At 35.5% G+C, this 144,179-nt stretch overlaps 3 protein-coding genes and 1 long non-coding RNA gene across 15 annotated transcripts; 2 read left to right on the top strand and 2 right to left on the bottom strand.

Moving 5' to 3' along the window:
* The first annotated feature begins 15,034 nt into the window (after positions 1-15,034).
* Positions 15,035-15,584, top strand: LOC127869120 (uncharacterized). Its single transcript, XR_008044413.1, has 2 exons — positions 15,035-15,352; positions 15,447-15,584. It is a non-coding gene; the product is annotated as an uncharacterized LOC127869120 (long non-coding RNA).
* Positions 15,585-20,564: 4,980 nt separating this feature from the next.
* Positions 20,565-88,771, bottom strand: LOC127869101 (uncharacterized). 12 transcript variants are annotated; one of them, XM_052411422.1, is made up of 13 exons: positions 88,081-88,771; positions 50,495-51,462; positions 49,220-49,578; positions 48,544-48,603; positions 40,964-42,950; positions 38,996-39,390; positions 37,832-37,996; positions 37,242-37,295; positions 29,164-29,282; positions 28,471-28,599; positions 26,963-27,068; positions 25,308-25,401; positions 20,565-24,232 (listed from the first exon to the last, which is right to left on the bottom strand). In XM_052411422.1, exons 1-3 carry the CDS (start codon positions 88,422-88,424, stop codon positions 49,229-49,231), a joined length of 1,662 nt encoding a protein of 553 aa, XP_052267382.1. In that variant the 5' UTR covers positions 88,425-88,771; the 3' UTR covers positions 20,565-24,232; positions 25,308-25,401; positions 26,963-27,068; positions 28,471-28,599; positions 29,164-29,282; positions 37,242-37,295; positions 37,832-37,996; positions 38,996-39,390; positions 40,964-42,950; positions 48,544-48,603; positions 49,220-49,228. The 12 variants fall into 12 exon arrangements, 10 of the variants coding, with proteins under 10 accessions (XP_052267382.1, XP_052267381.1, XP_052267379.1 ...); XM_052411421.1 differs by having other exon boundaries at positions 37,832-38,053; XM_052411419.1 differs by having other exon boundaries at positions 37,832-38,053; positions 38,982-39,390.
* A 7,004-nt stretch (positions 88,772-95,775) lies between these two features.
* LOC127870097 (uncharacterized) lies at positions 95,776-98,327 on the top strand. Its single transcript, XM_052412756.1, has 2 exons — positions 95,776-96,255; positions 96,625-98,327. The coding sequence occupies exons 1-2, from the start codon at positions 95,776-95,778 to the stop codon at positions 97,489-97,491; spliced, it is 1,347 nt and encodes a 448-aa protein (XP_052268716.1). The 3' UTR covers positions 97,492-98,327.
* Positions 98,328-103,508: 5,181 nt separating this feature from the next.
* Positions 103,509-108,393, bottom strand: LOC127869112 (uncharacterized). Its single transcript, XM_052411451.1, has 3 exons — positions 108,288-108,393; positions 106,007-106,184; positions 103,509-104,140 (listed from the first exon to the last, which is right to left on the bottom strand). Exons 1-3 carry the CDS (start codon positions 108,387-108,389, stop codon positions 103,884-103,886), a joined length of 537 nt encoding a protein of 178 aa, XP_052267411.1. The 5' UTR covers positions 108,390-108,393; the 3' UTR covers positions 103,509-103,883.
* Positions 108,394-144,179: the final 35,786 nt, after the last annotated feature.

The following is a 144,179-nucleotide window of genomic DNA, read 5'->3' on the forward strand; positions in this document are numbered from 1 at the left end:
TACCTTTGGTTTATATGTGGTTTATTATTAATATAATAATTGTTTAATTATATTGACTTTAGACATGTTTTTTATTGTATTTTAATGTGATCAAAACCAATAAACATCTAAAAGGTACTCTCTTTTGTTGTGTTTTGCTGTTATAGTTTAGTCAGATAGTGGGACTGACAGAAACTGTTTTGGAATGACAAAAATTTCAAGTCTGTCTGTCCGAATGACTGACAGATTTTTCAAGTTTTGGCGAACCCTGAAATGGGCAGCCTACTTTGGCTTGTGAAATTCTGGCCTGCATTGCCAAAGTTGGTCATATGCTTAGAGATTTTTTAATCTGTGAATGATTTTCTGTTTTTAAATCTATGCAGTAGTACTGGTCAAAATGGTATTTAAAGGGACCTTTTCACGTTTGGAAAATTTACAAATTAAAAAAAATAGTTTCAGATTCGCAAAGTTTCGTTGTAGTTATGATATTTGTGAGGAAACAGTAATACTAAAAAATTTACTGTGCTCTAAAATATCCATTATAGGCATCTGTTGACGATTTAAAAACCTGAAAATTATAAAGCGTTTCAAAGTAAATTGATTGAATAAATTGGAAAGTTCTGCTGTAATTGGCCTTATATTTTGTTACACTACGATGATTGCTTATATAAAGTTTAAAATACATCACTCTTTGTATGATCACGGATGGGCGAGTGGTGTAAGCGTTAAGATGTTTACTCCAGGGGTCAGTGGTTCGAGCCCTGTTGAGGGTTACTTTTTTTTAATTTCTTCAATTTTATTTTTATTTTTTACTGGCGCTTTTTAGATTCAATGTTTACATTTATCAACATAAAACATTTAATGACAAACTTCAATACACTCCAAAATCTGTGAAAAGGTCCCTTTAACCCTTTCCCACTCAGAGGCAAAGTGAAAATGATCGAATATGTGCAAACAGCATAAAACCACAACAGAATTATTTTCAACTCCGTTACATATTTATTTTAAAATCTTGTCGTACTATTAAGAATAACAAAATCAAGTTACGAATATTATTTTTACATCGGTTCGTATCAATTTTTATTGAGTTCTTTTCACGTATGAAAGATCTTTGCGGTGCTTATATAGAATGGTTATCGGGTTTGTTTAACAAAGCGCATTTTTTCCAATATAAGGGGGCGTATACAGTCTATCTGTCAAAGAACAATGGGGGCGCCAAGAGAGCGTCCTAAAAAACTGCAAAGCGTCCAAAAACACGCTTTTAACATATTATACGCAAAGTGAGCCGAAGTTAAATGTTTAGAAAGACATTACAGAAAAGATCTTATACGATTTATTATGTTCAGTTGCAGACACAGTCGAAAAAGCTAAACAAAAACGCGACACAATGGATCCAAACTTAAACACACAAAAACATTGGACGAGTGGAAGGGACAAGTCCCGTGGCTAATCGTTGAAAAGATTGAAGGGGAGACCCGTTTTAATTATGAAATATGTAAAAATTCATCTAAGGCATGTGATCTAAGCACAGTTTGGGCATATGAAGGTATTTGAAAAATAAAATTGTATAATACTGAAAAGACACTGTTGAACTCGTATAAATAAAGTTGCTAGTATGTTTATTTTGATTTTTTTTGCATGAAAATAACCATTATTATTTATTTTTAGGTCATTTAGAAAAAATAAGAATTATTTTCCAAAACTTAGTAGTAACGTTAAGAATAAAATTTCAGAGTTAAGAATTCTTTTTGAAAATCTGGTAGTAATTTAAGAATTTCACAAAATCTTATCTGGAGCTCTGCAGGCATCAGTGTTTTATATTTTACTACACATGTATCACTGTTACCACAAAGCCTTTTGTATACAGTATTTAAATGAATCACACAAACACAGTCAATAAGAAACATCCAAATATTATCTAACATAAATAATGCTTAATTCAGGTGTAAATATATAAGGCTAAAACAGTATAGCAAGACGATATAACAAAATAATTTTACTCTGCAACACAATTTGTTATTATTTCCTTTTAAAACACAATATAAAGTAGTTTATTTAAGGTCACATACTTCCTCAGAATGTGACTCAAACAAAACAAAGTGAGAACATTATGTAACATATGTTTCTCTCCTTCTAGTTTATATTACACAAATTATGATAAGTTTAAACAAAGTAAGCATACTTATATTATGCATGAGGAATTTGAGTTGAAACATATGTTACTATTTTGTATACAAGACAGAGGGTACTTTAAATATTCTAGTCTGATGGGGATATAGATTAATCAAACATCATGGCATATTCACATTATTTAGGGATTGGCTACAATATTTTACCATTGGAAATGGAAGTGAGGTATATGAGTAATGACAGTCCAGGGGAGACAAACTCAAATTTTAAAATTGTACCAACTTTTTACTATTGGAAATGGAAGTGCGATATATACCAGTAACACAAGTCCAAGGGAGACAACTTAAAATTAAAAATTGTTCCAAACTTCTGTTTGTCCAGGAATTGACCAGTCGCTAAATAATCGATCGCTCCGCCCACATAGTCACGTGGTCTAGTGATTAGAAAACTCAGAGAAGCAGATCGCAATTATAGCGCATTACGTGAGTGAAATACTATACTTGTAACGATGTATCATGCTCTTTTTATTAAAGCCGCACACTAAACTAAACTGCTTTGTACAACTTCAATACAATCATAAATGCTTTAGAGAGAAATGGCGTAATCAAAATAAATGAGTTAACTATCAGAAACGTTTCTTATACATATAATAGGAAGTTGATGAAAAATCAGTGGTAAAAATTAGCATTTATTTCATATTGATTTTGAACTTGTATTAAACCGTCTGGCAGTGAATCCGGTTGCTATTCATATATAATTTTGAAAATATTTTTATTAAATGCAAATGACACATCCATATCATGATGGTTTTTTTGTTTATTAAAAACGTTTAGATCTTTGTTTTATTGTGTTATTTTTAAAAAGACACCGATTTTTTAAATTTAGATATAAATTAAATTTTGATTGTAACCATAATAATAATACAGGCCTAATTTCGTGGTTTCATTAACAGATCTAACATGCATTTTATTTCATTTATGTTTAATGGGAACCTGCTACATTTCACTATCGAAAAATGAAATGGTATTACGGTTCTGTTCACGAACATTCGAATTGAATACATTTAGCATATTATGCATTTGTTTATTTATAGCAAGATGGCCCTTATATGTTAATTGCAATTTTCACATTTCTCCCAGAATCAATATATGTTGTATTAGAAATGTTGTTGTTGTTGTATTATAAGCCTTACATTTTACACTTGAAGTCGCTTTAAGCTAGCTAAGCCGCGTTGAAATCACCTTTTTGTTGTTATTACTTTAGTTAAAACAATATTTAAGTTAACAATTTATGATGATTTCCATTGTTTATGATCCACAGAAAATAAATATATAATTTGAAATCATTTAAGTAATTAAATAGTTTTCTTTTCTTGTGTACAGTATCTAACAATGCCTTAATGTTCCTTCATTCTGAGATCCACGCAACATACTGTTATTTATTAATCATCGACTATTACGCTGAGATTAATATACACGTGTGGCAGTTATTATGTTGCCCAAACTGCTTAATAATATTGTGCATCAAACGGTATAACACGTTTTATAGAACACACAACTGGTGTGGTTACACTATTTATTGTGTTTGTTTTCTCATAACTCGTTCATATGTACAAGAAATAAAGATAAAATAATAACCTTTTATAAAGTATGTATAGCACCTACAATTTTGAATAATGATCGAACAGTAATGATCATGCATTTGATATAAAATCTGTGTAAACTCTTAAAAATTATGTTCATTCCATATGTACGATACGCTTTGTTTGTCGGACAAAATGGCGGCCAGATAAGCATTGCTGAGGGGTGTGTGAAAAACGATATCTGATTGGCTGATCGAAGAATGTGGGCGGAGGGATCGATACTTTGGCGACTGGTCAATTATAAGTAAATTCACTTTATTGAATTTTAAAAGTTTAATATGTCTTTATAAAACTGAAATACATAATTGATATACTTTTAGACATGAACTAAAAAATGTACATGTTATAAACATGCTTTAAGGTTAGAGGCTTATTAATGACATTTATGAAAATCACATAATTTAAAATAAGTTTACTTAATTGATACAAGTTATAAATAACTGGCTTGATAATGACTTGATAATTGCTAAGAACAACTTAATATTGACTGCAATGAAAACTTATCTAAAACTACAATTTTAAACAATAATTGACAACAGTTTACAGACAGTATCAAATATGGATTTCTTCTTAATTGGGTAATGACTGACACTCTTCCAGTTTTTTTTAACTTCTTTCCTGTGGCTTCAATTAAGATGTCAAACAATTATACTTGAAATGACAGGCAACACAAATTTGACACCAGACAATGACTGACCAAAATAGCATTTGTACCTCAGTTGAACACGCAATCTGTGATTGGACTACATGCCACTAAGAATGTGGCTGTTATTGATATCAATGTAATCTTACCTGACACGACTTGGCTTGTAATTATTGACGTGACAACTATCCGAGGAACAGTCACTTCCACCCAAACAAGAAAGAGGTCAGTTCAGGTTCAGTGTATGGCTTGATTTTTTTATTTCTACTGCCCACTAGACAACCATTTTCACTTCAAACTCAACATGAGGGAGGTCAGTACATGTCCAGGGTTTGGCTTGAGTTCTATTTTTGCTGCTCATTAGACAACAACTTTTACTTCCAACTCAACAGGAGAGAGGTCAGTACAGGTCCAGGGTTTGGCTTGAGTTCTATTTTTGCTGCTCACTAGACAACAACTGTCACTTCCAACTCAACAGGTTAGAGGCCAATACAGGTCCAGTGTTTGGCTTGAATTTCGTGGCTGCTGCTCACTAGATATCTATCCCAACCACTGTCACTTCCACCTAAACAGGATGGGGCCAGTATAGTTTCAAGTGTTCGGCTTGAGTAACAATTCTGCTGGTAACTGTATAACTATTCCATTAACAGTCACTTCTACCTAGACAGGAGGGAGGTCAAGAAATGTCCAGCATCTGGCTCAAGTTCTATTTCTCTTGCCTACAATGCTTGAGCCCCTTGCTTGCCAAAGTGTCCTCTGTACATCAACTGTTTATTAAAAATTATAAAAAATAATTAGCTCATTAATTATTTCCCAACAAGGTTAACAAAACTCTGTGAATACATGCATGTATTATTAATGCCTTTATACCTGTTACATGTAAGTCATCAAACACCCTATCAGATTTTCAATTTATGTGTGAAAAACATCTAATTAAAATCAACTTACATGTACCTGATTTTTTTGGGTGGGGAGGGTGCGGGGAGAGTGCATTGATCATAACCCCCAAAATATTTCAAAGTTTTATTAAAGGCTAATTATATCTTATTATAAAACTGAAATTAAATAACAATTATCTCAATCACATATGTCGCTATGTCTGCTTTACAAGGCAAATCAGAGATATAGGATGTAGAAGTAAGGCAAGTGTAATATTTAGAATTGTAAAATGCAATAAAAATGAAGCTTCAGGAAAATACTAGTATTGTGTGAGTTCCTTGGCTATTCAATGCCATGAATATTGCAGCTATCAGCGACGCTACTGACGTAGCTTTCAAGGTAATAAACTATGTTTCTTTTCATACTTGAATGTGTCCAGCGCATAATTATGAAAATTATGAAAACGTAAATTCAGCATATCTCACTTTATTTAAATCCAAATATATAATTAAATAAGCAATTAATATGTGCATTTTACAATAAAATACAGAATAAAACTGCCAATTTGTGCATGAACAACCGTTGCGACAGAAGGGATACTACTCATTTCTTCTTTATTATACTGTACACGATTCCTCTCAATTACTTCCCTTTACTTTAAGTATAATTATCTAGAACTCGTGTTTAATAATGAATGTGCATGTACTGGCATCTATGCTTTTTGAAACTTAGTGATTGAACATAAAATAAAAAATCTTGACAAGATTGTACATTCAGTTTCAACATACTATATAAACAATTAACGTTTCAATGAAAAATAAGTTCACACTATGATATAAATACATTGCAAAATGTTGAAACATATTGAATTCAAAATTGAGATACCTGTTACAAAGTACATTATAAGTGAACAAATAGTTAACATGACTGGCTGAAAAGGTTAAAACACACTTTGTTTATCTTATTGCTTTCACCTAATAATCCGCATACACTACATGCTGACATCTGTTGTGAACTAGTTCAAGGCGAGTTAATTATAACACAACTGTCACATTGTGTGAACAGGTAAATACATGTAGTTTCCTTTGTCGGCAGTTAAAGCTCCATAGAAAATTCACAACCCTTAACACTTGTCAAAAAAGGGACAATTGCAAACCGATGAATTGCAGTTTCTGTCTGTTTATAGGTTGGATTCGGTGAATTTAAGTAGTGTTCTGGAATGGTTGGATTGCATAATTTGATGGTAAATCTGGCTTTGATGAAAGAAAACAATGTTTCTTTGTGGATATTTCTGACCCCGTCCTATAAGGCCATTGATGCAAAATACGAAAAAATGTACGCAAAAGTGTGGACACCGTCTTATAATAAATCTGAATAATAATTGAAGAAGTACGGTAAAAAGTATTGCTAGCAGATTTATTTTGTATTTATGTTCACCAATAAGCTTACATATTTTGAAGTTGTATATCATTTGTCAAAAAGATGAAAGTTGTCTAAAGGGAATGTGCATCGTGAAATTATATTCTTAGTGTTATAGGTATCAGCAATATTCCAACAATGTTCATATAAAATTTTAGTGGTGATTGAAAATTTTATTTAATTTTGATTGAATCTCATTATATACTAGGGCTGCAACAATATACCGGTATATCGGTATATATCGCAATACGCAATCCGCATATTGTATTGCGATATGATTTTCATCATACCGGTACGAAAATTTTACAAAAATTCATTCACATTTCGTCCAGAAAAGCCATCCGAAATAATGATAAAAAGGTAAACAAAACAAATCAGTGTAAATTATTTTTTACGTAAAAAAAGCATTCTAAAAAGTGTATTATACGGAGTAGCATTGTTACATGGGAGCATTCATTCGATGCTTTTGAACAGATTATCATTGAATTAATTGCGCACAGCTGTAAATGTTTCGTTCGATTCTGATTTGAGCATTATTTGTAATTCGAATTTCGGAAACACGCTTCCAAATTTGAATGCTAACGCGACAATAAAAAAATATAGCGTCAAATAAAAAGTGCTTTATCCTTTGTCTCAATAAAAAGCGCGCGAAAATTATACAGACATGTAGAACGTCGCATGGAAAGTATGGGTGTATTTTGTGTTGTATAAAAACGGGAACATCACGTCAGCTGAATTACACGTGTTCAGTGGGAAAAACGCCCCGGTTGAACGTTATTTCATCACATCTTTAAATAGTAACAATTGCAAAAATGTATTTGAAAATTTGCAAATGTTTGTGTTTCTTATTATTCTTGAGCACATTGATAGTAAATATTTACCAGAATTTGCTTTAAAATTGGAATTTATGGGATTATTTGGTAATTGGCAAGTTATAATTTTGGTACAAGTTAGCAATATATTGCGATATATTGCAATACGGGTTTTTGAACTGACAATATATTGCAATACGGTTTTTGGCGTATTGTTGCAGCACTATTATATACCATTTTAATCATATTTTCTATGCTTTCAGAACGTCTAAAAGGGACATTTCGTCATTTTTGGTCGTCGAAGTTATCTCTATAACATAAATAGGATGACAAACAGTACACACTCATTTATACCTTTGCTTAAATACACACTCTAAATGTCAGTGGGTTGTGTTTATTTCAATCTTGCATTTTAGAAACATGAGTTACGTCTAAGATTTTGCCCTGGCGAAAAATTGTTGATATTAGGTCCATTCCACACTAGGTCACCAGACGATATTTAAAGAACAGCAGTGGCTAACCATGCGGCCCGGAACAACTACATGTAGCCTATACTGTCTAGTCATACGGCCCGTACTGCTAGACTGTATTGGCTAGTTGGAGGCTGTGTATGTATAGCCTTTCCTTTGGGGATTGTCTAGTCCTACAGCTTAATAAAGTATAGAATTGTCATTCAGTGCTGTTGATCAGTAATTAATTTGTTAAAGCTCATAAAAGTGCACACGTTCTTCATATGTTTCGGCTTCCTTTCATGTAATACGGTTTCTAAGTTGATTCTTTAATTAGTCGACGATCCTAAGGAAAGTGTAAAAAACTGTTTTTTATGAGGTGCGGCATCGATATTATGAAATTCAATGACGGCAGTCGTCAAAGGTATTTCTTAGAAATTGAGTTACACAACTAATTTGATAATTATTTTACAATTGATCGTTTCATACAAGCACTCGTTCAGTTCTCTGAAAATGGCCGTGTCATTAACTGTTGGGAGAAAAATATCCACTTATGGTGCATATATAGGCAACATTGAACTGTACCAGCATTCAAATTGTGTACAGTTTTGTAAACCTAGTTCAAGCAAAAATGATGATTAAAGCAGATGCCCTATGGAAACTTTCATTAAAAATATAAAAGAGTCAGAAATTACAAAGAGCTGTATTCATGGAGGGAAGAACTTCAAATCAGAAGGCACAGGCAAGCTTAATCAGAGGTAAATAGGATAACTTTCGCATTCTTGATATTCCTTTATTCTGTTTACTTAAGCACAATATTTAGTGGCTTTAATTTACATAATTGAAGATATGAGCAACTTTAATTGTCATACATGCGAAAAACAAAGGCACGGATAAGCCTGTGTATTCACACTGTCTAATCAGCTTCTTTGTTTCCGCTGCATCATTACTTGAAATTATAATTTAAAAACCAATCACTGTAGTTCCGAAGATTTATTTGTATGCATAGTCAACATAACATGTATTATGCCCAATTGTCATGAAATGGTGCCTCATATTGTGAAAATAGGGTATATAGCTGTATGTTGTATATGCTTTTTGTCAAGTGCTATTAACGTAGCGATTTTCCTCGTCAAATTGGGAAAAGTACCCGTACCGGTCCAATTTGGAAAAATTGAGTCGTGAAAACCTCAAAATTGGGAAAAATCGAGTTGTGAAATCTTTAAATTGGGAAAATCGCGTCGTGAAGTTTGGGTCTTATTATATATTATAAATAACAAAATATTAAAAAGAACACACACAATCATTTACTAGTTGTTTTAATCTCTTATAAAGCAATGTCTCTCTCTTTCATTTTTTTTGAAAATTTCAACAATCTTTGATGATTGATCATCACTCAGTTGCTGGCATCCCTTTCTGCACAGCATCATTAGTGCTGTCAATGTGTCCTGTGATAGACGGTTCCGATTGGTCGTGCAAAGATTATTTGAAATCTTGAAACCAAACTGCGTCAGTAAACGGCCTGATGACTCTTTTTTAGTTTTTTTTTCATAATATTTGCTATTATGACTGAGACTCATTTCAAACTACGATAAGGTTATATACAAACCGACGTAAAACAGTACGCTGGCTGCCTGACAAAAGAACGGAAACAGTAACGACTCTATTGATTGAACTCGCTGAATAATAAAACCCGAAATTAATCAAGCGCGTGGTTACACACAACTATAAGATTTTCTTTGTTCGCTCGCCGAAAGTTGTGTTTTGTTACGAAACTTTCGATTGTTTTGAGAAAAAATCCGTACGCCGATTGGGATTTTTTCAGATGCCAATTGGGAATTTGGGAATTTTGGCTCGATTGGGAAAGTACCATTTACCGGTACTTTATAAAGAAGGAGGAAAATCGCTGTAACTGAAAGCAATTAAATCATATTCAATTGTTTTCGTTCTATAATACTTCTTTACTTTTTGTCAATTTACATTTCCATCTTTTATTGTTTTATCTCTTTCACATTAAGTTTTCTTTTATTTGTTTTGTTGAAACTTTTCTCATTATTATGTCGCAATTTTCATTGCCTTAGTTATTATTTACTATATATTTAATGAATGCATTTGATATTTGTATGTATTTATATACTCCATAAGTGTGATTTATGTTGATTGCTGTAATTGTTGTTTGGTGAAATAAATTAAAATTTCATATCTCCCTTTTTTACCCCCATAATGCACGAATCAGATTTCCAACCATGACAAAACATTATCCATGCTTTCATAATGTCTATAAAAAAAGGGACATTACGTTATTTTTAGTCGTCTAAGCTATCTCTATAACAAAAAATAGGATGATAAACAGTACACTCATCGTTATCTTTGCATAAAAAACACACTCTTTCTAAATTTGAGTGTGTTTATTTTTAACTTGTGATTAAAAAAAGCTATAACCTAATTTTGAAAAATGAGTTGCGTCTAAGATTATGCAATGGCGAAAAACTTCATTGCCTTCAACGCATTGATTTAAGCGGGTATATACGATTTTGTCAAATATTTATGAATTTATATAAAATGTGTAAACAATAATTATATATATATTTCAATATAAATTAAAATAAAAGTTAAGAAGAACATGTGTCGAAAAATGCGAAATAAGCCAGATATTTAATTCTGAAATTGAAAACGAATTCGCCAGCATGTATACCATACATGTACGATGTGAATCTAAACTTAGTTTAACGGTTTGTTTGAATTCCCCCAACGATATCTTTTCATACGACACACGAGCACTAACTGCGATCCTAATACAAAGACGAATGCTTCGGTTATTGTAGGAAAATATGTAGAGTAAGGTCGGGTAATATCGTCCTGTGGTATTTATCGGACACATTTAAATTATTGTTATTTCTATTATGTAGTTGCTAAATATAACGTCATTTATGATGACATCATACATATCACATATTTTCTAAGAACGACTTGTACAAGTTCCATTTAGCGCTTTTTGTTTTCAATCGTTGAAAATCATATCGTATTTTAATGTGAGCATCTTATCAACATCTATAAGGTAGGTACCAAATCATTTTAGTCATAAACCATCTATTTAATGCTATTAGGTGCTGAAATAGTGAGAAATGATAGTTTGTATCCTTAATATAATGACTGTTAATCGTTAATGCAAATCACCGTTGTCTGGTTACTGGGATGGTCGAAAATTGCCTATTAGAATTGTCAGTTGCGGGAAATATCGCCCATACTGAAGTAAGTATTCCCCAAGTATAAATTGCTTCTTTTATTTTTCAGAATCATGACAAAGCAACTACAAGTATCAAAAAGCGACAAACATTATTCAGATGTCAATTAAAAACTTGCTATAGCTATGGCAAATAGTGGTGCTGTGTCGAAGCGGAAGGCAGCAGAAATGTTCAGGAATCCTAAATCCACTCAAATGGACAAACTCGCAGGTCGAACTCCAGAGCATAGAGCAAGACTTGACCCTTTCACCGTCCTGACAGAAGCCGAAGAAAATGACTTGGTTGAGTACCGTACTGGGATGGCATCCATCGGTTATCAAGTAACAAGCAATGAACTTTGCCTTGAGGTGAAAACAATCCTTGATTGAAACCCCTTTCCAAACAATACCCTAGGTAGAGATTGAATAAATGCAATTAAAAGTCGGCACACTGAATTACCTGAAAGAACCCCCATGAAGCTTGGACAGCAATGAACCGGGTTGTCGATCTGACGAGGGAGCTGCCAGTGAGTGGATTTGCTGTACTTTCTGTGGATCCGAATGGCATATTAACTGCACAGGGGACGCAATGATCTTAGAGATACCCGCAGAGCAAGTTTGCAACTATCCATTTCCACTGCAAAAGATGATTGTAACTCAATCGTACAATGTTTCATTGAATTGCTTTGTGATTTTGTTCAGAACAAATTTTGTGAAAGAAAAGAATAAAAGAAATCTTCAATTTCAGTACAAAAATTAGATTTTTTTTAACTTGTAGAGTAGACGATAACTACCTGAAGTGTTTGAAAACTGCCACCATACACCTTGTATTTTTGTTAGTGCATTCTTGCATCAAACACATAAAGACTATAGAAAGCATATCAGCATTTTCACGTTCAACTGCAAAATAACCGAAGTGAACAAATTGATTGCGAATAAATCGCAAGTTAGTGACATTAAATGCAAAAACAATGTTAAATGGGCGATAACTACCCACTTTACTCTACGTCACAATCGGCTCGGGGCGCTAATTTGTCTTTGCTGCATTTTATGAAATTGGGCTTTAATGACATCAGTAATGTATAATTTTTCTTTCCCATTTTATGTATTGTAATATATTTTATCAATATATTACAATTTAACACATATAAAAAATCCTATATACCCGCTTTAATGTAAACAAAATCATCGATATTAGGTCCATTTCTACACTAGGTCACCGAACGATACTTGAAGAAAAGGGGAGCAGCTCATTCATCTGTCTTGACAAAATGTACAGTTTACGATTCATTTGTTTGAAAAATAGAAATTGTATGAATCAGACCATCGTTAATATATATCTATTTCATATAAATAGATGTAATAAACACATATTCACCTTTGTCATTACATTATGAGTTTTATATTCCTTACTAAATGTATTTGTCAAGTTCGTTCACTAAATGATTTGTCAAACGCCGCCATCTTAGGTTACATTCAACTAAAACATCGAGTATCTCTCCGTAGTGCGTAATTTCTAAAGAGTTCTTCTTCTCTTCTTAAATAAAAGCTATTTAAAAATCTAAGGCTTGTATTATGTGCCTTTTTCTAATATCCACATGTTTCTGCAGTATGTTTATCACGTCAATTGCATTTTAAGTTAAAAAATGAACTTTTAATTTGCGTTTTCTGTTATATGGGGCTTTTGTCGAAAAATTCTTTGTCGAAATATGGCTGCCAAAACGATGTTTGTACTGGTGCCTGCATTCGTATGACATGCCGTTTTATTGAAATTAATAAAAAAAACATATCGATCGTTAAAAGTATTACAAAAGTTTGCAATAGGAGAAAGAAAGGCTTGAAAATTGCTTTAAAAGGTTGCAGTATTAGGCTAGATTGAACTTTACCGGTACGCAGTTGTTTACCACTATCGACAAAGCGGGGGTTTGGGGGCTGTAGCCCCCGATACTACGGACATATATAGGATAAAATGGATTATAAAATGTTGCGTTAGTTGTTATGTGTTAGGTGTTAAGGGTTAGGGTTAGGGAAAGCTGTTTAATGTTAAGTGTTGCGTACCGGTAAAGTTCAATCGTCCCCAATAGTATAATGCGATCATTTCGGCATTGAAATTAGTGTAATTTAAATGGTAAAACCACATATACTGGAATGTTAATCTTGCAGAAATTCATCTACAAGCATGATTATAAAACGATTTTAATGATTATTCGACCAATGTCCAGTGTGACCATTGGAGTGCTAGACAAGATGAGTGATGTGAATATTATGGACAAAATGAATGGGCATGTAAGGGATGGGATGCGGATCCGATTGGGAAGAATAAGTGTTCAATTTTCGAATTACCTTACTAGCAAATACGATGATCTCCATATATTTAAATTTCAGATTGGAGAACAAGATTACAAAAATACACAACGATACGCATGCATTCCATTCACGTCATTCTCTCTTGTTTCGTATGCTTGATCTTTTATCCCTTAAGCCACATATTGCGACAAAATCAGTGGCAGTCTTGCTCTAGGCTTGAAGAATGTTAACACACTGTTCAAAGCTTTATTTGTTCAAATATCTCAGTTATTGAAATATAGTTGAAAAGCATCTTAAGTGCATAAAAGACGTGTTCTTGCAGTTTGTGCCGATATCTTAATTAAGGTTTTGTGAATACATCCTTGAATACGTCTGAAATCGGTGACAAAATTTCACTTTGCGTGAAGTATAACCGTGCATAACCGTGCAGTACACAATGAACTTTTAAACAAGAACACAGGCTAATAAAAAAGTAATTCTGATGTATTTTACACTGCCATAAGCAGCATAAAATCTGTATTTTATGTACTCGTTGAAATTCTTGTTTTAAAAAGTGCTTGTTCCAGTCAAATCTCTGTGTATGTATAGTATTGAAAGTGTCGTTAAATGGTTTTACCAAAACATACTGTTATGTGTGGCGTATTCTGCAATAACTATAATGTCAAGTAAAATAGTTGAATGAAATCCACAGGATTCAAATCCGGGACCTCTGCGAGTCAGATATAACGCGCTTCCTCTGTGTCTGTCAGGCTTAAATACTGTTCAGCCTATTGAAAGTGATATTATGGGCATCTAACAATTTATAGGTGTATATCGCAGCCGTTTTTTTATTTTTGGTGTTTTCACTTCATATACACTTATATTTGTTAATGCAGCAGCAACATCCTATAATGCTAAAACAAGATCCCGGAAAGAGAAAAATAATGCATTTGAATATGAAAATGATTCGATTTCAATGTGAATCAAAATTGAGTGTTAGTGCAGATTCGTTCATACGACACAAGGGCACTATTTTGTTGAACGTATCATTTCGGCTTAGAGGACTGGGTGAGTCATGTAAAATATCGAGTATAATATATATTTTTATAAACAATTAGAAGAAAGATGAGTTGCAGATAATTGGACAGTTACCACATTTTAACTAACTCTTTTGGCCTGTTAATTCTTTTCAGCTCAAATCAACAGTGAACAAGGGACAAAATTGTCACAAAACCAGGTTTTCATTGTGAAAAAAAAATCTGATAAAGGGAGAAAACTCAAACTGAACTTTTGAAATGAACAAACAAAATTAACCCCCTTTGTAAGTTTGTTTTAAAAAAAAATCTATTTTTAGTCGTGGCGACCTTGACATTGGAGATTTTGACATGGTTCTTTCGTGCGACACACCGTCCCATGATGGTGAACAAATGTGCCAAATGATTTTAAAATCTGACAATGAACGACATAGTTATGGCCCGGACAAGCTTGTTCCGCCCGCCCGCCAGCCAGCCAGCCAGCCAGCCCGCCCGCATTCGCCAATCTAATAACCAGTTTTTTCCTTCGGAAAACCTGGTTAAAAATGCCCATAATATCACTTTTAAACGCCTTGTAAGAAAATAAACGCACTTTAAAAATTATCATTACAATGCATTCCAGACGCTTTACTCTATTAATAAATGTATTTCCTTTACAGCTCAACCGATTTTTACAACTATGCCCCAGATCTGAAAGGTTACTGCAATACATGATTGAATTAATACCTTAATGATCTTGGGAGTAAATATTTCAGTTTTTTGTTTTCAGTTATTCATTTAACATCTCCAGACTTATCAGAAAGTTACAGTCAGGTCCAGCTGTTAAATCTTCATACTAGTATTCAACAACTGACCTGTAAGTGTGATTATGATTCTTTTGTTATGCATACATGCATTGCACTCGACAACACCGTCTTCAAATAGTGATGCTTTTTGGTATTTTATTTCAGATGTACATCGATGATGAAGTTACAATCTGGACAAGATCTGACAGACGCAATTAAGTGAATCGACATTGTGACGGTTGTTTTATCGAAATTATGTTATTAACGGTATATGGTGATTAAAATGTATTTAACAAATTACAACATGCTTGCTCTGTGTAATAATAACGAAATCAAAAGCCATTGCTTCGATTATCATCGGTTGACTTCAGTTATCCTCGGTTATCATCGGTTGACGTCAGTTATCCTCGGTTATCATCGGTTAACTTCAGTTATCGTCGGTTATCATCATTTATCATCAGTTATAATCACTCTCATCGCATCATCATTGAATATACCACTTGACATAATTCGATAGTAATATAATAATGATTCTTTAATAAAATATGTATCGGTAATTCACATTTATATTCAACAAACAATGTTTAATAAATACAAACATTCACATATCAGGCATTAAGCAAACACAAAACGCACTGAATGTTTCTACATGACACTTGATGAATCTTTGGGTAAATATGAGCCTCGTTCTGGGAAAACGTGGCTTAATGCACGTGCTTAAAGTGTCGTCCCAGATAAGCCTGTGCCGGATAAGCGTACATACGCCGTATGCTGCTATATGGTGTTGTACGACGCAGACGGACAAGCGTACATACGCCGTATGCTGCTATATGGTGTTGTACGACGCAGACGGACAAGCGTACATACGCCGTATGCTGTTATATGGAGTTTTACGACGCAGATTTCTTCTTACACGGACTAATGACGAATAGCGTTCCACTCTGCAACATAGACACTCAAAATGTTAATTTAACAACACTTGCAAAATTTTGTTTCGTTTTTATTTGTGAGCGTTAGCTCACAAATAATGTAGAGACAATTTTGCAAATCAGTATAGGCTTTACTACGTTAGGAACTGTAACCCGTGACTGCCTGTGTGTATAACTGCAGTAAAATTAAGCAGACGACAAATGCTAGGCTAGGAGCGTCTGCTCTAACCACCGCATCTGCCTGTTTATAGTTCCCACTGGTACACTAAATTTTGTGTATGTATTTAAAAGTATTTAACAGCTTGTAAGACAACGTTGGCCAGTCTAGTGTTGATCATTGAAATCTGTACATATTGGCTGCTTTCAGGGGAAAAGGGGCTTAATGCATGTCAAATAAGATTAGCCTGTGCACACTGATTAACAACACGTCTCAATATGTGCTTCAAGACACACTCTTTATAAATTTGAATTGGTTGTGGTCACTTCAAACTTGCGATATAAAAAGCTATCACATACTTTTGAAAACTGAGTTGCGTCTAAGATTAAAAAACAGCGAACAACGTCAGTGCCTTCGGCGCCTTGACTGAAAGTTAATTTTGTGCTGTTGTTTTTGTAAGCAAACAAATAATAATATTATGAATCTTTCGGCTGGAAGGTCATATCCATCAAAGTTTTCTTGTCGGTCCCGCGACTTCGAGCCTTAAGGAGTCGACTAATAAATGCAAGGGGAATGGGTGGAGCAGAGCGCCGTTGATATTTCTATTAAAGGCATGGACGATAAAATACATATTGGGTGTATAACTTTTTTACTAATTCGCCAGGAAGCTCTATACGATGTATAATGATAGATACATGCGACCTCAGGTCATATGATCTCCGGTTCCAGCGACGAACCTTTTTAGTTAGTGCTCACAGTGAAGACCTTTTAGTTGGTCGAACGTCTAATGAAAACGAAAAATACTAGAAGGTCATGCTTGAGAGCGGTCTCAAATCATTCGACCCCCTGGTGCCAGTGTGTAACCACGAGGCAACGAATCGGCTCAAATAATTTAGCCTATGAAAACGGGGCTTAATGCAGCCCGCACGTGCTTATTAGGTACGACACTTTACGTTTTTATGATATTTTTCGTTCAAATTTAGTCTCTTCTTAGCGAAAATTTTAGCAAAAGGCTAAGCCCCCCGTGCTCATAACAATACCATGCCTCGCTCGTTGTCGTTGTCCGCTTCCCTGAGCAATAGGCAAACAAATCTGTGGACGGTAATCACACAAATAATGAAAATGAACAGGTCGCTTTATTATTTGAATAACCGACGAGTTTCATTCAGATGTTATCAAATTATGAAACTCAATAAATATAATAATATTATCAGGATATTTTTTAGACCGATGATCAGACCTCACACTTGGGCATGTTGGTCCAAAAAAATGTGTTAAACATTAAAAGCTAAATAACAGTTAACTTCATAGCGACACGATTCAGATGCATGTGCAATACAAAGACAGGACACTTCAATTTAATGACCCTTTAATTACTAAATAATTAAACACATACCAGAAAACTAGAACTGTGACTGTCTGAGAAACGATTACATAAAAACAAAACGATAATCAATAGGACAACAACATCTCGAATTTATTAAATTGATGTTGAAACAAAGCATCATATAGCTAACACTCATTTCATTAAGAAGTCGAAATAAAGCGTTAAAAGGATAAACAAACATACATATAGTAGATATGTTGTCCGCCTCGAGATCGGGAGGTCACGTGTTCGATCCCCACTGTCGAATCGTTCTTTAAATCTCCCCATAGACACCAAGTACTAGTTCTAGTCCGAGGAAATGGAGCGTTTCAAATAAGTTTAAGGCTTTCCCAATCGTGATACATCGGCTATCTCGGATTCCTCCTGATCCAGAGTGAGGCTTTCCATGCAATCGAGCTAAAATAAATAGGTTAGACTAAACTAAACTAAGGCGAATCTACAAAGCGGCTGTGTGTGTCCATCTTTGTTCATCTTTAGCAACATAAAATAGTTCAGTTGTTTCAAATTAATAATGTTCTTATAGCTAGTTACTATTCAAAGGTTATGATGTACCAAAACACCGATACTCACAAGTATTTCAGATAGAAATATCGTCACAAGATGACCTACGTGCGCCAGTAACCGTAAAATCTATTCCGTAGTGAAGTTATACGACCCCTTGCTTGTCAACTTGTTTTTCTTGGTATATCATATTACGTTCTTGATGGATCATTATATTAAGTACCTTTTATTTGATAGTTTCAATGCGTATGTTATTAGCAAATTGTATGATGTTGGTCATTAAAACTTAAATGGTCGAACATCTGGATTAAAAAATATGAGCCGCGCCTTGGGAAAACCGGGTTTACTGCATGTGCGTTGTGGTCCAAGATTGGCCTGTTCAATTCGAAACTATCTGCTTGTATGGAATTTTTCAAGGGAATTATCGTTTAAATTATCAGCCAGTCTATGTGGAAAATGTCGTTTCAGATTAGCCTTTGCTGTTTGACACTTTCCACTTGTATGGTACTTTTGTTTTAAGGAATTATCCTTAAAAAGAAGCCACCCGTTTATGTGGAAAGTGCCGTTCCTGATTAGCCTTTGTGGATTGGGCAGGTTAATCTGGGATGACATTTTATGAACATGCATTAATGCTAATCTGGGACGACATTTTACAAACATGCATTAAGCCCAGATTTCATATTTTATCTTTATATAGGATTATATTCCATGAACTTTTCTTATTAGCACAGTATTTAGTTTTGGCCTTTTTTTTACCATTTTCTGTTCAGAAGCAAAGTGAAAATGACTACATGCGAACAGCATAAAACCAGAACAGCATGCACTTAAAGGGATCTTTTCAAGTTTTGGTAAATTGACAAAATTGAAAAAAAGTTGTTTCAGATTCGCAAATTTTCGTTTTAGTTATGATATTTGTGAGGAAACAGCAATACTGAACATTTACCATGGTCTAATATAGCCATTATATGCCTCTTTGACGATTTAAAAACCTGAAATTATTAAGCGTTGCAACGCGAACCAATTTAATAATTTGGAGAGTTCTGTTATTGTCGTGTAATTTTGTGAAACTACTAAGATTGCTTATATAAAGTACAAAATACATCTCTCATACATACTTGGCAGGATGGCCGAGCGGTCTAATTGGTTTTTACTCCAGGACTCCGGGGGTCACTGGTTCCAGCCCCGCTGAAGGCTTCTTTTTGCATGTTTTTATTTTATTCTTGTTTTTTTTTTACTGGAGCTTTTTAGATCCAATGTTTACATTTATCAATATAAAGCATTTAATGAAAAACTTCAAAACATGCCAAAATCTGTGAAAAGGCCCCTTTAAATCGTCTCGTTCGTTTGATTAATAACTGAACTTCTTGAACGAGCTTACAATTTTCTTCCTAGGTCAACGTTTGTATGCCAAACATGAGTTTTTATGCACTAATTGGATGAAATATACTCGTGGTTATAAACATTTGCACACGAACGTCCTGATAACGCAAACATTTAAAGAAACAATGGTCCACATCTTCGGTGTGGTATCATCAATATTGATTCCTTAATGAGATAATAATTGTATTAGATATGATCTGGTGACCTAGTTTTTGGATGCACGTGACCCAGATTCGCACTCATTCTAGATATCGTCAATATAAGTATTCAGAGAACGTTGACTGCAGATCGATTAATAAAAGAAGCCTCTGCAGTGAAAACAAGTTTTTTTCTAAGATTTGACCTTTAGTTCTAGTTTTTTGACACATGCGACACAGATTCTAACCGTCGTCAAGATATTTTCAACATACTCATTCTGAGAAAGCTTAAATTTTACAGTATTCACTACGGATGCTAGTTGAGCTCAACGCTGATAAAATGTAACAATAACTTTTCAGCTTTAAGCCGAAACTTATCAAGTGTAATCTAGTTGGAAAGAATTTAATAATGATAAACATATACACATTTGTTTAAGTGACATTTTTTGCAGATCATGTAATTTTCATAGTCACAATTACAAAACTTGTAGCACAGTATGGTCATACCTGATGAATTTAATAACGCACATACACTATTCACCTTATCTTGTAATCGATTATATAAAAATATATTTATCCAATGTTTATTTCTTATAACGCACATACACTTTTCACCTTATCTTATAATCGATTATATAAAAATATATTTATCCAATGTTTATTACTTATAACGCACATACACTTTTTACCTTATCTTATAATCGATTATATAAAAATATATTTATCCAATGTTTATAACTAATAACGCTCATACACTTTTTACCTTATCTTATAATTGATTATATAAAAATATATTTATCCTATGTTTATTACACAAAATTCATGAGTGACTTACGGGTGCAGATAGTGAGAACTTATTTAAAATACTTAAAGTAAATGACTTGACATGTTCAGAGGTACACAACACCTATTCAACAAGGAGACAACATTGTATTTGTTTGTTTAAGGATATAACATATCTAGAATACAAATAGAGACAATAGCAGTTTTGACATTTTTAAGTACATTACATCATTATCCCTTGACTTTTAATTGACTTATTTCCAATAACCAATTTTAATTTGTATTTCTTATATAAGAATAGATAATTTAGAATAGATAACTTAAGATATTTTTACAAAACAATGAAACATATTTTCAAGAAGTTCAATTTCAAGAGTGCTTTTAATATTATTAAATGAAAAACATGGCATATAACAAGGTTTTTCAATTTAAAGCATGGTTTTCTGTTTACCACAAGCCCACAGCAGTCATTTGATATACATCTGTACTACATTTTTGTGTATATATAAGTTTCATAAAGTAAATTACACAAGCGTTGCATCTTAAAGATTGAACAAAAATGAAAATGATTTGAACATATGCATGAAAACAGTGAAATAGTTTAACTGATTGAACAACAATACAGTATTTATTTACACTGACAATTCATTTGTTTTTCATTTTTTAAATAAAAATGGCAAAATGTAAAACGCATAGTCAACACGAATTTCATCAGGCTATTAGCACATTTAAGCACATCAAAATATGTTCTGGTAAATGGGGATCTACATTTTATACATATAAAGCACAGACATATTATGTCCGTATGCAAACACCTACACTTGATGAGCAATTGATCACCTTTGTAATAACTTTGTAATCAAACGACTGAACTATATTTTCATAGTATTTTTTTTTGAAATCACAACACACTTTCAATGCATAATAATATTCTTTTTCCACTTGAATATTCTTTAATCAGAATGCAAGAAATCAGCACAAACACATCAATAAAATAAACATGTAAGTGTCTTCAAGTCATATAAACTTAAATATTTGATAACAAATTAAGAGTACAAGGCATAACACAATCAATAAATAAATCAAAACTAATGTCAACAACCAAACTATCTGATCTTAAGATATTTTCTGGTGTTTTTTAATTGGGAGATTTCTGGAAACTGGCCGCAGTGAATGCACTCCATTAACAGCTTATGTGGCCATGTCAACGTGTAACAAATTGTAACATAACTCGTAAATTGTCACATTCACTTATCAGCTGCACGTTCATAAAATATACTATAAAAAGTACAGCAAGTACAATGTATAGATTTATCATTAAAATATACACATTTCTGAAGAGACATTTTGTGTCAAACATTCACTTATAATCGTCATAATTACATGTTATTTTTTATTCTACAAATTCCATTAGACTAATTGTCGAGTATATCATGTAAATAATTTGATTTTCTCTATGAATTTACTTGTTATGTTGAGATGTGAACACATTAATTTTCTTACAAGGGAGACTGTGTTTTTATTTTTGAAGCAAACAACATTGCTCTAACCTGAGAACAAAAAGAGACAACTGCACTACTTAACAATTGCCAGCATATTACATCACTCTGCCTTGATTTGTAACTGACTGATTTGTTGCAGTTGCTCTATATATCAATTGCACAATTTACCTATATACAGAGATCCAACATTTATTGTTGGTAAAGTTACTGAGTGATTGAGAGGATGAAAATTTGGACTTGTAAATGTGTATATACACGATATAAAACATAAAAAACTATTATGTTCAAAAACAAATGTCAACACTTATGAGCATGTATATTAAATATCAACACAAAATTGGCAAAATCAAACATAACTTTGACATCAGTCATGATTTTTCATAATTCTTTTAATAATTCATTTTTAAATACTCAGTTTCAAAACATTGAAAGCTTTCCAAATAAAGAGGCATTATCTTATAATTTAACAAACCATATCAAGTCAAATAAATAAGGTAGTAGTAGTACATACAGAATTGACAATTGAAAGAAGATTAAATGATTTTGTCTTTATTTAATGAATATTCATTTCGAATACTGCCATACTTAACACGATTCTTGATAATACTTCTATATTGCATGTAACAACAGAAAACTGAAACTTGTTTTTTACATGAATATAATCCAATACATATTTTGTATATAATGTTACCAGCATAATTTAAACAGCTTTCAATTTTCTTAAGCTCAACGTATGAAATAATGTCTTAAGTACAATTTAATTTTCATGCATTTATCATTATCAGGTGCAAGTTTCATAAGTTATTGATAGACGTGCTATATTTGTGCTTAAAGTAATAATTAACATACACGACTTAATCAAATATCCTTTATATCATTATATTTAACTATATTTAACAAAAATATTCAATGTTTAATGAATGACACCATCAAAATTCAAAGTCCCCAAAGACATGACATATTGTTTTGCTTTGAACACATCTTTGCTGGTCACATTAATTTATGGTTTCCCCTTAAATTGTTGTGCTTTGTCATTCTGCCATTTCATTCTGAACAAGGTCATTTATTTTTCGCCCGTTACAGAGTTCAGAGATGAGATCTGTCAGAGTTTGTGCTTAACATACCATGAGGAATGTAGAGAATATCTATATATAAACAGTATTTATCTCTGAGCTCCTAGTTTTGACTGGGGTCATACGGTAACAACTGCTGCAACTGGCTGTGTTGCTGATTGTCTCTGAGCTCCTAGTTGTAACTGGGGTCAATTTGGTAACAAGTGCTGCAGCTGGCTGTGTTGCTGATTGTCTCTGAGCTCCTAGTTGTAACTGGGGTCACTATGGTAACAACTGCTGCAACTGGCTGTGTTGCTGATTGTCTCTGAGCTCCTTGTTTTGACTGGGGTCAATATGGTAACAACTGCTGCAACTGGCTGTGTTGCTGATTGTCTCTGAGCTCTTAGTTTTGACTGGGGTCAATATGGTAACAACTGCTGCAACTGGCTGTGTTGCTGATTGTCTCTGAGCTCTTAGTTTTGACTGGGGTCAATATGGTAACAACTGCTGCAACTTGCTGTGTTGCTGATTGTCTCTGAGCTCCTAGTTTTGACTGGGGTCAATACGGTAACAACTGCTGCAACTTGCTGTGTTGCTGATTGTCTCTGAGCTCTTAGTTTTGACTGGGGTCAATATGGTAACAACTGCTGCAACTTGCTGTGTTGCTGATTGTCTCTGAGCTCCTAGTTTTGACTGGGGTCAATACGGTAACAACTTCTGCAACTGTCTGTGTTGCTGATTGTCTCTGAGCTCTTAGTTTTGACTGGGGTCAATATGGTAACAACTGCTGCAACTTGCTGTGTTGCTGATTGTCTCTGAGCTCTTAGTTTTGACTGGGGTCATACGGTAACAACTGTCTCTGAGCTCCTAGTTTTGACGGGGGTCATACGGTAACAACTGCTGCAACTGGCTGTGTTGGCTTACCATGAGGAATGTAGAGAATATCTATCTTAAAAAGTATTTATCTCTGAGCTCCTTGTTTTGACTGGGGTCCATACGGTAACAACTGCTGCAACTTGCTGTGTTATCTCTGAGCTCCTAGTTTTGACTGGGGTCAATATGGTAACAACTGCTGCAACTGGCTGTGTTGCTGAATGACAAGTTTTATTTCGTCAATTGGCGTCTGCAAAAAAAGAACAACGTGATACTGTAAATGTGTTTCCGTCTATTTTTGATACCAAACGAAAAACAAAACTTGCATAGGGTGTTACGACTTATATGACTTGAATCCATAGATGAAACGATGGCTCGATTGGTCAATGTGGATTTGAGTGCTACTTAAAAGTACCCAGGGTACTCTTCAAGTATACTACAATATACCCCGGGTACAGAAAATACGCTTAAATGCACCCAGCCAATATTTCACTGTACTCGAGGTTTACTCCTACCCAAAATCCGATGTGATATAACGGGCTAACGAATTACGAAACTAAATTATCTTTGAAAAAAAACTGACTCAACATTCTTTGAGAATATGAGTTTCGATTCTACTGGGGCAATTTTACAGAACACTGATATAAATATGAACATACTAACTAACTTGAGAAAATGATCAAACAACGGCCAATTTAGCGTTAGTATTCCTGGGTACATTTTCCATAACCTGGGTACATTGTAGTATGTTTAAGAGTACCCGGGGTACTTTTAAGTAGTACCCGGGCTGACAAAGACCAATCAAGCAAAATGATGGACCTGGGACTATTGATACAATAATAATTAATAATAATTATTTTAGATAAAGTATAACCTCTTTATTACCAAATAATTTGGACTGGGTTTTTATAAAGATCCTTTTTATTATCAAATACTACCTCATCAAATATGACAATAAGCAAAGGCCTACTAGACGATAGTCCCAAAAACATGAATTCAGCGAGAGTTTTTCTGAGAAAACTCAGATGATTTTTATGAAGTAAGAAAATGGTTTGGCCACCATGAACCCACATTCCAATTTTGTGTCAAAACTCTACTACTTATGTCAAAGGAAACATGAATCCAAATAAACAAGAAGGAAATTTCACATGATGATAAATATATTTGGTTTCATCACACAAGAAGCAATACTTTTCGAGGTTCGAGGTTATACTAGAACGTACAGCTGGATGGATGTATCGACGAACAAGGGTCAATCTACATGCACCCACCCATCTCTGAATTCAGGGGCTTGCCAAAAATAAACACATCGCTTGAAAACTCACCCGTAGACTGAGGGTCCTGCTTCAGGGGGATGCTTAATGAGCTGTGACTACAAATGCTTCCAGAACAATCTCAATGCTTTGCTATCCGGGTTTCCTGGAAATAAAGTGAATCATGAGCAAAATGAAACAACAAAACTGAAGCTTTTTCAAGGATAAAAAACTGGCTCAACACGGTAACATAATTGTGAGTGTCTAAATAAGATATAAACTTTCATATAAACGAGCACACATATTTTAACTAAAGCTCGCCTTGTGCCCACGATGTTACAGAGCTGGGTAACCACTTGAAACTGTGTACACGTTCAATGAAATAAAATTAAACTATGTAGTTGTTATAAATTACTTTCATTTGGTTTTAAGACCAAATTTTATTTCAATGGCGTTTATACAAAACACAAATATCAAGTGGTGTGTAAGAAAGACCAGGGTTATATATAAATTGTTCTAGAACACTTTTTGAACATTCACCAATTGCAACAGATTTTGCTTTTATGGTTAAGTATAAGAAGAAGAAGAGCTTCGCTAATATATTGTTTTTTGTAAAGGTGAAGGGACCTATCTCAATACTTCATCAAACAGAAGGAGGGATGGGTGGAGAGGGTGTATAGTGTGAAGATGTGGTCTTTTATTACATTATCTTTCAAAAATGAAAAAAAAGTTACATAACTTGCCTACACAGTCCCCTTATGATAGTTAGCATGTGTTCCAAGTGCGAAATCAATAGCCATGATGCTTAAGAAGTAAAGTGCACCAAATCACAAAACTTAACCAAATTTTCAATGTTCTAAGTATAAAAGGGGCAATAATTCTGTCAAAATGCCAGTCAGAGTTAAATAACTTTGCCTGCACAGTTCCCTTATGGTAGTTAGTAATTGATGCAAGTATGAAAGCAATAGCGTTGATACATTAGAAATAAAGTGGACATAAACACAAAACTTAACCTAAATATCACTTTTCTAAGTATAAAAGGGCACATAATTATGTCAAACTGCCAGCCAGAGTTATCTCACTTTGCTTGCCCACTCCCCTCATGATACATGTAGTAAGTGTAACAAGTTTGAATGCAATAGCTTTGATACTTTATAGAAAAGTTGAACTTAACACAAAACTGTTTATTGCATCAAACATGTGCTCAAGATGGTTCCGGAATATGCCCTTACTAGACAGGGCTATACTTCTAATAGGGGTCGCATGAAACAACAGTTATAATATACACACCCTAGTTGTATTGAATCCTGTCAAACTGACACCTGTTTGTTAATTGAAAACTCTATTAATATGGGCATTGGTCATAAATCTGAGACATGGTGGGTGCGCGAAAATGATATCTCCTTAAAATAAGTGATTCCACAGTTTGACGTCATTGAAATGTGCGTAAAAAACGTCAAACTTTGTTTAAATTATAGATTGGTGGACAAAACTAGTCATAATGTGCGCATCTTTATCAATAAATTTAATATGATTTATGACAAACACATGTTTTGTGGATATTCTTCAAACATATTATATTTTAATACTTGCGTTTATATATTTACTCTAGTGAAAAACATAACATCTTTCATTTGTGCATGGAAACCAATTATTATTTCAATAACATAAATCTGTACTCAAATAAAAATATATAATGCGTACGTTAAAACAAAACACATACTTACAAGAGTAGGTAAGCTGCTTGAAATTATCACATGGTTTCTTGGCTTCCTCAATTGCATGGTTTCTCCTTGCAGACTTTGATGCCACATTACGCAGTCAACTTGTTTACTGCAAATGGCAAAACAACATTTTACAGATAACGTTTAAAGATTATTTCTTAGCTGTAATCAAATCCCTTATCATTCAATAAGACACTAGTTTTTCTGCATATATTCTGCAAACAGAGAAAGAGTATGCAATTTTTAAAGGAACGTTTTTGGTTGTTCTTGCTACTGCCCTGTGTAAGAGTCCCTTTATTTACAGATAAAGATGGAATATTATTACATAAATTGGTTTAAACGTGTGCAATATGTTTAACAATTATTATTCAAACAGAACTAATACAGTTCATGGAATAAAATAAAATACATATTAAACAAAGATACGCTTGTATATTTAAAAAAAAGCCTACTTTAAATAATCATCAAATTAAAAGCAGCCAAAGCATATCACAATACCATACAATATGTAATGCAATATATTGGTATAATTTGTAGTTACCGGTAAATCTGTTTTTATGTGTTGGCGTATTAATTTCTTTTAGTTATGTCACTGACTTATGTCAATCAACTTTCTCACAACATATTTGAACAAGTCTCTTTAAAATCTTACACTTTCTTACTTCCATGACCATCCAAGCCCATATGACCATAACATGACCCACAGGTCAGTACAGGGGCAGGGTGCAGGCCATCCTTAACATGACCCACAGGTCAGTACAGGGGCAGGGTGCGGGCCATCCTTAACATGACCCACAGGTCAGTACAGGGGCAGAGTGCGGGCCATGACCCACAGGGTGCGGGTCATGACCAACTGGTTAGAACAGGGGCAGGTTGCGGGCCATGACCCACAGGTCAGTACAGGGGCAGGGTGCGGGCCATCCTTAACATGACCCACAGGTCAGTACAGGGGCAGGGTACGGGCCATCCTTAACATGACCCACAGGTCAGTACAGGGGCAGAGTGCAGGCCATGACCCACAGGGTGCGGGTCATGACCAACTGGTTAGAACAGGGGCAGGTTGCGGGCCATGACCCACAGGTCAGTACAGGGGCAGGGTGCGGGCCATCCTTAACATGACCCACAGGTCAGTACAGGGGCAGGGTACGGGCCATCCTTAACATGACCCACAGGTCAGTACAGGGGCAGGGTACGGGCCATGACCCACAGGTCAGTACAGGGGCAGAGTGCGGGCCATGACCCACAGGTCAGTACAGGGGCAGGGTGCGGGCCATGACCCACAGGTCAGTACAGGGGTAGGGTGCGGGCCATGACCCACAGGTCAGTACAGGGGTAGGGTGCGGGCCATCCTTAACATGATAAGAAGAGGCAGAGTGCAATAAAAATAAAACATAATAAAAGCAAATTTGAATATAGCAATATGCTAAAATATATTCTTAAACATAACAAACTAGTTAATATTAAATGGTTGAGAATATACTAATATCATACAGACATATTTGCATTCATACCTCTCGTAGTTTAATGCATATGCACCACTGTTGTTGATGTTTAGTATACGACTGCTGCTGAAACTGTTTTTGCTGCTGTGCTGACGTGGCTTGGTTGCTAGGATTCCGCTTGACACTGAACAACGGCCACTGAAAAATAAGTTATATTGGATAATTTGTTATAATGTAATCAAAGATGACAAGTGGTTCAAGGGATTTAATGCTTTTGTTGTTTTTATACACAAATATTAACACACTTCTGTGCACACTATTAGGTAATCCCCCTGAATAAAATATAAGTAACACAGCCTCTGTATTTCCATGTGTGGTGAGATACAGAAACAGTAAATTAATATTATGCAAGAGAGTTACTTGGCCAATGATAAGTTAGAGCTTTGTCACAAAATGATAACTAAACCTCAACCCAGACTTCATGGGGCTCACATGATTGAAGTTTCATCTGATTCCCTTTAGAAATGTAGACATATACATATGTGGTGAGGTAAAACTATGTTTACATAAAACGCCCCTCTAACAGACCAACTTACAGAACATTGACTCCCATATAACCTCTGCATGGTTTGTGGGATTTAATACTCATTGTATTCACATCTCCACCCTGCAGGTCATGTTTTTGTAATATTACTGTGAGATTGGAATGTTAATAGATAATAGATTATAGACTGAGGCTGCTGCTTGAGCCCAGATTGGTACCAATTTGACCTTCGGCATGGAAGCCCCTTTCTCTAAAGGGTCACGCTTGGCACAGTTGCACAGTTCTTTAGATGGTCGTGATTTTCAGGGTACTGTTCCATGTTGATTGACAAGTTGTCCTGTAAAATAAAATATCAACAAACTTAAACTCCAGTAGCATCAGCAAGAGATAATTCTATTCATCACTTAGAATGTCCTTTACTTAAGGCAAGTAACCATGTGACAAAATTAGACATATGATATAAATTATACAAAGCATTACACAGTTTTGTAACATGAGCAGCAAACTTAAGAGTGTATGAACTAATATGAAACTTACGCTAATTGCATAAATTCTGGTGGCATTAATGCTTAGTCGAGTCGCAACTTTTCCGACATTTCACACACCAAAAACATGAAGAAAGATAAAACCAACAAAATACTCCCGGTTAGAAGTCTGGTTTACATTGATCGTGTGTACAATGTTCGATATGTTTAACAGTCTGGTTCACATTGATCGTGTGTACAATGTTAGATATGTTTAACGGTCTATGTTCTTCATTAAACAAGACAATGCGATCTGGCTGGTTACTAAACTTGTAAAAGATAGTATGCCCAAAAACAATATTGAACATTTTCATGATGATCCAATAAAACTTATTTTGAAACGGATAGCAGATGTTAATAAGTGTCAACACTTTTGCTTTTATTGATTTTTTGGTTTTTAAGGAAGCATTTCATTATCAAAATCCAGTTTTTGCGGTAAGTGGTTTCCCTGACGTGCCTGTGCAGATTGCGTTTCCCAGAGGTAAGTGGTTTCCCTGACTAGCCTGTGCAGATTGCGTTTCCCAGACGTAAGTGGTTTCCCTGACTAGCCTGTGCGGATTGCGTTTCCCAGAGGTAAGTGGTTTCCCTGACTAGCCTGTGCGGATTACGTTTCCCAAAGGTAAGTGGTTTTCCTGACTAACCTGTGCGGATTGGGTTTCCCAGATGTAAGTGGTTTCCCTGACTAGCCTGTGCGGATTGCGTTTCCCAGAGGTAAGTGGTTTCCCTGACTAGCCTGTGCGGATTGCGTTTCCCGGATGTAAGTGGTTTCCCTGACTAGCCTGTGTGGATTGCGTTTCCCACATGTAAGTTGTTTCCCTGACTAGCCTGTGCGGATTGCGCAGGCTGTCAAGTGACCTTTTTTCAAAAAGTAGGAAAAAATAGGAACTACTTTTGCAAGAAAAGTTGGAAAAAAGTAGGAAAAAGTAGGAACTTTTCCCTCAAAAGTAGGAATACATAATACTAATTTTTTAGACACAGGTCCATGAAACATAGCTTGAAACAGAGCCGGAGTGCCATCACATGTTCTTTATGGATACCCACTTGAAGCTACCTTAAGGGCCGAGAGGATTTCAGCCTTTTGTATCTGTTCCTTGTGTGATGGTTGTACTTGCATACAGATATATGTATCCCCACCACCCTGAGAGCTGCTTGGCTCTGGGGCACTTCCACGTTTTTGTGAATTATCATGCATGTATTTCATGTTTTCCTTGTGTTTTTATCCATCTGCATGACTTATCAGTTGATTAGCACCAGAATTACAACAAGATGGACTTCATTCAGACAGTACAATATCTTGCAAACTCATTGCCTGTATCTCTCTTGCACCATGATCCAAGTGTTTTTCCACTGTTGTCCAACTTCTCCATCCATGAAGGGTTAAACTTTGTTTTCCCACTAGGCATTTTAGCACTTATAGTGCATCTATGATAATTAAGTTTCAAGCAAAGCTACCCTGTTAAAGAAGTATAAGTAGATGCTGTTCATTTTGGTGTATCATCCAATAAGTGGTTAGAGGTCTTCTGTGTATCAATATAAAAATGGTAATATATTGTGCAATAAAAATGGTAATATATTGTGCATGTTATATCCTTAAGCAGAAGACCAAATTTATTTAGTGATACACCAACTTGTTGTACAAGATTAATACTAGTATATAAAGCAGTGTCAATGCTCTGCTACAGCTACATTGTGAAACCTTTAAAATTGACAATAGGGAGCAGTTATAATAACTTAAGTTACATTCAAACTCACTGGTCATTGCAGAGCAGATTATGCAACTGGAGATAGGACCTTATCACCTGACATCTTTTATGACATCATTGATTGGGCAATGAAACAGTTGCACTACATTGTTTATTCCAGTTTCAAATAATGGTTTTTTCATTACGGTATTGATTACTTCGCCGGAGTGTAATAATGCCGTTAAATAATTTTAATACTACGCTGTAACACCTTGAAGTTACCTCACTAACTATGGCATCATTAGACAAGAACTGTGTTTGTCAGAAACACAATGCCCACTATTGCGCCGCTTTGAAATAAAATTTCAATATATCATTTGGCAGGTTTAGAAAATATCTCCCTTTTAAAGCTTATTACTTCCCTTGGATTGTACTTTTTTACTTTTGACATTGAAGGATGACCTTCACCTTTCACCACTCAAAATGTTCAGCTCCATGATATACACATGCATGCCAAATATCAAGTTGCTATCTTCAATATTGCAAAAGTTATGGCCCATATTAAAGTTTGCTGACAGACAGACAGACAGACAGACAGACAAACAGACTGACAGTACAACTGCTATATGCCACCCTACCGGGAGCATAAAAATGTATCGGGACATTTAGGCTCTGTGCATTTATTTTTAATTACTAAACATGATGTGCCTATGATATCAATAGAACATCATATCTGTTGTCATGTAATACAGAATTTATTACATTATATTTTTAAATGATGAAAACTCAGCAAAGCATCAGTTTTATCTTTTTCCAATAACTTGTGTAATAAATTCCATATTTCATAACCACTCATACAATACATGGTATCTCTATATCTCTACATTCCAAACAGCAATATCATGTAAATATGCATACGGTTTGGTCAAATTGTTGTCAATAGAGACAAAATAAAACTGGAATAAACAATGGGTGCCCTCAGCTCTTGCATCACTGGGAACTGTGTAAGGTATGTGAAGTCTGCAGTGTACAAATGCTAAGGAAGTAAACAAGGCACTATTGTTACTTAAAAAAAAATTGTCAATATTTTCAAAAGTTACATAAGAAATAAATATTTATGCTTCCTGAAGAGGTGCTAGAAGACAGTCAGCATGGGTTAATTGTCAGGTCTCATCTAGATGAATGCACATTACCAGGGATACAGTCATGCCATTGATTCATTCATCCTGCAAGTTTACTAAATAAACTCTAAAAAAAAAATATTCTTAATTGAAAATGAAAAAGTAGGAATAGTAGGAAGATTTGGTAAAAAAATAGGAAAAAGTAGGATCCTGATGAAAAAGTAGGAAATAGTAGGAAAAAGTAGGAAAAAGTATGACCGCTTGACAGCCTGATTGCGTTTTCCAGAGGAACGTTGTTTCCCTGACTAGCATGTGCGGATAGCGTTTCCCAGAGGTAAATGGTTTCCCTGACTAGACTGTGTGGATTGCGTTTACCAGAGGTTAGTGGTTTCCCTGACTAGCCTGTGCAGATTGCGTTTCCCAGAGGTAAGTGGTTTCCCTGACTAGCCTGTGCAGAGTGTGTTTCCCAAAGGTAAGTGGTTTCCCAGACTAGCCTGTGCGGATTGCATTTCCCAGAGGTAAGTGGTTTCCCTGACTAGCCTGTGCGGATTGCGTTTCCCAGAGCAAGGCTAATTCATGTTTTCAAAGCTACCTTTTAACTCTTATAATAACCACTGGGGGCTGACGAGGTCAAAGCGTAGTCCGTTTCGCTACGACGTCGGGTATATGTTTTACTACGAAAACATTGATTAAATACACATGACATCGAGAACGGATTAGTCGAAAATTGTGTTTAAACATGTAAGATTATGCTTTTCTAATAACATGACATTTCATAGGGCTGTTACATCAAATTATAATCCAAGATGTGTCTGGTTTATGCGGTTAAACATGAAATATACCGCTGATTTATAAAACTGAAGTAAAGTTTCACTTAAAAAAAAAGCAATTAAGGTTTACATCTGTGTTTAAGTGACACAATTTTACAATTTCCATATTGGTCTATGTATCGTTAAGCCACTGGTGTGTTTAGAAATGTGTAGGGTGACCCAGTTATCAGAAATAAAGGCTAAATATTATTATTAGGCATGATCATGTCTCATGTCTCTGACAGTATACGTATATGCCTCGCTACGACAACGCTTTAGCGTGTATGCGTTTCTCACAGAAGACGTATTGGTTATCTCTCAAAGGCAAAATAAAGAAAAGTGTTTTTTAATACGGAGTCATGGAGTGGCTGGATGTTTCCATTGAGGAAGAGGTACTAACAACGGCACAACATGATCCGAAGCGCACAGTCGACATGGTAATGCACATTATGATATAATTAAATTCACGACTAGGCCAAAGGAAACGATTTAAATCGAAAATCCATATATAAGATGACAGTTGAGAGTCGAGAACCTAATGTCGTCGGTCTCAATAAAAATGACGCATCTTCACCTTGTGACAATCACTTATACGTTCATTTTGATAGAGACCGACGATAGGTTTTCAGCATACAGTACTCTTTATCAAATAACATTCAATTCTCGTTATCCCCAACTCGCTTATTTCGAAACTCTGCTTATGTCAAAGTAAATCCCATGTCCCAACTTTGATCATTATTTATCTCATACGGATTTTGATTTTTAAATTGTATATATCAAAGCGATTTTCTTGAAAATCTGTTTTCCTCAACTAATTTTGAGATGAATTTCATGTTCGTATACATGATTTTACCTGTAAAATCCACACCTGTAACAGCCGTAAGGTGTGGAAAGTAGGACCCCAATGGCATAAATCCGCAATTGCATAATCAATATATCGTTGTAAAGGTGTGGCAGTGGGTTTCTGTCACAGGTTATTGTTTACTGCGTACATGACGGCCGGTAAATTTACCTCGTGTTACAATGCGGTTAAGGCCCAGTCTCAATATGATGCCGGCGGAGCCCCAGTGCGTGATCAGGCATCTACCGGGATGAACCGGGGCCCTACTGGGATGAACCGGTGCTCCACCGGGATGACCCGTGGACGACCGGGGACAACCGGGGCTCCACCGGGAAGTATTAAAATGTTTAATACCTCCGGGATGAAGCGGGAGTCACCGGGTAGGACCGGTAACGACCAACAACCGGGAACAACCGGAACTGTACCGGGTACAACCGGGACGGCACCTTAGCTCCACCGGGGCCCAAACACACCCCGGCAGAGCTACGGCAACGCCCCAGTAGAGCCCCGGTGAATGCCGGCAGAGTCCCTTTATAGCTACGTTGCATAAGTAAACCGGATCTCTGACGGTGCCGTCCCGGTTGTTCCCGGTGAAGTCCCGGTTCTTTCCAGTGCCAAGCCGGTCATTGCCGGTCCTTCCTGGTAACTCCTGGTTCATCCCAGAGGTATTGAACATTTGAATACTTTCCCGGTGGAGCCCCAGTTGTCCCCGGTTAAACCGGGGCGTTGCCGCAGCTCTGTCGGGGTCTGATGCCGGTATAGCCCCGGTGAGTGCCGGCATAGTGACGGTATACCGGGGCTCTGCCGGCTTTCACCAGGATCAACCTTTTCGTTTTGATGTTCATGCGCACAGTGAAGCACGGCATCTTTTGCAGTAGGCAATGGCATGAAATGGATACAGAGACTTGGTTGAGCAACCTATACGTTATATTTGTACTTCGTTGCGCAACCAATACATACTCTGTGCGAAACCTATACATAAAGCGACATGTAATTACCTTTGAAACAAAGCATTTGAATAATTAAAACACATGTTCGTAACCTGTTTTGTACTTTAAAATGTGTAATGTACACTGAATCAAAGTAACATGTAGTTTTATTTAATTTAAGTTACCGTAATTGGTAATTTTAACAGAATGACCACCTTATGCATTGCTTCAAATCAAAATATTTCAATTTAAGCTCAAAATAAACTTAAAGGTTGCAACTACGCGCATTTGTTATTAGTTTGTTTTTGAAAATAAGTGCCTAACATTACTGGATGTTCCGTTCTCTAATCCATAAACACCAGAAAAGATGAAACTCGCCTGATTAAGTAGTGTATTTACACAATGTTTTCGTAGTAAAACATATACCCGACGTCGTAGCGAAACGGACTACGCTTTGACCTCGTCAGCCCCCAGTGATAACAACACAAAGTGAACATAAGTTGCTACATAAAAATTCTGTAACATATTATTATTTTTGTCTGCATTTAGTATGAATGGCAAGGTGCAAATATTGACTTCATTTCGCAATAGACATAGAAACCCAACAGTGCTAAGGTTGGTACAACAAAGACATAATTGTTCAACTTGTGAATGGAATAATAAAAATTTAAATTGATGAATAAATTGTGATTGTTAGTGGGTTCGGGAGGTATAAAATTGATGACTTAATGTGTGATTGTTAGTGGGTTCGGGAGGTATAGAATTGATGAGTTAATTTGTGATTGTTATTGGGTTCGGGAGGAATAAAAAGTCAAACGGGCATGATAATCAGAATGACATAAAAATCTATAAAACTGTAAGTATCAAAACAACAATTAAAAGACCATAAACACTCAAAATCAATTAATATTTCGTACAATATTTCAAAAAATAAAGTTAACACATAAAAAAATCAATGTTCCTTATAGCAATATCCAAAATTTGATCACTAGATGTGGTCTGGTAATATAGATCAAGATACACATTGCTCTTTTTTTGTTTTGTGTGAATCAATATATTCCACACATGTTCATGCACCATGTAAGTGTCATATGAATAGATATTGTTGCGGAAAAATAAAATGGAATATATTGTGCCACACATATTTAAAAACGAGCATTTTGTATCTCATTAAATCTATGTGTGCATGGGACATCCCGTGTTGTAATTACACTGAACATACACAAATCCTTATATGTAACCTTTTTTCTAAATCAATCAAACTGTTTCATAATTTAAAAAAGCTCAATGGTCCTTCATGGACAAGTATCTGAATGTTGAATTGTTGTAAATGGAAAAAAGTGCCTGAAATGCTCACCTCAATTCAAGGTAAACCTACTGTAGAAGACATGACCTTGTGACATACTTTTTGACTTCACTTTAAACATTCTGATTAACTTTCATAATTGATGTGGCAAAAATCTGGCCTATAGAGTGATAACCAAGTTTGTTTCAAGGTTTGAACTGGTGACCTAGTTTTTGGAAGCAATGTGACAGATTCAAACTTAACCTATAACATATCATGATAATCATCTTTGATCATGATTGAGTCATGACAATTGAGATGTGAGACCTAGTGTATTGTTACACAAGTGGCCTTGGTTTAAACTCAGGCTAAATATTGTCAAAATAAACTTTTTGCCTTGATAATGCCAGAACATTTTGACCCAGTTACATCAAGGTTCAATAAACATTCAGGCCTTTAGATTCTTAAACAAGCTGACAGTTGAAGCAGCACACAGCACGCTCAATGACATAGGCTGATCACAATTACTTCTCGGGGGAATATACATATGGGAAATTCCTGATGCACTCAATACACAAGCTATGGACACTTGTATTTACGTGTGATTTTATAAACCATTAAAATTATAATCCAATAGTTCATAATTTATAATTAGTCTCTAAACTAGATGTTCGGATCTCCACAAAACAAAACAACATTTTATGCAAAGCTACAAACATCAGTGACCCCTCTTAGATATCAATTTTTTTTTATAAACATACTTACATTTAAAATGGAACCTCACTTTGTAAAGAGTTAACAATTTAGATATATTGGAACCTGCTGAAAAAGTGTGTGTTTTCCATGTTATTCTGTGTTTTAAAAAAGCTCTGGATTCCTAATTCAAGTCTGAATGTCAGGGATTAGCGTGAAACTGTTGCATCTTCTTCGAATGTCAAAATAAAATAAGGTTGTTGATGAACCCTTGAAATGAAATAATTTGTACTAGTCTTCTTAATTGAAGAGCAGAAACCCCAAATCGCATTGAGTTTTAACTATTTGTAAAGCCAGGGTCTCCAGAATGCTTTACCAAAGTTACCCGTTTTGCCATGGCAACGGGACTTACCGATTAGGATGTTGTGGCTGAGTTGTATTTGGGGAACCTGTGAGCATAAGGCCTCTGTAAACAGAAAAAAAGATCTCAGGGCATCCCAGAAATGTGTCCCTGTAAACCAAATTATTCAATGCATTCTGAAATGGCATTAGTTTTATTTGAATCAATTTTGTTTGAGTAAAAAAATATATAAGAAATACATTAAATTTGAAGACTTCTGATAGAAAAGAGATACACAATTAAACACTAGATACTATACTTCTATATGTTGTACACTTGATACAAACCTAGCCTACTAAATAATAGTTTATCCCTTTCTAAAAATATTGATTAAGTTATGTGTAACTCAAAAAAGGTGGGACAGACATAAGAACGGATTTAAGGAAGGGCAGACCGAATAACAGACAAGAACAAATATTTACGCCCCACTCCTGCGCCCTTTCAAGGCAATACAAATTGGCGGCTATTATAAATATTAACAATATCATAAGAACTGTCAGCTAGAATATAGTTTAATCAATATATAAAACGCACACACTATTTAAATTGAATTTGGAGTAAAAAACACATCACACATTATACATGATAAATTACCAATGTACCTTGCAGATAAAGTAATCTTGGCCCCTGAGTAAGGCAGTCTGGAGCCCCAGGTCTAGAGACGCTGCACTTTCGGGTAGAACTCATTGGGCATTTGCCCCATGAAACTTGGCCAGAAAAAATCCCTGGGCGTTCGGGTCCAGCTGACCAGAGAGCCTGTTGTTCAGCTGCGTACAAGAGTCACATGTGCATAATCAGTGCATCGGGTCCTGAGGGAACCGGCTCTTAAAACAGATTCCAAGAATTTAAATAAATATCGAAAAATAATGAAGACAATAATTTTATAATGTACTGAAAGCATTTAAATAATTGTTTTACTAAAATGGAATAGAAAAGCGGGTGTTTTCATGCATGGAGAAACTTTTGGTTCAGGAGCTGAATTTCGGCCGCAAAATAGACAAACTATGCCCTGACATACTAAGATTAAAACTTATATTAAATCCAGTGTTATTTGCATTCATTTACCAAGTTTGATCAATATAAAGATACAGAATTCCCATTTGATGCTATGAACTTTTCCTCAATCAGGCAGACAACGGAAAATACTGATGTTAAGTGAACTATATGAGCCACATTCTGGGAAACAATAGTACTTAATGTATGTGCAGTCTGCACAGGCTTATCTGGGATGACACTTAAATAGGACTTAATGTATGTGCAATCTGCACAGGCTAATCTGAGATGACACTTTAATAGTACTTAATGTATGTGCAGACTGCACAGGCTTATATGGGATGACACTTTAATAGGACTTAATGTATGTGCAATCTGCACAGGCTAATCTGGGATGACACTTTAATAGGTCTTAATGTATGTGCAGTCTGCACAGGCTTATCTGGGATGACACTTTAATAGGGCTTAATGTATGTGCAGTCAGCACAGGCTTATCTGGGATGACACTTTGATAGGACTTAATGTATGTGCAGTCTGCACAGGCTAATCTGGGATGACACTTTAATAGGACTTAATGTATGTGCAGTCTGCACATGCTAATCTGAGATGACACTTTAATAGGACATTATGTATGTGCAGTCTGCACAGGCTAATCTGGGATGACACTTTAATAGTACTTGATGTATGTGCAATCTGCACAGGCTATTCTGGGATGACACTTTAAGCACATACATGAAGCCCCGTATCCCAGCAGAGCACCTCTCAGATACTACTTGTTGTTCTTATTGCTGCTGCTGCTGCTTTGACCGGGCCATAGACAGAGATGGAGAGAGTCCTGACGCCAAAGTTGCCACCTCAAACCCGGGAATTCTCAACAGCAACTGTTGTTAAATGGCGTCAATCACATACTGGCATAAGGTTCACATTATTCGAGAGCAACTTATCGAGGTCAGTCGCAATAAGGAACAAGTCGATGCTGGGATGGAAGTCAAACTCGTCAAGGCTCCGCTGTAAGAAGTGTTGATGTAGCCAACATGGGAGAAGATGTTTGGAGGTTTGCTACTCTGACGCAAGAAGTTTTTGTGCTGAATTACTTAAGCGAAGGGGTCAGGATAGTCATCTACTTTCACTTCAACGATGTTTTTATCTTGGCGGCTTAAAGTGTTTGCTGAAAAGAAAATAGAAGGTAAACTAAAACCCGATTGGTTAAGTTTTAGTGACAAATGAATTTGCCCTGCAACAAAATACTTTACACACCTGCTTTTTTATGCCAAACGTTGCGTCTATAATTGATATTTAGAATATCGCAATTAGTGATTCACCAATAAGAACTCAGAATAGCGTTGTATCAAAATGTTATGCCCAAAAAACTTAATATTGAAAATTTTGGGTTTTAAACCGCGAAAAATACATAGTAAAGTACAGTTCATAGCAATGTGTAATACTTTTTTTAACAAGAGATGTGTTTGTCAGAAACACAATGCCCCTACTGCGCCGCTTTGATTATATATTTTTGTTTTTGATTATACCCCTTTACAAATATTTCTTCCCATGTAAAAATGATCTGTACCTTCCAAATGATAAGTATAAATTATCTCTCTTTTAAGCGTGTTACTTCCATTGGATTTGTTTGTTTTTACCTTTTATCTTCAGGATGACTTTGACCTTTCACCACTTAAATTTTGCAACTCCGTGAGATACACATGCATGCCAAATATCAAATTGTGATTTTTAATATTGCAAAAGTTATGGCCTATGTTCAATTTTTCAGTCGGACGGACTGACAGACAGTTCAACTGCTATTTTGCCACCCTACCGGGGGCATAAAAAAAAACAACAGGCATGACTTCAGTAATTTTAAGTGCGAGACTTTCCCCCTTAATAGTTTTGACTAAAACAACTTTCATTATGAAACTAAACAACTTTAAATGTGAGAATTAACAACTTAAAATGTAAGACTACATAAGTTTAAATGTGATACTTGGCAAATTTAATTGTAAAACAATACAACTTTTAACATGACACTAAACAACTTAAAATATGAGACTGTACACATTTAAATGTGCACAACTTATTACGCGAGACTAAACAACTTTAAATGTTAGACAATACAACAAGTCATAAGACACAATACTGTAAGTATATGAGTACTTGATCACCCACGTTTTGCCTATGGATTAGACAGAAATGCAAAAAACAGATGAAAGTCAATGGTGTATTAAGTATATGATACTCTGTCTTGCTTCCAGGGGCCATTATACTAGTAATTATAGCCTATTCTGGTTAAATCTATTATATGTACGTGATATTGAATCAATACTAGTTGATGTCTCCATTTTATGCCATTGTTTTTGTAAGACAGACCTTGAATGAAAAGTTTAGTCACTGGCGTTGAAAGTGTGTGCATAAGGATATGAAAGCAGTATAGTGATTTTGTCTTTGAAAACATCCGGTTTCTAATTTAAATAAAAATCATAATCAGTTATACGTATGTGAACACAAATACTTAACAATTTAGAATTTTTGATTTGTATTATAATTGTACTAAGTTTCAACTTATACAGCTTAATAAGGCAAGTAACTCATTGTTGCAACCTATCAAACACTTTTTTTGGCAAATATTGCATTGTAAATTTTAACCAGTAAATATTTATAAAAAAAAAGACTTTTTAAGGAATGGGGCTGAATTTAGGCCCAATCTTTGACAAAATTAATAACACTGTAAAGTGTAAAGGTCTCACCTGAAGCTCAGAAGCTGAGCTGATATGCTGGCCTCGCGGATATTGTTAAGGGCCGAGTTTGAGTTCTGATAAACTTCGGGTTGAGAGTCGAAGGGCGTACTGGACCATACAACAAAACTGGGGTCATGTTTTCAAGCCTTCTTTAGTCTCAATTCAATGCAATGCCCTTTTGGCTCGGAGTGCAAAGTGCTCGTAACAAAACCGGATGTGTTTACTTTTAGCAACTTGTTTTCAATAATGGGCGGAATTCGCGTCTGAGGCGCACCACATGAATAAATTGTGCGCTGAGGACAGTCCGTAATACTACTACTGTCCTAACTATTTACAGCAGAAACACTTCTGAATGAATCGTTTCGATTGTTCCTTGATTTGCTCTCGTTCCTTGCTGAATATATAGATGTCTCATGGTTCAAACAGAAATCTCAAACCTAAATTCAAGCACTTTTCAAGGACTTTCCAAGACCAAATATTCATTTTCAAGTCCATAAACTGTACGTTAGTTTCCTTTAAAAAAATGCCTTTTCCATTTGCTTGGATTGGTCTTTCTTGTTTACACTTTCATCAAAAGACACTGAGTACTGAGACACTGAGTACTGTCCACTATTTAAGTTATAGAACTATAAAGTACAGTTTTGAAATGTTCAGCTAGCCCCAAAACAGCCACATAATTATGCTTTGCTATGGTACTGTCATGGAACACAACTTGAAAAAACTTTGTAATGTTTTTATTGGAATTAAAGGATGGTTGTGTGCAAACGGTATAAATACCCACAATACTTTCGCGTTCAACATATCATTTTTTTTAAACGAATTTGTCTATGGATGTCTGCGAGTTTGATACTACAGCTGAAAGTTGCGAAGGTCCTGGAATTTGAATCTTCTATCTGCACACTCTCTGCATGTGGCGGTGCCTTCCTGGTTCGACACAGATGGGCTGTTGTTTTTTATGTCTGTTTTAGATTTAACAGTTTTAACAATAGTACCTTCCTGTTTAACAAAAAACACATTGCAGGAACCCTGTTTGCTTCTCAATTTCATGTTTTCTTTGAGGGTTTTCACTTTCTTGTGGCTTTTCAAAGCGCTTTCCCCCATACCCCCGACATCAATGGTCTTCATACAGACCCAACAATGTGCTTTTCGAATGTCATTTGTTTTCTGTACCCAGGAATATTCAGTTAACCACCCTGGTTTGAAACGACACTTCCCCATTGCTGCGTTTTCAATCGCAAAAATTGATCACAATGGAGAACCTCTGATGTAGCACACATAATCTGTGACATGTACACATAACATTTCGTACTCAATAGTGTACGAAACTTATATTTCGTACTCAACGTTTTGCGCGAAGGAATCTATGATACATTTTCGTAATATTTCCCATAAGAACGATTTAAGTTTATAATTAAAGCCATGATAAAAGTAATTTTGAGCAGAAATAAACATTTTCAAGGCTTTTTTACATGAACTAAGCACTTTTTAAGCACTTTTTTAAGGCCAACTTTTGTTCAAGAGCTTTTCAAGCCTAGGACTCGTTTTCAAGCACTTTTCAAGCCCTGTGCGAACCCTGTGTCTTATAAAGAATTAAACAAATTATTCAACGTTTAATTCTTCGTGAGATTCTTTGTGATGTCCACAGCGAGAACTAACTGTTAGCGTTCACTGTTAGCGTTACCATAAGTGCTGCTATAACGACTCGCTTCTGTAACACTCATCCCACTCGGGCACTAGAGCTAAACAAAACTACTCAGGCTTGCTTGGGGAAATCTCGACGCGGACATTTTGGTTGTTCATAACAGCGCGTGAAAACTTGACGTGCTGAGGATTTATTGCAGAACAGACTTGTGTAACGATGCTGACCCTTTGAGGCCGGAGGTCCAGTGGGAGGAGCTAGGGATCAGGGGAGGGAAAGGATCATTCTGTATAGGGGCTCCTGCAGGTCGGACTGGTGCTGTTGCTTGGCCAACTCGATATCAATGCTGGTGCTCTCCTGAAAACAACAACACTAGAGTGGGGGATATGAACTTGTAATACATTTTTATAATACAATGTATAATACACTACATATATTCCTCTTGATTGGATGTGAAGGTTTTCAGCAGCAAAACATAATTATCTGAATTTCTAATTTGGCATTTCATTGGTGCCTTGTCCTAAATAGCAATTAATGAAAATTAATGCAATTGAACCATTTCGTATTAAAACATTAAAAGTGTTGGCTAATGCTTTAATAACCTGTAAATTGACATGACGCCTTATCTATGATCGCTCCGCCCACTAGAATTGATCCACCAATCAGCGATCGATTAATCGGGCGCACTCGTTAGCAACGACCTGTCCGCCATTTTCTAGACAAGCTACATGTTTAGGTTCACTTTTATTCCAACGAGTTTCTTTTGTTTTCCTCTTTAAAAAAACGATTTAAAATAGTTAAACGGTGTCAATGGGGATTATGTAACTCGGACAATTGATATCCTAGAAAAATTAGTTGATGACATTTAATTTATATCGTTTCCAAAGCCAAAAAGAGATCTTGAAAAGTGTAAGAGATGTATAAATACATGCGGTCGTCACCACGAACAACTGAACGTCAACACTGTCAAAGACAATAATAATATATTTTTATCGGATATACTAGCAGATTTAAATAGTTAATGTTATCGATCTGATTATCACATAATATTTCACTTTTTAAAAATAGTTTTATCAGTTACTAGGTCAGAAGCGAGGTTCATCTGCATTACTTTAAGAGAAATAAAACCCAGCATGAAGCCTAATTCATGCTGTGTTTTATTACTCTGATAGTAATGCACTTAATTGACATCATACATGTTATTTGAAGGTGACATGTGATATATTATCTTATTAACAGTATCTACACATTTGCACTCATGTGGTGTCACCAATAAACGCTTTTAATCCACACTAGGAGCTCGAATTTTAGATCTCATTTTTTAAACGAGTTTTGTTTATTTTGTTCGGATTATAAAACGGAAATGAAATATGGCAAACACGGTGTAAAAAGGGTTATTGCAACTCCGACATTTGGTATCCAGAAAGATAAGTTAGATGAATTAAATTTATACCATTTCCAACGCGGCAATGCGGTCTTGGCAAGAGCGAGTGGAAGCTTCAAGAATTACCGAGATCCCCTTTATAGAACATTAATTTATTTCACAAACTTGAAATGTCATATAAGCAATAACTAAGCATTATTAAGTATGTATTATGTCACGTGTGCATGTAAAATATTTGAGAATTTTGATACCCCATTCGTGTAACTTTACATGATCCCCGTTAAAAATCGCGTTTCTGTGTATGTCAGAAACAAGTGAAAACCATTTTGTTATTATTTTAATAAAGACCTATCGATAAATGCTATTGTTAAAGAGTTATTATTACTGATATTAGTTAACCAATAAATGCGGTAACTTCGGGGAAGTCGGAACCTGCGCGAGCGTCTGATATTGGTAGCCTTATTTATTTATAATAGCCTGACCGTATTCTATTTCGTACAACGCTAATTTTATATCAGACAATGTCCAAACTTAGTGTGTTGTTTTTGCGCTTTAAATTAAAGTGATTAATAAATGGCCCATAAGCAATGTTTAATATGATTAATATCACTTTTATACGCAATAACATGTGGGATTGAGGTACCCACCCGGCGTCAGAAAGCGCGTAAAACTTCAATGAATTCCCAGTTATAAAGCGCTATTTCGTGTCAAATACACGGGTAGGGGGGAATGTTTCGGTAATAATTTTGTTAATAACACGGGTAAATACCGGTGAAGTGTTAATTTATTGCAAATACCACCATTACACGTAATAACGGGTTCGATTTCGGTAAGCGCGCAAGCGTTTGAGAGCGTGTTTAATGTACCGATTTACCCGTTATAAATAGCTGATGTTCTCTTTAATCGTATATTTTTTGCATTTGCAGAATAACTCAATGGCATCAACCCCTTTTCAACTGTAATATGGTGTTAAACAAGTCCATAAAATCATCCGGAATATCGCGTAAATCTATATGCAGTCTATAGGCAAAGAAGCCATTTTGGTGTTAGCTTGTCTAGGTTTTCTTCCCGCTGAGCCACATGATTAAGTGGGCGGAGCGATCACTGATAAGGCGTCATGTCAATTCATAATTATTATTCTTACTTAACTTTCAGTGTAATTTTATAAGCCAAATTGCCGCTCATCAATATTAGAAGCTTTCGTCCCAGATTAGCATGTGAAATCCACATAAGCAAATCAGGGAGGACGCTTTCTGACGATACTGGATTTTCACAAAAGAAGATACTTATTTTCAACAAAACAGACCTTTAAAGAGGTAATTGTTGTCCCTAAGTAGCCTGTGCAGACTGCACAGGCTAATCTGGGACTACAATCTAAGCACATGCATTAAGCCCTATTTTTCCACAGCGTGGCTCATAGATGTTTTTAGCCAGTTTTTTTCCTATATAACAACAAAACAGAATGGAAAATCATCTTGTTAAAAATAATTAATTGTTTATTGTACTCATAATCATAATCATAATCTGTTAACTTTTACAATTCTTTCACAGAGGATTCACTGTTGATACAAGTTTCAACAAGCAAATTCTTTGAATTGATATCCCCCGCCAATATGCTTCTGGACACAAAAGTGTTATATTTGACACTCAAAAAAGCATTTTTCAAGATACAAAGGGCCATAGCTCCGTTATTAACAGATGGTGTACAATGCCATTTGGCGTGCATCATTCTCTTATCCATATATATACTCATACCAAGTTTCAATGCAATCCGCTTAAGCACTTCCAAGATATGGCTCCGGACGAATGGACGGACGAATGGACGGACGGAAAGACGGACGGAGGGACAACGCCAAAAAAATATCCCTCCACCTATGGCTGGGGATAATAATAAATGGGAGGCAACAACTTCATATTAATGTATTCCCAAAGTTACAAAAACACACACACCATTTTTACCATGCCTTTACAGGTCTTTGGTGTTAAACTCTGTTTAAATTCACACTAGACAACAGTTCCAAAGTAAGCCATCATGTCATAAAAGTTGCAAGAAATATTACAAATTAATAAAATATGAAACAATTTAATGGCAACAACTCACTGCTGGTACATATTGACAGTTCTCTCCCTTGTTAGTGTAAGCTAAATTAATTAAAGGCCACAATATACTAAATCATTTCCCTATATAATTCAATGTAAAAGCGACAAATTAAAGAGAAAATAAATGCAACATTTAGAACATAGAGACCACCATAACCATACTTTTTTCTGAAAGTTCATTCTAAGCTGAATCGATTTAAGCAATAAAAAAGATATGTCATGTTAAAACCAAACATTAACTTTACTCAAATCAAACTCTACTTCTTTTGCACCTTAAATTTTCCGGTCATTTTCTAGTGCAATGTAACTGTTTTCAGGTCAAACTTGTACTTAAGTCTCTAGCTTTATCATATGTCAGGGATTAAGCAGTGAGCACCTTTTCTTTCCCTTCCAATATATCCAAGAGATAAAGCCAGAACACCAGTCTAAAGTGTAAAACATGGCTTCGAGTAAAATATGATTTTTTTTAGAGAGTACAGCCCTACATGAAACTATTATTTAGTATAATGTAACCTATAAGACAACCTGAACTGTTTAAAACGCAAAAAATATGCACTTCCTCATCATTTTTCATCTATCCTCAATGTGTATGCCAAACTTCAGATTGATCTTTTACGTAGAAATGTTTGAACAATGAAAATTATTATAATAATGCCTGATAAGACATATGGCTTCCATTGTCGGTGCTTAGATTTATAAAGGGCTTTCAAGAGCAAATAATATTAACTTATATAACAGAATACAGTAAATATACTGTAAACATCTTATATGCTATATCGTAGAAGAAATATAATATTATTAAAACGTGTTTAAGCTTCTTTCAGTGCGAATTTGTGAGTTTAGAGTTGCTCAATACGAGATTCTGTACTTTTTATTATCCCCTGCCATAGGCGGAGGGATACTGTTTTGGCGTTGTCTGTCAGTCCTTCCGTCCATCTGTCTTTCCGTCCGTCCACCCGTCTTTTCGGAGCCATATCTTGTAAGTGCTTTGGCGGATTTCATTGAAACTTGGTATGAGTATGCATATGGATAAGAGAATGATGTACCCCAAATGGCATTGTACACCATCAGTTAATAACAGAGTTATGGCCCTTTGTATCTTGAAAAATGCTTTTTGTGTGTCCGGAGCCATATTTTTGAAGTGCTTTGGCGGATTTTATTGAAACATGAAATGAGTATATATATGGATAAGAGGATGATGCACGCCAAATGGCATTGTACACCATCTGTTAATAACAGAGTTATGGCCCTTTGTATCTTGAAACAATGTTGTTTTGAGTGTCAAATATAATACTTTTGTGTCCAATAGCATATTGGCGTGGGCTATCAATTCAACGAATTTGCTTGTTTAAATTTTTTTCCCATACAAATTTTCCCATTTAATTATTTTTATTTACACTTTTCAATACTCGTTAACTCCATGAAACAAAATGCATTTATTACATGTTACTAGCAAGAACGCATAATATCCCGTGAAAAAAAGGTGGTTTTATGTAAATCGTGCTCCTTTGTGACTTGGCCTGTTTTGACAAAAAAAACAACACTGTATACACAATGAAAACTTAACACCTCCTCACAAACAGACTCTATACGGCATTAGATGGAATAGATTCCAATCAAATAGGCTTAATTAAATATCTCACAGCTTTATAAAAACTCAAGGCTTGCATGGGGATGACAGAAATTATTGCAGTGTTGTGTTTTTGAGGTGTCTGTATCGGTAAGTTGGAAAGCATCGAGCTGGAGAAGGGTTTGAGTTATTGATCATCAAGTAAAATAAGTTGTACTGAAAACACGATATACACAAGAATAGACGCCATTTTACCTTCTGTGAAATCATATCATATCATTCTCGTCCACTTCACTTATTTATACACTGCAAAAACATTATTATTCGCGGGACATTATTTTTTATTGATTTTAAGGGTTGAACGATCCACAAATTAAATACAAACACACTGGAAAATAACTGACACAAATTCCATATTTATTGTTTCCAAACTGAGAAAGTCACGCATTAACTACCACGTCCATGAAAGTCTTTTTTTAACCACAAAATAACATGCGGACAAATTTATATAATTTTACAAAAAACAAACAATTTAAAAGGATATTTTACCTAATGTAAATTCATACTATTCTTTTCCACCTCATCTTAATAAACAGGAAATACACAAGCAGGGCTTTTCCTTGAGTATTTATGGGTCTGTTAAACGAACCCATACCCAAAGCGTGTTATATGCTGTTCCTTATGAAAATTATATCTCAATTATGTTTCAATTAGATCTAACAAAGTTTATAACTATTATAATAGGATTTTATTCCTATAATTTGAAGTATAATTAAAACTTATTAAATGTGTTTTCCCAAATCAATGGACTTTTAGCACGAAACAAATTCAAAATCCCAAAACTGCATTTTTTCCCAAAGTGGCCAAGAAAAGGCCTGACAAAGCGTCTCTTTTACCTTCTGCGTCATGCTTGTCCCCCACATCCTCAGCATCGTTGTCCCGACTGTCAGCAGCAACTGGAGCAGTAGAATAGCTCGATGTATTTCTTGTATGTATATTTAGGACTTACACACATTGATATAAATGCAATAAAAATCAATAAGACATGTTCAACATCATAAAATATGGCAAATTAATAAATCTCACATTAAGTGTTACCTTTCTGTAAACATTGCATAAAATATCAATATATACTCCTCCAAAGATTACTGAACAATGTCATATTTTATTTATTTATTTATTTTATTATACATTTCTTACATGGCATCATGGTGTTTATAGAAATGAAAGTCTAAAAATAGCCTCAGTTGCTATGTACATGTGCATATATGTAGAAATATTAAATTTTCAGTTGAAATGCTTTGTTTTTTCATGCAAAGTTTACAAGAACTAAATTTTAGGACCATAATGACACAAACGTTATGACAACATAACATAATATGCATTAGATCTTATGTTCCAACAAAAACCCTCACATTGTATAATCAGATAACAATATGTGCACATAAATTATTTGTATCTTTAACTACACACACAATGTTGTATTGTAACATCACACACTACTATGTTCGTATGCTAAACAACACATTATCATTGAAATACTAATCACTAATTACAACAACTAATACATACATGTACACACTATTCCACTCTGAACACCACAATGTTGTCCCGATATTGTCCCACAATGATGGATGATGTGGTGCTGCTGTAGCAGACTGACTGTGGCCAGCTCACTCCATCCTTCTGTGTAGCCAGCGTAGCCAGCTTACTCTCTCCCTCCCAGCCCACCTGTAGTATAGTGTAGGGCCCCCATCCACAGACCAGCACCTGGCCTGCAGGGGTCACATGTAGACCACATGGGCTACGTAGTGCTGGGTCTGTGAATGTAGCCAGGAGTGTGCCATCCCTGGCCAGGGTGAGAAGCTTGTTCTGCTCAGGGTTGGTGATGTACAGCCTGTCTCCTGTGGGACTCACAGCACACTTGTATACTGCAAAACAGAGTAACATCAAGATATTGAATTACTGTCAATGTTAAATAATCTTATTAAACATACTGCAGTGATATTGTATTACATATGTGTTGGTTGTTATAAATAGACAATAAACATATGTTAACATATGCATACATTTGAATTATTTAATAGTTATGTATGGCAATAAATTTCAGTGTTATTGTGTAAAAGTGATATGTCTAAATGCGACTGGTGAGGTAGAAATGAAGTGATATATACAATTGCAAAGATGGAAACAATTACACAGATGAAAATCATTACACAGTTCAATCGTCATGTGCATATGAATGTTACTATATGCAGCAATAATAGATTTCCAACCCTTGTACACATGTGATAACAATGTACTGACATACATAAAACTTACACAAGCAGACATACTTCATACATGTGCTGTGTTAAGACTTTAGTTACGTATGCAAAGTGTTTATAACAAGAACAATAATTTTTCAAACGAACAAAATATTGAGGCTTTTTTATCAACAAGAGCAAGATGTTAAAATGAATAATAATAATTACATACATACAATGTACATTTGAAAACTTCTTAATATCCGTCTTCAGCAATTTAAAGTGTATCCATTTTATATGATCATAATTTATTTTTATTTACAAAACATATTGCATATGAACAGTAATTTGACAACCACAAAACTGAATGATAGGTCAGAAAGTGTGTCTTTGCCAGGAACTCAGTTTCTATTTATAGACATGTCATGTAGTGACAGTCAAAATACTGCATTACTCATATATATAAATCAATAACAGAGAACAACTTTCCTGCTGTTATAATAATTCATTGACACAAACACATTTTACAAATATGAAGTTTCACAATAATTTGTAATACATATTCCTGATGATATCAGGATGAAACCACCATGATTCTTACCTGTATCAGAAGCTGATGTATCTTCATACAGTCTGCAGACCAGTGTCCCACTCAGTGAGTACTTGTACAGGGCAGTTTTAGAGCAGATGAACAAGTCTCCCTTGTGGTGGACAATAGCATAACAGTCTTGTTGTAACTGAAGCCTCCTGCCAGGAACTAGCTTGCTCTGGGTGACAGTGATAAACTGGACCCCATGATCACCCAAAGCCACTGCAGCCTCACTGGGTGTGATGAGACACATGTCCCATGCCCTGGCATTCACACCCCAGTGACTCACCACCTGGTACTGCTGGTTCAGCAGCTTGACTTTGTAATTCAACCAGTCTGCAACCAAGACTTGCCCATCTGGGAGAGCACATACCGCAATGATCAAGCATGTATTTGAATCCCTAAATATTCTCACTTTGTACTTAGACACCCCTTTCACAGAGAACAACTCGTCTGAAAAGTTCTCATTCATATATATTTCACACTGTTGTATTTTGTCCAGACATTTGTAATGGGCTATTAAGGAGAGTTCTGGTTGATACTTCACTTTCTGCATGGCTTCATGGAGTGGTAACAATTCACCATGATGTCTGATGCAGGTTTTGATCACACTGATGAGAGGAGCTTGTTTAAGTTTCAGCTTTTCTTTCTGTTCTTTAATAGAGCAATTTTCAAATTCTGTTAATAATAAATTTACTTTCTGACGAATTTCATCTAATGTATATTCCATGGTTTCAAATGTTTCATTCATGGAGGTGTCGTCACATTGGACTAAGAAAGATTGTATATTAAGTCGCATTGTCTTCACCTTGTTTCGCTCAAATTCAGCATAGGAGCCCTGCATAGATCTCCTGTTGTCCTCCCTATAACTCTGGAGCTTCTTTAATCTTGAAAGAGTTTTAGAAACTCTGACTGACAATTTCTTTACATCTGATGACTGCCTTTTGACTTCAGAGAAAACTTTAACCTGAGTGCACCGACTGAAAGGAAAAACAAGGACATCAGTAAAACTGATGGATGCTCCCAATGATGTTTTGTCGATATTTGGGTTGTGTGGACAAAAAGTGTTACCTTGAGAAAATCTATTATTAGCCTCGATGACCTTGACCTTGACCCCAGTAACCTAAAACCTCATCAAAAGGTTGAGGTCCATGCAAGGTACCTACATGCCAAATATGTAAGAAATCTTAAAATATTGAAGGCGCTATGAGAAACTGTAAAAAAATGTGACTGAAAAATCTATGATTAGCCTCGGTGACCTTGACCCAAGTGACCTCAACCTCATGAAAAGGTAGAGGTCCATGCCAGGTACCTACATGCCAAATATGTAAGAGATCAGTAAAATATTGAAGGCGCTATGAGAAACTGTAACAAAAGTGTGACGGAAGGAATTAAGGAAGGAAGGACAAACTGGCAACTATATGCTCCCCATATATATATATATATGGGGAGCATAACAACATTTATATAATGAAATCTTTATAACAATCAAGATAATTGGAATACATTATTAATGTACCACATGCTCATATCATAGGTATGGATACGTTACTTAAGATATACATGTACATACAAACACATTGCTATAGATATACTGGCATTCACATTTTTAAAGATCAAATCAATTACATTTCTTTATAAGTTAATTGGCTAAATATGCAAAGCTGCTAAAACTGTTTTTTTTAGATAAATAGGACATTGTTTATCTCAATTTTAATGCACAGAGATTTTTGTGTGTGTTCCAATCCATATCCACATTATGCTTTGAATTTCTGAAGCTAAATTTATCTAGATACTTCTTGAAAAAATCTTTAGCTCATTTTAATCAAGCGCTGTGTTTGCGAAATACAACAGCCCCTATTGCACTTTGGAGCCAAACTGCAGCTATTTAAGAGAAAATTGTTAAGTTCAAGGCCAGTAACTTGGTATAAGATCAATTGACCAAAACAAAACTCAAACTTGATGTTGGAAGACTCACACACAAAAAATAATGAATGTATCGGAAAATTTATGGAAAACAATACTGGAAAAGTGTTATTTTAAAGAAAATTCTGAAGTCCAAGGCCATTACTTTGCCAAAAATTAATGGACCAGAACAAAAACTCGAACTCGATTTGTTAGTCATGTAGGTAGACCCACACACCAAAAAAAAGTCAATATATGAAAGTGTTTAGGAGAAAAATTCTGGAAAACTGTTATTCAAGAAAAAATTGAGAAAAGTGCAACTATGCCTGTATTAATGGACCAAAATGAAACATGATTTGAAATTCATGCAGATAAACTCACACACGACATAACAGGTGAATATCTTAGGTCTGTAACTTTACCAAAAATCAATGGACAGGAGCAAAACTTGATCTGTAAGTCATGCAGGTAGACGCACATACCAACAAGGGCTGTTTGTAAAAAAATGCATGCCCCCCCCAAGTGGGCTGTCAGTTGTAGTGGCAGCCATTGTGAATAAGTAGAAACCATTATACTGCTTCGGGTCACTGTGACCTTGACCTTTGACCTAGTGACCTGACAATCAAAAGGGGTCATCTGCCAGTCATGATCAATGTACCTATGAAGTTTCATGATCCCAGGCCTAAGCATTCTTGAGTTATCATACAGAAACCATTTTACTGTTAAGAGTCACTGTGACCTTGACCTTTGACCTAGTGACCTGAAAATCATTTGTGGTCATCTGCCAGTCATGATCAATGTACCTTTGAAGTTTCATGATCCTTGGCCTAAGTGTTCTTGAGTTATCATCTGGAAATCATTTAACTGTTTGGAGTCACTGTGACCTTTGACCTAGTGACCTGAAAATCAATAGCGGTCATCTGCCAGTCATGATCAATGTATCTATGAAGTTTCATGATCCTAGGCCTAAGCGTTCTTGAGTTATCATCTGGAAACCATTTTACTGTATTGAGTCACTGTGACCTTGACCTTTGACCTAGTGACCTGAAAATCATTTGGGGTCATCTGCCAGTCATGATTAATGTACCTATGAAGTTTCATGATCCTAGGCATAAGAGTTCTTGAGTTATCATCAGGAAACCATTTTACTGTTTCGAGTCACTTTGACCTTAAACTTTGACCTAGTGACCTGAAAATCAATAGAGGTCATCTGCCAGTCATGATCAATGTACCTATGAAGTTTCATGATCCTAGGCAAAAACGTTCTTGAGTTATCATCCGGAAACCATTTGGTGGACGGACCGACCGAAAGACGGACTGACCCACAGACAGACATGTGCAAAACAATATACCCCCTATTCTTTGAAGGGGGGCATAAAAATCAAGTAAATAATTCTGAAAGCATTTCGTAAAAACACAGGAAACGGAATAACATATGGACTGACAGACAGACGGTCGGACTACTATTTGTCACCCTACCTAATCATGATCATGAACACCTACGTTTGATTTTTGCCACAAAATGCGTTCTCAATTTGTAGGACATTTACTTCATGGACAGGTCATTTTCAAATATCATGACCAATGATTAAGTTTCAATTGGGACAAGCTGTAATACAACAAACTTTTACCTTTGACATTTGAGTTAGGGAGTCAGGTCAGTGTTTTTGGGGGGTAAAATAAGGGTCTATTATTCCCAATGTCAACAAGAGCTGTGTTTGTGAAGGTTACAATATACTAAATACTTTTGGTGTTGAATGCTATACCCTCAAAACAAAATCTTCATTTATTTGAAGACACAATTCTCTGTACGGGCACTTGCCATGACTTTATTTTTGAATAGTTCTGTGTTCATGTGGTAGGGAAAACATTTTTGTATACTACAAATTCCCTGTTTTGCTTTTAGGTTGGAGACTACATAAGACTTTGACAGTTGGCAGTAAACCATCATCAACTGGTGAGATGCCGGTAAAAAGATGGCCATAAAACAGTGAGCGCTGATTAGCATTTCTTACATACTGGATGACCTATGATTTTTATTGTTTAAATCATTTCGGCTTGGAATGCTCTTTAAGAAAAGGTATGGTTATGGGGGTGTCTACGCGCAAAAGTTTGACTTTATTTTTTGTAAAAGTTATTGCTTTTACATTGAATTTGTGTAGGAAATCTTTTGGTATATTGTGACCTGAAACACAATGCCCTGTACGTCAATTTGAAGCTGTACAGCTGCTATATTGCAATTGAAAACATCATGACGAAGTTACGGTCCGTTGATATTTGACAAGGTAACAAGAAATGTCCAAGGTTCATTTATGATTACTTCGTCAAATATCAATGCACCAGATCAAAACATAGCCTGGATCTGAAAGTCATGCATGAAGACTCACGCACTTAAAATCATGTAAGTATCTGAAAGAGTTTCGGAAAAAACCTGACGTGTTATTTTAGAGAAAATGGCTAAGTCAAAGGCCTGTAACTTTGCAAAAAGCAATTGACTGGACTGAACAATTTCCAGACTTGTTATTTTAGAGAAAATGTTTAAGTCCAATGCCTGTTTTTAATTTAAAATCAATAGACCAGAATGATGCTCAAATTTGATCTGTAAGTCATGGAGGTAGTAGACTCACACACCCAATAACAGGTAAATATTTTGCAAGCATTTCGAAAGTCCGGAAAACTGTTATTCTAGACAAATTGTTGATTCCAAGCCCCATAACTTTGCCAAAAATGAATGGACCGGAACAAAATCCAAACTTGATCTATAAGACATGCAGGGTAGGCTCACACACCATAAATCAGGTGAATACCTGACAGTATTTTGGAAACTGAATGCAAGACGGACATACAAACTGACAGACATGCAGTGCGATTGCTATATGCCACCCTACTGGGGATACAAAATGTGTATATATTTCCCAAATTGACTGCATTAAATTCCGAATGGATGGTTTCCAAAACAAAAAACATTGTTGTTTTTTTTTTTAATAAATTGCAACATTTAGTTTCCCAATGTATCTCTACCGGTTAAACCTGATTAAATATCATATTTAAAACACTTATTCTCAATTTTGAAGTGTTTTTATTTAAACAATAAAATAAACACACTTCCCATATTTAGACAAAACTCTGCCATGTATCCCAATTTAAAAGGCACTGACCCCATTTCCAAAATTGTAAAAGAACCCCGTCTGTAGATCTGCCATAGTCATTAGCACTTTTCTATGGAATTCCATAGAAAATATTATGGAATTCTACGGAAATCGATGGAAATCCATGGAATTTGATGGAATTCCATCCACTTGCAAATTTTCCATCTGAAGCTGTTATGGAATTCCACGGAATCTCGACTAAAATGCCATGCATTTCCACGGAATGTGTGGAAAACACCATGGAAAGTTGGACTTAGCCATTTTTTTAAACGGAAATTGTTATGGAAAATAACTTATACATTTTCTTGGATGGAAATCAATGGAAAATAACTTAGAAAATTTTCGCTGGTTGTGAGAAATGTATTTGTATTTTGTATTTAAAAGAAAATGCAATAAAGCTAATTATAAATTTGTTCTAGAAATTGGAACAGTTTTGGAACATATGTTCTGGAATTGTTCCAAAACAGTTTTTTTTAGAAAAAATCCAGAACATTTGTGGAAAATGGCTAAGAACTGAAACTGTTCCAATAATTTCAAGAACCTTTTTAGAACATTTCAAGGACAAAATATTGTCAAACATTTATAAAAATGTTTTAAAATGTAGTTCTAGAACACATCTAGAACGCTTTAAGAACCAGTAAGTTCTACAAAAGTTCTAATGGGGAATAAGAACACATATAGAACACCTTACACTTACAAATAGCCAAATAGACTTCATAGTAGCGACAGCAGCAGCAGCAGTAGTAGTAGTAGTAGTTGTAGATGTAGTAGCTGTATTAGTAGTAGTAGTTGTTGTTGTTTTAGTAGGTGTTGTTGTTGTAGTAATTGATGTAGTAGCAGTAGTGTTTTTTATATCAGTAGAGGTTGTGGTGGTAGTAGTAGTAGTAGAACAGGTAGCATTAACAGTTTCTGTAGCAATAGTAGTAGCAATAGAAGTAGCAGTTGTTGCTGTAGTAGCAGTTATTGCTGCTGCTGTTGCTGCTGTTGTTGTTGCTGCTGTTGTTGTTGCTGCTGTTGCTGCTGTTATTGTTGCTGTTGTTGTTGGTGGTGGTGTTGTTGATGCTGTAGTAATTAAAGTAGTAGTTCTGCAGAAGTAGAAGTAGTTGTTACTTTCAAAGCAATTTCTACAAGTTTAAATTCCTTAACCCTGTCCAAGTGGTATACACACTGTTTTTTCTCAATATCAAACTCAGCCAGTCCAGGTTGTCAAATAACAATCTATCTGATAAGCCAAGCATGTGTTGTACATCAGATGTTGGGTATGTTTGCTGCAAATCTATTGGTTATAAGATATAACAGCCTTTTCTAATTGACTGAATTCAAATACAGAAAGTTTACCTGTTAGATTGAAACATAAAACATGGTGGACAATGTACTGGTTTAACTTGTTAAAATAAAGTTAAAGAAATTTAAATAAATTTAACAAACAGAAGAGTTCATTAGTTTTTCCATTAAAAACACTTTCTTAAATACTTATGTATTTATATCATTTGGAAAGTGGCATGAAATATTGCTAAAGAGTGATGCAAACAGTGTTTGAGCAGTCTGTCTAGGAATAGAACAACAACTGAAGGTTTGTGATTTTTATTATTTCTAAATATTCCTTTAAATTTAATCTTCTTATGATATATTGTAGACCATTTTATCCCATCATCAGACGTGCATTGTCGAAATAAACCACTGTGGAATAAATTTTCCTCTATTTCAGCAGTGCTGAAATAAAGCTGTCACGCGCGGCGAAGAATGTTCATATTACTCGGAATCAACTAAAAAGTAATCATTTTTAGTAAAATCGAATCAGATTCAACAAAACAAACAATTTGATACCAAGATGTAAATATTTTTAACACAAAGTGCAACTCAAAAAGCAAATAAACATTATTTACAAATATTAAGTGCGCGTAATCGTGACGTCATTATTAACACGTCATACGACACAATGCAAGTTGTTTCACGCTAAAGATGCAGTTGTTTAGTGTCTTTTTTTCAATATTTCTTAAAAATCGGGGACGTAGAGGTATGATAAACAGAAAAACAGGTTAGTTACTGATCTTTTTGTAATGTATGAGGCTCGACACGATATTAATTATGAAACAATGTTTGCTTAAAATATCTTTGGGATTTTCCGTCTAGTTCGATTTTCCTATTCTATTTTTAAAGAAATAATTTACGATTAAGAAAATTGATGGGATAAATCGAATACTAGGTCGGTGCCGAATAAAGCAAAGTTTATCTTGCTCGGCACGAAAATCTGAACCACTCGCCAAGGCTCGTGGTTCAGATTTTCTAAGCCTCGCAAAATAAACTTTGCTTTATTCGGCACCGACCTAGTATTCTCTATTTATGTGATATTTGAGGTTTTAGTATGGCAAATATTAGTTTAAAAGCAGCTGTCACCCAAATTTCACTTAGTGGAGTTTGCAGGTTGAAAAGGAAGTAATAAGACCTATGTTGAGAAATTAATAACGTTGAATGTAGTATCGGAATTTTATCATGCAAGGTTATGGAACTGCAGGTTAAGGAAGTTTTGTACTGTGCATGTTGAGCACTCAATGCTCATTAATGGTGTTAATGTTTATTATTATCCCCCGCCATAGGCGGAGGGATATTGTTTTGGCGTTGTCTGTCCGTCCTTCCATCCTTCCGTCCGTCCGTCTTTCCATCCGTCCATAGCCATATCTTGGAAGTGCTTTGGCAGATTTCACTGAAACTTGGTATGAGTATGTATATGGATAAGAGGATGATGCATGCCAGATGGCATTGTACACCATTAGTTAATAACAGAGTTATGGCCCTTTGTATCTTGAAAAAATGCTTTTTTGTGTGTCCAAGGCCATATCCTGGAAGTGCTTTGGCGGATTTCATTGAAACCTGGTTCGAGAATATATATGGATAAGAGGATGATGCGCGCCAAATGGAATTGTACACCATCTGTTAAAAACGGGGTTATGGCCCTTTGTATCTTTAAAAAATGCTTGTTTGAGTGTCAAATATAATACTTATGTGTCCAGAAGCATGTTGGCGGTGGATATGAATTCAACGTATTTGCTTGTAAATAAAAAATTAAACCAATGGAATTGGTTTTTAGGTATCTGAGTGTGCATTTTCATACCAATAGAATTACACATCATTCTAATTATAGCAATAATAAATTTGTACTAATCATACCAACAAATTAAGTTATGCTTAGTGCTTTGCGATGTATTCACTTCGTTTTTAGTTCTCTTTCTAAAGACCATTTAACAACTTAATATTTAAAACAATTCATGAATTACGTTCCCTATACATTTTCATTATGTGCTTTAATTACCATTGACCAGTTGATGGAAGATACTGCAGAGTTTGGCAGGGAAATAATCCAACAGCAAAGCGGCTCTTTAAGCGCATTTACCTAGAGGACTTACAGGGCCACAGATTCATGGTAAATATTGTCATGCCCTGGGCTAGATAAGTTATTTAATGTTAACCACCTGAAAGTATTTTGTCTTTTTGGAATTCAATATATTGGTCTAAGTCAGTTACACTTTTCTGGATCCTGGGATAACTTTTAAAGTTCTAAGTATTTTTTCATGAAACTTGAAACATGAACAGATGACAATAAGGACATTTTGCACGTCATTTCATGTTGTTTATAATGCAAGAATTCTGGTTGCTATGGCAACAAATATATTTAACAAACTTTAAATAGTGAAGTTTAACAGGTAGGGGACCATATTGCTTTGCAATCTCTTGTTATAGTTTGAATGTAAATAACTCTTTGCTTTAGACATTTTTATGATTTTTTATTCTGTAGAGCACATGTGAGCAGTATACAATGTACCTCATACCAAAAAGGACCCGGAGGCAGTGACTGGTGTTCAATATTCTCAGAAGAAAAGGAAAATGGCAGTGGAAGACTTGGACAAACATTTTTAAAAACTAGCCTCTGTGTTAAGCCTGGCAGTCTGTGGCTGGTGACATGTTTTATTTTGGTTACTTCTTGTATAAAAAAGACCAGTTATTTATTTTGTGAATTGTATTTTGTGTTTGTTTTTTGTCTTAATTTATTTGTTTTGTTTTTAATTTAGGAATTTGAAACTTTGATAATTGAATTAAGTCCGTGTTCAACAGTACTTAGCATAGTATAATAAATAACAAATTTACAACAGTTGTTAATTTGTTATGTGTTATTATTAACTATGTTCAGTACTTGAATACTGGCTGTCTGCATGGGAATTTGTTTTCTAGAAAGTTGGTTTCAGACTTAAATATTTGAAGTTAACCTTTGGAACTTTTCTAGAATTGTACTGGAACACATCAACTAGAACTGAACTTCTGTTATCATACTGAAAGTGTTCTAGAATTAATAAGGAACAGTTGTTGAACGTTAAAATTTATGAGAAAAAAATCTAATGCGTGTTTATGAACATATGTGAGAAAGGAAGTATACTTGTCATAAGAGAAATGCAAAATTCTACTTCTATGTTTTATATTGTGCCTTTTATAAGTTTTTCTTTTCTCACCTGTATATGCGTGCATGTTTATGGATGTGTTTTTGAATGTGTGCATGCATGCCTGTGGTTAAGAGAGTTGGTACTTTATGAAAATGTAAAACCACTCATTTTTGAATATGCACTGTGACTGCATGTGTGTGGTTAATGATTGATGCCAGATCTTGTTCTTGTTTAACTTCTATGATGAAACCTTTAGTTACATTCACATTTGTTTTTCAAAATCAATTAAATGCCTTTGATCTATAATCTGTTTTTTTTCTATTTTATTCCAGCTTTTTATTAAATTCCATAGCTTTTCACGGAATTCCACGGCATTTTATGGAATTCCACGGCATTCTATGGAATTCCACGGCGTTCTATGGAATTCCACGGCGTTCTATGGAATTCCACGGCGTTCTATGGAATTCCACGGCATTCTATGGAATTCCACGGCATTCTATGGAATTCCATGGCATTCTATGGAATTCTATGAAATGCCACGGAATTCTATGGAATTCCACGGCATTTTATGGAATTCCATCCCATATCAAGTCCCCCTTCTGTTTTTTTTCACTTTTCCATTGATTGCATGGAATCGGATGGAAAGTTAGTGCCAATACTCCACGGAATTCCATCTAACGATTTCCATATGATTCCACGGCAGATGATTACAGACAGGACTGCAGGTCTTACACAAGGCACACAATTAATTAATCACCAAGGTATAGTACCAGAAAGGCCGTTTACCAAAAAGGCCTTCCCAAAAAGGCCGCACAAGTGAACCAAAAAGGCCTCATGGTATACCAGAAAGGCCATACGATATTTTGTATTATCATTGAATAGTTATGCTGAATATAATCATCATATCTATTAAATAGTCATAACTTGTTTATTAGTCTACTTTAAAACCGTTAATTTTATAATCAAAGTCGGCAAAAATATCGCAAATTATTGCATACAGTATGAAGTGTTCGTTAGTCACAATTAATATTTTTCGTTGAGTAATAGATGTTTCAGTTTTTTAATTAAAAGCCGTTCATTTTGTAATCAAAGTCGGCATACTTATCGCCAATAAGCACGTAGGAAAAATCCGCTTAAGAATTTTTTTCTCTAAACTCTCTGTTTGCATCTAAAATTGTAACCAATGAGTAATGAAGGTGTAGTAAACTTACGTGGCGGCCAAAATAAGATCCAGAATTATTGAGAAATATATAACCCGTTCATGTGTCAAAGTTGTCTATAGTAGTTGCTTTGTTTCATTCATTATATTGGTAAGTATACCGGACTTTATTTGGCGTTTGAAATACAAGTAGTACCATACGATGGTTAATTACAATAGAAAGACCCTAAAAACAAGTAACATTGATGTAAAAACGTTATATTACAAGCATTCGGCAAGTTTTAAGCATCTAAATATCTAAATATCATTCCACGATGTAATCTACTTTCGCTTTCGAGTCAGGATCGGATTCATTCGGGTTGCGCTCATTTGCATAATTTATACAAGCCATTTTCTCATTCGCTAAGTTCCAGTTACCCAAAATTCATTTTGATTTCACAGAATGATTATTCATGAGAGCTACGTCATGCTTCCGACGCTTACCGTATCCAATCTTGTGTTTGCCCATAAATGTTCGGATATTTCACGGGAGATATAAATGGAATTATTTGTGGCCACAAAAAATAAAAACGAGCATTTTGTATCTCGTTAAATCAATTCTAACAGACAACATCTAACGTTGAAATTTTGCATTTTGCTAAAAGGAACATTGATTATTTATGGGTTAGCTTTATTTAACGAAATATTCGATTTTTTTTAGCGTGATTGTTACTTTAAGGCCTTTTTGGTTCATTTTTTGGCCTTTTTGGTATGCTTTGGGGCCTTTTTGGTATGCGGCCTTTTTGGTTTTCGGCCTTTCTGGACCTAAACCATCACCAATTGGTGAAATCTAGAGCAAGAGATGTATAATTTCTTGAATCGATGCAGTTACTTTTAAGACTAGCTATATTATGTCAAAATTTGCGTTGTGTCTTTAACATAAGACCTTGCTATTTGAGCTTGGGAAACAAATCAAGCAATTGATACACATTCGGATTATTACCCACATGGTAAATGTTTGTGGTATTACGTTGTTAAATTCATGATTAAAGATAAAGTTACAGTCCAGAAAATCTCAGACAGATGTAGACAGCATACACACACTTAACATACACAAATGCCACTCAACCATTGTAACAGCTATGTCAAGCTTTCTGTAATCGTGTTAAAATAAAGGATACTACTTATTGTGACAGCTGTCTATGAAATATTTTTTACAGTCTTGAAAATAGTTATGTTTAAAAACAAAATCACTTGTATCAGTTTTCTGGAAAACATACATGCAAAGTAATTGTAAAGACGTCCTGAAAATGACCTGAAAATATTTGTATTAATAGGAGTTCAATCACAACAGAAGATAGTGTTTTTTTAGAAGCCACAATAAGAAAACCACAGAAAATGTCTCTAGGTAGCAAAAAGCTACCACAGTCATTTGCTACAGCATGATTATTATTAAGAATATAATCACTATGACTGAATTTTGCTAGTAACTATTGCTGAATATGGTAGAATTATTGGCATTAAAATATACACAACAATTTAAGAAGGTAATAAAAATGTATTTGAAATACCTGTGGTCAAGGTCAACACATTTAGAGCAGCACAGCTTGACTGTGGTCCTGGCAGAACTTTGTTAATTTATCATGTATGTGAATATCGCATGTTAAAAGATAATTCTCCATTTTCTTAGAAAGTGGCCACTTCATTATTTTATCCCTTCCATAAGGAGATTGTTTATTGAACCACAGACCATGCTTACTGTGAGAGTGAATACATTCTCCACAGAAAAATGTAATGCATTTTTTACAGTAAAATTGCATTTATTTGGGTATTATGCTCTTCACAGATTGAACAGCAATATTCTTTATCCAAAACATGTTCCTCAGCACCAGAAGACACAGGAAATGTTGTGATGTTTAATGATGAGATTTTAGCAAACTTTAATTAAATTGAAATGTAACGTCAGAGTATGGCTATTAAACAAAGTTTATTTTTAAGAAAAACAGTTTCAATTTTGTTTTGTAAGTCAAACAACAAAGGATTAGATCTGAACACAAACCAAGCTAAGCTTCAAAGGACATTCATTGGTCTGATAACAGTGTCTGATAACAGTGAACACATTAAGGATATCAACTGTCAAGTTACTATTGGCTCACATGACAGTCAGATTACTTTCAGCATTGGTAGGCAGTGAATAAGGTTGGTAACTATGCATTAGATTACATTAAACCTGATTGTTACACAGACCCGTTGTTATACATATTCCATTCCCACCTCTGATCCTTTTTATACCTTGTTTAGATGTATCAATTTAGTCTGGCCTGTAAATTGTGACAGTCTTTCGCCATGATGTCTGTTCTCTATACATGGTCAAGAAATGAAATGCTCAACAGACACACCAATACATCGACAGATCATTTGATCGGAGAGGGATAGGGGCCCAGGAAGACGCCAATATATGCAAAGCATTATACTTTTGTCAAACGTTTAATTTCTCAAGGCCAATAATCTCTAAAATGAATGTTTGAGGGCGGAATTTCATTTTATACCGCTTAGTAATTTTTGTAGTATTCTATATACAAAAATAAGCATGCAAACAAATTTATAATGAGCAAATACTTTTGCTATGTGAAAAACTACCCTCTTTTAAATAAGTCTTGAGCTCTGAAAAGAAATTGACTTTATTGGCATATCATTGAAACAGGCACTGTACATGATGATCAAACCAAATGATCAACAACATGCAACTAGTATGATCAACATGATCAAAATTGTTCATCATCCATGTTGTATAAAATGGCTGTAAAACTTCACTTCACTTAAAACATTGACTGGCTAGAAATTTAAATCAAAGCGCTGAAGGCACTGAAGTTGTTCGCTGTTGTATAATCTTAGATGCAACTTAGTTTTCAAAATTATGTTATAGCTTTTTATTTTGCAAGTTTGAAATGAACACACCCCATTCAAATTTATAAAGAGTGTGTCTTAAAGCACAGGTTGAGATAAAAAGTTTTCTTCAAATCATTAATAAAAAAGATAATTTAAGCTTCATTTTGGGAAAACAGGGCTTAATGCATATGCATTAATTGTCATCCCAGTACCAGAGACTCTCTTTAAACGAAAAACACCATAAAATCAAAAAGTGTTGTCATTGATTAGCTTGTGCGCATTGCACAGGCTAATCAGTGTGCACAGAGCTCCAGATAAGGTTTTGTGAAATTCTTAACGTTACTACCAGATTTTCAAAAAGAATTCTTAACTCTGAAATGTTAATATTCTTAACGTTACTACTAAGTTTTGGAAAATAATTCTTAACTTTTCTAAATGACTTAAAAATAAATAATAATGGTTATTTTCATGCAAAATATAAAAATAAACATACAAGCAACTTTATACAAGTTCAACAGTGTCTATTCAGTATTATACAATTTTATTTTTCAAATACCTTCATAGGCCCAAACTGTGCTTAGATTGCATGCCTTTGATGAATTTTTACATATTTCACAATTAAAAAGGGTCTCCCCTTCAATCTTTTCAACGATAAGCCACGGGAATTGTCCCTTCCACTCGTTCAATGTTTTTTTTTTGTTTAAGTTTCGACCCGTCGTGTCGCGTTTTTTTTATAGTTTTTCCGACTGTGTCGGCAACTGAACATACAACATTGTATAAGATCTTTTTTATAATGTATTTCTTAACATTCAACTTCAGCCCACTTTGCGTACAATATGTTAAAAGCGTGTTTTGCACAGTTTGCAGTTTTTTAGGACGCTCTCTGGGCGCCGCCATTGTTTTTTGACAGATAGACTGTACACGCCGTTTTTATTTGAAAAAAAGCGCTTTGTTAAACAAACCCGATAACCATTCTATATAAGCACCGAACAGATACTTTATACCCGAAAAGAACTCAATAACAAGGGCTGTTTGTAAAACATGCATGCCCCCCATATGGGCCCTCCGTTGTAGTGACAGCCATTGTGTGAATATGTTTTTTGTTACTGTGACCTTGACCTTTGACCTAGTGACCTGAAAATCAATAGGGGTCATCTGCGGGTCACAATCAATGTACCTATGAAGTGTCATGATCCTAGGCAAAAGCGTTCTTGAGTTATTATCCGAAAATCATTTTACTATTTCGGGTCATCGTGACCTTGACCTTTGACCTGGTGACCTCAAAATCAATAGGGGTCATCTGCAAGTCATGATCAATCTACCGATGAAGTTTCATGATCCTAGGCATATGCGTTCTTGAGATATCATCCGAAAACCATTTTACTATTTCGGGTCACCATGACCTTCAACTTTGACCTAGTGACCTCAAAATCAAGAGGGGTCATCTGCGAGTCATGATCAATCTACCCATGAAGTTTCATGATCCTAGGCGTATGCGCTCTTGAGTTATCATCCGGAAACCATTTTACTATTTCGGGTCACCGTGACCTTGACCTTTGACCTAGTGACCTCAAAATCAATAGGGGTCATCTGCAGGTCATGATCAATCTACCCATGAAGTTTCATGATCCTAGGCGTATGTGTTCTTGAGTTATCATTCAAAAACCATTTTACTATTTCGGGTCACCCTGACCTTGACCTTTGACCTAGTGACCACAAAATCAATAGGGGTCATCTGCGAGTCATGATCAATGTACCTATGAAGTTTCATGATCCTAGGCCCAAGCGTTCTTGAGTTATCGTCTGACAACCACCTGGTGGATGGACCGACAGACAGACCGACAGACCGACGGACCGACAGACCGACATGAGCAAAGCAATATACCCCCTCTTCTTCGAAGGGGGGCATAAAAATCGATACGAACCGATGTAAACATAATATTCGTAACTTGATTTTGTAATTCTTAATGGTACGACAAGATTTTAAAATAAATACGTAACGGACTTGAAAATAATTCGTAATTACGAAAATACTACCCTTATCTGGAGCTCTGGTGCACAGGCTAATCTTATTTGACATGCTTTAAGCCCTGTTTTCCCTGAAAGCAGCCAATATGTACAGAAATCAATGATAAACACTAGACTGGCCAATGTCGTCTTACAAGCTGGTAAACACTATTGATTAAATACACCCACTGCTGTAGTAGAGCAGACGCTCCTAGAATTCTTCGTTGGCATAAATTTACTGCAGGTAGTACAGACAGGCAGTGGTAATCGTAACTAGCGTTACTAGCGTAATAGACTAAAGCAGACTGACAAAAATGCCTCTCTACCTTAGTCGTGAGCTAAACCAACATGACTCATGAGATATAAAAGGTGAATCACTTGACATGCATACTCCGGTCTTGTTTACAGTTTTCTAATTCAAAGTTTACTTCATTTTTTGACAGACACTCAGGCTGTGCCACAAGAATTTTGTGGTTTTTTTTAATGCGTATGTACTAACAAACTTCTAAATGCATATGTTTTGCCAGTTATTCATTTGATTATGTTTGGAAAGAAAATTTACAAATGATTTACATAAACCTGTAAAACATGTGTTTTCATATGCTAGATTGTTTTCCGTTTGAAAGTATCTTCATTCAATGCCATTGGAGTTCAATGCTGTACATAGGTGTACACAATATTGCTTAATAATTAACCCATTTGTTAGTTTTAGCAATGTTATTTCATAACTACTTCCTCAGTGATCTTTTGGACGCTTCCTTATCAGCCCTTTTTGATGGTGTGTCATATCTTCCAGTTTTTAATCTTACTTCCAAAAAAGGTCACTATCTTGAACAAATTATATATAATAACTGACTTTGAGCTCTGTTCTACGAAGAAAAATATGCTTTCTTATATGGTGTGAATTGTTTCCATTATATATATTCATTGATAGTAATCGTTGAAAACTGGAAGGAGTTTGCACTTCACAAGTTGCGGAATTCCACAAAAAGTGTGGGATGCGGCAGGTTTAAATAGCTTAAGCACATTCTTGCAGGGAGAACTCAGTTTGTGTACTTTTTAAATTTTGATAAAGCTTTTAATTTGAAGTAATTTACATCAGCAAACACACAACCTTTGAAATATCAGGCCACACTCACTAGAAGCAGTGACAATGACAAAGGTAACAGTACCAAAGGCAGCAACAACAGAGCAGGAAGCATGGTCATAATTAGCGTCAGAAGCAACATCAGAAATTGTATAAACAATGTGCAGCAATAATCGACAGCAGCAGCAGCGTCAACAACACTGGTATCATCAGCAGAAAAACTGACAACAAGGTGGCAATATAATTATAAACTGTAGCAGTATAAGGACAACTTTCATTACCAGCAGCAGCAAAAGAAGTAGCAACAGTAAATTGTTTCTGTATAACTGCAACCATCATCATTGACAGCAGCACTTGCAAAACAGGTAATGGCTTTGCCATAACATAGGATTGGCACTTACAATAGCGAAAGCAGTAGTTTAATGATATCACTTAATTTAATAAAGTAACAACGAGAGCCAGAAAAAGGAAAAGAAAAATGACCATGCCAAGAAACTAACAATTCACCAACTAATTAGGTTAATAAAGTTTGAAGCATGTCTTCCATCATAACTTACGGTATCAAACCGGATCGAAACCATTTTTCTACTTTTAATCAAAATTACATTTAACCAACTGGTCCACAATGCTATCCCACCCTGGGTCTTCATGTAAACTACTTAGACACAGAATTAAGGCATAATAATTCCAGCCAAACTTAAGTTATCCAGTGCAAATCATTTTTTTTTTAGTAACAGTGAACTTCACCCCACTGTCCCCAAATGCAATCATTATGTGACCTACCTTAACACATAATTTCAGCACAATATATCCATCCTATCTAAAGTTATTCAGTGCAACACTGACCTTGGCCAAACGGCCCCAAAGAAAACCTAATAAAAAGAGCTGTTGCGCGCAAACATATTTAAAGACCTTGTTTGGTCACCTCAAATGAATTTCAACTTGTGTCTTACTTTACTGACTTTTCTCTAAGTAACACAGGGGTATCATCATGATCGGGCTCGTCAAAGTTATTGGACTTTGTAAGTGATTGCGTTAAAAACAACTGAACCAATGTGTAGTTTTATTTCAATATATGTAGACATTATACAGACTGAACCAATGTGTAGTTTTATTTCAATATCTGTAGACATACAGATATAAAGTTGTTGCACACAATTTCCAGACTTGTTTTAGAATGAAATGGGATTAAATTTGCTTAATTACTGGTCAGAGTTATTAGCCTTTGTCAGAGCCCACAAATGATAACACAAAAGACATGCGTGAAGTTTCAAATTGAGGGTCAGAGTTATAGAATTTGTAATTGATCTTACATAGTGAACTCAAACACATGTAAAATTCACTAATTAAAACCAATTATTAAAACCTAAATCTAAAAACACTATTTTTGATACAATAATTGTTTGCCATTGATCAAAAATCAAAACAGAAATCTATGCAGTGGGACTTTTTAAACTTAACACTTTTTTTTGGCCAAAAGCTGGTTATCTTTACTGGTTACCTTACATCAATTTATCAGGCAATGTTTAAACAAGTTTAGCTTTGGCAAACAAAATTAGTCATGACAAGATAATGCAACTTTGAAAAATGTTACTAAATATGAAAGCAATGCAATCTGCTTGTCAAGAAAACCGACCACACACACTGTTTTATCAATTTCAATTGGAAAATTAATCTGATAGATATTTCAATTCAATGCTGTGTCATCCTTGGCTGTGATTTGGCACGTCCACCTTTAAATATACACTGTAACTCCAATATAACGCGCTCCGTTATAACGCTGAATCCAATATAACGCGGAGGGTGCTTGGATCCCATTTTTTCTCCAACATTCCATTTAATTTCTGATTCAAATCCGTATTATGCAACTTCAAGTATTTTCAGACATTTCAAAGATGGCGGCAATCACATGTTGATTGCTTTATTCAACCGTCCGTTGAACCGATTATAATCGCCTCGAGGTTAAACAACACCGACAGCTAATTGGTGTTAATCTGTTGTGTAATGTCAATAAAGGTGTGAAAAACTCGCGTGTCAGTGTTTATTACATGTATTTTCTCATCAGAGCGGTTCTGAGTGCGATAATTTCCAAAAGTTAAGTGCAAGCGGGATAGTTATACAATTAAAGTAATTCAAAACGATTCAAACATTCTTACTTTGATATGGTTGCAGTTTGACTATATTAAATGAGCGGCTGTGAAATATACTGCCTACTGTTTAAAACAACTTTTTCTGTCATTTCATTATCATTCTAGTATTATGTCATTTAATCTTTCAGTTCGTGTATAAGAAATTAAATAATGCAGACGATTTATTTACATGCGAACGCAGTGTACCGGTAATTGTTAACAGAGTTTCACTTTCATTTTCGCGCGATATCAGAAAGTCCCCGGGAAACACGTTTTTTGCATGCGTATGACGCAATAAAACAATTTTTTGTACATGAGTCGTATTGCATTCAATCTAAATTTAAAGTCGCTCGTCCAATGAAAGCTCTGCCCCATAATGCACTGTACTCTTAACACTTCTGAAAATGGCATATATGCGTACGGTTGTGTTTACGAATTTCTTAAACATATATCGTAATTAATGTTCAAGATTATTATTTTTTAAGTGATGTTGCTATTTTATTGGATTATCGGATAAATGTGCACATAAGAAAAGCGGTATGTATACTGTTATCGATACGATTCGGTTTTTGTATTTGCGTCAACACAGCATGGCAATATACATGACCTATATTATAGGCTATTCTATACCTGTTGTTTTTATAGCGCCCTGCAGAAAATGAGCTCAAAACCTATAACGCGGATCCGTTATAACGCTGTTTCGCGGCTTGGACCCCATTGACCGCGCTATATTGGAGTTACAGTGTATATAGTTCTTGGTCTTGGTGAAATTTGCATCCAAACATGACGGATAGTAAGGCTGCTATATGCCCCCTGCCCCCCCCCCCCCCCCCCCCCATTTACAGAGGCAAAATCAACTTTCATCTTCATTTTTTTTGTACAAAAAAACGTAACAATTTCCAAAAGTTAGTTTAAAACAGATATTTGCCCCATTCCTGAACTATTGAAAACAACAACTGATATTACAATATGATTACAACTGCATTGCTTATCAGGCATTCAGCGTGCAGTATGTTCGTACAGCAGTGCGCCTGAAAAGACCATGGTTAACTTGAGAATATTGGAATAAACTTCTTCTTGTTTCATCTCAACTATTATGTGTTTGATGGAAAAACACTTCCATATTGCATAACAGACTTCATTTTAATTTTCTATTGCATCTTTTTATATTTTTCAAATCATTGACAAGGCATTCAAAATATCAACAGTAATTATTCATTATTGAACCTTTTTACGAAGTTCCCCAGAATTGTGTAACTACCACTAAGAAGAGCCTTTATCAAGGGAGACAACTGTCACAAGAAGTGTGACTCACTTCAGGCTCTTGGAAGAAATAGTACTTGGCATTTTTCAGCTGGAATTTAATGTACATCTTTACAACCTGTTCATTTCTGTTAAATATTCTTAAATTATTTCATTGACATCTTTGTCTCATTCCTGCCAATGTTTGACTTACAATCTATACAATTATTTAAAATCAGATTTATATTGATGCTTATGTTTGTATTTTAGGCAGCGTTTTTTCCAATTTGGGGGAGGTGGCAAGTCCCTTTTGATGGAAAAATTTATGAGGAATGTAGGGGAATAACATTTTTTGATAAGAACAATAACATAATTCTATTCTACTTTGTAATAAAATATTCATTTAATTTACCATACAGGGGCATTTGACAATTAAACTGTGATCACCTATTTTTTAGTTTTGAGCATAAGCTCACGACTAAATTTTCAGAGCATGTTTTGCAAATCAGTATGTGCTCTTAGAAGCCTTAGCTACGCAAAGAACCTTAACTCATTATGCTAGGAACGATTACAGCTGCATGTCTGCACTGCAGACGACAAATGCTTAGGAGTGTCTGCTCTACTCCTGCAGTGAGTGTATTTACCCGCTTGTAAGACAACATTGGCCAGTCTAGTGTTTATCATTGGAATCTGTACATACTGGCTGCTTTCAGGGAAAATGGGGCTTAATGCATGTCAAATAAAAGTAGCCTGTGCACACTGATTAGCCTGTGCAATGTGCACAAGCTAATCAAGGACGACAACAGCGAACAACTTCAGTGCCTTCAGCGCTTTCATTTTATTCTATTTGTTTCCTTTTTGTGTAAAGGTAGCTACGTTAGCGTTACCGATTGCCGAAATTGCCATTGGTGATTACAATTCCTGGCTGGCGATTAAAATTATCATTTCCATGAAATTGGCTATTGAAAAAAATAGACCCCATGCTTAAACAAGAGGGCCATGATGGCCCTAAATCGCTCACCTGACTAACCTTGCTTCATGAACATAAATTTTATTAGACCCATATACAATCCCAAGCCAAATTTTATTAATTAATACATTCTGACAAAATTTCATTAAGACGTGATGAAAACTGTGACCTCTTTCATCTACACAAGGTTTTACTAGAATTTGCCCGGTGACCTAATTTTTGACCCCAGATGACCCATATACGATCCAAAATCAGATATTATCAAGATAAACATTCTGACCATATTTCATTAAGATCATATGAAAACTATGACCTCTATTGTCTTCACAAAGTTTTTCTATGATTTGACCTAGTTTTTGACCCCAGATGACCCTAATACAATCCCAATCCAGATTTCATCAAGATTAATATTCTGGCCAAATTTCATAAAGATTTAATGAAAACTGTGACCTCTACTGTCTACAAAAGTTTGTTTTTTTAATCTGACCTAGTTTTTGCCCCTAGATGACCCAAAGTCAATCCCAATCCAGATTTTAACAAGACAAACATTCTGACTATATTTCAATAAAATCTGATGAAAACTGTGACCTCTATAGTCTACACAAGGTTTTTCTATTATTTGACCTAGTGCCTAGTTGCTGACCCCAGATGACCCAAATACAATCCAAACAGGGCTCCTCTTACCCAAAATTTCTGTGGCCAACATTTTTGCCAAATGGAATTTTGTGTAGCCAAATTTTAGAAACTGTAGCCAAAGTTTTAGCAAAGCATTTGCAGGGGTCAAAGTTGGATATTTTGAAAATCCTGAACTTAAAGCTGGGGGCCAGGGGGCCGCAAGGCCCTCGGTGGGTCCAGGGGACAAGGGGGCCAGAGGCCCCCAGAAGCTCCTGGATTCGAAACATTTAAAGGGTGCCTGTACCTGTTCTGGTGATTCTATTTTCTTAAAAAAACAACATACACATATATTTAAAAATCTTCATGTATTTGATAAGGAACACACAAAACTTAGTCAAAAGGCAATTCATTCACATGCACCCTCTGTCTGGCATGGACTCGACTGCAGGTGTTGCTTGTGAAGAACCAGATAAAACCTGTAACAGTGGTTACAAATTATATTTTTCATACATACTTTAAAAAAGTCAATAATACATGTTTAATTAATGCAGAATCAAATGTCACCATTTATATTTACAGAATCATGCTGCCAGAAGCCTCCACATACACCTAAGAAAATTGGGTATGGTGGCTTCTGCTAAACAGTTAAAATTGAAAATTTCAGCATGGGTTCCCCTAGTTTTTATCCCAATCGTTGTTTGAATGCTAAATAATTGTATCCTGGTGTGACCCAAATTTGAAGATGTAACAGTTACATGAAGCAATATTTAGCAAATAATTTAAGAAATAATGAATGTTTAATAGCACAAAATAATAATTTTAAACTCGGCTGTATTACTTTGAAATGATTCCAAGACAATAATCATCCATTTAATCGATAAAAATAGAACATCGTCGAATTAAGGTGTCGGCGAATTTGGATTACGGTAGGTTGCCCATATTTGTTTTACAAAAAGTAAAGAAACAAACATTTCTTGCTGCTGGGCTCATATGTTGGGGACAATAAAACATTTTATTTAACTAAAAAAGACCTGTCCCAGTCAGCAAAAATGGCGTATTTGATCGTATTTTTCAATTACTGTTAAAATTCTTTTCCTGATTTATGCTTTCTTCAAAGGTCAAAATGTTGTAAAAGCTCACAATCAATGAATCATACGTTATTAATAAAAAAAAATTGGCAAATTTGCTAGATCTATCTTGCCGATTTTTTATGCAAAACAACCTAAACAGTAAACTTTAGCAACAGAAAATACGACCAAATTCGGGGTATTAGTTTAAAAAAATAAAAACCCTACCTGGTTGGTCTTGATGGTTCTTATATTCTTTATGTGATAAGGGCCCTCTGCGTGGAGACGCAATGCCTTCTTCCCACAAGACTGATAATTCAGGGTTTTCTTACAAACTTCTCAAACCGCTTTTCCACAAGCTTCCACTTTTCTCAACCAGTTCACTACCCGCCCGTAGACTACAGCTGGGAATGGCCACCCATTATAAACTGTACGCTGAAGTTTCTTTAGCTACCAACAGGCAAGTATCTTGTTGCCATTTTTCTCAACTTAAGTCTAAACACAGCTTCCCGTTCGGCATCAAATATACGCAAAAAGTACTCAAATTGATTTAAATCGGCAGCAATCTTTAATCTTTAATCAGATGTAATTGTTTATTTAATCCTCTACGATGTACGATTTGTTTTCACATCAGTAATTTGTCTCGATGACCGGTGTAAATGCCGACTGCGTATGAATTTTTCAGGTCAATAACACGGCAATGTATTGATGCACAGTCTACAGCTGAAAGCGGTTAATATCTGGGACGGCATGTCAGGAAAATAATCAATACCGATAATTCGCATTGTTCATTAATTAAGCAACGATTAATAACACTTATCCTTTATGGATTTTCATGAAAGAAAAACCATAATAAACAAAATTTTATTCTCTTTAATCTGATATATAAACAAGTTTGGAAAGAATTGGATGAAAAATTTGGACTTTATTGCATAAACACCATTTTCTCAATTCAAGGGGAGGTAATTCTGTACTTCATGGACCAATAATGCTCATTTTTTGTAGGGTTCGTGTCCTCGTTGATATAAAGACACTGTGCAAATTTGGAAAGGATCGGACAAAAAATGTGGAAGATTTTTGAAAGTTTTCACAAAATAGGCACTATATAAACATATAAATGATTTTGTGGCCCCAGGGCAGGGTCAAATTTGACCCCTGGGGCATAATTTGAATGAACTAAGTAGAGGACTCATATGTCACTACATTCCAAATTGTCTAGCCCTAGGCCTTAACGTTATGGACAAGATTTTTTTTTAAGTTTTCACAAAATAGGCATTATATAAGCATATGTTCAATTTTGTGACCCCGGGGCAGGGTCAAATTTGACCCTAGGGATAAAATTTGAACAAATTTGGTAGAGGACTATTAAAGTCAGTATATACCAAATTTGATAGCCCTAGGCCAGATGGTTATGGACAGGAAGATTTTGAAGTTTTCACAAAATGGGCCTTATATAAGCATATGTTAAATTTTGTGACCCCCCAGTGCAGGGTCAAATTTGACCCCAGGGGCATAATTTGAACAAACATGGTAGAGAACTATAAGATGTCACTACATACCAAATTTTGTAGCCCTAGGCCCAATGTTTAAGGACAATAAGATTTTTAAAGTTTTCACAAAATAGGCTCCATATAAGGGACTATAAGATGCCACTACATACCAAATGTGGTAGCCCTAGGCTTAATGGTTATGGACAGAAAGATTTTTAAATTTTTCACAAAATAAGCACTTTATAAGCATATAATCAATTTTGTGACCCCTGGGGCAGTTTCAAATTATACCTAGTGGCATAATTTGAACAAACTAAGAAGAGAACTATTACATGTCACTGCATAACAAATTTGGTAGCTCTATGCCATACGGTTATGGACAGAAAGATTTTTTAAGTTTTCATACAATAGGCCTTATATAAGCATATGTTCAATTTTGTGTCCCTCGGGGCAGGGTCAAACTAGACCCCAGGGGCATAATTTGAACAAACTTGGTAGAGGACTATAAGATGTCACTACATACCAAATTTGGTAGCCCTAGGCCCAATGGTTATGGACAAAGGTTATTTTTAAAGTTTTCACAAAATAAGCACTTTATAAGCATATATTCAATTTTGTGACCCGCGGGCCGGTTTCAAATTTTACCCCAGGAGCATAATTTTAACAAACTAAGAAGAGAACTATTTCATGTCACTTCATACCAAATTTGGTAGCCCTAGGCCATGCGTTATGGACAGAAAGAGTTTAAAAGTTTTCCCACAATAGGCCTTATAAAAGCATATGTTCAATTTTGTGACCCTCAGGGCAGGGTCAAACTTGACCCCAGGGGCATAATTTGAACAAACTTGGTAAAGGGCTATTAGATGTCACTACATACCAAATTTGGTAGCCCTAGGACCAATGGTTATGGACAAATGATTTTTAAAGTTTTCACAAAATAAGCCCTTTATAAGCATATTTTCAATTTTGTGACCCCCGGGGCAGTTTCAAATTTGACCACAGGGTCATCATTTGAACAAACTAAGAAGAGAACAATTACATGTCACTACATACCAAATTTGGTAGCCTTATGCCATACAGTTATGAACACAGATTTTTAAAGTTTTCCCACAATAGGCCTTATATAAGCATATGTTCAATTTTGTGACCCTCGGGGCAGGGTCAAATTTGACCCCAGGGACATAATTTGAACAAACTTGATAGAGGACTATAAGATGCCACTACATACCAAATTTGGTAGCCCTAGGCCCAATGGTTATGGACGGGAAAATTTGTACAGTTTTCACAACAAAGCCCCTATATAAGCATATGTTCAATTTTGTGACTCCCGGGGCAGGCTCAAATTTGACCCCAGGGGAATAATTTGAACAAATTTGGTAGAGGACTATTAGATGTCTCTACGTTCCAAATTTGATAGCCCTAGGCCCAATGGTTATGGACGACAAGATTTTGAAAGTTTTCACAAAATAGGCCTTATATAAGTAAATTTTCAATTTTGTTACCCCCAGGGGCAGGGTAAAATTTGACCCCAGGGGCATAATTTGAACAAATTTGAAAGAGGTTGACCCCAGGAACATTCCTGAGAAACACAGGACCATGACATAAGCCCCCCTGGCCTTTGGCCAGTGGAGCTAAAAATGTCTGGAAAACTGTATTCAAGAGAAAAGTCCATGGCCTGAAATGTTGCTTAATATCAGTGGACCTGAAGGAAACTCTCACTTGATATAAAAGTCATTTAAGTAAATAAAATCACACACTTAAAATTCATGTAAAGATCTGAAAAACGGTTATTAGGGTGAACATTTCCAAGGCCCAAGGCTCAAAACTTTGCCAAAACTCAATGGACCAGAACAAAACTCAAACTTCATCTGTAAGTCATGTAGGTAGACTCATATATAAAAAATCAGCTAAATATCTTAAAACATTTTGTAAAAAACCTCTGGAAAACAATTATTATAGTGAACATTTGTAAGTCCAAACCCATAACTTTGCCAAAAATCAATGGACTGGAATGAAACTCTGGAATTAAACGCTGCATCTGTAAGTCATGTAGTTAGACTCACACACCAAATATCTAATCTTTATCTGAAAGTGTTAAGGAATAGGAACAAACAAGAGGGCTTGAAAGGCCCAAAGTTGCTCACCTGAGATAAAAAGAAATGAACTGTTCTTTGCAGCCCAAGATATCAATGGAACAAATGTTCTAACCAAGTTTCATGAAGAATGAACAACAAATGGCCGCCTGGCGGCCATGTTTTTTTAACAGACCTGAACCAATTTTGAACTCTTCCAAAATATGTCCAAATTTCATGAAGATTGGGCAAAAAAATGTGTTTTCTAGACTGTTCACATGCTTCACTATATACATTAAGAAAACTGCCCCACCCCCTGGCGGCCATGAATTTTCACTGATCACTTCCATTTTCAAACTCGTCCGAGACATCCACATAACTAATGTTTTGACAAAATTTCATGATAATAGCAGTGCTTTTTTTGGATGAAATATTCCGCGTTATACAGCCCCATTCCCCCATCTCTAGAGTATATATTTTTCCCCCAAATATTTGAAAAATCCCCTCTCAGATGTGTAATTCAATTTTAATCAATACCTCATTTAAATACGTCTTTTGTTACGAATTTATTTACTATAATGTTCCTGAACTGCTGAATCCGCGTGTTTACTTTCTATAAGCCTTTACAACTTTACCGCAAACCGTACGTAGTTCACTATCACGACGTTCACTTTACGACATCTACCGCAAACCCTACCTATTCCACCATGTCGCACAACAGCAAAAGCTATTGGAAAAAAAAATTGACAACAAATCTGTTTTAACTTAAAACAAGAGAGCCAAGATGGCCCTGAATCGCTCACCTGACTAACCTTGCCACATCAACTTAAATTCTATCCGACCCATATACAATTCCAAGCCAGATTTAATTAATTAATACATTCTGACAAAATTCCATAAAGACGTGATGAAAACTGTGACCTCTAGGTCTGTTTTTCAAGATTAACAAGAGATGTGTTTGTCAAAAACACAATGCCCCCTATAGCGCCGCTTTGAAGCCATATATTTGACCTTAACCTTTCACCACTCAAAATTTGCAGCTCCATGAGTTACTAGCAACCCCTGTTAAATTTTAAAATTTGTCATACATTAGTTTACATTAATTTAGCTAGATAGATATTCCAAAAAGCTTTCCAAAACAGTTTGAATTGTTAAAATATCCCCACCCGAAGAGAAGTTATGACAATTTTTGTTACGGAAATTTTGTCAATTTATTGGAAGATATTGGTACTTATAACAACATAGTAAATGCGTTAAATCACAGCAACTTCACCTTATATTATTACAGAGAAATTGACATAACTTTTGATCTAAAGGAGATGTTTATTACTATAATCATCATGTGTGCATAACAAAAATAAACAGTTTACAACAAACCATTTATAGAAGTACATACATCATAACTCAAGCACATGTTCACAAAATAAGCATATGAGTAATTTACATTACATGAGCACATGATGTCCTGAACATACATTTTAGCAGAAGGCCATAATCCACATCACGTGTGCATAACAAAAAAAAACAGTACAACAAAACATTTATAGATATACACACATCATAACTCAAGCACATGTTCATAAAATAAGCACATGATAAATTTACATTACATGAGAACATGATATCCTGAACATACAGTTTAGCAGAAGGCCATAATCCGCCTCAACTTCAATCCAGCCAAAATCTTGAAAGCACGTTTGAAATCAAACTTATCCATTGGTGGGCTGTCTATGGACAAAATCAACAAGTTCTCCAAGTTTTCAATTTTAATAGAATTTCTGAAGGATGTTGAATGTCAATTCCCTTTCTACCAATCAAATTAACTAATTCTCATATATGCTCTTTGCATTTGCTCTTTGAAGTTCAGCCACACCTAAAAAGCAAGTATGTGGCAAAGCCATTCCAAACTCATCAGTTTTCAAAAGTCTAACATAGGTCTCTAACTTTTGCTTCACTGAAATGTCTGTACTCTCATTGATCATGATACTGTACTTGCATGATGTCTGTATCTTCTGGAAAAGATCACTCCTCAGAAAGTCTGCCATACAGTTTTGAAATTCCGACACACTGGAGCCGTGTTCATATGACGTGTGGCTGTCAACTCGAAGGTCATTGAGCTGGGTTGCACCCTGAAAATATATTAATACAAATTTGCATCCTGAAAATATAATTTATGATTTCAAGTATATTTTGCTCAACATTTGTAGCAAACATAAACAAAATCAAATTTTATCAATCAATTTAAAACAAATAAAACTTGTTTTGAAGATGTTTTATTTATTTTTTTACCTGCAAGACACACAATCTGTTCAGGTCTGGAACCAGAGATGATGCGAGAGTATGTTGTGCAGCAAAGTACACATCCGTCATAGCAGACACTACAGCCGCTTCACTTTGAGATATTGCTGCAGCCTGCGCATTTGTCATTGATGTTTTCAGACTTCAAGCTCGTGAGGCCTCTTTGCGATCTGAAATAAACAAAATTAAAAATGCTAAATTTCAAAACAAAAAGCTCATTTTGAAAAGTGTCAATATATATTAATTATGAACATAACAAAATATTTTTGGTATTTTTAATATATTATTAAAAATATAAAAATTGTTCATGTAAATTCATTTTAATATTGATTGTCATTTTTTTTTTATTACCTTTTGATTTTTCGTGTTTTGAAATGTTGTCTTTTTTCAACATACTACACCCAAAGTGAATGAATTTGTTTTTGAAACTGTATGCATATTTTGCAATACATTGTTTTTGATTTTGCATTTTAGTCTAACCACTTGAATTCCGAAAGCCAAACATATTTGAATGATCTATTATCAAATTTGATTTTTTTTTTAGACCGTGTTATTAGATTCGTCAGAGTCCAAATTTGGACGCTTATTGCCTATGGTCGCCATAATGGCAGTCGCAATTTCCGACACTTTCGCCAAAAATGTCAAGGGTTTTTTACCCGTTCATCTATTGTCATTCACAATTAAAACACATTTAGCCTTTAATCATTACAAACATTATGAACTTATCAAAATTAATATCAATTATCAACTTCTTTACTAACGTTCATTGTGTGACTAAGTTGATAATTTGCTAACGGCTTTTACTCAAATTGATTGAAATTGGCAGCAATCTTTAATCTTTAATCAGATGTAATTGTTTATTTAAGCCGATAAGATGTACGATTACACCATTGCTTTGTTTTCACACCAGTCATTTTCCTTTGTCTCGATGACAGGTTCTGACCGGTGTAAATGCCGACTGCGTATCAATTTTTCGGGTCAATAACACAGCGATGTATTGAAGCACAGTCTACAGCTGAAAGAGTTTATTATCTTGGACCGCATTTGTCAGGTAAAAAATCGTTTGCCGAATGTTTTCGCCAAACGATTATTTTATTCGCTTAATTTGCTAAATTTTCCCCATTGGCCAATCTGGCGAACTACAGCGGGAGCCCTGTAACGATTCAAAATCACTTATTATCAGGATAAACATTCTGACCATATTTCATTAAGATCAGATGAAAACTATGACCTCTAATGTCTACACAAGGTTTTTCTATTATTTGACCTAATGACCTAGTTTTTTACCCCAGATGACCAAAATACAATCCCAACCCAGATTTAATCAAGATAAACATTCTGACCAAAGTTCATAAAGATTGGATGACAACTGTGACCTCTATTGTCTACACAAGGTTTCTATTATTTGACCTAGTGACCTAGTTTTTGACCCCAGATTACCCAAATACAATCCCAACCCAGATTTCATCAAGTTAAACATTCTGACCAAATTTCATAAAGATTGGATGAAAACTATGATCTCTACTGTCTACACAAACAAATTGTTGACAGACACGCACATGCACGCACAATGGACGCCGGACATCACATGGTCACATAAGCTCTTCGTGACAGGTGAGCTAAAAAGAGATGCCAAAGGATGTTCTACGAATCTCAGAACCTTCGGAAATTACTCCCTTTAGTAACCCTGAACAGACAGTGCCATGGACGGACTCGGATGATTTTACACAGCAAAATGTAACATTAACTGAGTCAGCATCGTCAACGTCTTCCCTGGAAGTAATGCCAGGGCCGTCAATGACAAAATTGGCAACTGAATGCTCGGAGCCAAGTAAAAAACATGCCCAATATTGCATATGTTTATATAAAGAAGACAAAATAACAAATACAATCTCATTTATTTGTTAAAACACTGACTTATTTAAGCATGATAAATTCCCAATGTTTTCCAATAAAGAGCCGTTTCAACGAAGCAAAAATTCCCAAAATGGACAATTTTGTCGATAAAAAATTCCCAATTTGGTCAGACTCCTTTTCCCAAAATAGGCAGAAAACCCTCTGGGCAGAGGAAACCTTGAGACATACATTTTGAAAAAAGTTTCATTAAGAATGGGCATAATATGTAACAACACAATGTTTTAATATAACCATGTAAGAGAAACTGCTCAGCTCCCTGGAGGCCATGTTTTTTTAAACAGCCTGTTACCGCTTTCAAACTCGACCGAGATTTCATTGGGAAACATTTTCTGACCAATTTGCATGACGATTATAAATCAATGTGCCCTTTACTAAGTTAAAATTGCAAGTTGTAGACAAACAGCGCACAACAGACAAAAGAGGATCATAAAAGCTCACCATGAGATTTGTTATGTGAAGGTGAGGTAAACATGTACATTATGTACAATAACTCAACATATTTATCTTAGAAATTACAGACTGGTATTCAGTGGCATGAAAGCTGCCATTTTAAGAAGAAAAATCATCCTAATAGATGTTATGCTAGAAACAAGTATAACAAGAGCACCGCCTTGCGGGTGCAGACCGCTCATCTATTTTCTTTTTAAAGGTGAAGGGACTCTCATTTTCAATCACAAAGGAGGGAGGGGTGGAGTGAAGAGGGGTGCATTGTGTGGGGGTGTGGACATTTATTACATTATGTTCCAAAAATGCAAAAAAAAGGAAAAAACAAAATTCGAGGGGTGGTGGGGGGTGGGGGGGGGTGGTGGGGGGGTTGGGGGGGTGGGGGTGGGGATTCTTGGGTGCGATGGTTGGAGGGTATTTCAAACATAAAATAATAAAAATAAATATTTGTGTTTTTTAACCGTTTCAAAAAAAAAAATTGGGGGGGGGGGGTGAGGTGGGGGGGGGGTATAGTGTGAGGGTGTGGTGGCAATTTGTGAGATGATCTTAAAAAAAAAAAAAAAAAAAAAAAATTAGGGGGGGGGATTCGGGTGGGGGGTGGGGGGAGGGGGGGGTGGGGGGGGATTCTTGGGTGCGATGGTTGGACGGTATTTCAAACATAAAATAATCAAAATAAATAGTTTTGTTTTTTAACAGTTTAAAAAAAAAATTGGGGGAGGGGGTGGGGTGGGGGGGGTATAGTGTGAGGGTGTGGTGGTCATTTGTGAGATGATCTTAAAAAAAAAAAAAAAAAAAATAGGAGGGGGGATTCGGGGGGGGGGGGGGGGGGGGGGGGAGGCACGGGCGATGGTTTGGGGGGAGTCAATTGTGGTATGTCAGGTAAGAGTAGTTTTGTCAAAGTATCAATCAAATCTAATCATAAATAAAGAAGTTATTGCAATTTTAGCAAAATTTAATAATTTGACCTTGAGAGTCAAGGTCATTCAAAGGTCAAGGTAAAATTCAACTTGCCAGGTACAGTAACCTCATGATAGCATGAAAGTATTTGAAGTTTGAAAGCAATAGCCTTGATACTTAAGAAGTAAAATGGAACGAAACACATAATTTAACCATATATTCAAAGTTACTAAGTCAAAAAAGGGCCATAATTCCATAAAAATGACATCCAGAGTTATGCAACTTGTCCTTTTACTGTACCCTTATGACAGTTTGCGAGTGTTCCAAGTATGAAAGCAATATCTATGATACTTTAGGGGTAAAGTGGACCAAAACACAAAACTTAACCAAACTTTCAATTTTCTAAGTATAAAGGGCACATATTTCCGTCCAAATGCCAGTCAGAGTTACATAACTTTGCCTGCACAGTCCCCTTACGATAGTTAATAAGTGTTGCAAGTATGAAAGCAATAGCTTTGATACTGTAGGAATAAAGTGGACCTAAACACAAAACATAACCAAATTTTCAATTTTCTAAGTATAAAAAGGGCACATAATTCTGTCAAAATGCCAGTCAGAGTTACATTACTTGCCTGCACAGTCCCCTTATGATAGTTAGTAAGTGTTTCAAGTATGAAAGCAATAGCTTTGATACTTAAGGAATAAAATGGACCTAAACACAAAACTTAACCAAAATTTTCAATTTTCTAAGTATAAAAAGGGCACATAATTCTGTCAAAATGCATGCCAGAGTTATATAACTTTGCCTGCCCAGTCCCCTCATGATAGTAAGTAAGTGTACCAAGTTTGAATGCAATAGCATTGATACTTTCTGAAAAAAGTGGACCTAAACGCAAAACTTAACCAAAATTTTCAATTTTCTAAGTATAAAAAGGGCACATAATTCAGTCAAAATGCACGCCAGAGTTATCTAACTTTGCCTGCCCAGTCCCCTCATGATAGTTAGTAAGTGTACCAAGTTTGAATGCAATAGCATTGATACTTTCTGAGAAAAGTGGACCTAAACGCAAAACTTAACCGGACGCCGACGCCGACGCAGACGCCGACGCCGACGCCAAGGTGATGACAATAGCTCATAATTTTTTTTCAAAAAATAGATGAGCTAAAAATGAAGTGCAAAGAAAGTAGTTATTACCTTATTACTTACATATATACATGTGTAAATGTATCAATGTACAGTCAAACCTGAATTCAGCGGTCAGTCAAGGGAAATTACCAAAGTGACTGTTGTCCACAGGTGACCAATGAATTCGGATCACAATTTTAAGATGGTTGGTCAGTTGGTAGTATTGCTACTTCGTTACCCCACCCAGTCGTTTGCATACAGTGTAAAACAAATGCTCATAACTAAGCATAATAACAGACTTTACTTAAATTGAATAATACAGAACAATATCTTATAGATTGATTTAATTTCATTTTGTTAAACTAAATCATTGACTGTATCAACGCTAGTATACTTGTTAACTCCTGCATCTCATTCATTCAGTAAATAAAGTTTGTCACGTGCCTTTGACGTCAAGTCCGTACAAGTCTAAAAAGCGGATTAGCTGTCATAAATTGAAAGTACGGTCTAACTGTACCGTTTCATTCAAAGAAAAAATTTGCAAAAATTGTGTTAATTTATTCGTTCGCAAACACAACAATTATCACTCGCAACAATAAAAACAATTCACTCCAGGCTAAAAAACTCGCTAATCTTCTTTTGAATTCTAGAACACTTGACCCGGTGCGCAAAAAATTCGTCTTCGAAATTTCATGCAATTTCATGATGGAGTCAAGCATTATTTGGTTATTCTTTGACAAAGCAATGTTCTTTAAGTGATCGATGTACTGGCACGTTTCGCTGACGAAGCAGACGGTGCTGGATGGTGGAAGTGCAGAGTACTTATAAGCGGTCATTTAATAAGCGATAATTACTTTCAACGTGTGACAAACGCTGACATATTTTCTTTTGAAGATACTCCGACAATTATCCCCGGAAAACAAACGTTCTTAACACCTTATTATTTGTTTACTCCCAGCGGGCCGCTTTTATTATATCAAAGGCAATAACGGCAATCAGACGCTATAACCACAAAATAGACGGACAAATGATGTGCTGTGTTTTTTAATTTTCGCCACTTAAGATGACTATCGCGTGACCGTTTAATTCAGTTCAAACGTAAATTTCCGAGTGGAATATAGTGGCCGTTGGCCATTATGAACAGGAGGCCGTTAATTTCAAGTGTTATATAAAGTGTTTTTCATTGGGGGGATTCCAGACTGACCGTTGTCTGCAGGTGGCTGTTAATTTCAGGTGGCTGTTAGGTCAGTTTCGACTGTATACCAAAGCACATCATTTAAACTGGAGTTTAAAAATTCCATAGGTGCTTATTATCAAACTAACAGCATGTAACCTTTGTGTCAGGACTTCTTGCTTGCCAATTTGTAACCTTTACGAGAACACTTACTCTCTGAATCTGAATAATACAAATTTATTCCTATACAAACCAGAGCTTGTCACAGTAGTGCCAAATCCCTGCCGAAGTGTGTTTGCTTGTAGGACAACATTTGTTTTAGAGAGTAGAATAATATTTGTAAAAACAAATTAAGGGAGATAATTCATTATGCTCCGGACAAAAATTTACTTTGAAATTAAATAAAGGGATATAATTCAAACACTAAGGTAGATAGAGTTATGGTTCTTAATCACTGCACTTCTCCTACTTGCCATCTGTTTAAGTTTGAAGTTTAAAGTAAATCCCTTCAATAGATTTAGAGTAATGCTCTGGACAAAAATTTACTATAAAATGATATAAAAGGGGAGATAATTCAAAAACTAAGGTAGATAGAGTTATGTTTCTTGGTCACTGCACTTCTCCTAGTTGCCATCTGTTTATATTTCAAGTAAATCCCTTTAGTACATTTAGAGTTATGCTCCGGACAAAATTTACTTAAAAAATTATATAAAAGGGGAGATAATTCAAAAACTAAGGTAGATACAGTTATGGTTTTTGGTCACTGCACTTTTCCTAGTTGACATCTGTTTATATTTCAAGTTTCAAGTAAATCCCTTCAGTAGATTTAGAGTTATGCTCCGGACAAAAATGTACTTCAAAATTATATAAAAGGGGAGATAATTCAAAAACTAAGGTAGAGTTGTGGTTTTTGGTCACTGCACTTCTCCTTGTTGCCATCTGTTAATATTTGAAGTTTCAAGTAAATCCATTCAGTCGATTTAGAGTTATGCTCCGGACAAAAATTTACTCTAAAATCATATAAAAGGGGAGATAATTCAAAAACTAAGCTAGATAGAGTTGTGGTTCTTGGTAACTGCACTTCTCCTAGTTGCCATCTGTTTATATATTAAGTTTCAAGTAAATCCCTTCAGTAGATTTAGAGTTATGCTCCGGACAAAAATTTACTTTAAAATCATATAAAAGGGGAGATAATTCAAAAACTAAGGTAGATAGAGTTATGGTTCTTGGTCACTGCACTTCACCTAGTTGCCATCTGTTTATATTCTTAGTTTGAAGTAAATCCATTGAATAAATTTGGAGTCATGCTCCGGACAAAGTTTCAGCTGGACGGACAGACGGACGTACAGAAGGACAGGACCAATTACTATATCCCCTCCGAAAAAAAATTAAGCAGGGATAATAATCTGTTTCAAGAAATAACATTCAAGTGATATTATGGGCATCTAACAGTTAATAGGTGTCTATCGCAACCGTTGTTTATTTTTGGTGTTTTCACTTCATATACACTTGTATTTGTTAATGCAGCATCAATATACTAAAACATTATCCCGGAAAGAGAACAAGAGAACCGCATAGCGGATGCCAACACTCAGCTGCGAAAGGTTGTCAGAATTATTTTTATTTGCTTAGAGGTCACAGTGACCTTGACTTTTGACCTAGTGACCCAACAAGAGATGTGTTTGTCAGAAACTCAATGCCCCCTACTGCGCCACTTTGAAATAAAATTTCTATTTATCATGTGGCAGGTATAGACATCTCCCTTTAAAGCTTTATTACTTCCCTTGGATTTTGTTTAATCCAAATGGGGGGGGGGGGAAGGGGGGAGGTCTGTAGGCAGTTAAAAATGACCAAGTCAGACATCACTGACAACCAAGGCCTGTGGTTTATCAAAGAGATCATAGCCAGAGTTCATCATGTATGTATGGTCATAAGTCCACATGTATTTAATGAAAACTAGCATTCACAAATTAGAACAGGTAAGAAATTATAATTATATCAAGAGATGTGTTGGTCAGAAACACAATGCCCCCAGAAAAAAACTTGACAAACCCATTTTACTGAAGTGGCCTTTATTACAACAATCAAACACAGCTATGGGTTATGAAACGAAGGCACAAGTAGTCATAGAGGTTGGTGTGTTAACACAAAACTTGCAACTTTAGCCATACAAGTGTACAACATATGACGAAAAGCTTATCGATGCCACATAAACATATAACATAAACATATAAAAAACATTAACTTTCCTTTTTTACCATTTATCCAGTAAGATCATAGTCTTTGTCAGTGCTGCAACAATATGCCAAAAAGCGTATTGCAATATATTGTCAGTTCAAAAACCTGTATTGCAATATATCGCAATATATTGCTAACTTGTACCAGAATTATAACTCGCCAATTACCCGATTATCCCGTATATTCCAGTTTTAAAGCAAATTCTGGTAAATATTTACTATAGAGTGTTCAAGAATAACACGAAACACAAACATTCGCCAATTTTCTTGGTATGAAATACATTTTTGCATTTGATACTATTTAAAGATGCGATAAAAATAACGTCATATCGGGTGGTCTTTTTCCCACTGAACACGCATAAATCGCCTGACGTGATGTTCCCGTTTTTATACAACACAAAATACACCCAAACTTCCCATGCAACGTTCTACATGTGTGCAAAACAATATGCGGATTGCGTATTGCGATATATACCATTATACAGGTATATTGTTGCAGCACTAGTCTTTGTAGATTAATTGGTATGAATTTAAATTAATTCTATAGTTATATATTACTTCAATACATTACATCATGTATTATTTTACGTAAATGTGTTTACAAACAGCTAAAATTCATTTTTTATAAGAATAGATGCTTGAGGTAACATGAATATCAAGATATACATAGGTCAAACAAGTTTTGACAGGTTGTTGGGCCAAGGGTCTAATTGTTTTGGAAAGTCTTTTTGCAAAAATCAAGTATGCTTGACAGGTTAATATGATCTTTGTTGACCTTTCAACAGCCAATAAAACATTAAAGAAATGTCCTGACAGAGGACCCAATCTAATGAAATCTAGTTCAGCATTGGCCAACATGATACTTTTAATTAAGGATGCAGCATTTCAAACCAACTAATGAGAGCGAGGCTTTTATAGATCATTATATTGTTGAGCAGATACACACATCAATCAATATATTGCGTGCTTGTCCCTGTATTGTGGGTTCCATTCCTGACCTGGCCTCATAACTTGAGTGGTCATTAAATTATACTATGGTGATTTCTACAAAGTTACCAAATGCAAAATGCAACGCTGCATCCCCTATGTGTATGCTACTTTGCACATGCAAAACACAAAGAAAGAGAGCGTTTTTCAGCAGCCAAAGTAAGATACAGAAAGAAAACGTCTCTACGTAGCAATTACCTACAAAAGTCATATTCCACAGCATTATTTTTATTATAAATATAATCACTATAACTTAATGCGGTACAATTATTATGGCACTGAAATATACACAATAATGGTAGATGGTAATATGTATTTGAAATACCTGTGATCAAGGACAACACATGTATAGCAGCATAGCCGACTGTGGTCCTTGCAGAACTTTGTTAATTGTTCATCTTTGTGAATATCACATGTTAAAAGATAATTCTCCATTTTCTTAGAAAGTGGCCACTTCATTATTTTATCCTTTCCATAAGGAGATTGTTTATTGAACCACAGACCATGCTTACTATGAGAGTGAATACATTGTCCACAGAAAAATTTATTGCATTTTTTACAGTAAAAAGTCGCATTTATCTCTGTATTATGCTCTTCGCAGATTGAACAACAATATTCTTTATCCACAACATGTTCTTCAGCACCAGAAGACACAGGAAATGTTGCCATGTTTAATGATAAGATTTCAGCAAACTTAAATTAAATTGAAATGTAACGTCAGAGTATGGCTGTTAAACACAATTTATTTTAAAGAAAAACTCTTTCAATTTTGTTTTATAAGTCAAGCAACAAAGTCTTCGATCCAAACACAAATTAAGTAAAGCTCCATATGCCATTCATCGGCCTGATACAAGTAAACAGTTTAACATTGTAAACTGTCAAGCGACTATTGGCTCAGACTTATTTGCTCACATGACATTTAGATTACATTCTGCAGTGAATAAGATTTGTAGCTGAAAATAAGATTACTGCAAACCTGATAGTTACACAGACCCATACAGGTTATATTATAAATGATAGTCCCACATCTGATTCTTCCACACAACCATAATGATAGTCCCACATCTGATTCTTCCACACAACCATTTTATTGTTTCTTTTCTCTATTTAATTATTTAAACACAACATTCCAGTTTAACTCTAATAATACAATGCAATCTGAAATATACAAAGCTTTTTGTGAAAACTGCTTTAACAAGATTGCTCACCTGGGTAACTATATATATATAGAGCAAGGCAAAATTTGAACACATGCGCATGGATTCAACAAAGTTTGTCAAATTCTACAATCGGATGTCATATACCAAATATCAAAGCTGTGTGCTATATGGTTCCAACATACATGCCAGACCACCCGATCTTGGCAGGACAGTCCCCCCTTTTGGATATTTGTCCCAGCATCAAAATATGAGATAATGTGTCCCCATCATTTGTACAAAACGACATACATTCTAAAAGTCAACAATAAATTTTGACATTCAAATCCTGTCTTGCCTAAATTTACCATCGCTTATCCCTTATTGCCCCCTATTAACAAATCATTAATTTTCTAGTACTTGAGTACACCAGTGTTGTTTTCAACCACTTCTCAGCAATTTATTGTAAAATTGTGGCGAAATAAAACCCATCTGATATTTTATGTCATGTACTTATCAAGTCCAGCAATTCTAGTACGCGGTATTATATGTACTGTGATACCATTATTAATTGTCAGGCATTAATATAAATTTTCGTGTATATCATCAGTCGACCGATTGACGAATTCAACATCCTAACGAACAATAATGACTCATATTTGAAAAAATTTAAGACTGAATTACCAAAGGCATGAGGCACTTAAATCCAACGTAATCCACGCATACATACTCCGTCTGTTGCGTTATCAAGATAAATCCAGTTTTGACACAAAGGGGTGTAGGTACACCATGTACTAAACTGACACGTGACATAGCTGTAAAACGCAAGTGCAGTACAGTTGTATCGACTTTGTTGACTTCGTTTAGGTAGAATAGTAATGCTTAGCGCTCATTGTTAACAACTTTATTACCCATTGTGAGTATTAATTGTGTTTTTCAGTGTTGCTGCAGATTATAAAGCCTTCACGCAGAGGATCCGGATCAAAGACAATAAACGAAATTAAAAGATGATGATGTGTGATCAACAGTCCTGACTGATATACATTTCCGCATTGATTACAAATAAATACAGAACATATTGATATGTGTTTGGTCGTTTGCGTTTAACTACAATACAGATGTGAAAATAGCATGTCTTCATCCAAACGTAGGGAAATTATTTTCAGAAATTCACTTTTATTTTCGCGCGATTTTCAGGAAATAACTGGAAAGCACGTGTTTCGAAAGACTGAGTATGATGCAATAAAACATTGCTTTGTATCCTATTGCATTCAATCTAATTCAAACTCACTCGTCTATTGGTTGTTACAATTAAATCTGAACTTTGCCCTATGAAACCGCTGTCCCATAATGCACTGTTAATTTTACACTTAAATTATTGTACTTAAAGTGATCAATATTTACGATGCAAAACTCTTGAAACTTTATTTAAAACTGACCAAATAGTTTGCTAACACTAATTTTAACCAATAATCTTCACACCTTCTCTAATTTGCGCCGATAAAAGTAAGATTGTTATTAGTTTGACCATGATAATAAATGAATAAGACCAATTGGCAACTGGCTTCACTGTTTCAATCCCGGGTTTCAAACACTCGTTAACGGTTATTCGGTCCCACTAATCCGCTAATCATAATATTGATACACTAATGGGGGCAAATTACTGATCATCTGATAACAAAAGACTAGTATATTGACATGTGTCAAACAGGCCCCACCTCCTGCAAGTGACTCTTAAGTGTCCTCCCTCTTTCCCCACTACGATTTTTCGCAACCGCGATATATTTCGGACAAACAAATCGGAAATTAACTGAAGCATTTTTTTTAAAGTCAGAAATTGACGAATTTAACTGCTGACGAAAACTTTATTTTTATAAAAATGACAAAATTTCATGCTGGCGAAAATAAATTATTTTGCAGTATTATGCGTATTGAAAACGCAACCAATTTGACTTTTACGCAAATTCGTCAAATTTCATGCGTATGTTACAATAGCTTCGATCGAAAATGCTTTGCTCATGTTTGGTATTTTCTCTTTGGAATTATTATCGTAATGCGGTGACGCTTTCTTTCAGCAAGTGCCTGGTTGACGGAGCAGGAAAACAGAAAAAGTTACACAAACGCTCTGCAGACTAGATTTCATAGTTAAATAAAGTGTTTCATAAAGTTATTTACAACGACAGACATGCATTTTCAATCTGACTTAATCCATCACTCATTGTGCATGTATTTGTGAAGTGTCTGTACTAAGGTCGAAGAAGTCCCAGATTTTTGCGCCAAAATATCAGTCGATTGTAAACTTTTTCGAACCAAGAAAGCAAGAGCCAATAAGTGCCAAATCATTTAATTATGATAGTTTACAGTTTTATTGAATGAATACAAGTGTGCAGCTTCAACAGAAGTAAAGCAGCAATGATTTTAAGGTATGCACTTTTACAACTCATTTCACCCTATTTCAAGAATGAAATCACCCTATTTTTTTAAATCAATGGGTGAAAACCCTGTTTCCCAAATAATTATCTTGGACACTTATGTAATATTAGTGCAAACCCTGCATACACACTTTAAATCAGAGTATGCAAAAATCTCAGTACAAAGGCTGTTTAATATTTTGTTTGTAACTTAATTGGCTGATAAATACAAACCTATATTTTAGTTATCTTATAGTTTTTTGACAGTTATATAAAGTCAACAATCTGACCAAAGATATTTTCAAGATAAATGAGGACAATACCCCATACTGTACTATGGATGTTCTAACATTTTACCTGTCTAGGTGTATTCATATCAGGTGATTTTAGTACATGAGATAATGCATATCATAAGGTGAAGTGAATGTAAGATAATTGAACTAGTATCTGACTTTATCTATCGGTTTTCACATTTTGAGAACATTGGATCGATTATCAAAACAATTGTACTTCGCCCTAACATGTGATATTCAGATAAAGGTTGCAAAATATTTGTCGGAGAAGCATTTAATATTTTTGTGCATGTCAAATATATACTGACAAATGGTCACAATAATTTTTTTTCATGTTAATTTTTTTAGCATAATGATATGTTAATATGTAGAGCTGTAACGATTCACCCATCATTCCATTTGATTCGATTTCGATATTAAATGGTACGATTCAATTATTTTCGATTCGATTCAAATGAAACTATTTGCTGCTAATTATTTTGCAAACTATTCTATTGGTTCCAGATTTAGGGTAACTTATGTCAACAAAACACGTTTTGACAGTTGCCCTTGCATCAGAACCTTTGCGAAACCAGAAATGTCCCCATACTTTTGATTTTAATTTTGACAGTGCGTCATTCAGCGCAGTTGAAAAGGCCATTTTACTATACCGGCTGATGTAATGCTCAGCAAGTTATTCATTCGTTCATTGGATGCCATATTGGATATTGACCAATCACAAGATGTATTACAAATGACAAGAAAGTTTAGACGACATATTTGGAAAATAAGGTTTAAAATGCGGATCAATCCGGATTACAGTAAATCGAATCGAAATTGGCCGTATTGGTATCAAAATCGAATCGGCGGTGTTGAACCAGTTTTTCGATGCATTGAACCAAATCGTTACAGCTCTATTATTATGATGTATTTCTGACTAAATCCCTCTGCATTTTCCATTTGACAAGACTTTCGGCCATATATATATTAATGCAATTTAATTGACTCAAAAATTTTGTGTGAATTACCTTATATGGTTATAACACAACATATACACTTATAATTTCAAATAAAAACTGCTTTTGAATGAAAGGGTTTGGTTGAATAGGAATTATAATGGAAAGTTGTGTGTTTATTAGTATTTGCATATACATTCAAACTAGTTAATCGGGCTTGTATAAACCCTGGCATTAAAGGTTTGGGGTGCATTGCAATGATATGGAGTTTGTACTCTGTGATACCACTTTCTAAAAGCATGAACACAAGAGGGTATTTTCTTATAAAATATTATCATGGCTTTACAATAAAGAATACAATCAAGGTTGTGGGTGTGACTTAACAAACCAGACACGACAGCACCAGAACATACATATATACTTTAAAACAAGCATAGTATCACTTTAAAACAAGAATTATATCAGTGTCATTTTCTTTGAAAATATTATCATGAATTTACAAGAAAGAATACAATCAAGGTTGTGGGTGTGACTTAACAAACCAGACATCAGCTACAGTTACATACATACAAGGGTATTTGTGTTTTGAAACCATTTTAAAAACTTTGTATATTCCGTTTTTTAACTATTGGTACGAACGGGTCCAGAACAAAACTGAACTTTCGTACCCATTTTTTAATGTGGCCATGTTTTTCAAGCAACTGGAACAATGTTCGAACTTGTCTGAGATATCAAAGGGACACATTGTCTAGCCAAGTTTCATGATGATCAGACATTTAATGTGGCCTCTAGCATTTTAATAAGGTTTAACTAAAGCAATTAATATCCATATTAGTAAAAATGCCCCGTCCCCTGGTGGCAATGTTTTGAAAGCAACCAAAACCATTTTCAAACTCATCCAAGATATCATTGGGACAAATCTTCTGACCAAGTTTCATAAAGATCGGAAAATAAATGTGACCTCTAGAGCGTTTAAACAAGGTTTTACTATAGCCATATAAGGAAAAATGCCCCGCCCCCTGGCGGCCATGTTTTTACACCAACCAGCATCATTATTGAACTCATCAAAGATATTATTGGGATAAATCTTGTGACCAAGTTTCATTCAGATCGGACAATAAATGTGGCCTCTAGAGTGTTAACAAGATTTTACTATAGCCATATAAGGAAAAATGCCCCGCCCCTTGGCAGCCATGTTTTTCAAGCAAACGTTATCATTTTCGAACTCAACCAAGATATCATTGAGACCAATCTTCTGACCAAATATCATTAAGATTGGAAATAAATGTGGCTTCTAGAGAGTTAACATGGTTTTACTATAGCCATATTAGGAAAAATGGCCCGCCCCCTGGCGGCCATGTTTTTCAACCATCCAGGATCATTTTTGATCTTGTCCAAGATATTATAGGGATGAATCTTCTGACCAAGTTTAATGATGATTGGACAATAAATGTTGTCTCAAGAGTCTTAACAAGATTTTAATATAGCCATAGATAGATATATAAGGAAAAATGCCCCGCCCCCTGGTGGCCATGTTTTTAAAGCAACCAAAACCATTTTTGAACTCATCCAAGATATCATAGGGAAAAATCTTCTGACAAAGTTTCATAAAGATGGGAAAATAAATGTGGCCTCTTGAGTGTTAACAAGGTTTTACTATAGCCATATCAACAAAAATGCCCCGCCCCCTGGCGGCCATGTTTTTGCAACCAACCGGCATCATTTTTGAACTCGTCCAAGATATTATTGGGATGAATCTTCTGATAAAGTTTCATGATGATTGGACAATAAATGTGGCCTCTACAGTATTAAAAAGATTTTACTATAGCCATATACATGTAAGGAAAAATGCCCCGACCCTTGGAAGCCATGTTTTTCAAGCAAAAATAACCATTTTCGAACTCATCCAAGATATCATTGAGACCAATCTTCCGACCACATTATATGAAGATTGGAAATAAATGTTGCCTATAGTGTGTTAACAAGGCAAATGTTGACACCGCATGACGTACACCGCACTATGGAGGACGGACAAAAGGCGACCCCAAAAGCTCACCATGAGCACATTGTGCTCAGGTGAGCTATAAAGGAGCTATTGTCCATTCTGAGTGGGAGCAATGCCAGTTTATATCAAATATATTTGTGGTAAAAAAATCTAATGGAAAATTTAGACTGATTATAAACCTCAAAAAGTTAAATAATTTTGTTCATTATGAACATTTTAAACAAGAGCATTTTAAGATAGTGCTTGAATTAATTCAAGAAAATGATTTCTTTTGATCTGTGGATTTACAAGATGCATATTTTTCTGTTCCTTTTCATCCATACTATCAAAGTTTTTCAAATTTATATGAAATGGAGTTTTATATGCATTTGTTTGCCTGCCTTTTGGGTATAGTGCAGCAGCCAGATTATTTAGTAAGTTGTTAAATCAAGTTTATACATGGTTTAGGTCCCAAAGTATTACATGTGATTACTATCTTATGTGTCTTATAAAGAAATGTCTCCAAGTAATAATTATGGAACGCCTTGACTGTCTTATAATACCAAAACTTGTGATATTACGTCAATCTGACTCTGCATGAATGCCTGTAACCATTATATATATGCATAATCACAATATATAAATACATAATTTGAATATATACAGATAAAACTTTAATATATAAAGATATAATTTTCTTATATATAGATAAAATGTAAAATTATACAGATATTAATGTATTATAGACAGATAATCTTCCATTATATAAAGGTATTTCTTCTTTATATGAAGGCAAAATATCTTTATATGAATGCCTGAAACCATTATATATATGCATAATCACAATATATAAATACATAATTTGAATATATACAGATAAAGCATTAATATATAAAAATATAATAATCTTCCATTATATAAAGGCATTCCTTCTTTATATGAAGGCAAAAGATCTTTATATGAATGCCTGTAACCTTTATATATATGCATAATCACAATATATAAATACATAATTTGAATATACACAGATAAAGCATTAATATATAAAGATATAATAAACTTCCATAATATAAAGGCATTACTTCTTTATATAAAGGCAAAAGACCTTTATATAAACATAAATCGTAATTATATAAACACATATCGTCTTTTTATGCAGATAAAATTTGAAAAATACGTTAAAAATCATTAACGATAACATTTTATATACGAAGCTTTTATTACACACGGAAGACAATTTGTACTGCATCATTTTACAACAATGGATATGGATTTGATACTTGAGCGACTTGGAGTGGAAGAAGGAGTGATACGGCGCTTCAGACAGGAGAAGATAACACCGGACATCATATCACTTATGTCACTGTACGACTTTAATTGCTTGGGTGTAAATGACAAAACAACTATCATGAAATTGCGTGTTGAATGTGTTTGTTACCGGAGTAATCCGTGGGCACATAATAATGATAGTACACGGTGTCGGAATATACGTTTTGAAATTTCAAGTATCATGATTGAAACATTGTTCGAAGCCGGATATTCAGTGAAGGACACTAGTATTGCACTTGGGGTTTCTGAAAGTACCTTATTCCGGAAGATGGGTCAATTTGGCTTGTCAAAGCTCGCATTTACAGAAATTGATGAAGAAGAACTAAACATTGTTGTTGCCACGACCATCACTGAATTTCCTAGGTGTGGAGAAGAAATGCTGCGAAAAGTTTTACTTCAAAAAGGAATTAAGGTACCATGATTTTACTATGCATAACTAGATCTTTTTATAATTGAAGGCGTATACGGTACATTGTTGATTGATTTTAGTAGACAGTCTATAAATAAACAGATACATTTGTCCGTGCAGATTCCAATAAAGTATTGTCAAACAATTGAAAACTAACTAAATTGTTAAGACTAGTTTTAGAGTACAGTTTGATTTGTGCCAAACAATCATACCTGAAACGGCTATCGCTTTAATCTATTAAAAATAAGAATTTTGTTAGATTTTTTTCATAGAAAATTCTATTGTTTATAAGGCACTTGGCTAAATGTAGAAGTAAATTAAAGCATATTCATTTTTGCATAAAACCAACATAAAGTATTATTTCTTATACAGGTTCAACGTTTCAGGCTTCGTCAGTGTCTGAAACACCTAGACGAAGATGGAATTCGTGCACGAAAAAGAAGGCGATTACGACGTCGCATTTACAACGTTTCAGCTCCAAATTGTTTATGGCACATTGACAGCAACCATAAATTAATTCGATGGCATTTTGTTATAATAGGCGGCATTGATGGTTTCAGTCGTTTAGTTACATATCTTAGATGCACGGACAACAACAAAGCGGAGACGGTTTTGCATTGCTTCAGAGATGGTGTTTCGAAATTTGGAGTTCCTGACCGGGTCAGATCAGATCAAGGCCGTGAAAATATGAAGGTTGCCGACTTCATGATAAATGCTCGCGGGACAGGACGTGGAAGTATGCTCACTGGTAAAAGTACACACAATCAACGTATTGAACGATTGTGGAGGGACGTGTATGACGGAGTCTTGAGTTATTTTTATGACTTATTTTACTTTTTAGAAGACAATGGCCGGCTTGACATTTTAAATGAAATAGACTTGTTTGCACTTCATTACGTATTTATTTCAAAGATAAATGAAAGGTTAAACACCTGGCAAGGTGCATGGAATCACCATCGAATACGAACAGTGAACTCAACACCAATGCGGCTTTACACGGCCGGTATGATGGACAACCCATCAGCACATGTTGATGATATTCTTCCAAACACTCGTACAGAATCTTCGTCTGATGAGGATATGGAGTCCCTGGACAACAGGCCAGTATTATCATCTCTTCAAATAAGTGTTGAAGAAAACCGGATGCGACGGCTCCACGAGCTATGTCCTCAAAACTGGAGGTCAAACAATCACGGCATAGACATCTTTTTGACAGCTAAACAGATATTAAGTGAATGACAACACAATTGATTGCTAGATTTTTACAAGCTGCTTTATGATTTCCAAGCGAAGTTTAAGGGGCCTGTTCATAGACGTTTAACCTTTGCAGAAAGTGTTTTCGTGACATCTATACCAACATACGTTTCAATTATCAAAGCAATTTATTTAGTCCCCGATATGTAAATTGACTTAATTAAATCTACTAAAACGCAAGTATTCATTTTTATAATATTTTGTACTTAATTATGGTTATTATAGTGTATTAAAATCTATACTTCAAGATACAAATGCACTTCCTTCATTTGCGCTATCAACGTAACATTTTCATTTTCAATATTAATTGAGAATGAGCAATTTTATGATGACAGAGGTGCAAATTCAGCATACTCCGCCTGCACATTATTTTTATCACATGCTATACCTTGCTTCCCCATATTATACAGCCATTACGAATAGTTTTATAATAAACATGTGTAATATACCTTTAAGCGTTTTTATTGGCTAGTTTTCATTAAACTGACCACGTGATAATACGGAATATTACGCTAGTCAATTGTTTCAATTGTTCCGCCCCAGAGACATGCCTGTTCGTCCGTCGGAACTGACATTTACCCAGCACACTTCAATGTATGTGACCTACTTTTCGCCACTAATGTATACCTCAAGGTTGCACCATTTGATGACTAACAAGCATAACAAAAATAATCATATTTATGGTTTGTTACATTCATTTCCTCGTTTATGAACTACTGTAGGTCAAGAGGGTTGATGTGAATGAGGAAATACGGTGTTATTTTTGTCAACACCATTTCAATCATATAACGGAGTTCAGCTGCTTCTTAGTGCAACAAGCAAATTCGTTGAATAGATATCCCCCACCAAATAAGAGCTTTGTCACAGAAAAAAGCTTTTTTCAAGATACAAAGGGCCATAACTCTGTTATTAACAGATGGTGTACAATGCCATTTGGCTTGCATCATCCTCTTATTTATATATATACTCATACCAAGTTTCAAAGAAATCCGTCAAAGCACTTCCAAGATATGGCTCTGAACACACAAGTGCCGGACGGACGGATGGATGGACGGACAACGCCAAAACAATATCCCTCCACCTTTGGCGGGGGATAACAACTATGGCAAGTTTCATGGCTCTGGCTCATGTGTTAATGGAGATAAAGCTCTAAGCTTATAGTAAAAAGCATTTTTTCAAGATACCAAGGGGCATAACTCCGTTATTAACAGATGGTGTACAATGCCATTTGGCGTGCATCATCCTCTTATCCATATATATACTCATACCAAGTTACAATGAAATCCACCAAAGCACTTCCAAGATATGGCTCCGGACACAAAAGTGCCTATAGTAAAAAGCATTTTTTCAAGATACAAAGGGCCATAACTCCGTTATTAACAGATGGTGTATAATGCCATTTGGCGTGCATCATCCTCTTATCCATATATATACTCATACCAAGTTTCAATGAAATCCAACAAAGCACTTCCAAGATATGGCTCTGGACACAAAAGTGCCGGACGGACAGCCGGAAGGAAGGATGGACGGACAACGCCAAAACAATATCCCTCCGCCTCTGGCGGGGGATAATAAGTTAATGTACTTATTACTCCTCAAAACAGTAAACATTACTAACATGTCGGTTGATAAAGTAACCATTCTGCTGTCATAAGTTAAATAGCTTATGATGGCAGGGATTTGAAATGAGCTTTGCTTGGAACAAGGTTGAGTACAAGAGTGTTAACAAGCCCGTCCACATAACCCAGTCAATTTGAGCTAATGACCTAGTTTATGACCCCCATGACCAAGTTTTACACTCAGCTGAGATATTGGGATATATGTTCCAGCAAAGTTCCATGGAGGCAAAAGTGTGTCATTGAGATCTAGAGTGGACAGAAGCTAATACGTTTACATACACGCTGGACATAATTAAGGCAACAACACAAGCGTTTCATGAGCATACTTTGCTCAGGTTATTTTATTTACTTTCAATTACAAATAAAACAAATTTTCTTAAATAAAACAAAACATACATGGAAAACAACTAAAATATAGGAATCAAACAGTAATAAAGCACTTTCATTTAAAAATCTTTGGCTCCATTGTTAACCAAGTTATCTCCTATCTCTATATTTATTTGAAAAAATAAAACTTAATATAAAATTACTAAGAAATAATCCCCAATGATATTTACTGGCTCAAGAAAAGTTGCTGTATATAAATAATTTAGCAAAAAACCTACACTAATGCAATAAAAAATAAAGAAATATGATACATTATTTCAATCACTCTATTATGTATTTACAGTTGGTCAATTGAGATTATTTTGAATTTGTAAATAAAAGTTTCATGCAGCTTATCATTTTGTTTTCATATCTAGTTACAAGAACATAACAATAACACATAGAACTACTTACATAGCATGTACTGTGTTCACATACAAACACACAGTATGAACATGAAGAAAACAGCATAATCAAACATACCTGCACAAACTATTGCCACTGTACATACAGGAATCGAGCAAGATTCTAGAAGAACAAGCAAATTCGTAGAATTGATATCCCCCGCAACATATATTTTGTTCAAGGATGGGTGCAAATCGGACGGATGACGTACTACTATACAAAGGGCCATTACTCCATTATTAACAGATGTTGTACAATGCCATTTGGCGTGCATCATCGTCTTATCCATATATATACTCATACCAAGTTTCAATGAAATCCGCCAAAGCACTTCCAAGAGATGGCTCCGGACACAAAAGTGCCTATAGTAAAAAGCATTCTTTCAAGATACAAAGGGCTATAACTCCATTATTAACAGATGTTGTGCAATGCCATTTGGCGTGCATCATCGTCTTATCCATATATATACTCATACCAAGTTTCAATGAAATCCGCCAAAGCACTTCCAAGATATGGCTCCGGACACAAAAGTGCCTATAGTAAAAAGCATTTTTTCAAGATACAAAGGGCTATAACTCCGTTATTAACAGATGGTGTACAATGCCATTTGGCGTGCATCATCGTCTTATCCATATATATACTCATACCAAGTTTTAATGAAATCCGCCAAAGCACTTCCAAGATATTGCTCCGGACACAAGTGTTCCGAACGGACGGACAGACAACGCCAAAACAATATCCCTCCGCCTCTGGCGGGGGATAATTACATATCTCATGCTGGCTGTCTATAATTTCCTTGGGCATTTTCATTTTGCTTCTAAATGAAGTAACACAGACTAACCTCAAATAACTAAACATTTAATAAGATTCTCAATTACATGAACGCAGCTTGTGTGCATACTTTCACAAAGTTGTACAAAAGAAATATCACATGAAGTCATTCAAACGGACACGGGCAACATGTTATTGCTAGAACTATACCTTTAGCTCATTAATTACGTCTTTACCTGCACCATATGGTCTTGTCTCAAAAGATTGCCATTCATGCTAAGCAATTACAAGTACAAGTCGCTGTCACAGACCACAAAGGTTATGCTCCCTGATTGTGCTTTGTCTCTAATTTTGGCAATACACCTACAACAGTGGCTGAAAAATGGAACATGTGTAAGGCTCAGAGAACTTGCGCTTAACAACATGTAATAACATAGGAATCTTTAAAGGACAATAACTCAGACAAGAAGAACTAACTAATTCCCCTACATGCAACATTGACACTGAATATTTAACCCGTTGTTTTCACAAAGTAAGAGAAACTAATTTTATTTTATTTTAAAGAATAATTTATTATCATGCAAGTGTGACCTTGACCTTGGAGATATCGGTGTTGGTCTTTCACCTGACATACTGTTCAATGATGGTGAACAAATGCACTGAGTCATTCACAAATCTCACAAGGAATGACATAGTTATGGCCCAGACAAGGTCAGTTTATGGCCATATATGACCTTTGAACTGAAAATGTGACCTTGACCTTGGTGATATGGACAGAATTTTTTCGCATCACACACCGTGTAATGATGGTGAACAAACCTGCCAGATGATTTAAAAATCTCACAACAAATGACATAGTTATGGCCCAGAAAAACTCGTCTATGGGCATATTGACCTTCCAACTCAAAGTGTGTCCGTGAACTTGGAGATATTGACATACTTCTTTTGCATGATGCACCGTCCCATAATGGTGCACAAATTAACCAAGTCATTTTAAAATATTACGATTAATGACAAAGTTATGGTCCGGACAAAGTTTTGGGACAGACAGACAAAGTGATTCCTATATAGCCCCCCCCCCCCCCCACCAATGGTAGTGGGGGTAAAACAGATGAGATTTTTTAAAGTTTTTCCTTTCGCTTGCCATGGCAACAAGAGCCAGAGTTATTCATGGAATGCTTTTGTTTGAAAAACTTTAAAAGAGCTTCATGCAAGGAACATTCTTGCCAAGTTTAATTAATATTGGACCAGCTGGTAAGGAGGAGATGTCGTTTAAGTAAATAGGTTGACACAAGATACAGGACGACCAACAAAGACAGGTCACAATAGCTCATAAGTAACAATTTGTGAAAAAAAACTTTTAAACAATGAAAAAGATATCACAAAAATATGACAAAAACATGGGGTTACATACCATTAGGAACAAAACCAAATTACACGTCATTTTTATGATTTTGATTTGGGGAAATGGTCAAAATGTTAAATATGAGGAAAAGTTACCACTGAGGAGATAATATGGTTTTTAAAAGTAAATTTGAAGGTAAACAGCATAGTTTTTCTTGGGTAAAAGGGTCAATATACTTTGCTGCTGCAAAAGAAGGAAACAAGCCCAGACAACACTTAAATGAACATCACATTTACAATGTAAACAAGCAAAATGTATTGCATGTAAATAAGACATAATTAACAACATACTAATAAGCAAATTTAAAGAATTGATATACTTTACACATTGTGTACACTACAATACAGTAAAATTTGTAAATGTTCATGGAAAAAAGGCTTATTTTCATGCTCAACCAACAATGAACCTATCATTAAAAAAAACATTATTACAAAATTACATGAAGATCAGGCATCAAATTTGACCTCTAGTGTTCACATGGTTTTTCTTTTTTGACCTAGTGTTTGACATCTTAATGACCCAATTTCAAACCGAGTCCAGATATCATTGGGACTAATTATCTGACCAAGTTTCATTTAGATCGGACAAAAATGTAGACTCTAGCGTTCACATGGCATATATTGACGATGCACAAAAAAAAAGGACTATATGCACAAAAAACAAAGGACTATCACATAAGCTCTACATAGGGGCTATAGTGCTCAGGAGAGGTAATAATGTTATGGGGACAAATGTGCTGACCAAGTTTCAAGATTGCAAAAAAAGGTTGGCCTCTTGAGGGTTCACAAAGTAAATGTTGATTACACCAATATAACTCACATACTACATTCAAAACATTTTTTACTACATACATATACACAACTAGAGCTTTGTCACAGACGTGACATATACCCCAAAATGCTGCAGTGACATTGAATATTTTGCACGCTGTCTTCACAAAACAAGAGAAGCTAATTTATGGCGATTTGGAAGAATGATTATGCCATTGTCTTTTATGGCCATTTTGACCTTTGAACTCTTGAATTCTTTTGCATGACATGCCGTCCAATGACTGTGAACAAAATTAATGTAGGGAGTCATTTTCAAATCTTACAATGAATGACATAGTTATGGCATGGACAAGCTCATTTATGGCCTTTTTTGAATTTTGAACTCCAAGAGTGACCTTGAAATCGGAGATATCGACTTAATTCTTTTGCATGACACACTGTCCACTTATGGTGAACAAATGTACCAAGTCATTTTAAAATCTAATGATAAATGATATGGTTATGAACTTATGGTCCAGACAAACTTTCAGTTTAAAACGCAGTTAGTGACCTGTGACCTAGTTTTTGACCCGGCATGACCCATATTCAAACTTGACCTTGACAACATCTAGATACAACTTCTGACCAAGTTTGGTGAAGATCAGATGAAATTTTTGGGACAGACAGACCGACCGACTTGACCTTTGAATTCAAAGTGTAACCTTGACCTTGGAGACATCGACGTCCTTCTATTGCATGACACACCGTCCTATGATGGTGAACAAATGTACCAAGTGATTTTGAAATCTAATGATAAATGACATGGTTATGGTCCGGACAAACTTTCGGTTTAAAACGCAGTAAGTGACCCGTGACCTAGTTTTTGACCTGGCATGACCCATATTCAAACTTGACCTAGACATCATCTAGATACAACTTGTGACCAAGTTTGGTGAAGATTGGATGAAATTTTGTGACAGCCCGACTGACCGACAGAGTGACTCCTATATAGCCTCTATTACCAATGGTAATGGGGGTATAATTATATGTGAATGTCATTTTTTATTCTAAACCAAAGAATGTGTTACAAAATGCTAGATCAAACAAATTGAACAGTTCCTCTTGCAGTGGTAGTGGATTACTTTCATCTGGCAATGATAAATTCATTCTGTTTATGCAGGTATTTGCAGTGGGCAGGAAATTAGCACTTTCCATAAATTGAATGGAAGGCTGAAGAGCAAAGCCCAAGGCAGGTTCCTCCTCTGTACCAGTGGCAAACCTTAATATGCTCCCAAGATTTACAGCACCTCGTCTTCCACCTGAAGATATACATAATACTAAAATAATTTGGTAAATGTTAAACTTTTTAGGAATGATTTATGAAATTTTAAATTTTCATAATAATACTTACCTTGAAAATTTAATGGAATAAGCTAACTTACTTAAAACATCCAACATGCTTTAACAGTATTTGAATGCTTGCTTTACAGAAATTATTCTATAATGTTTTGGGCAAAATTTTCGTTTAAAAGGTATGACATATAATGCATAAATATACTGTTGCACCAACAGACAGGGCAAAAACAATATGTCCCCCAGTATAGACTGGGGGAGGTTCAAGGTTTGATGAATCCGGAAGTCAACCAGTGAATAGTTTACACAGAAAATAATATGGCTGCCAAATAACATCACACACCAGTTTAAAATGCAGTTTAAGTATTGCCAGCAAATAAACACACCTTGCTGAACAATTAACAGGAGGGTATATATGGAGGCTTATAGTGGTACACAACTGAGACTATAAATAAAATGCACAAACAAGAGTAAAATAACAAAATAATCGTTAGAAGATCTGTGTAATATATATTACACAAGTAGTCATTTCGCTTGCAATTGGAGTGTTTAACTGCAATATAGCGATTGAAATACTAAGTACCAAATTATGCTCTCTGGTGATGACAATATCATTTAAGACAAGCATAGTTTGTACTAAAATATGCGTTGGACAAGACTACTTGGTTTCTAAAAGATGGACCTTTTTCAAATTAAACATAACCATTATGAACATTTGAAATCTTTAACTATGGTAATATACATGACCCTGCCTTTGTGAAGATGAACAAAATATCTTTTGACTGCTACTGTGCAATTGGGGGATAAATATAAACATTACCAAACACAGACAAGAGGATCAATTGACAATAGCCAGAGCTCCAGATAAGGATTTGTGAAATTAGTAACGGTACTGCCACTGACAGAAAGAAAAGGAGTAACGCTTAAAATCAATTAGTACCTGTACTACCATATCCAAAAATACAGGTAGTACTGTACTACCCGTGTTCTTGGATATTGAAGGGTGCATAACTGACTTTACAGAAACATTTGCAGCAATTATAATTAATATATGTAGTTCTTAAACAGTTACTGTATTAGGTTTTCCATTCTGAATTATGATGCAAACCCAACTTCACATTAAAACTCATGACTAATACTATTTCTTTATTTTTCTTGACAAGAAAACACAAGCCAACTAGTAAGCTAAGTAAATGAACACTTATTTCACTGTCTCATCCGTTTCCCATCGTGTTTTCTAACGTTTTAAGCCATCGATGCAATCAAATCGTTTAATATCGGGGCGACAATGTCTTTTTCTGGGTTTACAGATTTAATGTCAGGATGGTTAGACGACACCGTATGTAGTCATTATTTGACAACAAAGTGTTGTTCTGAACCGCTTTCGGTTAAGCCGGCATTCCATTGCGCGCAGACATATTGTTTTTGACGGATTTACAAGTTACAGGAAATCACGCAACAGAATAGACAATAATATATGAACCCAGTCTACAACTTTTCGGTAATTTAAATTAACGAAAAAAGCCGTTAGGTTAGAGACCAACAAATCACACCGCGCTGACGCAGATGAATCGGTACGGCCAGATTTTGTTCGTAAATGCGTAAATGGATATTAAAGTCGTAATTGTACGTCCAGTTTATAAAAATTAATGCATAAATCTTCATGAAAAAAGGCGTTTTTACGGCTGTACGGCCCTTATCTGGAGCTCTGAATAGCGTTTGACAATCTTTTCCTTTGAAAAGTGGAGCTATTTAGACACAATTTAAGACTTTAGTGTATACAAAAAGGATGCATACCACAATTGAATGTATAAACACTGAATGGAACTTACTTGCAGCTTCACGCATGTATTTGATGAACAACTTGTATGTGGAATTCTCTCTCTGTCTTCTGTTTGACCCTTCAGCACTAAACTGTGGGTTCAATAGGTGTGTCAACATCTTCACCGTTAAAGGATTCGACTGTTGAGGTGTGAACAGGTGAATAACAGCTGGCAGTTCTTGAACAAGCTGAAAACGAAGGTTCAACAAAATCTTGCTGTTCAAAAACTTAAACTCAAACTGCAATTTCTATTGCAACTATACAGGATTTTAATGGATATACACATTCCAAAAACAAGATAGCCATAATATCCCTTAATCGCTCACGATAGAGTGATTGTTTTAAAATATAAAATTAATGTGCTCATAAGAATGGATTTGACTTTGTTATATTAAGATACATGAAATTAACTACATTCAATTTGTAGACCCAGAATCTGATAATGTCAAGAGTTATATATTCTGGTCATATTAGTCACATGGGTTCAAAACTTTGCCCTCTATTGTGTTAAAGATTTTGTAAAACAAGAAAGAAGGCAACTCAACTGATGGATATGATTTGCAATATTTAAATGCTGGACATTGGCCAAATGCTTTTGTATGCTATTGGTAAAAAAAGTTATACTGGTACATCATGATAATAATGTACAACTAGAGCTTTGTCACAAACCAGACGAATACCCCCATATGCCACACTGACACAGAATATTCCGCATGTTGTCTTCACAAAAAAAGAAAAGCTTATCCTACCAAGTTTCATGTTAACAGGTCAAACCAAACTCAAGTTATTGAGCGGAAACCATGATACGGATCAGCTCTCTTTACTTAAGTCACAGTGACCTTGACCCCAAAAGCAGTCTGAGGCAAGGTCTCGTCATTAGCATCCTTTAAATCATGTTTCATTACGGTATCTAATATGAAATAGAAATTTTTGATCGGAAACCATTTTTCTATTGTTAGCCACGGTGACCTTGACCTTAATCTGATGCAGGGCTTTTTTCCAGCTGATTTTATAGCCGCTATTTAGTCATATTTCCAATGGCAAAACATATCCCAAATCGAGTAAAAAAATCCCAATGGATAGCCTCAGTTTTAAAAATTCAAAAATAATGAAATTTTTCAGTGCAGAAAAGGACTGGTAGGTTGAAATCACCATTTTAGTGATTGGTTTCAGCTCATGTCGTTCTATTTTATGATAAGTTACCAACATTTTCATAATTTTTTAATACTACTAATATTTTCCCAATTTGTGGTCAAAAGATGCTTAAATTACTAATTTCAAGGGTATAAGTCATGTTCCCAAAGTGGTGAAAAAAAGCCCTGTGATGGACCCCAAAATCAATCCCGAGCAAAGTCTTGATACAAGGCACTATCCTAGTTTCATCAACAGGTCAAACCAAACTCAAGTTATTGAGTGGAAACCATGAAACGGCCCAACTGACAGACAAGTGCACTCCTATATACCCCCCTAAACTTTGTTTATGGGGATATAATAATTGAATGGGAACTTAATTGTTTTACATGTTTTGTAATAATACATATATCATCCTTCTTCGCTGGTCAAATGCACAATTCCATTATGTTGAAGCACTCGTTTTGTTCATAACAAAGTCATGAATGAAGATATATTATTTCGGTTATAAAATAAATGGTATTGTCATGTATATGGGTTTGGTTAAGACATTTAAGTGGTAGTCTGCAAAACCACACATTGGGCTTATAAAAATGGAGAAAAAAACAACAACCCACCTATACTTATTTTAAGGGCCATACAATTAACTTTAAACAAGCTTACAGTTAGTATTGCACGCAATACATGTCCCCTACCATCACCTACCTGCATTACTTGAAGGTAAGCTGTGTTTATACGGCAGCATCTGCTAGATTTACAATGTTATTTGTGCATTTACAGTTACAGCATGCACGATAGTTGAAGAATGTGAATTTAATGTATGTTAATTGAAACCAAATTTCTATTTTTAGTAACAGTGACCTAGATATTTGACCCTTTGACCCCATATGCAATCCCACACCAGATCTTCCCCTAAGCTACCTACAGACCAACTTTCAAACAAATCCATCAGCCCTAAGTGAAGTTATCATCCGGAAACCACCTCGGATAGACACACGGACAGACAGACTGACATCGACAGACACTATAGTCCCCTCTGGAAACAGGCAGGGGACTAATAAGCATGTTTTGTATACCGTAATAACTGTTGGTTCATCCGCTGTACATTGGTTTAACCGCTCTAATCAGAACTTCTATTTGCAACATTCAACAATATTTACCTGAACAAGACCAAGACTGTCAAGACCTGTTCTTAGGTCCTGGATGTACTTGTCTACAGGCAGCACTTGATTGAATACTTTCTCCACTAGCTCTGCTGACATAATTCTAGGTAATCTTCCGTTTTTAAGAGTGCTCAGAGCTGGAATGTTAAATGTACCTCAAAATATTTATATAGTTTTGTACATGTCTCATTGGGAAATCAACTCCTCACCCAAGAATAGTTTTTCACATTAGACTATGTAAATGACCAACTGAAAGCAAAATAGTTGATTTCACCTCTAAACGGGAATCCTCACTTAACCGGAATTTCCTCTTGCTCCCAGGGCAATTTCATGGCAAGGGCATAAAAATGCAATAAAATATTATTAAAAGTAAAAGTTACAAGGTTTTATGACATCTAAAAATAACAAGCTGTAAACACCTTAAAGGGACCGTCAACTACAAATGATTTTACTGTGGTTTAATTGGGGCGGAATTTTTGCCCCTATATCAGAGTTCAAGAACCCTGTATGTACAACTGGGATAATGTATTTTTCAAAGCCTGAATGATTGGACTTTGCCTTTGGAACACTAAGTACAGGCCACTATATGGCACTTTGTCCCAGTCAAATTAGCTTAATTTAATAAATTTACCCAATATTCTGCCAACAGCTTCATAGTCATCTGATCATTCTCTCACTGGCTCGAAGTATTCTTCCTTAATGCACTGCAGGACAAGAGAGAAGAATTCCTTTTTTGGACCTCCAAAATCAGCAGCACACTGCCAAATTAAATGACAGGTACAACCCACTAGATTTGTTACAGACACTAATGTTCGCATTTTTTTTTACCAAAATGGTGAATCACCGCATGTTAAAATTGGGTCTTGCACATATACACTTTTTTCTTTATGACACATCTCCAGTTTCAAGTCTATTACTTACACAATTTATGAGTAGTTTGATCCACATGTTGGAGCAGTCAGAGAGAGATGATCAAACCCACAGCCGACCAACCAACAAAATGACAACTATATACTCCCTTGCAAACTTTGTTTGCTGGGGTGTAAAAGATTACGTTATTCCCATAGCATGGCTAGACAAGAAGCCGCTGACTCTAAAACAAGGATATTCAATGCCCCAAAATTTCCAAACCTCTTTGCAACATTCTTTCTATATTTTTCAAAGTTTGAAAAATCATATTTATGAAAAATGTAATATAGTGAAACACAATAATAACAAACAGGGAATTATTTTCAGTGAAGTAGACTTGGAATTGGAAAATCGTATGATCATTTGGTTTTATTTCTACACTTTATATGTATTCACCTCTCCATAGAACTGAACTTCAAGGCATTTCCTGATGTCGCTTATTGCCCTTATTTCCTCAATTGCTGTTTTCAGTAGATCGCCTCTGTCTACCAAAATGAAATTGGTTTCACCATAAATGCCCGTAGATGATGTCTCTTCTGTTAGTTCTAATGGTCTCCCAGTGACAATCTCTTTTTGAAAGATCTTTAGCACATGAATAGGATCAGACACATCCTTCGATTTACAAAATGTAGTACACTTTTTAACTATTGTACTTAAATAATCTCCATTATGCTGGTCCTCACTGCCCGGGTGTACATTGTCCAGGGTCACTATGGAAGTTATGCTGGAAATCTCTGGTAAATCATGGAATTCCATGGAAAACCCCTGAAATTGAAACAACTGTGGTGAGGGGTGTAAAGTGTGGGGGTCTGGGCATTTATTACATTTTCTTCCAAAAATAAGACAAGAGGGCCTGAAAGGCTCAAAGTCGCTCACCTGAGTTAACAAGATATTATTGGGACAAATCTTCTGACCAAGTTTCACGAAGATTGGAAAATAAATGTGGCCTCTAGAGTGTTAACAAAGTTTTACTATTAACAGATGGTGTACAATGCCATTTGGCATGTGTCATCCTCTTATCCATATATATATATACTCATACCAAGTTTCAATGAAATCCGCTAAAGCACTTCAAAGATATGGCTCCAGACGGACGGACGGAAAGACGGACGGACAGAAAGACGGACAGACAACACCAAAACAATATCCCTCCGCCTATGGCGGGGGATAATAACTCATGACTGCATGCTTTAACAGGACAATACGAGATGTGCCCCTTACATTACAATACATGATATCCCCTTTTCTTTCTTTTCTTTTTTATTATAAATACATGCGTGATACCTCAACTACTGTATTGTTACATAAGCGAAAAGGTATATGAAAGAAAGAAATTAACATAACCTGTCGTAACACATTATATATTACATCTCTCTTCATAAAATCATAATGGGACTGTGTCTTTTAAAGGGGCCTTTTCACGTTTGGGTAAATTGACAAAATTGAAAAAAGTTGTTTCAGATTCGCAAAATTTCGTTTTAGTTATGATATTTGTGCGGAAACAGTAATACTGAACATGTACTGAACATGAACAACGCAAAACGAATTAATAATTTGGAGAGTTCTGTTGTTGTCGTTATATTTTGTGAAACTTTAGAAGGATTGCTTATATAAAGTATAAAATACATCTGGCATTGTATCCAGAACAGGGGCGTAGCTAGCATTTTTTAGCTGTAGGCCCGGATATAATACATAAAAACGGGGGGTCCGGGTGTCATCCCCTGGACAATTGTTAAATCCTATAACGCCTGTGGTGAGATTTTAAGCTTATCTAGACAAATAATAAGATATTTTACGAAAATATAAGACTTTTGCCTGTTTTTCTTTGATATTTTACTGTTTTATCTCGATGTTAGTGAACTAAATTTTCCTGTATTATCTTCATACTAGAGAACTAAATTTTTAAACAATATGGAACAGAGAAACATTTAAAATGTAACACGACACTTATTCACAAGTCAAACCACTGGAATTCTTTCCAATAATACTGGCTGCATGTCTATAACGGCACCGTAACGTGTTGGGTGTTAAACTAACTTATAGTTCATCTATTACACTTATTATTCTAACAAGTGCATCAGTTACAAGAAATCAATATTTCTACACTTAACCGAGGCAAATGTGTTGATGATTTCATCGATCGAAACATCCGTTTCTCTGTGATTAAATTTCCGCGGTCATTAACATCATTCGGAATGTTTCAGAATCGATTGTCTTAGGATAATGTCAACACGAAATGCAGATTTCTAACCCTTCACCCACCTCAGGGTCAACATTTTAATGTTTAAAAAAATGTAGTCCCGGGCTTGCTATGGCTTATAGCAGCTTTATATCCCATGTTTACATTTATCGATACAAAGCATTTAATGACAAACTTCAAAACATGCCAAAATCTGTGAAAAGGCCCCTTTAAACCTCAGAGTTTTAAATGGTTGTTGAAAATAGAATATTCCATATGAACAAAATTCAATTTAATTAATATAGAACTTCTTTTTAATTAAATAGTGAATTGAAGTTCATTAAATCAAGTATACAATTAAACAACATGTACGACAAAAGTTATTCACTAAAATAAATGTTCCCTATAAAGTTCCCATAAAATTGTCTCTGTTATCTCAGATTCAGGCTATGTTCAGGACAAAATAATTTTCTAACAAATGCCAGATACACTCATCTCAGGTTACGGCTAGGAAATGATGACAAACTGTGTTCACAACAAAAACAAGCTAGAAAGTAGATACACATAAAATCAAAGCGCTGAAGGCACTGACATTGCTGGCTATTGCATAATCTTAGACGCAACTCAGTTTTCAAAATTATGTTATAGCTTTTTATATCTCAAGTTTGAAATGAACACAACCCATTCAAATTTATAAAGAGTTTGTCTTAAAGCACAGGTTGAGATGTGTTTTTTTCCAAATAATTAATAAAAAAGATAATTTAAGCTTCATTTTGGAAAAACAGGGCTTAATGCATATGCATAAATTGTCATCCCGGTACCACAGACTCTCTTTAAACGAAAATCAACATAAAATCAGAGAGTGTCGTTCTTGATTGGCTTGTGCGCATTGCACAGGCAAATCAGTGTGCACAGGCTAATCATATTTGACATGCATTAAGCCCTGTTTTCCCTAAAAGCACCAAATATGTACAGATTTTGAATGTATTTGAAGTTTGAAAGCAAAAGCATTACTTCAGAAGTAAAGTGGATCTTAACACAAAATTTAACCAAATAGTCAACGTTACTTAGTCAAAAAGAGCCATAATTCTGTCAAAATGCCAACCAGAGTTATGCAACTTGTCCTGTACAGTCCCCTTATGGTAATTAGTGTTGCAAGTTGGAAAGCAATAGCTATGATACTTTAGGAGTAAAGTGGATCAAAACACAAAACTTAATAAAATTTCAAATTTTTTAAGTATGAAGTGGCCATAATTATGTCAAAATGCCAGTTAGAGTTACATAACTTTGCCTGCACAGTCCCCTTATGATAGTTAGTAAGTGTTGCAAGTTTATGAGAAGTGCTGACGAGGTTCCAGGAACATCCATCCATACAGATCTCTGGACAGCACAAAAACAATATGTACCCCCCCAATATGGGGGGGAGACATAATTTGTGCAACTTTATTTATTGGTGTTAGTGCAAGTTATTGACACGACACGAAACAATTGCAATTTTTTGCACATTCACACACACCAACACACGGACAGGGTAACACTATATGCCTGTAGCCATTTCATGGTGGGGCCAGAGCTCCAGATAAGGGCCGTACAGCCGTAAATACGCCTTTTTCATGAAGATTTACGCATTTATTTTTATAAACTGGACGTACAATTACGACATTAATATCCATTCTACGCATTTACGAAAAAAATCTGGCCGTACCGATACGTCTGCGTCAGCGCGGCGTGATTGGTTGGTCTCTAACCTAACGGCACTTTTCGTTAATTTAAATTACCGAAAAGTTGTAGACTGGGTTCATATATTATTGTCTATTCTGTCGCGTGATTTCCTGTAACTTGTAAATCCGTCAAAAACAATATGTCTGCGCTCAATTGAATGCCGGCTTAACCGAAAGCGGCTCAAAACAACACTTTGTTGTCATATAATGACTACATACGGTTTTTTCTAACCATCCTGACATTAAATCTGTAAACCCAAAAAAGACATTGTCGCCCCGATATTAAACGATTTGATTGCATCGGTGGCGTAAAACGTTAGAAAACACGATGGAAACGGATGAAACAGTGAAATAAGTTTTCATTTACTTAGCTTACTAGTTGGCTTGTGTTTTCCTATCAAGAAAAATGAAGAAATAGTATTAGTCACGAGTTTTAATGTGTAGTTGTATTAGCATCATAATTCAGAATGGAAAACCTAATACAGTAGCTGTTTAAGAAGCGTATACATATATTTATTATAAACGCTGCAAATGTTTCTGTAAAGTCAGTTATACACCCTTCAATATCCAAGAACACGGGTAGTACAGTACTACCTGTATTTTTGGATATGGTAGTACAGGTACTAATTGATTTTAAGCGTTACTCCTTTTCTTTCTGTCAGTGGCAGTACCATTACTTATTTCACAAATCCTTATCTGGAGCTCTGGTGGGGGCATAACAACAAAACATTACTACTAATCCAAAATAACATAATTATATATGCATTAGTTGGACATAATATTTTTATTTTTTTATTGTCATAACTTGAACCATTGATTTTAAATATACATGTACCTTTAAAAACGTGTAACGTTTAAATTAAAATATTGTATTTATTTAAAACTTGACACACTGTGCACAGCAAACTGAAAACACAGATAATGTGCATAACAGTGATTTTAAACAATCTCAAATATGATTTGGAGAAAAACTGCCGCAACACCCCTTAAAACAAAAACTTCCGCAACACTCCTTAAAACAAAAACTGCCCACAGACAGGGAGCAATGACTTCCAACTGACTGTCTCCATTAAAATATAAAGAGAACTGACGAAGCCCCTGGTGGCTATTTTTTTATAGAACAAAATTTCTCTGACCAAGTTCAATAAGTATTTTAATAATTAAATCTGTGTACAGTCTGGTTTTGATTATAACATTTTTATATGGCGAGCAAATACATGCAAGTGTATTCACTTATAAATACCGTAAACAAAGTGCACGTACCTGTTGATGAATTATTTCTGAAGCAATTTCAGGAAGTTCTTCATCTGAATTTCCCTGTGAAGTATACAGGTGCGTTTCTGACGGGCTGTTAGCTGTTACTTCATGCTGTGTCTGCATGTCTTGACAACCCTCCAGGCAGTGCGACCTTAAACACTGAACTGGGATCATGAGACCACAGTTTCTACATGCTTCTCTGATGTCAGCTTCTACGGTCTCAGCTCTGATGGGTTCTGTTGACAAGTTCTGTTGAATAGGCCGAATGTATATTTTTGTCTGAGAACCAATAAAAATTGTCAAGCCTTTAACTGTCCAAGGGCAATCTATGACAGTCAGTACGCGGCTGTTTGCTTGACATCTTAGCAACTCAAAGCCACCACTGTCTTTAAGCTGAGGGAACCCAACACACTCATTATTTTCATCCTTGTCATCTGAGCACACCTTTTCCATCAAATTGTCTTCAGAAGTAAACTGTATCTTCTTAAATCCAAGCCCTGCTTTTAACAACATCTCTTTTACTTCAGCTGTTGGGACTTTTGAACAGTTTTTATCAGTCAAACACACAAATGTTACAGTCCATGGTCGATGTTTGCCTTCAGATTTTACTCTTTTTCTAGAGTTTCTCCCTGTACGATTGGCAAATAATAAATGCCGCTCAACGCTTCCACTAGGTACTGCTATGCCTCTTATGCCTTCGCCGAACCTGTAAACAAACAACAAATATGGTAAGTAGACTTAATTAAATTGTACATGAAATTTTTAGTAAATACAACGGTTTATAAGTCACACTAAAATAATTTGTCCATAGGAAAAGTGTGTATTTTAGAATGGGCAGGTAGTATAGTGTGGATCCAAGAATGGACCAGTGGTCTAGTGTGTATTTTAGAATGGACCAGTAGTATAGTGTGGATCCAAGAACGGACCAGTGTACCAACACAATACGATACTTAACACTTATTGTAAATTTCATGACATTTCATACAAAAGTTATTTAATCTAAATGGCAGAAAAAATTCCACAATTTCAATCAATTAAGGGGGCATAACTCTTGAGATATCATGTTGATCCCGACAAAATAAATGCATGCACCAACGCAGTATGACGATTAAAATTTTATTTAAGTTTCATTAAATTCCATGCAATGGTTTCTAAGAAACAGCTCTGGACTGACACAAATTATTAAAGCTTAATTTATTAAGAGGGCATAACTCTGGAATAACCAAGTCCGTTGGGCCATAATTTGGGTTACAAAAGTTATTTAATCTAATGGCAGAAAAAAATTCCACAATTTCAATCAATTAAGGGCGCATAACTCTTGAAATATCATGTTGATCCCGACAAAATAAATGCATGCACCACCGCAGCATGATGATACAAATTTATTTTAAGTTTCATGGACATCCATGCAATAGTTACTGAGAAAAGGCTCCGGATGGAAAAAATCCTCAATGTCCATAACCTAAGGTGGTATTACTCTGGAGTCACCAAGGCTATCCAAACGGAATTTTACGTGTGCACCATCGTAGTATGATGATGCATATTTATTTTCAGTTTCATGAACTTCCATGAACTAGCTACTGAGAAACAGCTACGGACGGAAAAAAATCGTCAATTCAATCGAGGGGACATCAATCTGAAGTTACCAAAGCTATACGAACAGAATTTACACCTAAACCACGCAGTATAATAATATACATTTATTTTAAGTTTCATGAAATTCCAATCAATAGTTTACTGTTACTGAGAAACAGCTCCAGACAAAAAAAATGTGATCCTTCTTTTTTTTTCTTTTTTGAAAATATATTTCTTAATCTTGTAAGTTTATAGATAATCCCAGAATCGAACCATATTGGCTATCACGTGACCTGCTGCCATAATGGTACTAAAGAATTTGGCAGATTACAGTGTAATCATAGTGTACACCTGCTTTCTTTCAATAAATAGTACTTTATGGCTTCACACAGTAGGATTTAAAACAAGTGAAACATGAATCCAAGTGTCGATATGTATCACATCGTTATTAATCAATATGAATTTATTTAATAATTAGAATTTAATAAGAACAGCGATTTTTTTTCCGTCTTTATAAAGTACCAGAAAACGGCACTTTTCCAATTAGGAAAAAAAACTACAAATTTCTCCATTTCTGTCCAAAAAAAAATCCCAATTAAAGGTTTAAAAATAAAATAAAAAAATGCAACATATGGTTAGTTTCCCTATGAAGCTCTATGGCTTAAACCTAAGTATATATAATATTGACACTTGAAAACACTTAGTTACCAATTTGAAAGTACTTGGGAGCAAAAAAAAACACAAATACATCAATTTCCCAATTTAAGGTTTTCACGACTTGCTTTTTCCAAATTTTGAGGTTTTTTCGCAACTCGCTTTTTCCAATTTTGAGGTTTTCATGACTCAATTTCTCCCAATTGAACTAGTACAGGTACTTTTTCCATTGGACAAAAAAAATCACTGAAGAAATATACAAGATAGATTTATAAAATGACAACACAATGTTTAAGGCTGAGTTAGCTTTTTTAAGGGTTAATAAGCATACCTGTCAGTAATGCCTTTGTCTAAAATTTAATATTTAAATTATAATAATTATAAAGGTTATAGAAATATATAAAGTTTGAAGTAAACTTTGTGATCTTAGGCTAATAGCGATAATAGTGCCGGATATATATTAATTAGCGAAACTTTGAAGATTTAAGGCCGAGGTAGACACTTTTATTGAAGAGTAGATATCTTACTTTTTTAAGCTTGTATTATTTCTTAATAAATGCCGTACTTCAATAGTTCTGGAGATACTCATTAAGAAACTTTGTAAGATTAAGAACCAAGGCAGACTTTTTTCATTGAATATTACATATCTTTGTTTGTCTAAACATTTACCATTTCGTTATTAATATTTCCCTTGTCAGTGTAATTTTAAAGGTAATATAAAAATCTATAGCCGAAATGAAGTTTGTGATTCTGAAATTGGTCTGGAAATATTTATCAGCGAAACTCTGTAAAATTTCAGGTAGAGGCAAACTTTTATATATTCTCAAGCTTATACAAAAATCTCTAGCCAGAAATGAATTTTGTGATTTTAAATGAACAAGTACTAGAGCTATTCATTTGCAAAACTGTGTAAGATGTCAGGACATATGGCATACTTTTTTACTGAAAAGGAAATATCAGCTTTTGCCTATGACTTTATTTTTATATTATTATTAAAACAAGACTATTGCCATGCAATAATGTCCCGTACCGGCTCCACCATTTTCAGATTATTATTTTTTTTTTTTGCCATAGCAACCACAATTTTTGACGTAGGAACAAAATGAATTGACGTGCATAATGTCCATATTGCCATCTATCCATTTTTCAAATTTCATGAAAAAATATCAAGAACTTTTAAAGTTATCGCAGGATCCAGAAAAGTGTGACAGACTGATTGACAGACAGACTGACTGACAGACAGACTGAGCGCAAACCATAAGTCGCCTCCGGTGAAACCGGTAGGGGAGAATAACATTTTACATAAAGTATCAAAGTTTATAGCCTGAAATAAACTGTGTTTGGGCTGTTCTCAATATTCACTAAAAGGGGCCGTCCATACAGTACATCACGCTCCAGTAGGGGGGAGGGGGTGTAAGAAAGTGTGACAGTCTCTGACATAGGGGAGGGGATGGTCAGGCCACGTGTGAAGTCACACATTAATTTTTTTTTAATTTCTAATTTATTATTTATTTATTTTTGTAGAATATAATAGCTTTAAAAATAAATTTCAATGATTTTGTGAAACATTTGACTTAGTTTTATCAAAGACCTACACAATACATATTATATGTATTATAGGTCTTTGGTTTTATGTCAAAACAGCAATTAGTATCTCCAGAATGTGTTGTTCACGATTCCTCTTGCTAGTATCCTGTTGCGAAGCCTTGTTTTATGTATAGCATTGCTTTCGTCATGCCGTAAGTATTATTATTTCTACATTGTCCACTGCATAAATATGTATCCTGTGTAAAAATTATTGCATAATCGGAAGATTATCTTAAACTTGACCTCACCTTTTGTAGATAAAAAAGCAGCAGATATAAAATGATGTGTGTTACATAATTGTCAAGTCAAATTTTTGCAATTATGTTTTAAAAGTCAATCTAGAGTGAGTTACTGCATCAATGAATAACTGTGAAAACTATTGACAATTAACTATTCTATTATTAAAGTCATTTTAATATTGTGATTTTAAGTTCTTTTTTAAAAGTGGAAATGCTATTTTTCAATACAGTTTAATAGTGAAATGTGTTTTAGCTTAAATTATAATTAGGTGTTCCATTAAAAAATGGTTCGAAAGTGTGACATACTTTAGGGGTTGGGGTTTTCGAGATGTGTGACAGTTTGTGACAGGGGGAGGGAGGGGGTTAAAAATGGTCAAAAATAGCGTGACTTACTTTAAGGACAGCCCCTTTAAACCGATTTCATTATTTATTAAATTTTCTTAATAAAATTGAAATTTACACTAAAAATGATCAACATGAAAAACATGGAGCTTTAATTAATTTATAATTCCAATCTGAATAGTGTTCTCTACATTTCCTAAACTTATAATGTATTTATTAAATTTTCGTAATTAAGTCTAAATAAATGATTTAAAAATAAAAACACAAAAAATATGTGATAATTCAGCAAGATAATGGTCTTGGAAAAAACATCCGCAATAAAGGCACGAAGAATTCGCTTAATGAGAAGGGATGTCCAAAGTGTGGATTAAAGGGGTTTATGGGTATGCCCGTGACACAACATGTCTGCACATGTGTACAGAGCTCCAGATAATTTTTTAAGGTAAAGAGTATATCACTCATGACTTTTTTAGCTGATGAGTAAAATTTTAAATACTCCCGCAAGTCTTTGTTTTTGTATTTTATAAAAATGTTAAACATGAACATTCAGAAAACATGTATTAATAATAAAGAACATCTTCTCTTGTTTACATAAACAGGCATTTTGAAATGGCTGATGAAATGATCCGAATTGGGGCACTGTTGGTCCAACTGATAATTGCACAAAATGTGTATGCCAGTTTTTATGATGATTTTTTTTCACTCATCAAAAGTATAATTCATGCCTATTTGGAAATTTTCCATGAGTATTTTACGCTAATAGGCATCTTATCTGGACCTCTGTATGTGTAGATACTGTTATTAAGATAAAACATATTAGGTCGCCTTCAAATAACATGTTTAATGACAATCAAGACTTTATCCATGCCGGGGACCTATTCAAATAGGTCCCTGTTCATGCTGGGTTTTATTGGTTATCTTATCGATAACAGAAACTATTTAAATCTTTATATATATTCGATAAAATTGTTTCGCTTCCTTGTTTTGTGCAGGGACTATACAAACATATATAGGTCCCTGTTTTGTTCTTCAGTACCGTAACGGCAGCGCTTGCGATTCAGGGTCGGTAATCCGGGAGTTATCAATTTCTGGGATTGTCTATAATGGAAACATTATTTTATACAAATAATCTTAATTTATTTAAAAAAAATAATAAAGCCATTGTTTTATGCCAAGAAGCTGTTCTTATTAAAGTTTTGTAGCAAATATATGTATACTTTCTGTTAGATAGCAATAAGCATTTCGTATCTAATAAGCTTTAATATTTTTATTTAGTAAAATAGCTATAATTTCTCATTGTGGCGTTTTTTGTGTGCGCATATATATAAATATATAAAAATAAAGGTTAATTTGTGTAAAAATATTGTTCGGCAACAATATTAACTCATAATAAATATTTTAAAAAATCATTAAACTGTCTTAAGGCTGAAATCGAATGGCAATACTTTGTTGTTTTGAGTTTACTTAATTTCTAGTTTGTATTCATTGTTAACACAGTTTTTTTTGCTAAAACAGGACACTTTGTGTATGTGACATTTGTTAGAAAAATATTTTGTCCTGAACAAAGCCTTAATACGAAATAACAGCCACAATTTTGTGGAAACATAAGGAACATGTATTTTTGGTGAATAATGTTGTCTTAATGTTGTTCAATAGTTTATATTTATTACCCCCTCCCCCCAATGCTAGCTAAAATAATTCGCGTTCAGAATAAATCTGAATGCTGAAACTCTGGTCTGTAAAAACCATAACGAAAAATAAATACAATACTATTATGGGAATTACAGTATTTACAAGTGTATATAACTAAAATCTACCTGTTGTTTGACAAATATGAACTTAGATCACAAAAATTACCTGTATTTCTTTCAAAATCATAGACACGGAATGATCATTTTTTCAAAGGCAACCATTTTTGCATTTCAGGGGTTTTTTTCAGAGAAAGGGGAAGACGCTGGACGCTGGGTGAAAGGGGAAAAAAGAGTGCGAAAGAGACATATTAGGGGAAAAAATAAAAACTGTTCATTTCAATGTCTATAACTCATCAAAAGAGGCTTGTCTCTGTCCTTTTTTGTTCTTAAACACATTTAACACGTATTAAAGTCAAAGTCCTTAATAAAGCTGCAGGTGTCGATCTAATAATGGGAAATGTTTTCAGCTATATTTCTGTACTGGGGCCGGGGGACGATGTCAAGTTTGTGATTTCAATTTCATGACGAATGGCTTGACGATCTTGATCTGCTACAGTATTGGAAGGGAAAGGATCGGCAGCTGCCGATTGTCTACTTTCACTTTCACAATGTTCGATGTTGATTACCTCAGAATCCTGCTGGGTTATAACGGTTTTCGATGATTCTTTCTTTAAAAATGCCTCGATGCGTTCAGTATCTTCCGAGTCCGAATGTTTTTTTTTGTTTGTGTAAGAGTGCCAATTGTGAGACATTTTTTTCTGTTTTCACGTTTATATCTTGGCTTGCATGTAGCCCGGATGAAAATTCGACTGGTTTCCGGTAATTAATTGACGAAACACGCTTTTTGCGCAAGACCGGTATCCAGTAAAATAGTCACATGATTATTACGATTAGTTGCCCAGTTTACATGACGTAATATAAGAGCTATATTTAGAATAACTGGGATTCCCAGATTTTTTGTGTTCGTCTGGAGAGAGAGAGCGCGAGGTCGTTGTACTTGATGCAATTTGGATAATTGTCGAATGCCCAAAGGAAAAATAAACATTTCTTTGAGAGAAAATATTATATTTTGGTGAAAAATGATATTTTTGGTGGGGAAATTGTATTTTGAGGGGAAAAATTCTGGTAGGGGAAGACGCCGAATATCGGCGTCACTTTCTTAGTAAAAAAAAACCCTGCATTTTGTATCGAATAAATTAGTTACAGTGGGATCGATGATCTGTACCATATCTATTTCGTACCTATTACTTTTGGGGTATCAACTTCTATTAGTATTGTTAAAGCTAGTTATAATTATTCTTTTGCTTCTTCTTCTTCTTTTGATTATTATTTCCAATTTCATTTCTTACTGTTTTGAGCATATTGCACACTTCGTTTTTTTGTTCGAGCTCAGTTACAAACATATTTGAATTTAACCTCCAGTTCAATAGCGATGTTAGATGTCAAGCTCACATTCACCAAGGGAGATAACATGAATCTTTACTACAAGGATTAATATTGCATTAAACAAACTCGAAATATAGTTTATTTTCAGATAAATGTTTATATATTTTGCTCAATATATACTATTTAGGGAACGTTCTTTCATAAAAGTCAATTTGTGTCGGAACTCTCGCTATTAAAAAGATAGAGTGGACTATTGACGCCAAGAGTCTGCCAAAGCAAAAATCATCAAAAGACTCTATGGCGGCAATTTATATTGACTACCCCAATGAGTACTGTGGACGGCTTTACATTTGTATTTTGACTCAGCATACTCCTTTATTACAGTATGTGTGTGCATGCCATAAATTTCTTCGGAAACACTTTGTAAGTCTATAACAACTACAGTATCTGCAAACACTATCATGATTGATAAAGCTGTAAATTGTATTTCACCCACCTGCTCACTGAGTTGTCTTGTAGCTGCCCCACCTCGCGAACTTTTTCTCGCAATCTGACTCTGTCCCCAATTGTCGTGACACCGAGCCGACCGAATTCAGTGTCTGACAAATGAGTCAACGAATCAAACTCGATCTTCTGACCAACAAAGTTTCCTAGAAGTGCATAGAGGCCAATTTCTTGCAGAACGTTCTCAACCGTTTTGCGGACGGCCAAGCTACCTTGGTTAGCTTATAACAAAGGGAGGTAACCGTGCAAATATGCACACGTTCATTTAACGGCTCATAAAAACAAGAACGCCGCGAATTAAAATCTAAAATCAATATCATATTCTTATATATTCATGTAGCGAGGATTTCCAAAAGGTCTATAAGAATAACTGTTCGTACTGTATATAATTTAATCACAAGTTTCATAATATTCCAAAGTAAGCTGTTTTTACTTTTACACTTAATGTAATATTTAGTTCTTTTCTTATTGCTGCTCTAAATGCAACTGTTCCTAAAAATCCCCCAAAACTGAGAATTATTTAAGTATCTGGTTTCTATATTATTTCAAAGAGATAGCATTGACATTACCATAACGACAGAGCTTGGAAATGTAAACATAGAAACCATTTCACCTAATTAATAAAGACAATTAACTCAAGTTCATCAGATGTCTGGCAAATTAATTGTGAATTACTCGCATATCGCGCGACGACTCATGTGTTATATCTGTGTGAGAACTAAGACAATTGATACAAAGCATGTGCTATCTCGCTACTAGCACAGTAAATGATTCATTCTGCCGAGAAATACACTTGTCCTAAGTTCGACCATCGTATAATGGAATTTGCACATCATATAATGAACAATGAGGATCACATCATGAAGAGGGAACATCATATAATGGAGAGTGAGCATCATATACTGAACATTGAGCATCATATAATGAAAAGTGAGCAGCATATAATAGGAAATCTTATAAAGGAGAGTGAGCATCATATAATGAACAATGAGCATCATATAATGGGCATCGAGCGTCATATAATGGGCATCGAGCATCATATAATGTACAGTGAGCAGCATATTATAAAAACGTATCATCATATAATGTACAGTGAACCTCATATAATGTACAATGAGCATTATATAATGGACAGGTGACATCATATAATATACAGTGTGCATCATATAATGTACAGTGAGCATCACATAATGGACAGTGGGCATCATATAATGGTAAATTATCATCATACTATTATTTATTAACGACGTATAATGCCAAAGTAACATCATATAATGTAAAATCGACATCATATAATGATAAATAAAGTAATGTAATGCATATTGTCATGTAAAGGCAGCTATGGCGTTCCATACAAAGAACATTAGATTGTAAGACGTGCTGTTGCATAGAGGAACTCTAAAGCTGAAAACATTGCGGGATATGGACTGGCCTTGTGTAATTTGAAAGCCATATTTTCTAGTTCCGGAGAGGATGACTTTAGGAATACTTTAATTGCTAAAAACAATGAGGGACTACCAAAAGTCACAAACGCAAGAAATATTTTATCTGGAGTGGTCCCTACAATCGGTCAGTTTTTCAGTGACGAAAAGTGACGGAACGAGATAATATGGCTTTCAAATGACACGCGGCCAGCCAAAATCACGCAATGGCTTTATACTGATACTAAATTATGTACATCTAGTTGTCATTAATCTGGCTGTTTTATTAAAATATAAGTTGTATATTAGTGTGCAACATGTTTAAAGAAACATGCTATCTTATACATCTTTATGCTACGTAATATTGGGACAACTTTGACATTTTATGGTGAACTGCGCCTGTATTCATATGTTTTCGTTTGACTTTAGGTGACCTTAAGATTGTATTATTAGCTCGGCTGTTTTCGGAGAAAACTTCGAGGTATTGTCATAGCCTCTTCGTCGTCCGACATCCGCCGTTGTGCTAAAACCTTTACATTGGCTCTTAAATTGAAGTGATTCCACCTGCAACTTTGAAACTTCATATGTACATGCACTTTGATGAGTTCTACACGCCACACCCATTTTATTGTCACTAGGTCAAAGGCAGAGCTCCAGATAAGGGTCGTATTTTCGTAATAACGAATTATTTTCAAGTCCGCTACGTATTTATTTTAAAATCTTGTCGTACCATTTAATAAGAATTACAAAATCCACTGGGGGCTGACGAGGTCAAAGCGTAGTCCGTTTCGCTACGACGTCAGGTATATGTTTTACTACGAAAACATTGTGTAAATACACTACTTAATCAGGCGAGTTTCATCTTTTCTGGTGTTAATGGATTAGAGAACGGAACATCCAGTAATGGTAGGTACTTATTATCAATAAAAACTAATAACAAATGCGCATAGTTGCAACCTCTAAGTTTATTTTGAGCTAAAATCGAAATATTTTGATTTGAAGCAATGCATAAGGTGGTTATTCTGTTAAAATAGCCAATTAATGTAACTTAAATTAAATAAAACTACATGTTACTTTGATTCAGTGTACATTACACATTTCAAAGTACAAAACAGGTTACGAACATGTATTTTAATCATTCAAATGGTTTGTTTCGAACGAAATTACAAGTCGCTTTATGTATAGGTTTCGCACAGAGTATGTATTGGTTGCGCAACGAAGTACAAATATAATGTATAGGTTGCTCAACGAAGTTACTGTATCCATTTCAGGACATATCACATGCAGTTTGCAGTAACTGCAGACTGCCATTTCCCAGTGCAAAAGATGCCGTGCTTCACTGTGCGCATGAACATCCAAACGAAAAGGTTGAACCCGGTGAAAGCCGGCAGAGTCCCGGCAGAGTCCCGGCAGAGCCCCGGTATACCGTCACTACACCGGCACTCACCGGGGCTATACCGGTTCAGACCCCGGCAGAGCTGAGGCAACGCCCCGGTTTAACCGGGGACAACCGGGGCTCCACCGGGAAAGTATTCAAATGTTTAATACCTCCGGGATGAACCAGGAGTTACCGGGAAGGACCGGCAATGACCGGCCTGGCACTGGAAACAACCGGGACTGCACCGGGAACAACCGGGACGGCACCATCAGAGCACCGGTTTACTTATGTAACGTAGCTATAAAGGGACTCTGCCGGCATTCACCGGGGCTCCACCGGGGCGTTGTCGTAGCTCTGTCGGGGTGTTTTGGGGCCCCGGTGGAGCTAAGGTGCCGTCCCGGTTGTTCCTGGTGCAGTCCCGGTTGTTCCCGGTGCCACGCCGGTCGTTGCCGGTCCTACCCGATGACTTCCGGTTCATCCCGGAGGTATTAAACATTTTAATACTTTCCCGGTGGAGCCCCGGTTGTCCCCGGTCGTCCACGGTTCATCTCGGTGGAGCACCGGTTCATCCCGGTGGAGCACCGGTTCATCCCGGTAGGGCCCCGGTTCATCCCGGTAGATGCCTGATCACGCACTGGGGCTCCGCCGGCATCATAGTGAGACTGGTCCTTAATCGCATTGTAACACGATGTAAATTTACCGGCCGTTATGTACGCAGTAAACAATAACCTGTGACAGAAACCCACTGTCACACCTTTACAACAATATATTGATTAGGCAATTGCGGATTTGTGCCATTGGGGTCCTACGTTCCACACCTTACGGCTGTTACAGGAGTGGATTCTACAGGTAAAACTATGTATACGAACATGAAATTCATCTCAAAATTAGTTGACGATAACCGATTTTCAAGAAAATCGCTTTGATATATACAATGCAAAAATCAAAATCCGTATGAGATCAATAATGATCGAAGTTGGGACATGGGATTTACTTTGACATAAGCAGAGTTTCGAGATAAGCGAGTTGGGGATAACGAGAATCGAATGTTATTTGATAAAGAGTACCGTATGCTGAAAACCTATCGTCGGTTTCTATCAAAATGAACGTAACGTTATATGGGATTGTCACAAGTTGAAGATGCGTCATTATTATTGAGACCGACGACATTAGGTTCTCGACTCTCAACTGTCTTATATATGGATGTTCGATTTTAATCGTTTCCTTTGGCCTAGTCGTGAATTTAATTATATAATAATAATGTGCATTTCCATGTCGACTGTGCGTCTCGGGTCATGTTGTGCCGTTGTTACTACCTCTTCCTCAAAGGAAACATCCAACCACTTTATGACTCTGTATTAAAAAACAAAACTGTTCTTTATTTTGCCTTTGAGAGATAACCAATACGTCTTCTGTGAGAAACGCATACACGCTAAAGCGTTGTCGTAGCAAGGCATATACGTATACTGTCAGAGACATGATCATGCCTATTAATAATATTTAGCCTTTATTTCTGATAACTGGGTCAACCTACACATTTCTAAACACACCAGTGGCTTAATGATACATAGATCAATATGGATATTGTAAAATTAAATACAGTTGTAAACCTTAATTGCATTTTTTAAGTTAAACTTGACTTCGGTTTGATAAATCAGCGGTATATTTCAGGTTTAACCGCATAAACCAGACACATCTTGGATTATAATTTGATGTAACAGACCTATGAAATGTCAATGTGCTTAAATTCAGAGCTTTGTTATTAGAAAAGCATAATCTTACCCGTTTTAAACACAATTTTCGACTAATCCGTTCTCTATGTCATGTGTATTTAAACAATGTTTTCGTAGTAAAACATATACCCGACGTCGTAGCGAAACGGACTACGCTTTGACCTCGTCAGCCCCCAGTGAAATCAAGTTACGAATATTATTTTTACATCGGTTCGTATCGATTTTTATTGAGTTCTTTTCGTGTATTAAAGATCGTTGCTGTGCTTATATAGAATGGTTATCGGGTTTGTTTAACAAAGCGCATTTTTTCCAATAAAAGCGGCGTATACAGTATATATCTGTCAAAAAAACAATGGCGGCGCCCAGAGAGCGTCCTAAAAAACTGCAAAGCGTCCAAAAACACGCGTTTAACATATTTTACGCAAAGTGAGCCGAAGTTAAATGTTTAGAAAGACATTATAGAAAAGATCTTATACGATGTTGTATGTTCAGTTGCCGACACAGTCGGAAAAGCTAAACAAAAACGCGACACGACGGGTCCAAACTTAAACACACAAAAAAACATTGAACGAGTGGAAGGGACAAGTCCCCTGGCTAATCGTTGATAAGATTGAAGGGGAGAGCCGTTTTAAATATGAAATATTTAAAAATTGATCTAAGGCATGCAATCTAAACACAGTTTGGGCATATGAAGGTATTGGAAAAATAAAATTGTATAATACTGAAAAGACACTGTTGAACTCGTATAAATAAAGTTGCTAGTATGCTTATTTTGATTTTTTTTGCATGAAAATAACCATTATTATTTATTTTTAGGTCATTTAGAAAAAATTAGAATTATTTTCCAAAACGTTAAGAATACAATTTCAGAGTTAAGAATTCTTTTTGAAAATCTGGTAGTAATTTAAGAATTTCACAAAACCTTATCTGGAGCCCTGGTCAAAGGTCAAGGTCACTGTGACCTCTAATATAAAACTTTAACTTTGCCACTAACATCACAGTGCTTCCACCCACAATTTTGAAACTTCATATGTACATGCACCTTGATGAGTTTTACACGCCACTCCCATTTTTTGGTGTCTACGTCAAAGGTCAAGGTCACTGTGACCTCTAATATAAAACTTTAACTTTGCCTCTAACATCATAGTGCTTCCACCTACAACTTTGAAACTTCATATGTGCATGAACCTTGATGAGTTCTACACACCACACCCATTTTTTGGTCACTAGGTAAAAGGTTAAGGTCACTGTGACCTCTAATATAAAAACTAAAACTTTGCCTATAACATCACATTACTTCAACCTTCAACTTTAAAACTTCATATGTAGATGCACCTTGATGAGTTCTACACACCACACCCATTTTGGGTCACAAGGTCAAAGGCCAAGGTCAATGTGACCTCTAAAAAAAATCTGACAAGCTTTCGCAGCCGATGCTCTTGTGAATGTATTATTTTATCAATATTAATTCAAAGTTAGCTAAATTTCTTCACATGTCATGGTTTATAACTGAAGCTTTTAATAAGCAACTAGAAAACCCCCAAACATAAGGGATATACAAATTTATACTTCAATTTATTGCGTGAAAATGAATTGGGGTAGGCATACTCAAAGTAACATTTCTAAAGACAGGAACGGTAAAACTTCATGAAATTCATTCAGTGTGTAGAAAATATGTTGTGTTAAATAAATATTACAATATATGCATTTAATCACACTACAAGTGACATAAAACGTAATTAAAGTGTCTTGCCACTGAACCATTAGTTGTCGTTTTTGCCATTTTATCCAGATAAGTGCATATATTATTGGACATAAAAGGCACAATTGTCTTCCAATGACACTTTTTTAATCTGTATCTACTAACACAATCCAGTCGAGTACGTTTATAAAGATAACTGTCAAAATATATGTATATCCCATTACAAAAAAACTATTTATTTTGGATATAGGGTAAATCCATAGAAAACGCACAACCGAGTCAAGGGGTAGGTGTATTAAACCAAGTATAAAAAGTTAACCGGCTGGTAAAAAGTTTTAAAATTTTGCATTTAGTTGTGATATACACTTTTTTATGTGGAAATAAAAACAAAGAGTGTTTCTGGAAAAGTACCCATTAGGCTCCCACTACCTTAATATCTTAGTTAGAAGGTGATTTTTCAAGCGGTTCCGTAGTGTAGTGGTTAAACGCTGGCTTGATATGTGAGAGGTCCAAGGTTCTAGCCCCAGTATAATCAAATTATTTCATTTGTGTTCTATGTTAACTTTTTGTTTTGATGTTGACATTTTAGTTTAAATAAATATGCTGTTTTATTGTAACCATTTTTTGTTTTTATTATGCCCATGAAATATATATGTGTGAGACGGTGGGGTTTTTTCGTAAACACATTAAAACCTTTTCTGTTCCACTATCCTAACAACCACCTAGTTACTAATAAAGGCGCTATAGAGCTCGAAGCGCGACACGTATTATTAATTGTAATAATGAGTCTTGATAAAGAAAGCAGCCGCTAATCAATGAGGAGCACCATCTCAGCATCCCAGTCTCATTGCTATCAAGTCCTCCTACAGGTTTTTTAAGAACCACAAATAGAAGGCCGCAGGCCTGACTCGTATCTTGCCAGTGGTATGGGCCATTTTGTATGGACCTTTAACCCCGCTCACTATCCAGCGTTAAAACTTCCGGGTTTACATTTAAACCGACTAGTAATAGCTTATTAGGATCTTAGTTAGAAGGTGTTTTTTCACGCGGTTCCGTGGTGTAGTGGTTAAACGCTCGCTTCACATGTGAGAGATCCAAGGTTCGAGCCCCAGTAGAATCAAATTATTTATTTGTGTTCTTTGTTAAATTTTTGTTTTTATGTAGACATTTTAGTTTAAATAAATATGCTGTTTTATTGTAACCATTTTTTGTTTTTATTATGCCCATGAAATATATGTGTGAGAGGGTGCGGGGAGGGTTCGTAAACACATTAAACCTTTACAGAGTTTTCATTTCGATGAGTACTCAAACCCTATCGTAAATGAGCAACGTAAGAATAAGTTCAGAATCATCTCCCCTTGAAGTTGATAAAAATATGAAATTACGCTTACAAGATGACGCAGATTTTTTAAAACCTACACAGTACTGTTCCATTAATGAAAACTACACACGGGGTCCAGTAAAAAAAAGGAAACCTATGTAAATAAAATGACCTATGACATATTCGGGGGTTACAACACAAAATCATAGATAATGGTTATTTGGGGGTTATAACACATTATCATAGATATTGGTTATTTGGGGGTTAGAACACACAATAATAGATAATGGTTATACCAGTATATTTTTCTATTTTGTTTAAAATAATCGGCCAATATATGAATATTTACAGTAGAAAAAAATCGTTCCATGAAACTTCATTGAGTGCCTTTTACACTGAACTTTCCGACGCCCTTTGATGCTTTGCATCAATACTTATCTTGTATATTGAATATTTTAAATCGGAATTAATGCATGCAATTGAAAAGTATTTATCCATTGAAACATAAGAAAAACATACGTCAAATCACGATTAATACATTTCAATAGATGTGTTTGTAACGAGCCAAAAATCACCAGACTACGTTGTTTGACTAGTACGTTGGTACAACACTATTGATAAGGCGATGAGGGGGGTGCCATAGAGGAATTACCCGATACTGTCTATACATGAAAAAATTAATTTAAAATGATATGTAAATAAATAAAATGAAGCATTTAATTTAATTCCATGTGAAAAATGTATTTATTCAATTTAAATGTGGTTTGCTTAATAATGTAATACATTGCTCGTTGATACCAATGCATTTATGATAATAATTGTCTTGTTCATTATCTTGTTAGTCACACACTCAAAGGGGCAGGTATACTCATATGTAGAGCTCATAATCCTATGATGTGAGTCATCATCGTAACGCGGAAACTGGCTACTACTTATGTTTCCTTAGCGCCAACCTTAAAAATCTACTGTTTCTCTACTGAATATTGTCTGATCTACTTCATTTTAATTGAAATTGAAAATATTCAGTAGAACAACTTTGAAAATTACAGGCCGTGGCACACTTTTTTTATTGAACAGTTCATATGTGCCTTCTTCATAAAGTGTAATTTTAACTATGTTTCTTATTCAAGTATCATTTTAAGTTAATATAAAAAAAAGGCTGAAATAAAATTGATGAATTTATTTTTAACTGTTTCTGTGATGTTCTCTATGTTTCCTATACTGATCTATTCCTTTATTTAATTTTCTTAATAAAGTGTAAATGATAAATTCAACTGTAAAAAAAATAAAAAATATTGATTTTTCCTTCACTAATTACGGATAAATAATATAAGCAAAATAATAAACATTTGGATACACATCTGAAATAGAGGCGCAAACGTATTCTTTCCAAGAAAGACCATGTTACCATTGTGGATTCAGAGCGTTTACTGGTATATCTGTGACACACCATACTGGCGATGTGTAGATAAAATTGTAACTAAAAGATGCGTCTTCTAGTTGTCTCACTTAACTGAAATATCGGTTGCTGAATAGACGGAAACTCTCGATCACACGAATATTTGGTATTTGATATGTAGTATGGCACACATTACGTATAATCCTAGTTGTTACAATTTTAAACACGCACGTTTTCTTTTGTCAAGTCCTCGATGTTTATACGAAAACAAATATTTGTTGAGTTTACAAATGACGTGTTTTATAGGCTATGCAAGGCTTTTAACACTATTTTCTATGCAGAATAATAATATAAAGGACACCGACAAAAGTAGATTTTACATCTAAAATTAGTATGATTACGCCCCGTCCACTCTTTGCTAACACTGACAACACTGATAAACTCCGCCTCATCTCAATTCAACCCTGACATCGACGGCGCATGCGTAGAGACTTCGGAATCTGGATAGGGCCAAGTTGATTGTCACGTGTCGACCTTCGAGGTCGACGCACGACATTCAAGCGACTTTCAAGCGACTCACGATATGACACTCGACATTTGAAGTCGACATACGACAATTTTGCGACAATCAAGATTTGAGTGTCGCATATCGTGCTGGATTTTGGAAAATAAATATTGCAGACAATCTTTACTGTCGACTGAATTGTCGACTGTCATATCGTTCGTCGCTTGAATGTCGCTTGAGTGTCGCTTGAATGTCGTGTGTCGACCTTCAAGCGCGACACTCGACCTTTGAGCGACGCACGACACGACGCGCGACATGCGATATGTACGAAATCCGGAGAGGGCCAAGTTGATTGTCGCGTGTCGAACTTCGAGGTCGACGCACGACATTTAAGCGGCAATCATGCGACGCACGATATGACACTCGACATTTGAAGTCGAAGCGCGACAATCATGCGACAATCAAGATTTGAGTGTCGCATATTGCGCTGTGTTTTAGAAAAAAAAATATTGCAGAAAAACTCAATTGTCGCGCGTCGTATCGTGCGTCGCTTGAATGTCGCTTGAATGTCGTGTGTTGACCTTTAAGCGCGACACTCGACATTCTCTCGACGCACGACACGACGATGCGATATGACACTAGACACTATATCGAGCAAATGTCGGGAAAATGTCGCCAGTCGACCTAAAAATCGACACGCGACATTCTCTCGACGCACGATACGACGCGCAACGCACTACTAGCAATAGTAGAAGCATTATTATTATTATAATTATTATTATTATTATTATTAGAAGTAGTGGTAGCAGAAGTAGTAGTAGTAGTAGTAGTAGTAGTAGTAGTAGTAGTAGTAGTAGTAGTAGTAGTAGTAGTAGTAGTAGTAGTAGCAGCAGCAGTAGTAGTAGTAGTAGTAGTAGTAGTAGTAGATGCAGTAGCAGCAGTAACAGAAGTATCAGCAGTAGAAGCAGAAGAAGTAGTAGCAACAGCTGTATCATTAGCAGCAGTAGATGCAGAAGAAGCAGTAGCAGCAGTAGCAGCAGTAGAGGCAGAAGAAGCAGCTGCAGCATTCGCAGCATTCGCAACAGCAACGGTAGCAGCAGTAGCACCAGTAGAAGCAGTAGCAGAAGTAGCAGCAGTAACATCAGTAACAGCAGTAACAGCAGTAGCAGCAGAAGCAGCAGTAGATGCAATGACAGCAGTAGCAGCAGAAGCAGCAGAAGCACCAGCAGCAGTAGTAACAGCAGTAGTAGTAGTGGTAGAAGAAGTTGTTGTTGTAGAAGAAGTAGTAGTAGTAGAAGTATCAGTAATAGCAGTAGTAGTAGAAGTAGTAGTAGAAGTAGTAGTAGTAGCGGTAGTAGAAGTGAGACTGGTTGAAGTGGTAGTGGTAGTGTGACTGGTAGTAGTGAAAGTAGTAGTTGTAGAAGTAGTAGTAGTAGTAATAGTAATAGTAGTAGTAGCAGAAGCATTAGCAGTAGCATTGCCGTAGCAGCACCAGCACCACCAGCAGTAGCAAGTGCAATAGTAGATATAGAAGTAGTAGAAACAGCAGTAGAAGTAGGTGCAGCAGCAGCAGTAGCAGCAGTAGAAAAGTACCCGAAGTTAAAGCAGTAGCAGCAAAATCTATAGCAGCAGTAGTAGCAGCAGTAGCAGGAGTAGCAGCAGTAGCTGTAGAAGCAGAAGTAGCTGTAGTAGCAGCTGCAGTAGTACAAGTAGCAGTAGTAGAAGTAGTTGTAGTAGTAGTAGAAGAATTTGAAGTAGAAGTAGTAGTAGTTGTAGTAGTAGTAGTAACGGCAGTGGTAGTGAGACTGAGAGTAGTGGTAATTGTAATGTTACTCGTAGTAGTGGTAGTAGTAGTTGTTGTAGAGTAATTGTTGTAGTAGTAGAAATAGAAGCAGTAGCAGTGCAGAAGCAGCATCAACACCACCAGCAGTAGCAGTAGTAGTTATAGTAGTAGTAGTAGTAGTAGTAGTAGTAGTAGTAGTAGTAGTAGTAGTAGTAGTAGTAGTAGTAGTAGTAGTAGTAGTAGTAGCTGCAGCAGTAATAGTATCATTACTAGAGTAGTAGTCAAAATGCCGACATTGTTGCGTGATTGTTGCGACTATGGTTGTTTGTATTCACGGTATTTTACACGCACGTGTAAGTGTCGCAATTACATGTTTTTGGCTAAAATTCCATGCAATCAAGACACATTTTTCCTTTGGTTGAAAGCACAGGGGCGAAGTCCATTTTTTATTTATTTTTATTTTTTATAATCTATAATAGAGACAAGAAGTTCAACTTTGTTTGCCGTAAAACTATACCATCTTTACTGTAAACCATGTTACTCGAACATTTTTAACAAATCCACTACACACCGGTTCTTTTCGAAGGCTACAAAAATAATTTATCAGGAAATATTAACATCAGCATCATATTCCAGCAATATATTTAACGCATTTTACATTGAAATATGATTAAATTATTGGGTGTTCCTTATAGCAATAACCTAAATTTCAACGCTAGATGTGGTATGATTACATAGATTGTTGTAGGTACTAAATGCTCGTTTTTATTTATTTGTGACACAATTAATTCCATTTTAATTTGCCTTGAATATATCTATTCATACAACAGGAGAACACTAAAAGTAATCATGTGTCGCAAAAAAATATCGTTGCGGGAAATTAAAATGTTATACAAAACAATAATAAAAACGAGCATTTTGTATCTACAAACATCTATTTTGCCAGACCACATGTGGCCTTGAAAATTCGGCAATTGCCATAAAAGGAACACTGATTTTAATTGTTTAACTTTATTTTACGAAATTTTGTACTACTACTACTACTACTACTACTACTACTACTTCTACTACTACTACTACTACTACTACTACTACTACTACTATACTACTACTACTAACTACTACTACTACTACTACTACTACTACTACTACTACTACTACTACTACTACTACTACTACTACTACTACTACTACTACTACTACTACTACTACTACTACTACTACTACTACTACTACTACTACTACTACTACTACTACTACTACTACTACTACTACTACTACTACTACTACTACTACTACTACTACTACTACTACTACTACTACTACTACTACTACTACTACTACTATGACTACTACTACTACTACTACTACTACTACTACTACTACTACTACTACTACTACTACTACTACTACTACTAGTACTACTACTACTTCTACTACTACTACTACTACTACCACTACTTCTACTAATACTACTACTACAACTACAACAACAACAACTACTACTACTACTACTACTACTACTACTACTACTACTACTACTACTACTACTACTACTACTACTACTACTACTACTACTACTACTACTACTCCTACTACTACTACTACTACTACTACTACTACTACTACTACTACTACTTCTACTACTTCTACTACTACTACTACTACTACTACTACTACTACTACTTCTACTACTACTACTACTACTACTACTACTACTACTACTACTACCACCACTGCTTCTACTTCTTCTACTACTGCTACTACTACTACTACTACAACTACTACTACTACTACTACTATTTCTGCTACTACTTTTGCTGCTGCTTCTACTGCTAATACTGTTACTACGTCTACTGCTGCTACTGCTGCAACTTCTGCTACTGGTGCTACTGTTGATGCTGCTGCTACTTCTTCTGGTACTGCTGCAGCTGCTGCTACTGCTACTACTACTACAACGACTGCTGCTGCTACTACTGCTACTAATGATACTACTGCTTCTGCTGCTACTGCTGCAGCTGCTACTACTGCTGCTGCTATTGCTACTGTTTCTTCTGCTTCTACTGCTACTGCTTCTTCTGCTTCTGCTGCTTCTACTGATGCTACTGCATCTACGACTGCTACTGCTGTAACTGCTGCTACTGCTGCTACTTCTGCTGCTACTGCTTCTATTGCTGCTACTGTTTCTACTGCTGCTACTGCTGCTGCTACTGCTGCAGTTGCTGCTACTGCTACTGCTTCTACTGCTGCTACTGCTGCTGCTACTGCTGCAGTTGCTGCTACTGCTACTGCTTCTACTGCTGCTAATGCTGATACTGCATCAACTGCTTCTACTGCTGTTACTGCTGCTTCTGCTGCTACTTCTGGTGCTACAGCTGCTACTGCTGCTTATGCGGATACTGCTGTTACTGCTGCTGCTGCTTCTGCTGCTACTGCTGCTACTTCTACTACTGCTTCTACTACTACTGCTACTACTACTACTGCTGCTTTTACTGCTAATACTGTTACTACTTCTACTGCTGCTACTGCTGCTACTTTTGCTACTGGTGCTACTGCTGCTGCTGCTACTTATGGTACATCTGCAGCTGCTGCTACTGCTATTGCTTCTTCTGCTGCTACTGCTGCTACTGCTGCTTCTGCATCTACTGCTGCTACTTCTCGTACTGCTGCTACTGCTGTTGCCTCTGCTTCTACTGCAGCTACTACTTCTGCTACATCAACTACTGCTAATGCTTCTGCTGTTGTGTTGGTGCTGCTACTGAACTGCTACTGCTACTGCTACTGCTACTACTACTATTACTACTACTACTACTACTACTACTACAACAACTACTTCTACTACTACTACTACTACTACTACAACTACTACTACTACTACTACTAAAATAACTAATAGTTTTACTACTACTAGTCCCACTACCACTACCACACCACCAGTCTCACTACCACTACCGCTACTACGTCTACTACTACTACTTTTACTACGACTACTGCTACTACTACTATTACTACTACTACTACTACTACTTCTACTAAAACTACTACTGCTACTACTGCTGCTACTACTGCTACTACTGCTATTGCTGCTTTTGATGCTACTGGTGTTCCTGCTTCTACTGCTGCTGCTGCTTCTGCTGCTACTTCTGCAGCTGCTGCTACTGGTGCTGCGTCTTCTGATGCTTCTGCTGCTTCTGCTGCTACTAATGCTAATGATGCTACTGCTGCTGCTACTGCTTCTGTTTATACTGCTGCTACTGCTGCTACTGCATCTACTGCTGTTACTGCTGCTACTTCTGCTGTTAATGTTGCTACTGCTGCTACTGCTTTTACTGCTTCTACTGCTGCTAGTGCTTCTACTGCTGCTACTGCTGCTGATGCTACTGCTTCTGCTACTGCTGCCACTGCTGCTTATGCTGCTACTGCTGCTACTGCTGCTTCTGCTGCTGCTGCTGCAACAGCTGCTACTGCTTCTACTGCTGCTATTGCTGCAACTGCTGGTACTGCTGCCACTGCTGCTACTGCTGCTGATGTTACTGCTGATACGAGATGCCGCCTTTTTTTACTTGAAGCTTAAAAAAGTTGCTGTAACACCGTGCTTGCAGTTGAAAACATTACTCCCAAACCGGTCGATATATCGAGCGAGTGTCATATCGTGAAACACCTAACTGTTCACAACTGTTCAGATATTTTCTGATCCTTAAGGTTCCAACTTAATGCGCGAGATCAAACAATTCTAAACGTCTCTCTATGTTTGTCATAACCCATACTTCTCATTTTAGTGGGTTGCCCTTTCTATGAGCTCCAGTGAAGGCCTGTCCTATGTGGTGTCTGCAGCGTCCAGGGGCCAGTCTATGGCCTCATTCCAATGTGCAGATGGCTACTCCATAGAGGGCGCTGTACAGACTACGTGTCTTCGCAACGGCACCTGGGACATTGAGCAGTCAAACTGTGGTAATACTCTCATTTTTTGGGATTGACTATTTTCTTTTTGAGAAGCAAAGCATTTGGAATTATGTTTGTGTATGTTTATGTACTAAATAAGTTTTTAGCTCAACTATTATATATGAAATATATATGGTGGAGCTATCCTACTCACCTCTGCGTTAGCGTGAGCGTTGGAATGTTAAAGTTTGCGTACCATCTCAAATATTGTCTATGTCCCTTGAAATATTGCTTTTATATTTTGCATACTTCTTTATCAACATGACCCCAATTTATAAACAAGAGAAGGCAACTGTAACAAGCATTTTGTAAGAGTATGGCCCTTTTTCCACATAGTATATTTACCAGTGAAAACCTTACATAGGAATCTTATACTTCCTCTGCACTCCATCCCATATAAAGATACTACAACTAACCAGGATACGACAAAACCAATCATACCAAGACAGAAGAGACCAACACCGGAAGTCGACACGACCAAGAAAATCAACGTTTCATCCGAGTCGGAGTCAGAGAGCAGTTCCGAGACAAGTGAGGCAAGCCCGAGGTATATCATACCACCAAGGAGAAGACCGCTACCACAGCCCTGTGTCAATTTTCCCCAACCAGAGTTACCATCTAGCATCTCACGTGCTACTTGTGACGGTAAATCCAGTAATAATTATACTTGTAGGTCCGACCTAGCGTTTTATTTTCAGCGATCCACACCTAGTGCTAATATCGCAAGTTTTTCTAGGTCTCAACCTCACATTGTTACTGTTTATCACTTTTCAGATAATACTATGTCTAATCAGAACCAGTCTTTAGCCTTAGGTCATAGGCCCGAGTCTCAGATTACAAATCCGTTGTTACCACAACGAACACATACTGCAGAGCCGGTGTTATCACAACGACCACAGAGACCAAGGAGAAAGCCAGATTGGTATGGAGATTGGGTTAAACCAATTACAGCAAATGTTGATACTTTTCCCCAGGGTGAAATTTATTTTGTGTGACAGAGGAGAATGTCACAGTTTCAACCAGTTTAATTATTTTCAGTTCATTGTGTTACTTAAAAATTTGTAAAATGTTTTTCAGATGTCTTATATTGAAGGTCTGATCTTTATTAAGTTCAGATTTACTACATGTATTTTGTTTCAGTTTGAAATTCTCATTTTTGCTGATCATTTTCAGACATCTAAGATGCGGGTCTAAACCATAGACAGTATGTTAGCATTCATACATACTGATTATGGCTACTATTGCATTAATTGTATTTTATGTAATATTAGATGCCATATGATGTTTTACTTTTTTTACAGTTATTTTCACGTATTGTTCTATTGTGGATGTTCCAACATAATATTTGCACAGTATGTTTAAATGATATGTTTTAATATGGGTTTAATTGTAACAGGTCCATTTAATTCAGCAAATTTAGTATGTACCTTTAAGGATAAATGAATAACCACCTTTAATTTCAGGTACTATGTGGTACCACATGCAATTTCAAGTGTTCAATGTACCAGTCTGTAATATACTTAGATGGTGGCCAATTACCTTGAAATATATGTTGCAGGGACAGCAATCCAGTATATTATTCTTGCTGCTGCACGTGCAATCCAACTGCTGCACGTGCTTTCGTGTGAGCACTGTTTAACGTTTATGTCAAATCGTTCTGTATGTTTTTTATGTTTGAGTGAAAGGAAGATTGAAAGAAAGATCCCTATTGGTTTGTTCGTTCACCCTTGTCTTCCTTCACTCAAACATAAAACACACATAACGATTGGACACGTTATGTGCGGCAAATTGACATTTGCGGAAAGTGACAGCCGTTATACTTGACATTTCGCATGCCATTCATTTGTTTCCTTGTTTTGTTGTTGTAGTTACTACAAGTTTGTTACTAGTTAAAGTTAAAATTCTTATTATCTCCGCCGAAATTTCGGAAGGGATATAGTTATAGTCTCCGTCCGTCTGTCCTTCCGTCCTAAAAATTTTTCCAGTGCATAACTCAAAATCTATTCATTGGATTTACTTTAAACTTAGAATATAAAATAGTTTTTTTAATTATCTCCCTTTATATAATTTCAAAGCAAATTTTTGTTCGGGAGATAGCTCTTATTTTACTGAAGGGATTTACTTGAAATATAAACAGATGGCAAGTAGGAGAAGTGCAGTGACTAAGAACCATAACTCTATCTACCTTAGTTTTTTAATAATGGCCCTTTATTTAATTTCAAAGTAAATTTTTGTCCTGAGCATAACTCTAAATCACCTTAAGGATTTACTTGAAACTAGAAATATAAACAGATGGCAACTAGGAGAAGTGCAGTGAACATGAACCATAACTCTTTCGACCGTAGTTTTTTAATAATCTCACTTTATTAAGTTTCATAGTAAATTTGAATCCGTTTTGTCCTTGAAATATAAATAGATGACACCGGTGCCATGTTTTACAAGTATTATTCTACTCTCTAAAAAAATGTCATCATGCAAGCAAACACATTACGGCGGGGATGGCTATGTTAACATGGCTCTTGTTGTTGTTAGTTTCAAAGTTATGTAGCAGTTTTAAACTTGTTCTGTTATGTTCTGTTGACTCAAGTTGATGGTTTTTGTCCAACTGACGAGTCCTGGAAACACTGTATGGGTCAAAACAACATTCACGACAAGTAAAGTTTATAACTTCTGGTGATAAGCATTAATTGAATATGACCAACTGTCAGAGAAAGAGGTATGGGAACCTTTTTATACCCTACTTTAAAGCAATTATTATACCCCCATTACCATTGGTAATGGGGGCTATATAGGAGTCACTTTGTTGGTCTGTCGGTCGGTCTGTCAGTCTTTCTGTCTCGAAATGTCATCCGATTTTCACCAAACCTAGTCAGAAGTTGTATCTAGATGATTTATTGGTCGATGTAAAATATGGGGCATGATGGGTCAAAAACTAGGTCACGGGGTCACTTGGTGCATTTTAAACCGACAGTTTGTCAAGACCATAACTATGTCATTTATCGTTAGATTTTATAATCATTTGGTACATTTGTTCACCATCATTGGATGGTATGTCGCGCGAAAGAATTAGGTCGATATCTCCAAGGTCAAGGTCACACTTGAAGTTCAAAGTTCAAATGCTTGTCTTGTCCACAACTATGTCGTTCATTTCGAGGTTTAAAAATCAGTTGGAACATTTGATCACCATCATTGGACGGTGTGTCGCGCAAAAGGATTCTGTCAATATCTCCAAGGTCAAGGTCACACTTTGAGTTCAAAGGTCAAAAATGGCCATAAATGAGCTTGTCCGGGCCCTTAATATGTCGTTCATTGTGAGATTTAAAAATCAGTTCGCACATTTGTTCACCATCATTGGACGGTGTGTCACGCGAAAGAATTATGTCAATATCTCCAAGGTCAAGGTCACACTTTGAGTTCAAAGGTCAAAAATGGCAATAAATGATCTTGTCCGGGCCATAACTATGTCGATCATTGTGAGATTTTCAAATCATTTTGCACATTTGCTCACCATGATTGGACGGTGTGTCGCGCGAAAGAATTACGTCGATATCTCCAAGGTCAAGGTCACACTTTGAGTTGAAAGGTAAAAAAATGCCATAAATCAGATTGTCTGGGTCATAACTATGTCGTTCATTATGAGATTTAAAATCATTTGGCACATTTGTTCACCATCATTGGACGGTGTGTCGCGCGAAAGAATTCTGTCAATTTCTCCAAGGTCAAGGTCACACTTTAAGTTCAAAGGTCAAAAATGGTCATTAATGAGCTTGTCCGGACCATAACTATGTCGTTCATTGTGAGATTTTAACTCATTGTGAAATTTTAAAATAACTCTGTATATAAATTTTGTTCACAGTCATTGATAAGCGTGTCATGCGAAAGAATTCAAGAGTTCAAAGGTCAAAATGGCCATAATTGATAATTGCATAATAATTCTTAAAAATCGCCATAAATTAGCTTCTCTTGTTTTGTGAAGACAACATGCAAAATATTCTGTGTGCATGCAGCATGAGGGGGTATACGTCACGTCTGTGACAAAGCTCTATTTAATTAATGCAATTTTTTTTGCTTCAACCAGAAGTTCACAAGTTTATTTTCTGTGATACTGGAACAAAACACACCAGACATTCGATCCATAATTTTCAAAATCCTGAAATATCAACTAGTTAATACACAAACTTTACTAAAGTTTATCCAAAATTTATCATTTATAAATTTTAAATCATGAAATTGTTGAGTGTCTGGGTGTCTTGGAAGGTACCTTTTGGTCAATAAGATAAAAGAGCCATTGTTTGCACTAATGATTTAATTTTCCCTGTCTGTTTGTTGATTTGTTTGTTGGTTTGCGTCAAACTTTAACTTTAACATTGGCTATAACTTTTTAAATATTCAAGATAGCAACTTAATATTTGGCATGCATGTGTATCTCATGAAGCTGCACATTGAGTGGTGAAAGGTTTTGGTCATTATTCAAGGTCAAAGGTCAAAGATATGGGGAACATAGTGTTTTCACAAACACATCTTGTTTATGCTGAATGGGTCAAGTATCCCCCGGGTACTACTTTCCCGTACCCCTGGTACTTTGAAGTATACTTCACCGTACACTGATTTTCAAATTATACTTTTGGGTACACCGGTATATTAACAGGTACCCATCTTTCATAAAATACCGGTATATTAACAGGTACCCATCTTTCATAAAAAAGCGTACCTAAATTTCTTTTCGTACCCATATTTTTTTTCGTACGCAAATTTTTTTGGGGCATAATTATTTCGTACCCAATTTGTTTTTGTATCCCAATTTTTTTTTTTGAATAATTTGTTCGTACCCAAAACTTTCGTACCTTCATTTTTTCGTAACGACAAATTATACTTTTGGGTACACCGGTATATTAACAGGTATCCCATCTTTCATAAAAAGGCGTACCTAAATTTCTTTTCGTACCACATTTTTTTTTAATACCCAAATTTTTTTGGCATAGTTTTTTCGTATCCAAATTTGATTTTGTATCCAAATTCTTTCCATTCTTATTCCAAATCCAAACATTTCGTATCCACATTTTTTTTCGTTACCAACATTTTCGAACCACAATTTTTTTCGTACCTAAAATGTTCGTACCAACATTTTTCACCACTTCATTCCATCACGCGAAACCCTTAAGGTGTCGAAACTCTAGTAATATTTCCAATATTTAGTCTGGATGATATGAATGGATGATATTGAAGACACCGTCAATGTATTGATAAAGTACAAATGAACAAAATATTGATTAATATTTTTGTACACTTGAGGGCAAAAAATATTCTGTCAATATTATTGACTCAATACAATTGACAATGATTTTGTGTAAGGCGAGTAAATACTTGTAAATGTATATGTGAAATCGTCTGCAGAAACCCTTACACATGCGGTCGACATTATTTGAAGCCACGTGTCATTTAAGAGTGGCGTTAAATTTACAATTATATGATCGAAAACCTTTTGAAAGTTTGATATATGGGAAAATAATTGATGGAGAAAATATCCCCGAACTCTCCTCGACAATGCATGTTTTTAATTTTTAGAATTAGTATGTACAACCGTTTCTGAAAGCGACATTTACGACTAAAAATGGCGTGGTTATTACGCATTAAAATTGATCTACATTTATTTGAGAGTTGTTTTGGAACAAATTGCTAAATAGTCATTCTAAATATTTCTGCAATCGAAGGATCGTAACTTAAATATGGTAAAACACATATATATGACGTGAACGACCATACATGAAATGGCACGCCAATACATAGCATGACATGCTTACACATTACAAAAAATAAATATATATATCACACGAGATGCATATACATTATATGACATGACTAAACATGACCTTGCATGCCTATATATGACATGTTATTCTAATGTCTAACCTATGGTTCCTTTTTATGAAATCAAATGCCTGTACATGGCTCGACATGTCGTAACATGACATGACATGCAAATACATGACATAACACGCGTATACACGCAATGAGAAGCATGTTCAAGGCATGACATGTCTATACAGATACGAAATGCATATTCATGCCTTTACATGACATGACTTGCCTACACATGAAACGACATGCCTATATATGTCATAACATGTCTATGTATGACATGATATGCCTGAACTGGACATGACTTGCCTACAAATCAAACACCATGCCTATACATGACATAACATGTCTATACATAACATGATATGCATATACATGACACAACCTGCCTATACTTGACGCAACGTCATGCCTTTTCATTAAACGGCATGCCTGTATATGACACAACATGCCTATACATGACACGTCCTATATATACGTGACGCAACATGCCTTTACATTACACGCCATGCTTATACATGAAACGTCATGTCTATACATGAAACGTCATGCCTATACATTACACGGCATGACTTTACATAACACGTCATGCCTTTACATGATGCAATATGCCTATACATGACACGTCATGTCTATACATGACGCAACATGCCTATACATGAAACGTTATGCCTTAACCGGACATGACATTACAATCATGCGTAAACACATCATATTACGTAAAAAAGTAAGAGTTTAAGGCAGAGGGACTCAAACAGGCCGGCAAATACACGAACAACCCGAATCTCCCTTATTTTCATTG

Source organism: Dreissena polymorpha, chromosome 2, assembly GCF_020536995.1.
Source record: "Dreissena polymorpha isolate Duluth1 chromosome 2, UMN_Dpol_1.0, whole genome shotgun sequence".
Classification (NCBI taxonomy): domain Eukaryota; kingdom Metazoa; phylum Mollusca; class Bivalvia; order Myida; family Dreissenidae; genus Dreissena; species Dreissena polymorpha.

Coding starts and splice junctions, on each gene's coding strand:
- LOC127870097 (XM_052412756.1), top strand. CDS start 95,776: ATGGATATGGATTTGATACTTGAGCGACTTGGAGTGGAAGAAGGAGTG. Junction 96,256..96,624: donor TACTTCAAAAAGGAATTAAG/GTACCATGATTT, acceptor TTTCTTATACAG/GTTCAACGTTTCAGGCTTCG.
- LOC127869101 (XM_052411422.1), bottom strand. CDS start 88,424: ATGGCAACATTTCCTGTGTCTTCTGGTGCTGAAGAACATGTTGTGGAT. Junction 51,463..88,080: donor TGTGTTGTCCTTGATCACAG/GTATTTCAAATA, acceptor TTTTCCTTTCAG/TCGGTGCACTCAGGTTAAAG. Junction 49,579..50,494: donor TACATCAGCTTCTGATACAG/GTAAGAATCATG, acceptor TCTGTTTTGCAG/TATACAAGTGTGCTGTGAGT.
- LOC127869112 (XM_052411451.1), bottom strand. CDS start 108,389: ATGTCAGCAGAGCTAGTGGAGAAAGTATTCAATCAAGTGCTGCCTGTA. Junction 106,185..108,287: donor ACAGTCTTGGTCTTGTTCAG/GTAAATATTGTT, acceptor CTTCGTTTTCAG/CTTGTTCAAGAACTGCCAGC. Junction 104,141..106,006: donor ATACATGCGTGAAGCTGCAA/GTAAGTTCCATT, acceptor GTATATCTTCAG/GTGGAAGACGAGGTGCTGTA.